Source organism: Rhinolophus sinicus, linkage group LG06 (genome assembly GCF_036562045.2).
Source record: "Rhinolophus sinicus isolate RSC01 linkage group LG06, ASM3656204v1, whole genome shotgun sequence".
Lineage (NCBI taxonomy): Eukaryota > Metazoa > Chordata > Mammalia > Chiroptera > Rhinolophidae > Rhinolophus > Rhinolophus sinicus.
This window is the reverse complement of record NC_133756.1, coordinates 52,167,849-52,312,027: the sequence shown is the minus strand read 5'-3', so window position 1 is coordinate 52,312,027 and position 144,179 is coordinate 52,167,849. Positions and strand designations below refer to the sequence as shown.

The 144,179-nt window shown below is 40.3% G+C and overlaps 1 protein-coding gene across 5 annotated transcripts; it reads right to left on the bottom strand.

Annotated features, from left to right (window-relative positions):
* Positions 1–26,452: 26,452 nt before the first annotated feature.
* On the bottom strand, positions 26,453–137,302 carry LRRC8D (leucine rich repeat containing 8 VRAC subunit D). Of its 5 annotated transcripts, none has more exons than XM_019753240.2 (3): positions 137,012–137,300; positions 116,103–116,250; positions 26,453–29,394 (listed from the first exon to the last, which is right to left on the bottom strand). In XM_019753240.2, the coding sequence occupies exon 3, from the start codon at positions 29,390–29,392 to the stop codon at positions 26,813–26,815; it is 2,580 nt and encodes an 859-aa protein (XP_019608799.1). In that variant the 5' UTR covers positions 29,393–29,394; positions 116,103–116,250; positions 137,012–137,300; the 3' UTR covers positions 26,453–26,812. The 5 variants fall into 5 exon arrangements, with proteins under 5 accessions (XP_019608799.1, XP_019608805.1, XP_019608810.1 ...); XM_019753246.2 differs by lacking the exon at positions 137,012–137,300 and adding an exon at positions 136,156–136,432; XM_019753251.2 differs by lacking the exon at positions 137,012–137,300 and adding an exon at positions 118,097–118,258.
* Positions 137,303–144,179: the final 6,877 nt, after the last annotated feature.

Here is a 144,179-nt window from a genome sequence, read left to right as displayed (position 1 = left end):
AAAAATATGGAATACTCTATCAGAAACCATGGGTTTGAAATGGCCATTGTTTCAATGTGCCTTTCCCACTAAGAGTTTGTTCTCTTTCCTGAGACCCAGAAGTGCAGGAAAATACTGTTGTCTTTCAAATTTTTAATATGCAGGTGTTTCCCAGAGTCTTCTTCTGTAAAGTCTTCCTAAAACTCAGGGGGTGTATCAGTTATCTACTGCTACATAACTAATTGCCCCAATACTTAGTGATATAAAGGAACAATAAACATTCATATTTCCTATCATTTCTGTGACTCAGAAATTCTGAAGCAGCTTAGCTCGCAGTTTTGACTGAGGTCTCTCAGGAGGCTGCAGCCAAGGCTGATGTCATCTGAACGCTTGACAGAGGCTGGAAGGTCTGCTTCCAAGATAGCACCAAAAACTGACTTCCAAGACTCACTCTTGTGGCTGGAATGTTGGTGGTGGCTGTTGACAGGAGTCTTCAATTCCTCTCTATACATGACCTCTCCACAAAGCTGTTTGAGGGTCCTTTCCCCTGAGTAAGGGATCCAAGAGACAAAGACAGAAACTGCAATCTTTTCTATGACTGAAACTCAAAGTCACACACTGTCATTTCCACAGTACAGTAGTCCCCCTTATCTGCTGGAAATATGTTTCAAGACCCCCAGTGGATTGCCTAACCTACTTTCTCTAGTATATCTAGGTTTGCCTATTGTGGACATTCCATATAGATAGAATTATACAAAATGTGTTTTTTTTGTGTTTGGCTTCTTTCACTAAGCATCATGTTTTCAAAGCTCATAAATATTGCAGGATGTATCAATGCTTCATTTTTTTCTATTGCCAAATGATAGTTCAGTGTATGGATAAATCACATTTTCTTTATTATTTATTAGTTGATAGACATTTGGATTGTTTGGGACTTTTTGGAATTATAAATAATGCAGCTAATGAACATCCATGTATAAATTTTTGTGTAGACACATACAGAGGGTGCCAAAAAATGTATACACATTTTAATAAAGGAAAAAACTGTAGTAAAATTGTAATACTCAATATATACCAAAAACAAAAGATGAACACAAGTCACTTTTGACTCCTGCAATTACAAGAGGTGCTCAAAGGGTTACCATCAGAGTAATTTTAATACAGCTTTTTTTTTTCTTTTTTAAAATGTGTATACATTTTTTGGCACCTTCTATATTTTCACTTCTCTTGGGTATATGCCTAGAAGTAGGTAGAATTGCTGGGTAATATGGTAACTCTATGTTTAACCTTTTAAGGAACTGCCAGACTGTTTTTGCAAAGTGGCTACACCATTTCACATTCCTCCCAGCAGTGTGTAACAGTTTCAATTTCTCCACATCCTCACTAACACTTGTTATTTGTCATTTTCATGATAGCCATCATGAGTGGTATCTCATTGTAGTTTTGATATTAATTTCTCTGATTGCTAAAGATGCTGAGCATCTTTTCATGTGTTTATTGGTCATTGGTATATCCTTTTTGGAGAAATGTCCATGCAGGTCCTGTACCCATTTTTAAAATTAGGTGATGTGTCTTTTTATTATTAAATTGTAAGAATTCTTTATACATTTTAGACATGTCTTATTAGACATTGTTTTGCAAAAATTTTCTCCCATTCAGTGGGTTGTCTTTTCACTTTCTTGATGATGTGCTTAGAAGCACAAAGTTTTAATGTTGATGATGTCCAATTTATCTATTGTTTTCTTTTGTTGCTTATGCTTTTGGAGTTACAGTCTAGTGCTGTTTTAAAAGCTATTTTTTCATAGCTTTCTGTTCAGGTTCAGAAAAATACTTCTGATTTCCCTTTCCTGCTCCAAATTACTTAGAAAAGTAGGAGCTAATATTTACTAAGTACTTACTATGTGCCAGACTCTGGCTAAGCACTCAGACAGCTTTGGTAACCAGCCCAGGGCAGGGCAAGTAGTGATCAATCCAGCCAGTCTGACTCAGGAGCCCATATTCTCCACCACTTCACTCTCCTGAACGTAGTTTCTTCATCTTGACATTTGTTTCGTTTTTGCAAGACGAAAATGGTGTATCTGCTGTTGGTGTTGGATGAGTTACTCTGCCCGTGTTCTTTGTTCCTTCCCTTCCCTGAGGTGAGTCCTCAGCTCCACCCTTTCTAGGACTGCCAGAATCTCCAAACTGTCCAATACACACACACACTTGTCCAAAAAGGCAAAACAACACCCTCGTTCATGACACAGAATACTTACGGCCTTGATGCCACAATTGCAGTGGTTCCCTGAAACTTGTCCCACCCTAGCTAGGCTGATTTTTATTAAAAATATAGCTAACATACAATATTATATTAGTTTCAGGTGTAAACTAAGCTATTCAATATTTATATACCTAAAGAAGTGATCACCATGATAAGTCCAGCAACCATCTGACACCGTATCACACTATCACAATATTATTGACTATAATCTTACAACCCTATGACTAACTTGTTTTATACCGGGAAATTTGGACCTCTTTTTTCCCCTTCACCTTTCTCCCCCTCTTTTTAAATTTTTCAATTACAGTTCACATGCAACATTATTTTATATTAATTTCAGGTGTGCAGCATGGTGGTTAGACATTTATATAATTAAAGAAGTGATTCCCCCGACTCACTTAGTATGCACCTGGCACTATACATAGTTATTACCATATTATTCACTATATTCCCTATGTTTTACTTAACATCCCCATGACAATTTTGTAACTACCAATTTGTACTTTTTAATCCCTTTATATTTTTCACCCTGCCCCCAAACCCCTCCCATCTATCACCCCAACAAATCTAGTACCCATCTGACACCATATAGAGTTATTACAATATTGTTGACTATATTCCTTATGCTACACCCTACATCCCCGTAACTACTTTGTAACAACCAATTTGTACTTCTTAATCCAATCCCACTTTTTCACCCACACCCCCAAATCCCCTCCCATCTGGCAAACATAAAATTTCTATGAGTTTGTTTCTGTTTTGTTTGTTAATTTGGTTCTTAGATCCCACATATAAGCAAAATCATGTTGCATCTGTCTCTCTGTCTGATAGACTCAGCATAATACCCTCCACGTCCATCCACAGGTGTCAAGAAACCATTCCTTTCCATGGCTGAGCAATATTTCACTGTATATATATACCACCTCCTCTTTAGCCATTCATCCATTGACAGACACCCAGGCTGCCTCCACATCTTGGCCATTATAAATAATGCTATAATGAACATATGGACGAACATGTCCCCTCAAAGTAGCATTTTGGGTTTCTTCAGATAAATACCCTGAAATAGGATTACTGGGTCCTTCCTTCATTGTCTCTTTTTATAGCCTTCGTTTTAAAGCCTATTTTGTCTGGTATAACTATTGCTATCCCAGATTTTTTTTTTTTTTTCATGAAATGTCTTTTTCCATCTCTTTACTTTCTGTCTGTGTGTGTCTTTCAATCTGAAGTGAGTCTCTTGTAGGCAGCATATGTAAGGGTATTGTTTTCTTATCCATTTATACCTCCTATGTCTTTTGATTGGAGCATTTCATCCATTTACATTGAAAGTAAATGTTGATAGATATGTATCTATTGCCATTTTATTATTCATAGTTTCGATTTTTTTTTTTTTTTTTTCCATCCTAAAGAAGTTCCTCTAACATTCCTTGTAATACTGCGTTGGTAGTGATGGACTCCTTTAGCTTTTTCTTATCTGGGAAACTCTTTGTCTGTCCTTTGATTTTAAATGATAGCCTTGGGTGGTAGAGTAATCTTGGTTGTAGGTCCTTGCTTTTCATCACTGAATATTTCCTGCCAATTCCTAACAGCCTACAAAGTTTCTGTTGAGAAATCACCTGACAGTTTTATGGGAGCTCCCTTGTATGTACCTAATTGCCTTTCTCTAGCTTCTTTTAAAATTATTTCTTTGTCTTTAACCTTTGCCATTTTAATTGTAATGTGTCTTGCACCTGTTTGGGTTCATTCTGTTTGGGACTCTGTGCTTCCTGAGCTTGTATGTTTATTTCATTCACTAGATTAGGGAAGTTTTTAGTCATTATTTCTTCAAATAGGTTCTCAATCCTTTGCTACGTCCACAGATTAGTGGCTGCTGTGACAGGGGCTTCCCCACTAAGCATGATTCTCCCCAGTGGGTTCTGGTGCCTGTTAAGACTGCCCTTTGTGTTTGCTGCTTGTGGGGCTAATTGGGTGGTGCTCTGCTATGGTCTGAAACCAACCTCGAAATATTTTGGTTCTGGGCCTCTTGGGAGAGGTTCCACTGCAGGCTCATGTCACCTGTAGCCTGTGACTAGCTGGGGAGAACCTGGTAGGGGCTACAAAGCAATCTGTGGTTGGTCTGTCACTGTGCTAAACCTGAGGCATGCAGGAGAAGTCATGCTGAGAACCAAGAATGGCTGCCACCAGTACAGAGCCTGGAGTAGCTCAGCAAAAAGCCAGGACACCCCAAGGCCCATTGCCACTGCCGGCTGCCTGTAAACCTCAGCCACTGATAACGCCTTGTGCAACTTGGATGAGGTGAGATCTCAGGGAGTCACTAGTATGGGAGGAGTTGTATTCACCAATTTAATGTACATTCTGATTCTGTTCCAGTGCTGAGCCTGGAGCTGTTTAGCAAAAGTCTCAGAGTACACCGAGGCCAACCACCACGTGCCTGGTGTCTGTGGACTCCCCAGTAGTTGTCCAAGAAAAAGCGCAATGCTAGCCAGACTGCCTGCTCGCAGAGAAAGTGCCTTAGCTATTGGGAGAATTCGGTGGGTTAGAATCTCAGGGAGTTACCAGGGTGGAGCAAGCAGAGCTCACCAGACCAACTCAAAGTCAGATTTGGCCATGGATGTGGGGGGAAGGGCTCCACTCAGGAAAGATGGCTCCCATCTGCCAGCTGCATGGGAGGAGAACCCAACACAGGGTAAAAGTTGACTGTCCTCTAGTCCTCTTCCCAAAGCCATATACCTCAGTCTCTCTCCGTATGTCTCTAATGCCCCTCAAGTCACTATCTCTCTACCGGAGCCCAGGACAAGTGCCTGTGAGCAAGTGAGTTTGTGCACAGGCCCTTTAAGAGGACTTCTGGGTTTCGAACAGCCTCTTATCCCACCTAGATGTTTGGAATCCCCACTATTTTCATAGTCAGATGTTGTGGAGGTTCCCCTTCCTGGCACCAGTACTCCTGGCTAGGGAACCTGGTGTGGGGCTTGGGTCCCTCACTCCTGCTGGGGAAACTTCCGTGGCTGAGATATCCCTCCCAGTTCTCAACCACCACGTGCCGGTGTGGAACCAGCCCACTTCGCGTCTCAGCCCATCCTACCAGTTTTGACGAGGCTTCTTCTTTATATCCTTAGTTATAAAACTTCTGTTCAGCTAGTCTTCAGATGGTTCTCCAGGTTGACTGTCCTATAATTTAGTTGTAATTTCAACGTGTTCACGGGAGGAGACAAGCACAGTGTTTACCTACTCCACTATCTTGGATCTCAACCGCTGAGGCATTTCTTTGGTTGATAGTCTAGGGTTTGACACCTAGTGGCAGATTTCACACTCCTTGGAAGTGAATTTTACTCTCTGTCTTGCCTTGGAACCCATATTAAAAGCCACCAGGTTTAAAAATAGTTCAACTGTTAATTTAATCTAGTATAGTCATGTGGAGCAGTAAATAACAAAAGCAGATCAGAGGAGCATCTCAGTTCTTCCTTTCCCTTTGACAATAGTGATGTTTAGACTTCACCTTTATTTTTGTGAAATAAGTGAGGTCAGTATGATCTCATAGGAGCCCAAGAGCTTCTTCCCCAACACTCTGCCTCCTTTCCCACTGTACCCAATCTCTTTTTGATTCTTGCAGCTGAAAGTAATGCTCCTAGTCTCTCAATTCCCATAATAGCTTCTCTGCACCTTCTAATGGCATTTAACACTTTCAATCTTATAGTAACACTTTAAATTTTATATTATAATTATATGCATACATGCCTTAGCTATCCAACTAGAACATAATTTTTTTTAAGGTCCAGATCATGTCTGCTTATCTCAGTACATCACAAGCACCTAGTAGAGTATGTAGCATGCCTTTTGAATACTATACAGATTTTTATTCAATAAAATGAAGTTCCTATTGTAGACATATTGGTAGGTCCATCAGGAGAAAGAATGTACCTATATAAATAAAAGTTACTGTTTCTTCCTAAATTTTATGTACAAAAAGTATGAAAGAGGCATTTTCTTTCAGATTAGTTTTGCACTCTTAAACAACCCGAGCGTTATTCATTCTGTAGGAGATAGTTTCTTTTTAATTTAAAGCTATATCTCTATTCCAAAGAAATCTATAATCAACAGGTACTCTTAAATGTTAATAGAAATGCTGAGTGAACTGGACAGGAACAGAAACTGTTCTAAGAAAAGATATTATTTTAAGCCTGCTGAATGGATATTTTCTTATGTCTCTTACTTTTGGTCTTTTCTGCATTTTTGGATCATGATTGGTAGAAATTTACAGTTAGACATCATTTGCTGTTTCAACAAATTACGTTAGGCATCTAAGGCAAAGCTAGAACCTGCACCACTTCCATTGCCACTCAGCAAAATCAAAGTTTAAAAAATAATTTTAATGACAACTAATAGGAAGCAGGCTAGCAGTGAAGAACTACCAAGAGCAATTTTAAATCTGTCTTAGAAAAAATTACGTGTAACATGCAGGCTCCTTGTCTTCAAGGAAGTATGAAAGAAATATTCTCTGACATAAGAGTTTGCAATCTACCTGGTAAAAAGAATCTAGACATAAAAAGATGAGTAACTATACAAAGAAACATCTACCTAATGTCAAATGAACAGTCTAGCAAAGAAATGTAAAATAAATTTAGTCATTCTAAGGATTGTGGAGAGAATTAGAATTTAAGATGGACATTTAATTAAACAACAACAAACAACCTAATGATATATATAAAAGAAAGAGGGAGGGAGGGAGAGAGAGAGAGAGACAGAACTATATGGAGTATTAGTGGGGCCAGGTGGTAGATAGCCTTGAAAGTCAGGGATGAAACCCTGATGTCTGTCCTTTAGTATAGACAATGGAGAGCTTCTTCTTTGAGTTTTTTAACCTGGAAGGACATGTGAAAAGTCATCTTTCAAAAAGACTGATTTGGAAAAGTTTTGTAGGATAGCTTAATAAGAATGGAAACATATTCTGAAGAGAAAGGAGATTTTTGGACTAAAGAACAAAAGTAAGTGACATTTTTTTTTTCTTCTGAGACAGGAAGTAAGAGATTGAGATAGGGAAAGTAACAAAGGTTGAAGTAGGAAATGTAACAAAAATTATTTCTACGGTGGAGAGGTGATAAAACGAAGATATGGCCCCTTTTTCCTCCATTAAGTAAGAGCCAGTCATCTTGAAAAAAATGAGGGAGCTGGAAGTAAAACTGAGACTTGAGATATACGGCAAAGATTTGAAACTGCTATAAGAAGTCTCTGATAAAGAGCTTACAAAACACAGCAATGAGGCCTGGTTTAACTTAGGAGGCATGAATTTGTAGTGAACCTAAGTTCATAAATTCTTCCAATGATTTCTGGTAAGAAAAACAGTTGAGATGAATCAATGCAGTGAATCCAGAGAAAGTTGGGGAATTACAATGAAGGGCTCTAATGTTTTATAAAAGTGTACATTAAAATGCAAAGCCATAGTTCAAAAGGCAGGGAGGGGATAAAATCAGAAGGAGGATGATGGCTTTGAAGAACTAATAGAAAGTATTTGAAGAAGTGGAAACACTAAGAAAAAAAATTATGATGTGAGTCACGGTTATAGGGTATTTGAAATAGTCACATTAAAGGTCTCAGGGGTAGGTGAAATTTTATCTCTCAGTCTTTTATAAATGTTCTAAAATTTCATTTTTTTAAACATATGCACTAATAAGATGCTTTAGAAAATATTTTCTTCCAAGTGTCATACACGCAAAAATTGGTCTGATAGTGCATCGAAGAAGCCTGAAGAATGAGGAAAGGTGAGACTGGAGAGTAAGGGTTTCTCTGAAAGAGGTACTTTAAAGGGAGTCTCTATATAAGAGGAAGTTTCTGGAAAGCACTTAGAGAGTTTGTCCCTTAGAACTTACAGGGGCACAGATGGAAAATAAGCATGTGAAAATATGCCCAACACCATAGGCCATAAGGGGACTGCAAATTTAAACAATAATGAGATACCATTACGTATCTATTAGAACTGCTAAAATCCAAAACACTGGCAACACGAAATACTGGCAAGGATGTGAAACAACAAGAATTCTCATTCATTGCTGGTGGAAATGCAAAATGATCCAGTCACTTGGAAGACTGTTTGGCAGTCTAAACATATTCTCACCATAATCATGCTCCTTGGTTTTTCCCAAATGAGCTGAAAACTCATTTATGTCCACACAAAAACCTGCACATGCATGTTTATAGCAGCTTTATCCCCAATTACCAAAACTTGGAAGCAACTAAGATTGTTATACAAACAACAAGCTAACTGTGCACATATTTGTTTTCTCACCTTCAACAGGTGAATGGATAAATAAACTGTGGTACATCCATACATACTGTATGATTCCAACTATATGACATTTTGTAAAATTAAAAACTATGAAAACAGTGAAAATTAATGCCTTGAGCTTCAGCTGGATGTTAATGGCAGATGTCCTCTGCCCAGCCTTCAGCTAGCTCTGAAGTGAGGACGTGGGTTGATCCTTTAGTGGAACACATGGTGTACCTTCAATGCAATGAAGGCTGCTGGTGAGGGCAAGCTTCCTCTTGAATTACCTGAGGACAAATGTCTCCCCATGGCCAGTATTCTTCTTTTTCCCAAAACAATGCAAGGCAGTAACACAGAAGCAAAGTATGTTTCAGCCTATTAACATAACATATTCTTGCCTGACCCTATAATTAACACTCTGGCATTATTGGGGTAAAGTAGTTTTTGTCTCCTTCCTGGATCTATTTCATTGCAAAGGTACCTCCTAAGTTGAGAGTGTTCGTTTACTTCTTATGATAGAATTTGTTGATCCCCAAATTTCTCCCCAGATGGAGTGGGGGTGGGAAGGAACTCTGCTTATCCTGTCACAGCAATAAATAGAAACTTAGAACTTCGCATGTAGAATTAGCAAAATAATTGCAAGGGGAATGTTTATGGATACAAGGTCTTGATCTATAAACTGTCCTTAAGAAACTGAGATCTTCCATTTCAAAGGAAATAATGAGATTTCTCATCATGTGTCTTTTTGCCTGGGAGCTAGACTCCCAATTCTCCCCCCTACACTTCCAGCTCACTAACTGCAAGATGAAAGGAACCAATCTAATATTTCTAGAAGATTCTTGGAATTCTATGTAATTCAATTAACATCTACTGAGTATCTGCTATCTGTAGTATTGGTTAGTGCAAATGCAATTTTGTATCATTCAGAGATAAATTCCCATGGTTTCTACAACCTTGCTTTAAGAAATCATGCTAGAACAAAGGTTGACACAAAGAGTATTATTTATTTTGCCATGTCAACCTAACAGCAAAGGAAGAAAACATTTCCCAAAATGATTTATCCTAAACACCCTGAGCCATACCAGGGATTCTCATGGGATAGGTCATTGAGGTTCAGAGTTTACGGGAAATTGTTCCAAATTCCTTCTGTTCCTTCCTTCAATAGTTACTTCACTTCACTTTGACAGTGACAAAGAAAGTTCTTCAAGGAAAAAAACTACTTCAAAAGGAAAAAAAGGATTGAACAATAATTCAATCTTAACTATTCTTTCAACTGGAAATATGAGCATATTACGGATACAAGAAAAACGTGTTGAGGCTCAGCTGGATAAAAAAGAAAAATGTAACTTTTTCTTAAACTCTTTCAAATGACAGAAATCATTCATGGGAATCCAAAAGGGAGCAATCTTTGAGAGCAAAACACTACAATTTTTCTAATGGGTCTTCAGAAATACCCTAACTTTCCATCCATCCCTGTTCTAAGAAATCACCTACTGCTAATGGAAAATTCCAAGCTCAGGCAAAATACTCTATTTAACTTGTATTATAATGCAAAACATCTTATGCCAGAAAACCGCCATCATGTATCAGGGTAGTTTTTTTGTTTTTGTTTTTTTTTTAATGATACATTCCCAAATGATTCTAAATTCCAAGATGCATTTGCCCTTCAACCTTCATTCTAATGTCAGATTCTACGTAAAATTTGCATCAGCGCACATACGAACAGGTGTTTTGAAAGTAAGTCATTCTTGAGGATTTTCCATTTTCCATTTACCAAAAATACAATTTTTTTTTGAGTTTACATCTTATTGATCAAAACGTAAATCTAGTTAACATTCTTGATTTCTTTCCTACCTCCTCTATATCCCATTTATCCATTTGTCCCTTTGGCTCTGCCAGTAAATCATAATCTGCTCCTCTCTGTCTCCATTGCTACTGTCCTGGCCCAAGCCACCAACGTCTCACACAAGGAGGACTAACTACTCTGGGCTCCTACCTGTCTTCTCCTTTCACTCTTGCTCCCCCAAAATTCATTCTTCCCATAGATGCCAGGCTGATCTTCAAGAGCTAAAATTTTGTCATGTTACTCCTTGCCCCCTTGAAATCTTCCAATGTCTTCCATCTCACTGAAATAAAATGAAAACTCCAGGCCAGGAAGGTCCCATATGATTTGGTACCCCTCCTCCCTCACTCCCTACTTCCAGCCTCTATAAAATGGTGCTTCTCTAACCCAAATATCAAGCTTTTTCTCACCTCAGCACCCATGTAATTGCTGTTTCCTCTTCCTGGAACTCTCTCCTTAGATTGTTTTCATGATTCTTTCTACCCAACAAGTGCTCCCTATACTAGCAGCATAGGCTCACCTGGGGCCCTGTAAAATATGCAGCCTCAGGAACAACCCCTCACCTACTAAATTATCATCTGCATTTCAACAGGTCCCCAGGTGATTCACATGCAAATTATAGGTCTCAACTCAATTGTCACCTCCGCAGGCTTAGCTGACCCTCCTCTAAATTAGCTTCCCAAATCACTCTCTGTTACACCTTGTATTTGATTTTTTCTCATGGCAATCAACTTTAGATGAAAATACTTTGTTAACTAATATCTTTGTCGTTGTTTTTCCCCCCCGCTAGAGTGTAAGCTCGATGAAAGCAGGGGCCACATTTATATTGTCCGCTTTTTACCACCTAGACTCTCTCATCAATAGATAGTTGATAGATGAATGAATATTCAAATACAGATGTAATGCAAATACATCTTAATGACCAAAGCGATGGCAGGATAGAACAAGTTCTCAATCTTTGTTTATCTAGCTTTTTGTGACCTAATTACCAGCCAGAAAAATTATGAGTCAAATCAGTTTGGGCACAAATTACTTGCAGTATCCTAGTTGAAAATAAGGAAGGACAGGAGGGAGGGAGGGAAGGACAGGGAGGGAGGAAGAAAGGAAGGAAGGAAAGAAGGAAAGAGAAGGCTGGCCTTTGAAGATGAGATGGTAATACATGAAACGACATTGAAAAAGACTGCATAGTACATGACTGCAGAGGCAAGTAAGAGAAGATCACATCGGGCTCCCCAACTTGGTGTGTATTATGCTAGTTTCTCACCTTCTAGAGCTTAAAAATACTGAAGAGTGAAGCTTCATTTTTCCTATTGTACTGCCTGGAACTCATCACCAATTAGTAACCATTAAGAAGGAAAAAATATGGTAACATCTGTGTAATGAAAAACCTCATTCCTGGGTTTCTCACTTACTCTCACACTACTACCACACCACAATACTTCTGACACCAGATGTGTAGGAATTTTTTCCACATCAAGCAACTTTCTTGTGAAATGTCACAGTGTCTGCAATTCACTCTCAAATGGTTGAGCAAAAATAACCCAAACCAAAACTTAAACACCATGTATATTTTACATTGTTACACATGCATATATAATTATTACATATATGATTAAACTGTTGGTAGCTTGAACTCAGCCATGGTGGAAGTATTTGCATACCACAGAAGATAGCAAACACTACAAAACTAGGACTCTTCCTCACTACCTGGGCACAAGAACCAGTTGTTAAAATTTTATCAGCATATCACTGTATGTGCATGTATACACACACATACACATTTATGAGATATATATAATATATATCTCATTATATATATAGCCAAATATATATATATATAGCCAAAAAATGTATACACATTTTAAGAAAGGAAAAACTATTAAAATTTCCCTGATGGTAACCACTTTGAGCAACTCTTGTAACTGCAGGAGTCAAACGTGACTTGTATTCATCTTTTGTTATCGGTATATATTGAATATTACAATTTTAATACAATTTTCCTTTCTTAAAATGTGTATACATTTTTTGGATATATACATATATGTGAGGTTGGACAATTAAGTTTGTGAACTCATCCTAGAAAAACTGCTACATACCTCACTGCTGGATATCACTATGGTCACCTTCTAAGTACTCCCCTTGGGAAGCTATGCACCGACACCAGTGTCTAGTTCACTCTTCAAAGCAATTTTGGAACTCTTTCTGGAATGGCCATCAGAGCTGTTGTCGTATTACCCTTGATGTCCTGAATGTCATCACAATGTCTTCCCTTCAATATTTCCTTTCTCTTTGGGTAAAGAAAGAAGTCATTGGGGGCCAGATCAGGTGAGTAGGGAGGGTGTTCCAATACAGTTATTTGTTTACTGACTAAAAATTCCCTCACAGACAGTGCCGTGTGAGCTGGTGCATTGTTGTGGTGCAAGAGCCATGGATTGTTGGCGAAAAATTCAGGTCGTTTTCATCTTTTTCATGCAGCCTTTTCAGCACTTCCAAATAGTAAACTTGGTTAACTGTTTTTTCAGTTGGTATAAATTCATAATGAATAATCCTTCTGATATCAAAAAAGGTTAGCAACATTTTTGCAATAAGATCGTGAATTTAATTTCACGCTGTGTGTGTGTGTGTGTGTGTGTGTGTGTGTGAGAGAGAGAGAGAGAGAGAGAGAGAGAGAGAGGGAGAGCGCGCAAGTGAGGCAAAGGTTAAAAATTGGGCAACCTAGGTGAAGAAAATACAGGTGTTCTTATAGCATTTGTACAACTTTTCTAAAGATTTGAAATTTTTCCAAATAAAAAGTTGGAAAAAAATTAAAAATATAATCTGTGAAAATATGTAGAAGATATTACAGAGTAAAAAACATTGGTCATAAGTTGATTTAGTTAAGTTGGATGAGGGTTTATTATAAGATACTTTCTACTTTGGTACATTCTTGAAATTTTCCATAGTGAAAAATTAACAAACACACACAAAACAAATTAATATATAAAAGCAGTTAATCAAAAAAGAAATATTGCTGAAATATGACAACTGTTAAAGACAAAAATGTTCATTAAAATGTATTGATTATGCTCAAGCCAAGCTCTACCTGGCATATCTTGGAGGGAGACAGGATGCATTCAAAGAACATGTATTTGCAAGAAAATCTGAATGTTCAGTATGCATACCAGGGACAGGTTGCCTCCATTTTTATGAGACCTGAACCATAAAACCTAAGGTTCTATTGAGAGTCAAATTGGATAATTAAACATTGGGAGTTTGTGCTTGGCACACAGTAGGCAATCAATACCTATGTATTGAATGAATTAAGAAAAAATTAATTCTCTTTCCTGATCCCTTTCAATATACATAACTTCATAAACAAACATTAACACCCTCCTGGCCAAAGATGGAGACTATGTGGTGAGAAAAAGGGAGAGTACAGTTGGAAGGGTGTGTGTCACAGCTCCTGAAGCAAGCTGTCCTTCCCCTTGGTGTCCATAGAGAGAAGGAAGGCCCACTTTAAGACTGTGAGACCTGTATAGTCACACCACATTTGGATTAGAGCTCTGTGGTCGCCATCCTGAGGTTTTTAATAATTTTGTCTTTGAACTTGGATTTAACGAGTCATGCTGCTGTGATGTGTGTGAGCTGATGAGATTAAGTATAATACGAGGCTCTATCTTTCTTCCCACTCCACTTATATGCAGAATTCTTGATGGCCCATGAGCACAGAATTCCCATGGACCCCCAGTGTTGCCTGGGAGTTCAGTAAGACTCAAGGCAAACATAAGGTGAGTGAGTTCCATCTATAATGGAGGTGGGGGGGGGGCATTACTCATAGCCCTGAGAGACCTTGATATGTTTGAACCAGAACTTGATTTGAATGCAGAATGGAATGGTGCTCTAAATGCAAATGTTAGCTATTTAACAAATGACTGAAGAACCCTATCATATCTTTTCCTACTTATGTTACTTCCCTATATCAGCCAATCACTTATGCTGAAAATAATGATAGCAAGAAAGGGAAAGATGGGCAACCCAAAGTTCCTCTTCCTTTCGAGTCTTTCCTTACTCATCAGTAAACCAAATATAGAGTTTTGATAGAATATATGCCTATCAATAGGTGAAATAAAAACAGTTGAGTTAGTTTTGTGCAGCATTTCCACTATTCTGGTAAGAACAAAATCTGTATTGATGTTTGAACTACAAAATACAAATTGCGCAAGTTCACTAATCTTGCAGATAAATTTTATGCTCTTATATTTGCATTTAGAATGGACATTGCACAATATGACGATAGATGGTAAAATTTATAGTAATCTAAAATTTTAATTTTCCTTTACTTAGCATGACATTAAATAGCAAATTAAAAACATCACGACAATTTGAGAGAGAGAATGAAACAGAAAGGATAAAACTTTCTATTTTAAAAGTAACTTCTATACTTGCTATATTCTGCAAGCTGTCTCTCAAGAAGCTTCTCGTAAAGGAACAAGGCTTCTGCTCCACCCCTAAAAGCTTCAAAACATATTTTAATATACAGAGTTGAGTATTTTCTCCATCTGGTATCATTTCCCTTTAATATTCAGATTTGCTCATTAACCAAATCTTCTCTGATTGGAGCAGCCGCTCAAAGCTTGAGAGGAGATTCTTTTCTGCTCCCTACAGTCTCAAACCAAGGTTTAATCCAGACCAGAACAACCCAGCAACCACTGGTTAGACATGCGGCTTTAAAGTTTAACTTTACACAAACAGAGCAGTGTAGCCCAGGGCAAAGTCCATAAACAGATCCTGACAACCTTACCTTTCAGTGTCTTGCTAGCTCTGGATCATCGTGACCTTTAGGTTTTGGCCTCCATGGGCAGATTTCAGAGATAATGCTTGTCCTCTTGTCCCCATGGCCGGTAGCCAGCTGTGTAACCAAAACTCTTTACACAGCTTCCCAAGCACAAAGCCCTGGGAGAAGAAATATAAGAGGCAGAAGGTGCATTTCACCGGGAAATTTGCACGATGGTTAGTAGAAAACCTGGGACATAAAATCAGAGCTCTCTTCTTATCAGCTGTGTGACCTTGTGCAAGTCACCCGCCCTCTCTCGGCATCAGTTTCCTCATCTATAAAGTGGGAGTAATGAGACTTATCCTGCCTGCCTCATGAGGTTGTTGTGAAAAGTAACATGGGATAATTTTACGGGAAAGTGCCTTTTAACCCAAAGTTATAAACTTATTAAAGATGAAGGGTTCTGGACATTTTTAAACTAATGTTTTCAGTCACTTCATAAATATTTATTAAGCACCTACCATAGGCAGGTTCTATTCTAGGCAATAGAGATATATCAGTGAACAAAGACAGACAACTATCTCTATTTGTGTAGAATTTGTAGTTTGCTAGCCAAGATACTAACAGCGAAAAAAGTAGAAGTAGAGTTGCAATTTTCAATAGGATGATGTGGCAGATTGTGACAATCGTGGCCTCTAATAAATCAGACTGTCCTGTGTCCACACCCCCTAGCAATGGGTGCTGCTGTTTTGACATGCTCATCAGTAGCTGGGACTGGAAAGGCCTTGAAGCGTCCACTCTTGCCTTTTTGAAACATCCATGCTGTTGTGTGAGGAAGCCAGACTAGACGGCAAAAGAATTCGATATCCCATGGAGAGAGAACCTGCCAACAGCAGCACTGAGGCCAAGCCTTATGGGTGAGGGAATCTTACACTGTCTGGTCCCAGTCAAACTGCCAGATGGTTGCAGCTCATGGACCCCCGGTGAACCCAGCTGCCCCACAGAATCGTGAGATATAATAACTCAGTGTTTTTCAGAGGAGGTCAGAGAAAGCCACTCAGAAATGGTGATATGTCAACAAGAATAGAAGAAGGAAGCTGCTATGGACTGAATGTTTATGTTCTCTCCAAATGCCCCTGTCGAAGCCTTAACCCCAGTGTGGCTGTATGTGAAGATGGAGCCTCTAAAGAAGGAACTGAGGTTACCTGAGGTCATGAGGTTGGCCCGAGGAAAGGTCACGTGAGGACATAGCAAGAAGGCGGTTGTCGCAGTTGTCGGGAAGCCAGGAAGAGAACTCTCACCAGAAACCAAATCAGCTAGAACCTTGACTTGCACTTCTGTCCTCCACAACTGTGAGAAAATAAATTTCTGCTGTTTCAGTCACCCAATCTATGGTATTTTGTTATGGCAGCCCAAGCTGCCTAAGACAGAAGCCATGCAGATATCTGGGGAGAGCATTCCAGTAGAAGGAACAGCTGTGCAAAGGCCCCAGAGTTCAGGCTAGCTGGAAGTCTGCGATGCTGGACTCCAGTAAGTGAGGGCAGAGCTGGAGGACATGGGGTCAGAGGGGCCCTTTAAAGACTTTGCGTTTTACTCTAAATTCAAGGAAAGTCTCTGCAGCGTTTTGCGGGGTGGAATGACATGGTTTCGAAGGACATGCATTTCTGTAATACTTGACTTTTTTGTAATGATGAGCACGTTACTTCTGTAATCAGAACAAAAAAAAGACATCAGAACACTTAGAAGACTGCATAAGAATAAGCAAACGAGTACAAGCTGTGTCCATTAATGCCAACATGTGGGTACAGAGGAAAGAGGCGAGAGGGAGAGAGAAAAAAAGGGTGGGGGGAGAGGTTGCATCTGATTAGAGGTGCAGGTCTCCCCATGCCACTCCCCTTGGATTCTGAGGCCTTGTGTTCTTTGACTGTTCTCCCGCTGGTAATTGCACCTCTGTGGAGTGGTGCCTGGCCAGAGATGGGGGCAGGGAGCAGAGGGTGCAGCAAGAACAGAAAACAAAGCAGGGATTGAATTCTTCCTTGATAGGAATCAAGTACATCTGATTTACCCCAGCACTTAGCACATTACCCCGTTTATATAAGGTAGGCACTAGATTGTTGCTTGCAGAAATGAGTGAACTGCCTTGACGATTCTCCCTAAATTATTCTGCACCCCTCTCCCCATTCTTACCCTCCTTCTTTGTTGGTATAACTGAATTCTAAAGGGGATCTTTAAAACAAAGAGTGAGGGTAGTGGAGGGGATCTTTAAAACAAAGAGTGAGGGTAGTGGAGGGTCGATCTTTCACAGAAGAAAACAGTAAAAGTCTGCTGTATTTCACCTCTGCATATCTCATGGTCTGTTTCTAATTTGAAAAAATGTAATAAATTGAGCTGAACCTTCAAGTAAAGCTGAGATCTCACAAGTTCTCAGATAGCCCTTTACATCTGATCGTCTACGTATATATCTGAGTGTGGTTTGGGACTGGCAGAGTTAGAAGTGCAATGGAAAGTTTGTATGAGTTGTGTTATCTTGTAAAAATAACTCTTCACATTTTCTTTCTGCTTTGCAAAGGGATCAGTGAATAGACAAAGATGTTCAATGCAAGCCTGGGCGGAGAGTACTTTTAAAATACGCATTCTGTTTTAAGTGTCAAGTGTGCTTTGCTATAACCAACAGTGCGTTTCCTAAACATTGTGTATAACTCACGTTTTTTCAGAGTCCAAGAGTAGCTAACCCTGATGAACAGAAGGAAAGATTCTTTTTGTTTTGCGAATGATCATCCTGTTAGTCATTTGTTCCATAACCTTGACATTTTATGAATCAGGTATTTTAAAAATAGGGCACACATATTTGAAACAAATTATTTAAAGGAAACAATGGCCAACTATTTGTGATCATAGAGATGATGTTTCATCTTCTTGAATAGATTAGAAAAGGTTGAATACTTTCAGCCCCAATGACCAGTCTCAGTACAAGTTTCAAGTTAACCAAAAGGAAATACAAAATACTGATCAGGCGAGAGAAGGGTAGCAGAATATGAGATCCCAAAATATGCCCCTTTGGTATAAGGATTATTTTGAACTGAAGGCAACTGAGAAGAAGCAGATATACAAAATGATCTCTGCCCATCCCTATTTGCTTAAAAGCAGGATGCAAATTGGCAAAGGTGTCCTGGCTATCCTCTGTACCAGGAAGGACAGAAATTAATCACTGGAGACAACTCTAGACCCTTACCAGCTCAGAGATAGTACCAGAAGAATCTATAAAACAAACTTTGCTAAAACTAGCCCTTACCTCCCATTAGTTTCCCCATATATTTGTCTCCCCATAACATGCCACCCCTAAGAAGCCCAATAAGTGTTTGTCACTTCTCTAAACACTTATTGTTCTTTTCCTAAAATGCTGTATAAGCCCAAGTTCTAACCACCCCTTAGAGTTACTCATTTCACGTGTATGCCCTTGTTAATAAAGTTCTGTTTGATTTTCTCTTGTTAATGTCTTTTGTCAAATTTACAGGGTCTGGTCAATGAACCTAAGATGGATAGAGGGAAAATAGGTTGGTTTGTTTGTTTTTTTCCTCTCCTATACCAGCAACCAATTCCTTATCCCCTGTGCTGCTAAAATAGTTAACATTTTTATTGCGGACCCAATGAATTAACCCAAGACAGTTCCTTGTAGCTGTTCTTTGGAAATCTGTCTGTAGGCCTTTGGCCAGATGGATCATTGGGTCTGACCCAAGTTTACAGGCTACTTAGAAACATTCATAACTAACCAAAGAGGGTTCTTAATAATACAAAGTCTGGTTACTCTGATTTGCTAAGCAAAATAAACTAATTGCTAAATGTATGAAATGCTGCTTGTGAGACAGTAAGTCCCCAGTGACTTGTCTTTGCTGGCCTTTGTAAGGAGAGAAAGGCACACGTAGTCCCTACTTGGGCAGTGTTCATTTCCTTAGCTCTGGTATAATATTACATTTGACCAGTTTTATTTTCTCTATGTATTTTTTTGCTCTGGACACAGCTCCCAAACATCTTAGAAACATTATTAATGAAAACCACGGAAACATATTAAACACTCAGTGTGGCAGACATCATCCAAAGTGCTTCATACGAGTTGTGTTAACTCATTGAATCCAGGCAACTGTGATATGAGGTCGACACTACCATTAACCCATTTCACAGATGAGGAAGCAAAGACACACTCACGTGAAGTAATTTGCCTGCGAGGCAGTTCCAGCAGCTTGAACCATTGCCACCAGCCTCCAGCTTCTCAATTCTGGTGACAAAGAGCACATGGTTGAACTATTGGCAGGAAGGTCTGTTTCTACACATGGAATTAAGTCTGAGGCCAAGGAAATTAATTTAATTTCATACAATTAGGAAAGATTTAGCAACTAAGAACTCGGTCTGAGTAGTTTACTTACTACCTGTTGTAATCGTCCCCAAAGCGACTGGAATAGGTCCTGATTCATTGCAAGTGAACACACATGTTATTTACTGTGTCTTTAGCTCTGGCCTGTGGAATAACTGAGGCCATACTTAGAATGTGTCATGGGACTAATTTTATTCTGTAAATAATAGAATAACTGTTTACAATATTTAAAACATCCCTTCCTTTTCCCAGGCCTCTTCTGAGCTCATTACTGCTCCATCTGCAGACTTTCCTGGTCACTACTGACTCTAATTTTAGTCCTGGTAAATGAGAATATTCTTCTGCTTATATTGATTGTATAAGAGTTGTGTTATCTTGTAAAAGCTCTACTCATTTTTACAAAGGGTCAAAAATACAGAACATACATAAATGTTTTTCAAATGATAATTCATGTTTTGGTTAAAATTCACTCCATCAAATTGAGCTTGCTTTAGGTCAAGTATTAGAACAAATTACAATGAAGAAGGAAGGAAAGAAGGAAGGAAAATGAAAACATTGGGGAGGTTTTGAAATGCAAATCAAGGTGGAGGTGGGATAACAAAAGTATCAGCAGGGGTGGGAATGTTCCTTCCCTCAACTTTCTTCATTCTTTCTTTCTTCTAATTGGTTTCTTCCATGTAAAGCTGGGTTCTTTGTCCTCACGGACCACAAATATCTGATTCTTGTCCTAGCTCAGATGGTGAAGCACAGTGACCGTCAACAGAAGAAGAAAGATCCAGTAAAAATAAAGGTCAGGATGGTGCAGGCGCCAGTGCCGCCTGAGTTGGTAACAGCTTGAGAATCTGTCTGAAATGGCATGCTGGAAAGAAAAGCCACATCTGCCCGGAGGGCCCAGCAAATGTTAGTGTTTTCCTGCACCCACCTTTCTGGACCTGTTGAATGTCACTCTCTACCACATCGACTCTGTCAAATAGCTGAGACAGAGCTTTCTCATTTCTGAGTAAATGACCACGAGTAAAGGCGGTCATGCCTTGAACACTTAGCGAGGGAAAATAATTACGTTACCTTGGGTGGATTGCCCTTTCATGACTGTCAGACAGCCTCACAGAGGAAACAAGTCGTAATAACGCTAAGGACAGATGCTGAAACACATCAAAGACTTCTAATACCAAAGAATGAAGGAAAATCCTAGCTTGGGGCAGATTTATGTAACCGTATGTCAACACAGATTCCAAAACCCCTTTCTGAATTGCTGACAGAGCACCAGCGACCTGCCCTGGAGTCTGGTGGGAGAACATAGCACTTGGTTGTAGGCACACCTGAGTTTGAGGTTGGATCTGCTACTTACTTACAATGTGGAACCAGAGAAAAGTCATTCTCTCTGAGTTAGTTTGTCCAACTTTTAAACGGGGATCATGCCTTTTTCTTAGTGAGGATTAAATGGTAACACTGACTGATTCAGCAGTGCCCCCATTTCCTGTTGGATAGGTAACCCAGGGCAGATTGCCTCACCTCAGTTTCTTCATCTGTATTATGGGGATAATTCACACTTCCCAGGTTGGCTGTGACAAGACAGTCAGAGTAAGTCAAGTACTCATCTAGCATAGTCTGAGCTACTATTGCTACTTACATTGCCCCGTCCACTTCCTAATGCTTTATGCCACCTTCAGAAACGGAAACCTGAAATACAGAATCCCCTGAAGAATAGCAGTTACTTAGAATTGGTAAATGGAAAGAGTAGTATTGAGTATGTGTCAGCTACTTCTCAGAGATTAAAATACTGTCTTCAACTAAATTTCCTGCCTACCGTGATAAGTTAATAGCAAACTATTTCTGCACTGTTTACCGCCAGGGAGCTCTGGGGACCACCCTGCTGACCTAATCTCACAACACCCTGGGGAAGAGATGATGAGTGACTTAATCGCCATCATCTTCAAGAAGATGAAGGGTTATCATCAAGATGGTGACCAGCTACTTCCACCACAACCAAAGCCAGAGAGCCAGCAGACCTAAGTTGCAGGAAAGATTTGGGTTAAACTCTTGGAGATACATCTTGGAAGAGGTTTCCATCCAGGCAGTACTTCATTTTAAAGTACTGAATTACGTGGCTACTATTTATACTTTTCCAGTGTCAAATTGAAAAAATGTGTTTCTTTGCTGTAGCAACAGTTTGGCTTAACACCTGGGTGATTCCTTTGGGTGGGTCTTCCCCAGAAATCACTCCAGCCAACTACTTCATGCCAGGCTATTTGGCAGTTTCCCAAGGACATTCTGAAAAGGCTTGAAATGAGCAGGTTATCCCATGGTTGAGTGAGCTTCAAGCAGCCAACCCAGACTGAACCTGAAGGTTAACTGATGGAATGGGCTTGTTAAGCTACCCAGGCTTGTGAAGGGTGTCCACGGACTGGGCTGAGCACGAGTGCACATGTCATTAGAGCAGTTATAGGACCTTCAAAACCGCAGGCTCCTGGGAGAATGATATATATTACAACCACCTCTTCAAGCAGTGGACAGTGACAGTTTGACTATCACCTCTCCTTCCTGTGGTTGCTATGGTGATATAAATGGTATAGTTGCCAGCAGGAGCAATTGGGGGAGGAGAAAAGGGGCATGGAAGTTGGTATGAACCACGGGCACCAGCAAAACCCCAATTCTTCCCCCACTAGAGCCCAGCAAAAGGCTGATGGTGGAGGCAGAACCCATTGGTCACCATCAACGTCCTCTTTCCAGTCCCTTCTGAGCAGCTGATTGGTTCTTGATAGGTGTGTTATTTAGGACGATTCTCAAGTTTTAACAGACCTATAAATTACCTGGATATCACCTTGTGAAAAAACAGATTTTGATGCAGCAGGTCTGGGAAGGGATCTGAGATTCTGCATTTCTAAGACGCTCCCAAGGCTGTCTCCCACAGCAGTCTGAGGAGCGAGATCTTTAGCACTTGCTGCACGTTTCAGAGCCCCCTCAACAACAGCAGCTTAAACAAGCCAGTTGATTCCCTTTGTGGAACCCTGTTCCTTGAAACTGTCAGGAGCTTCTTCTGTCCTGCTACCAGGCCACGCCTGGTCTGCAGTCTACACGGGACTCATCCGTCTGCAGGTTAACCAGCGGGCATGGGGAAGAGGACGGCATGCTCATTCCTTTAAGGGCCTGATACAGAAATTGCACATCCCACTTCCATTCCCACTCTCTTGGCTGGAATTTAGTCACGTGGCCACATCTAGCCCCAAGTAATGTTCTATTTTATACATTTTATTCGGTGTTCCCAAGTTTCCCCTGAAAATTGCGTGACCAAGGAACGAGAGAATGTGTATGAGGTGAGGCTAATAGTCTCTGTCACAGTTGAGGGTAAAAATATTAATAGCAGAATATCACGGCGTACTATGTGCTGGGCACAGAACCTTAAGTGAATCACCTCATCCAATCTTCATAAAACGCCCTATTGGTAGGCACTATTATTATTCCCATTTACAAATAAACTGAGGCTTAGAGAGGCGGAGTAGCTTGCTCTGCTCATCCAGCTGAGGCAGAGGCAGGATTCAAACCCAGGCACTCTCGCTGCAAACCTGGGATCTTAGGAGTAACAAAAGGTGACAGAGAGACCGCAGGCAGGACTGGGGCAGTTCCTACCATTAGGGGTCGCACAACAGTGGGGGGCAGGGTGGTAGACATGAGCCAACGAGAAGACACCTGTAGGACTGAGCAGAAAATCTTGCCCATTTCCACGAAAAAGACACCACTTACCTGGGACAATCTGTACATTACATTTCCAGAGGCAGAGGGATGAAAACAGGACAGCTACTCTTCTTGGGAGTCCTAAGACGTGTGAGCTAAGGGGCTTATTTCCCTGATGCTGGCCCTATGTCTGCCACCTCAGGCTAGGCCAGACTGGAGGCAATGGTTTGTGGCCGGCTGTTCTTCTGCCCCCTCCCCCACAGCAGACACCATTCTGAACACCTGAGGCACTTGTCCTAGGAGAGTCACAGCTGGCCAGGACCAGACGGGGCCACTTGGTGTTGTAGTCACAAGTTAGAGGGCATTGGAAACTGTTTTCCAGCGTTTTTCTCCCCCCTTCTTCTCATGAAAGGGGCTTTTTGTCAGTACAGCCTTTGTTTGGGGATTCAGTTGATAAAGGGACCATTTTATTGGAATGAATTACTGACGCAAGTGCTGCCAGAAATCTTAGCGAAAGGACAGCACTCGGGCTTTTGTTTAGCAAGGTGAATGGAAAAATCTATCGGGCGGAGGTCTCAAGGGCACTTTGGCGTCTGTTGCCATCAGCAACTTGGAGTTTAGCGGCTGGGTGAAGTGGAGTCCAGGGGAGGCAGTCGGAGAAAGTACTACCCATAACATTAGGAAAACTTAAGACTTTTTCCTGTATGCATGAAAAGCGTCAAATGGTTTAAGACCTGGAGGCCAGGACTTATATAGAATGAACTCTTATCTAATATTAAATGGCTCCATCTCCACTACTAAGATTGGGGTCCCTCTTCACAATGTCAGCTTATCTTTCTGACCCTCTGAAAAAAATCCTCTCTGCTGAGCCAACTGAACGCTGGTGCAAAAAAGTCAAATAAGAAAAAAGTAAACCAGATTCTCTCAGCCTTTGCAGGACTCAGAGAGACATGGAACATTTAAAGATACTTTAAAATAATTTTCTTCAGATAGTCCTAAGGTCTTCGGGAAAGATACGAAACTAGGTAAGCCAAAACTTGTACCTTCTAACTTGTTTTTTCCCCATGTCTGGTGGGTGCAGAGCCAACATCAATGTGTGAAAATACATGGGTTGGTAGTATACGTGGGCCCATAATCTCATCTGCTGTTTTGTTGAGACTCCAAGATCCAGCGCATTGAGTGTTAGATGAATCAGCATTTCTTAGGAAACTGCCTTTAAAATATTGTTACTTGCAAACAGTGGCAAGGAATGTGGCATTTAAATCAATCGACCATGAACTTCTCAGAGTTCAAGGAAATCATTAGGAGCTGATAAAGTCAACAGAAGTCTGGGTAAGAGAAAAGGTACCTTTTGATATTGTTTGAAGGCATGTAACACCAATCAGTTCTAGGTGACTGAACCCCAAGTATTGATTAGGACACAGGTGCCTCGGGGCCGCTGACAGGGGTCAAGCTTTGGGACTGCTGCAGGACTCTGGCTCCTACAGTTCAGCTCTCTGAAAAACAAGGTAAGCAATGGGTGGCCTGCCACACGCGCCCTTGAAAAAAAACATACATTTGTTTTAAGAAAGGAAGACAAGCAAGGGTCGTAAGATCTGATCTCTTTATCTCACAAACAGGACAGTGTGGCAACCTTCTAAAAATGCTGTACCAATTCCTGGAGGGGGCATTACTAAGTAGGGTGAACAGTGCCCTATGCAGCTGGTGGAAGGACAGTGTCCAGAGGGAGTGTTTACAGGTGGTTTATAAAGCAAAACTTTCCTGAAGCTCCTCTTTTTTCCCCATCCCAGCCATTATTCACTTACACAGATTCTGTACATCTCCTGTATTACAATTGTAATGAATCATTTGCATTATTTACATAATATTTGTCACCCTCCCCCCCCCCCCGTTTGCTAAGAAGCTCCATGTAGCTTGGGGCTGTGACACATTCCAACACTGAATCCCTAGTACCTTGAACTGGCTAGGCACAAAGTAGGTGTGGAATCTATACTGGTGAATATATTCATGAGTGCTGAGAGAGAAATGGAAGACAGGTACATGGGAGAGAATTTGCTTATTCACCAAATTTGCCATTGTTTTCTGATATTTTCAACTTGGGCTTTCATAAGCTTGTCTAGCCCTTCAAGTCTTTTAGGAGAGGGAGTGGTTAGGATGCTGGAGGAGGGGGTCGGTCCCTAACTGAGCCACAGCAGCCACAGTCTTTTTGATCAGGCATAACACTTCATGGAGTATTTACAACCTGTACAGCACGCAAAGGTTGACCACCACCTGCGACACACCAGTAACCCCAGAGTCCAGTTCTTGGGAGAAAAAGCAAAGACGTGAGTCCATTTTTTCCATTCTCTGAAAAACCCTTCAAGCCATCATAAGGTGTGATAAGAGAACGTCCAGCATGTCATGAAGTGAATCTAGTATTGTATAGAGAGGATTCTGCTTTATTGTCCAGAGTGCCAGATGTTACTTTTCTCTTGCAAAAAGAACTCCCATAGAGAGACCTATGAAATACTTGCTAACCAATACCTAAATAGGTGGCAGGGAATTTTTTGATTTTCTGAGATGGATTTAGATACTTTGTTGGTAAGTTAGATAAAGAAGGACAACTATTATCTAAAAAGTACATTCTGCCAGCATTTCCCTGGACACAACCCCTCCTAGCTGCAGACAAACATAGCAAATATAGCCTGTCACTCAAATAAACAGGGAAAGTTAAGAGTTTTCCAACTCAATGAACTACAAGTCCTATTTCTTTCCCCCTCAACAGTGAAAACAGGGCAAGAAATCAAATAATACTTGCTTTGATTTTGTGTTATCTTCTAAAAGGTGTTACTAGAAGGCTGTTAATCATTAAATCACTAAAAATTTTACTTTGGTTATAATCAGATTAAATTTATTTTTTTAAAAACATTTTCTAGTTATTGGTAACCCTATTATTATTGATAGAAAAATACACATATAATCAGAATTCCAGACTATGGGAAAAAAAGCTATTATTAAGGGGAGTGCTATTTTCTATTATTTTTTATTACTTATCCTTTAAAAACAAACAAAACTCCCAACAAGCTACACACGTTTACTACATTCCAGACTTTTAAAAGAGTATAAAATCTATCAAATGGGATTCTCAGAAGCAGCAGTACCAGTCAAATATTATAAGAAGAGCTTATTTGAGGTGCTTTAAATTAAAACAGGAAGGAAATCAATATTTCAGCAAATCTAAATTTATAAGTTTGGACCTGATGTGTCTGTAGTGGTCTGAGTAAAAGCAATATTGCCCCAATTCAGTAAAGTAAATCAAGACACCTCAAAAAAGGTGATATAGTAAGAAAATGTCAATTTAATCATTTACTTTAGCAGGCAAGCAATTTGTAAACATTCAGTAGCGGCAGCATCCAAGTTACAAACAATTTAAAAAGAAACCAAGATTAGTGATTATAATTTTTCCTTCCCTTTCCCCAAAAGAAAAAAAGAGAAAAGATTTGGAAATGAATGACTTAAAACACTACAAACATTGAACATTCGGTTATGCCTTCTATGCGCCTTCTATGCATCCTGTCTGTTTTATTTTTAAAGGTGTATCTACTCCTAAAATGCATTATCTTGCAATAACTTGTAGATGAGCATTTGTAATCTAGGGAGTTGTTCCTGCACACCGGCGTGCACGTATTTATTTCAGTCTAAATCCCATTTGCAAAGGGAACATTTATGTCTTGATTCAATGCTTCTTTGACTTCGAGTGGCAGGGTGTCAAAAAGGTGATCCTCTACAACAAGCCCGCTTTTCTTGAGCAGGCGACACTGGCCCAGCTGGGCTGGCAGGCGGTCCAAGCAGTTCCCCTTCAGCTCCAGCTGGGTGAGCTGGGAGAGCTGACCAATTCTGTCTGGGAGGGAGGCGATGCAGTTTTGCCCCAGATTCAAAGTCCTCAACTTAACGCATTTAAACAGTTGTTTTGGCAGGATGTCTACTTTGTTCCCCGTGATATGCAAATGCTGCAGGTTCTGGAGCAATCCTATTTCTATTGGAATCATTGAAATGTTGTTGTAGCTTACATCTAAGCATCTGAGTTTCTGTAAACTGAACACTGCCACTGGTAAGGATTCGAGCTTGTTATTGGAGAAATAAAGTGACTCCAAGTTTTTGACATGGGTAATGGAGGGAGGAATGGTAACAATTTTATTATGCCATAATTTTAAACAAGTCAGTCGTTTTAGATGCTGGAAACTGATGATTTCCTCAATTGTGCGTATGTTGTTTGATTTTAAATCCAGTTCCTGTAAATTAGAGAGGCTGAAAATAGCATGTGGAATTCTCTCTAGCTCACAGTTCTGGAGTTCGAGCTCGGCAACATTCATCATTTTCTTAAGGCTGTTCAGTACCAAGAGTTTAGTGCCGTCATTATGAATGACTAACTTGGTAAGATGTGGAGCCACATCTGTAATGTTGGAGGGAACTTTGGTCAAATTGCTCTTCACGTGGAGAATCTTAAGGTGCCGCAACTCTCGGAGAGATTCAAGTCCTATCATCTTATTGTTCTCAGAGTTCAAATTGCCTATCAAGTATAACTCTCGAAGGTTTTTGAGCAAATACACCCAGGCAGGGATTTCAGCCACATCGGTGAACTTCACGTGAAGGCATCTCAAGTGGTCTCGGAGAAAGCTAAAAGCAGTCTGTTCAACTTTTGCAGGGCAGTGGCAGAGGTGAAGCTCTTGGAGATTCGTCATTTGAGAAATCTTAGCAGGAATTTTAGCTTCTGGAATCAGTTCAAGTTTTAGCACATCCAGGTCTGTGAGGTCAAAGACAGCATCGGGTACACCTGACAGCATGAAGAGATGGAGCTCCTGCTTGTCCTGGGCATTGCGGGACACGTGCTGCCTCAGTTTTTCAAATGTCCACTCGTGGTTCAAACTAATTTCCCTAAGTTTATTTTCACTGACTTCTGACAAGAACACACCAAAACGCTTAGAATAGAGCTGGTCATATTGGTCTACCATGTGGAGAAGGAACGCAAAATCGTTTTTGACATCGGGAATGTCACTGAAACTGCTCTCTTCTCTGACTTTTTCAAAAGAATACTCCTTCAAAGGTATCCTGAATAACCAGAATAGAGTGTAGAGGCAGATAAAACCATAAACACAAATGATGGATATGTAACTGATGAGCAGCTTTTTCAGCATGTAAGCCATGTTGTGGGTGCACTCGAATACCTCATACCCAGTCAGGTGCTCAACTTTCGGCTTGCAGACGTGTTCGAAGCTGATGGCGTTGACAAAGTTTGCCGTGTAGCAGAGGATAAAAATGAACTTGGCAGTTTTGATAACTGTTTGGACCACATAGAGTTTATAGATCAAATCACTGTCTTCCACGTGGGCACGGAACTTCCTCACTTTCTCAAACAGGGCTTTGGCTTGTTCCCCGTCTTTTTTATCCAGGATGGTCATGCTGGGGACTTCGATGACGGGCTTCTCAGCTGAAAATTTGAAGCCCGTTTTGTTGATCATCGGGGTGCTGGCACTGGGGCTCCCTTCATCACTGCTGGTAGACACGTGCTTTGGTAGCGTCTGGGCACCTGTTATTCTCTGCTTGTTTTCCTCCGAGTCTTCGCATGCTGTCTCAGACAACGCCTTAGTCGTCCAAGGAGATTCAAAGCACTTTCCTAATATTGAAACAAAATGTTCTACTTTTGAGCAGGTTTTGGGATATTTGAACCAAAAGTTGCTACTGACCATGAGAATAATAGTATGTATAAGAGCAAGGTATGGAAAGTACTTAGAATACCACGGAAGGGCCAGGTGGTAACACATCTGATTAATAAATACATATTGCTGAAAATCCAAGTTTGTTTTCCGGCCTGTTGGATCTTTCTTCTCTTTCTTTGCCTCCTGATTTGGAACTGTGGAATCTGTATGAGGATATGTGGCTCTGAGAGGTATGTCAGGTGTCACAGCAGATGCGCCAAAGGAAATGTCACTTGTCGCCCGCTCATGTTGGTCTTGGTCAGTGGCTGCTTCCATTTTTGGGATACTGGTGGTAACGTCAGCATTTCCTGGTGGTGGTGTGTGTGCCTTTGAATTTACAGGAGACGGCAATACTGGCAAGCAGACCACCTGATCTTTGGTAAGTTGCATGGTTCCTGCAAAGATGGCTACCATCAACATAACGACAGCCAGGTAATCCATAAACACGTCCCACCATGGTTTCAGGATTCGGTAAGTTGGCTGAATGTCATTAAGCGAAGCAACTTCTGCAAGGGTAAACATTCCTAGAAAACAAGCAAACAAAAGACGTTACTATAGAGATGCAACTGAAAACATTAAATGAGAAAAACCCTTTATTTGCTCCAACCTAAGTTTTCTCATCCTGGTCTTGTCTTTTCATTCACGATAGGTACAGTAGAAAATAAACTAAAAGGAACATATGTGAGAAAAATGGTGGTTTGCTATAGTAGCTCTTCTCTCCTAGCCCAAGAGAAGAGAAAAACAAAAACTGGGTGGGGAATAGATTGCCTACTAGGTAAGAAATAATGACAGTCTGCACAAGGTCTATAGTGGTTCAAGTAGAAAGGGGGGAGTAGAAATTTGAGAGTGACTTAGGAGACAGAATTTAAAGACTTATAACTTACTGGACCTTGAGGAAAGATATAAGAACAGGATGGTATCTGTTGTGGACTGGACTGATTTAAGGTTGACTGAAGTTTTGAGATAGGGGGTTGGGATTACTGCTAGTTTGTACAAGCCAAAATTGAAGGGTCTGTGTATACTATTAAACTCTGGCTAGCCTGTTTCCAGCCTCAGGCCTACCACTTACAAATGGTGTGATTCTCCAAGCCTTGGATTTTTCATCTGTAGCAAGAGGATGATAACTTCTAAGGGTTGTTAGAAAGCTTAAACTAAGCTGATTGTAAAGCTCTTAGCATACCATTTGGCCACACGTATCTGTTAGCTCTTCTGTGTTAGCTCTTACCACCCTGGTGGAAATGTCCCACAACAGTTGAAATTAAGGGTCTAGAATATAAAAGGAATCTTAGTCTACCTACTTGGGATTTATCAATATATGGAGCTGAAACTCTGGCCCTCGATGTAGCACCAATGGAAAACATGTGGAATGACAAAAGGGCCAAAGACACACGTAGGCACGGAATGATCAGTGATGATGACACTAAGTCAGGACTAATAAGACCTCTGATCTCTACCAAAGCCAGTGACTGCAGCAGCAACGAAGAGAATCCTGGTGCCAGGACACTCAAAAATGTGGTCATCATTCACTAACAGCTGGCAGCTTTACAATCCTGAAGCTAGTATACAAATAATACAGTACAAGGACAATCATTCTGGAAGGAACCAAGAAAAACACAATGTTTATAGTGGCAAGTAATGGGAATGGGCTTCTGTAATCTTGGATGGGAAACAAATGTTTATCTTCTTGAATTTGGAAGTTTCAACTTCTTGAAAAGCAACATTACTTCTGCTTTCTCAGGAAGTTCTCCGGTTCCTATATTCATATAAAAAATGATTTCTAAAAGTAGCAAAAAACAAAAAGATAAAAGGCAAGGAAACTACCCAAGGTTCTGGGAATGCATTTATTTTTTAAATAAAGGATGGAAGGTAGTTTTTATCTATCTGTGTAAACGTTGCCCAGAGTGCTGTGTTGCAAAGGATTGAGGCCGACTCTGGCTTCACTAGGAAACAGTATTATGACTGATTACTAGTGTCTCGCCCCTCCTCTCCAAATCCTCTGTGCTCTAGGCTAATAACTTCTTCCAGTTTCTCCAACCAGCCATTCTCCCTTGTGTTCAGCTTCTCTTACACATTGTTTCTTGGACCTGGAATACTTCCTCCCCACTGCCCTTCCGGAGGCTATCAGGTTTCTCTCAAGTTCCCAGGAAGCCCGCCCTAATCCCTAGAGGCGCTGCTCTGATGTGCCCCCCATAGGACTCTGCACCTCCATCCATCACAGCCTTATCACACTGTGGTAGAACCAACTGTACACTTGTTTGTTCTCCCACTAGATTATAAATTCAATGAGGACAGGGACCACGTCCGCTTTCCATATTGCTATGTAACAATCACCAACACACAGTTGGTCATCATCATCATCAAATTTCCTCAAGAACATTTATTAACTGTCTCCACATGGTACTGGGCAGAAGAGCATTTTCTTAAACTGCATTGCCATCATAAAGCAACAGGGGACCATGCAAGAATAAAACCCCCAAGTTAGGCCTCAGCATAAAAGTAAATAGCCAAAGGACCACACAGCAGAGAAACTGTGGGACCCTTGTGACCAGGATACCCTGCAGCTGTCAAAGCTTCAGCGGTGGTTTTTAAGAACTTCGTACTTACAGGCTTTGCTTCCCGGAAAGAGGGGAAGGCTGATGATTCTCCCAGAGGAAGAAGAGTGGTAAAAGGTGGGTGCAGAGAATACAGCATTAGAGTACTGTGATTTCATACTGACCCCCAAAGGTCGCCAGCTCGTCCCCCCACATCCCTGCAAGGACAATAGTTGAACAACCGAGACCAGCTGCCGAGACTGCAGCCTCAGACAGGCCCTTCTTCTCCAGCACGAGGTCGACTCTGCCACTCCCCACTAAGGGTTTGTGTCCCTGCCATTTCCTCCAGCCCAATCCTATTTTTCCTTCTGTTGAACTGTTACTTATTCTTCAAGCTCCAGGTCAAGCACCATCTCCTTTCCCAATGCCTGTTAATAATCTGTTTCTAATGTTGGTCCCTTCAACTGGATCTTGAGTTTCTGGTGGGCAGAGACTATGCTTATTTGCCGTATGTCCACCACGTCCTACTCTCTCTCCTGAAGAACAGAACAGAGACGGCATTTAGTGATGGTGGTTATTATAATGATCATGATGATAATAATAAAAGCAGCTATCCATTGTCATCTTCCTTCCACATACCAAACACTGTAAAAGGAGGTTTATATCTGATATAATCCCCAGCTTTTGTACAGAGTGCATTATTGAAAATCCCTTCAGAACATTTTAAATGTTCTTGAGAAATTTTGTATGAAAATGTATGAAAGTTTAGAATTTCAGGTTTGGGGGGGCTGAGTGAATGGTTCTATTTCCAAAATGCTACAAAATATTATAAAATCTACCATGATTCCTAAAATTAAAATGACAGAAAATACTGAGTGCTGGTGAGACTGTGGAGCAATCAGAACTCTTAAATACTGTTTGGTGGGAGTGTGAACTGCTATAATAATATTGGGAAACACTTGGGTTAATATCTACTAAAACTAAATATATGAGTACTCTACGACCTAGCAATTCTACTGCTAAGTATATACCCATGAGAAATCTACATACTCATCAAAAGACATGTGCAATAGCCCAAAACTGGAAGCTATCCAAATGCCCATCAACAGTAGAAGAGAAAAATGAAATGTGTATTCACAAAGTGGAATATCAGGCAGCAATAAGAATGAATGACCTGGTAACATGGGTGTGTTCAGTTTATAAAATGTGATCTGTACATTTAGGTTATGTGTCTTTTGGGGTATGTATGTTTTAACTTCCATAAAAAGTTTCAAAAAGAAATGGTAAAAGAAGCTGCAGCAGAAACAGCTGCCCTAGGAATGTGCTATGACACCAGACTGAGGCTTTGCATCATCCCCGTCCCAAGGCACACCCAGGGCTGGCTGGGGTCATAGGCCAGGGAAGCCCTTGACCTTCTTCTGGCAGCCTCCCCTTGCTGTTTATCTCTCCAGCCTGAGAGAAGGGGCCTGCTCTCCCTGGAGTACAAGGGACTGCATCTGTCATGGAAAAGAGGGTGCAAAGGCATGCATATACAAAGTGCAAAAGCTCTGGCTGGTGCTCAAGTGGGACCCAAGTGGAATTCCATTCTCACATTCACAACATTACTCTAAGCTGCCAAAGTGTTATTATTTTCCCTTGACAGGTAAAGAAATAGGCTTGCAGGAGTTGAGTTATGGAAGTCAAATAGTAAGTGATCGAGTCTGGACTTAAAAAGCTCAACGAAGGCCAAACTATGTTCTTTCTACTAGATTGCATTGCCTCTCTTCTTTGGTCCTCATGTTTGCAGTGCTTTAAGCTTGCAAAATTATTTTCTATAAAATATCTCAGCTGATTCTCACAATAACCAAGTGAATTAGGCATTACTATTGCCCAACAGCAGGAGGAAACCTGAGGCACAAAAAGCTTAAATGACCTCCCTAAGACAATGACGTGTGAGAGCTAACAGAATCTTTCATCTCCAAATCTTTTTTTCTATCACGCTGTCATCCAACGGCTGCGTGGTAAGGGTTGGCTGTTGAAGGAGGGACCTTCTCACAGTAGTCCTTGGCTTTGAGGAGACAAAGGACTACAATTATGTAATCACCACCTTCCCCAAGGCAACCTTTCATGACATTCAATCAAAATTCAAGGAAACCATGAGCCGGGCACCATGGTGGGGAATACAGAAATGATGTTAACCTACTCGGCGCTGCCCTCAAGGAGGCCCCGGTCTAATGGGGGATGGCAAGCAGTACGTGTGTTATTATAACCCAGTAGGAAAGTTGCTCCAATCTGGTTAATACAAAGTATAGGAGAGGCACAGGACAGTGGAAACACGTTTGCTTTAGGTAATTGGGAGGGTTTCACAGAGATAGTTTTTAAGCTGAGATGGTGGGGGGAGGTGGGAACCATCATGGGGTGGGGGGGAAGGTAAGGAATACAATTTTGGCAGGAAAAAAACAGCAAGTGTAAATATATAGAGACATGAAAGAAATTATGTGTTACAGAAACTATACATGATTCTAAGGTCACCCCATTTTATTAGTCTAGTATGCCCATGTACAGATATGACATTTTATAGTTACATCAAGAGATGAAAACCAAGGCATGGATGATTTAAGTGCAGCCTTAAGGAAGTGCCTGGGCTGTAAGGCAGGAAACCAGTACTTTCCTGCAATGTCAGCCACTGACTAGCTCTTGTCTTGAACACTGGACTTCAATTAATGTATCTATTATCCTATTTGACCCAGCAAAAAACGGGCAAGACTTCCTACGTTTCAGGGAGTGTTTCAACCATTAGCAGAATTAAAGATGCAGTAGCACTTTGAAAAGCTGCTTTTCATATAATGTGTTGTGTGTACATATATATAAAATACATATTCATATAACATAGTACATATTAAGTACATTATGATCCTCAAGTGACTTTCAAGTGAAACTCAAGTCCATGAAAGGAGATCATTATCTAGCTTTCTGAGTCCTGTATCTTGGAAGTTGGATGTCTTTAGCGAATTAGGACTCAGAAGGACTATAAATAGTCATCAGGGGATTCTTGCTTTTTTTTTTTTTTTAAACTTGAGGAAGGCACACTTAGTATTAGTTGCAGACATTTTTTGGGTTCTCCTTTATAATATGTCTATTGCAAAGAACTTAAAGAATTACGTAACGAGGAAGTGGATTCCAAATTCCAAGGCTTCTCTGTCTATGGCACATATGAAAACCAGCTTAATATTCCTGTAAACAAACATTTCTCATGGAAGTTGAGGAAGCTTTTTGTACTAGAACTGAAAGGGAGAAGTTACTGGATTTTGGCTGGACAAAGATGAATCAGAAAATACAGAGACTGCATCTCAATTCTTTTAGGATATATATTAATAATTTCATTTTCTTATTTGAAAGTATGGCCAGTAATAATAGAATAAACCAGTAACTAATAGTCAAGTTCAAAATTAGAAGCTATGATGGTTAGACAACCCCATGAATACACTGAATTATACACTTCTATAGTATATGAATTATATCTCAATAAAGCCATTAAAATTTAGAAGCTAGACTTCAATCTTTCTTTTACTACCCCAACTGCCATTTCAACAGAAACAGGATTAATTGCAGCTATTCATGCTAGACCATTTTCTAAACTCAAATATGGTTTAAAATGACTGTTATGTGATTATGATTACATGAAGCAGTTCTGGAGAAAAGTCTTTTAGCCTTTTACTTACCCTCTGAGCATTCATGCCTCATCTATAAACTTTTGACAATAACACCTCCCTCACAGGGTCATGTAGTGAGAACACCCATTTCAGGGTCTGACACAAAGTAAGCCTCCACAGATGTTTCCTGAATCCGAAGGCTGAAAAAGAATCTCTGAGGAGAAAAGCAAGCCCATCTCAATCAGTCTTTAGCGGATGATGATTAGGCCGATGTCTTGAATTTTGAACTAGCGTGTCGCAACTATGTATCGTATATAGAATACTGAAATAAATGATTGACAATGAAACTTTGTATTCAATTTCATTAATTCTTTCAAAAACATTTCAATTAAAACTACTTATATTAGGAGGTGGCAGATTATACTAGAAAGAGCAGAACTTTGATGCCAAAGAAACCTGGATTCAAATCTTGTTCTTTTCCCTGTTTATCAGCAGTGTGACTGTGGGTATATTAATTTATAGCAAAATGCTACCATCAAAACAGAAAAATATGATCACCTAATTTAAACTTTAATAATTAGTCCCACCTGCATTAGGAGGTTATCTTCAATACCCTTGTAAAAAGAAATCAAATGACTTTGAAACGTTAATTAATGAAAAGAGTTTAGCGTATGAAGAAGCAAATACCTTGATTAATCAATCTACGACATACATTTTTCACATAGGTATGCATACCCCACTTAATCCAATACCAATTTTCATTTTCTTTCTATTGTGATCTGTGAAAAAATAATCATCCTCTTTGGCCAAACTGGGCAAAGAGGAGAATACCCAAGAGACTGTTGGGGATCAAATTCTCAAATCCTTCATTGAAATAAGTCCAAGGAGAACAAAGTAAAGTTCATGAAGAAGCAATAACTACACCATCCCTATAAATAACCCTTCCTCAACATTCAATATACACATAAGTGTATAAACACATGTGCGTGTGGGTACATACCCACCATACTCAATTCAGATTCCAAAAATTCATATGGTTCAAGAAAATAACTACTTCAGATGCAAAATGAGAAAGAATGAGTCAGTTTTCCCCAAAAGTTCTGTATCACTGGTATTATATAAGCATTAATAGTTATGGATATTACAATTATGCAAGATACTCTATAGCTGATATTATTCTATATACAAATCATATAATTCACTAGTATTAATCCCTTTTAAAAGAATATGGTAAGAAGTTACACTTTAAAAAACAGTTTTCTTCTAACACTACTTTGGTTTGGATACCTCAAAAATAGCTGAAAAAATAGGTTAGGGAAAAACACCCGATTTTACAAAACACTTGTTATACAAAGTCAGATTTTACATTGGGCAAAATCCACCCATTTTGCTAATCTCCAAAAGCTTTTGTCTATTTTGCTTTTTTTTGTTATTGGTATATATTGAATATTACAATTTTTTATTTTAAATTAAAGTTTACTGGGGTCATAATTGTTAGTAAAGTTACACAGATAGATTTCAAGTGCACAATTCTGTAATACATTATCTATATCTCACATTGTGTGTTCACCATCACCATATATTAGACCCCGTTTACCCTCTTCTAGAGGCCCTCTTCCCCTATACCCTCTGGAAACCCCTAAACTATTGTCTATGTCTATGAGTTTTTGTTTTTTCATTTGTCTTGTTCCTTTCGTCTTTTCAGTTTCATATACCACATATCAGTGAAATCATATGGTTCTCTACCTTTTCTGACTTATTTCACTTAGCATTATAATCTCAAGATCCATCCATGTTGTCACAAATGGTCCTATTTCATCTTTTCTTACTGCCGAATAGTATTCCATTGTGTACATATACCACAATCTCTTTATCCATTCACCTATAGAAGGACATTTTGGTTGTTTCCATGTCTTGGCTACCATCAATAAAGCTGCAATGAACATTGGAGCACACATGTCTTTACGGATCAATATTTTTAAATTTTTTGGGTAGATACCAGGAGAGGGATTGCTGGCTCATATGGTAATTCTATTCTTAATTCTTTGAGGAATCTCCACACCGCCTTCCATAACGGCTGCACCAGTCTGCATTCCCACCAACAGTGTATGAGGGTTCCTTTTTCTCCACAGCCTCTCCAACACTTGTTACTATTTGTCTTGTTGATGATAGTCATTCTAACTGGGTGAAGTGGTATCTCATTGTGGTTTTTATTTGCATTTCTCTGATGATTAGTGATGTTGAACATTTTTTTCGTATGTCTATTTGCCATTGGTATGTCCTCTTTGGAGAAATGTCTCTTCAGGTCCTCTGCCCATTTCTCAATTGGGTTTTTTTGGGTTGTTGAGTTGTATGAATTCCTTGTATATTTTGGATATTAGCCCCTTATCAGAGGCGCTGTTTGCAAAAATCTTCTCCCATTCAGTTGTTGCCTCTTTATTTTGTTGATGGTTTCTTTTGCTGTGCAGAAGCTTTTAAGTTTGATATAGTCCCTTTCATTTATTTTAGCTTTTACTTTACTTCCCTTGCCTTTGGAGTCAAGTTCATAAAATGCTCTTTGAACCCAAGGTCCATAAGTTTAGTACCTATGTTTTCTTCTATGCAGTTTATTGTTTCAGGTCTTATGCTTAAGTCTTTGATCCATTTTGAATTAATTTTGGTACATGGTGACAGGTAGCAGTCCAGTTTCATTCTTTTGCATGTGGCTTTTCAATTTTCCCAGCACCATTTATTGAAGAGGCTGTCTTTTCTCCATTGTATGTTTTTTGCTTTGACAAAAATTATCTGTCCATATTTATAAGGGTTTATTTCTGGGTTCTCAATTCTATTCCATTGGTCTGTGTACCATGCTGTTTTGATTACTGTTGCCCTGTAGTACAAGCTAAAGTCTGGGAGTGTGATACCTCCAGCATTGTTCTTTTTCTTAGGATTGCTTTGGCTACTCGGGGTCTTTTGTGGTTCCATACAAATCTGATGATTTTTTGTTCCATTTCTTTAAAAAATGCCATTGGGATTTTGATGGGGATTGCATTAAATCTGTATATTGCTTTGGGTCAAAAGCTTTTTATAAATCCATTTAACATCTGAAAGCAGAGGACTATAAAAAATTCAGAACTTGTAAAATATAATGAGTTTTACAGAAAGTATATTTTAGTACCTGTACTTTGTATCTATTTGGGCTTTATCCGTTGGAATACTGACATTCACAGAAAAAAATTCACTTCAAAGCTAAGGAATAAAAATCTAAAATACATTTTAGTAGATCTAAGGCAAAATATCTTAAGAATTAACAAAAATGTGTTAAAACACGGTTGTGGATTTTCTTGCTTTTTCTTCTAGATATCAATTCTAGAAGTGAAGGCTCTCATTTGAGAGCTACTAGGAAATGAGACCTTATTCATGCAACAATACAAAAGAGCCTCTAAATCAATGGCTTCCACATTTTATTCCACTCAACATCAGAGTTCTTTCTACAAGTCATCACTAGCATTCCCTTACCCATGAACTCAGGCCAACAGAATTTCACAAATGCTTCAGTACCTACAGGCCTCACTTAGTGTGCCCTCTACTAGAAAGTTCATTTCAATAAAGATTTATGGAGTATCCTTTATGTGCTGGATACAAGTTCTAGGATAAAAGGGGGAAGAATAAAAAAAAAAAAAATCATAGCTGTCCTTACTGAGAAAGCAGCCTAGAGGAAACATAAACAGAGCAAATAATGGCAATGATTTGACGAGCCCCTAAAATGAGAGCCGGGAGAAAACAGACCTTAAAGAAAGGCTCCAGAGGAATCCACCCCCAGCTCAGAGTGAAGCTTTTGGTCAGCCCTTTGAAGTCCTAACTTTATCCAGTTTATGAGGCAGCCAGTGGGAATCCTAAGGGGAGCTTTGCATTTCTAAATTCCCTTTTACTTATCGTCTATAGGATAGACACCTGGCACCAAAACTGACCATTTTCCTTTTGAAGTTTACTCACTTTAATATTGTTTACTTAGGTGTGACTGGTACACGTCTGAAACCGGGCTAAGGAAAGTGAGCTAGGGTGGAGATCCCCCACACCCTAAGCAACTTTCCATGGTGCCAGAAAGTTTGTCACATTCTCTTCCAATTGTTTTTGGGACAGAAGGCCTGTCTGATCACAAACTCATGGACGTCTGCTCTGCATGGGGACCCCTGGGAGCCTCTCAGCCTTCATTCCTGGTTTGTAAAGATTGCTAGAGGGGGGTGGTAGAAGAGGGTAAAGGGAGTCAAATATATGGTGATGGAAGGAGAACTGACTCTGGGTGGTGAACATATAATGCAATATATAGATGATGCATTATAGAATTGTATACTTGAAAAACTATGTACTTTTGCTGGCCACTGTCACCCCGATAAATTTTAATAATAATTATTTAAAAAGATTACTAGAAAGTACCCGAGTACCTCACCCTGATGCTCATCTTACTAACCCTCAAAAACTTCTCAACATTAGCAAAAGATACTCAGCTATTGATACACTATACCTTGGATAGGGAGCATATTTAGTTTACAAAGGCTACTTGACAGTTTATTAGGAGATCCTAGCCATCGGGACTAAACATGAATGCAGGTTAGACAATGGTGGCTCAGGACCCTTGCGGAACTGAGTTCCATCATCAGTCTGTCTGTCTCCCTCTTCTTCCTCCACCTGGGTGGGAATTCCTAACCTGAAGGGAGGAGAGTTTCTTTTATATGCATGCACAGCACAGGCACTTAATAAAAGTCTGTAATAGAATAAATCCTGCAGACCTGTAACAGCATTCTAGGAGAGGGCTCAGAAAGCACTGAATCTGGGAGCCAAATACAGTTACTACCAATAACAGTGACATATGAGGTCATTGTTAATTATGCCCAAGTCACAATGATCAGCTCTGACAGGCATTCTACGATGTCCAGATGGAGGACACTATGCAACTCTTTTTAACAGGGAATTCTGAAGGCCACTCATTCTGATAGACCGTCTGCATACAACTTGGCTCTTAGGGCCACGACAAAGGAGCCATTTCAGCACACAGCCAGGTGACAGAATAGGCCAGGGAAGAGGAACTCCAGAGAGGCAGACGCCCTGAGACAATGAAGCTGCCAGAGCCTCAGGCCTTCCTTCTTGTCCTCAGGTGTTTGCTGCCCTTCTGCACAGGAAATGGGTGCTGAAGTTCCGACCGTATCTAACCGTGTGTGCACAGTTTACTGGAGTCAATAAACACTTAAATCAGAATACCGTATCAAAGTGTTGAGCAAGTGCCCAGAACCTGGTAAGGGCTCAATAAAAGTGCGCTGCTGTTATTATTCATTGTGTTGGATACGCCAGTTTTATGTAAGAACCTGATAAAAACTCTTCTTTACCACTAGGTACTCAGAGAAGTTTGTTTTTCATGATGTACTGATATAAAAGAGCCCTGGAGTCCAGATGTTCTCTACTTACATTTGTCTTCTGAGAGATGTAGTTCAATTTTATACAGGCATTATAAACATCAACCCTTAGCCTGAGTCTTCATTTAATTATTCACTTACTCAACCCTCCATCCATAAAATATGTACTCTATGCTCAAGTGTTAACATGATGCACATTCCTGGAGAAAACCTGGTGACATAAACCTGGTGACAAAGTAGGTGACAAAACCTGCAAATTCAGATATATTTCCTTTCTCACAGAGTACACAGTGTAGGAAAGAGAAATATTCATGAATTGAATCTATAAAATGGTCGACTGAGAAGAGCTACCAAGAAGTTCGGCAGAGGCAGATGTGCTGTGTGGTGAGAGAAGGTTCAGCTTCAGGACCCCTCCCTTTCACAGGCCCCTTTCAAGGCCCTGCACCTACTTTTATATCTCTAACGTTGTGTTCTTTTTCTTAAAGAGAGCTCTCCAATTTCAGATTCCAGGAAATCGAGATTTTCCCCTGCTTGCATGGTACACTGTATTAGGAAGGCAGGTAATAGGGGATTTTCCTCCTGTGGCCAAGATCAGAGATGAAGTCCCGACTGAAGTGAGGTGTGAGAAAGAGTGCAGGGGTAGGCTGGAACAGAATGTCCAAAGGCCGTGTGTGTGTGTGTGTGTGTGTGTGTGTGTGTGTGTGAGAGAGAGAGAGAGAGAGAGAGAGAGAGAAACACACGAGGAACTGAAAGGTTAGTAGCCTGCAGCTTAGGGAGGGAGAGGAGTGTGCAGTGTGAGATGACTCATGGTCCTGTCAGCCAGGTGGAAAGGTTTTGATGTCATCAAACTAAAGGCAGCGGGAAACCATTGATGTGTTTTGAGCTGGAGGGGGGAGGTGGCTAAAAATCAGATTTCTGCTTCTTAAAGGATCACTGTGGGCCTATTGTACAGGTCAGTGAAGGAAGTTATGAGACTAGGAAGCCAGCCATTGCATTACTCTGGGCAAAACACAGAGGTCAAGACTAGGCTGTGCGTGGTGAAGGAGGGAGTAAAATGGATGCATTTGTGAGCTAATAGGCCAAAGAAACAACAACTGGACTTAACGGATTGTATGGGGAGGATAAAGAAAAGTGTCAAGGACAACTCCCAGATTTCTCTTAATTCTTCACTGTGTTGTTCCTTACCCTTTCTTTTACATCCATTTAAATGGTTTTATTGTAATTAAATCTTTTTTCATATACCCTTCAAATCCTTTTTTCCCCACAATCCTTCTGCAGTCTTTCTTTCTTTCTTTTCTTTAATCCTTTTAAAAAGTAGGCAGACTGTATGTAATGAATGAAAAGTAAGCCCTCACATGCTTGGGAAAGAAATCTATAAGCTTAGTTTGAAAAAACATTACTTCAGTGTAATCAACACATAGATGACTGATGACTATCTTTTTACAATACTTCCAGGTCAAAATACACTTTTAAAACCAAAAATAATTCTGTCTTCATTTATGTTTCGAGAGCACATATATATAACACGTTGCAATTACAACATTATATGCAATGTAATCAAAAGGGAGCCAGCATACAATACTGTAAGAATACTACAGTCAAAGTCTGTGACATTCATGCTAATAAAATCTGGTTTCTGGAATAAACTAAAACAGAAACTACTACTAATTTCAAAACAAAACATAAACAAAAAAAAATCTTCATTATACCTTTTAGGGGAGGTAGGGAAAGACAGCATATTTTCATTCTTTACTGTGTTTTCTTCAGGTCAATATTAAAGTGAATTTGCATTTTCTAAGTAAATAATAGCCAAGAGATAAGGGATAATAGTATGAGAAAAATACCAAGTACTTTAAAACTGTACAAAGATAATCAAGAAATGGCATGATTTATGCATAAATCACCTAGAGTGTTTTTACTGAGCCAATAATTTAAAATTGAATTTCATTTCTTAACAAGTTGGTAGCATAATGGATAAGAATGTGGCTTAAGGAGTTAGGCTGCCTGCGTTTTCACCCCTTCTCCACCTCTTACCAATTCATCTGTAAATGGGAACACAAATTATGCTTCACATTACTGCGTTACACATGGGCCTTCGTTTTCCTTGTCAATGAAATGGGTATAAAACACCTATGACAAGATGCACACATCACCCAGTATAATGTTGCACACACACAGTAGATATGTTCATTGACTCTTCCTACTCCAAACACTTTCCAAAATTGGCTCCAGACTTCCAGAAAATATTAGGAAAAGTGGGAGCCCTTGAGGAAAACCCAGGATTTGGAATGTGACAATAAATATTGAAAAGCACCATGAAGGCTTTGATGGGGGAGAAAAAAATCAATAGAGGAAAAAGGAGAATAGAAAATCAAGAAAACCAATTTAATGAGGAGGGGACTTTAAGAGAACAAAGGTAAAAAATCAGTCAAATATGGCGGAGATTAAGGACAATCAAAACACTTAAAAATCATTCATGACCTTTGACAATATAATCTCCTATAGTAGTATTCATTGTTGAAACTAGAATCATCTTAGAGTTAACTAAATATTCCCCCTAAAGGTTAGCCTTTTTAAGTAATAAGCATTTTATTTAAGTAATTACTTATTTAAGTAATAAGTATTTTTAAGTATTTTAGAATTATTGATAAATTGGTCAACTTGGCTGAATATCACTTTTGTCCTATTTCAAAGAATTTGATAAAACAAAAGAATGTTTTATTCATACTCAATTAACCTAATCTTGTTTCTAAGTACTTAGTATCTATTTGTGTAGCTCTTGTGAAAATTACAAATGATCTTTAGAAAAGCAGGTCTGATAGACATTTATTTAACTAGAGGTCCTTCACAAGCAAAGGTGTGCATGGAATTAATGGTCTTTTCCCTTTCCCCAAATTATAAGGAACTAGTAGAGTTTTCATAGCGAGCCACAGTTATATTTTTATAGCATTTCCCTCAGTTATAAAGAATTAATGGAGCTGTAATGCTGAATCACAATTGAGCAGCCTACAGTTTGTAAAACCCCTGAACCTTTTTGTATTGGGAAGGTACAAAATATAAATAAGCATAATTTCTAATTAGGTATGATATTGCTTATTTTACATCTGTTGCTTCTTTGAAAATTACATGAAGATCTTTGACTTTGGGAAATTTTGGATATTTATTTCTGATTAGCCATGACATTTTATTCAACTCTGAAAAAATGGCCCAAGGTAACATTAAAAAAAAAAGTGTAACATACTCGAGTGCCAGTGATGCCAATGTACCGTACTTTGCCATGTATAACGTACGCTGACGTTTTTGGCCAAAACTTTCAGGGAAAAAATCTTTCGTTTTAATTTTTTAATTCAAATTTTTATTTCTTTACATTTAGGTACTTTTTTTTGTATTATAAAGGAATTTTAGCATTTATTTTTTAAATTATGGTACAAGAAATTTTATGTAACAAATAGTTAAAAAACACAAGAGCAGGGGTGGCCGGGTGGCCCAGTTGGTTAGAGCACAAGCTCTCAACAACAAGGTTGACAGTTCAATTCTCACTTGGGATGGTGGGCTGTGACCCCTGCAACTAAGATTGAGGCCGGCAACTGGACTTGGAGCTGAGCTGCACTCTCCACAACTAGATTGAAGGACAACGACTTGGAGCTGATGGGCCCTGGAGAAACACACTGTTCCCCAATATTCCCTGATAAAATTAAAACAATAACAACAAAAAAACACACACAAAAAAAAACCCACAAGAGCAAATACAAGCTACAAGAAATTTTATGTACCGGTAACAAATTTACAATATTTATGCGTCATAGAAGGCCAAGAACTCTGCGTAGTAAGTTCAACAAAACCGATCATCGTATTCCAGGGTATTATTTTGCAAACAGATATCGTTATTGATTTCTAGAGTAACACTTTTAACTCATAAGCATAAATAAAAGAATTAAAAACATTTATATAGATACATAATTAGTACTATTCATGTACAATGCGCATCCTATTTTTCCCTCACAAATTTGGGCAAAAAAAAGTGCAGATTATATATGGCAAAATACGGTATTTATTTAAGTGTCCGCTATTTTAACTGTAGAGATCATTAACAGTGTTTCCCAACCCATTTCATGTCATGGCCCACATGAAAGAGGACATTTATACATGCCCTTGGGTAAACTGAAGAGAGTAAACTCAACAACCAGGCCCACAGCTTTAGGCTCCACCCAAATCAAGTGAAATTGTAGCCATCTGGTACTCACTCCTGGCACACCCATTGGGAATTCCAGAGTAAAGTATCAAATGTTGGATGTAAACTAAGGTCTAAACTTTATAAGTGATACACTTTATCCATGTAAGGTGGTAATTTTTGGAGGGATTAATGTTACCTTCTTCTCTTCCTCAGGAAAGCCAAAAACAGTAAGTACAGATTATTGTAACCAAGACAAAACTTGCTCATCTGTGTGATTTTACACGCAACATATCAGAACGATAAGTATAATAATGGCTACTTTCTTGATGGACCACTATCATTGGGTAGAAGCTGCTAATGCTAAGCAATAATTACGATTAAGGGTGGTTGTTCAATGAGTCATTGATTCATTCGCAAACTCTATACATTGTGTTAGGTATTAGGCACTTATAACTGAAGATAACTTACCTTGTCTATCATAGAATTCATCAAACCTTTGCTGTCATGAAGCCATCAAGCTCATGCCATTTACATTTTCAACAAATATTTCACATAGGTAATCTGATATGTGCTGAGAATATATACATACCATGTTTCCCCGAAAATAAGACCTAGCAGGACCATCAGCTCTAATGCGTCTTTTGGAGCAAAAATTAATATAAGACCGAGTCTTATTCTAATATAAGACTGGGTATAATATAATATAATATAATATAATAAATATAATATACCACGTCTTATATAAGACTGTGTACAATATAATGTAATACTGGGTCTTATATTCATTTTTTCTCCAAAAGACACATTAGAGCTAATGGTCCGGCTAGGTCTTATTTTCGGGGAAACACGGTAGGAGAGCAAGATAAATACAGTCCCTGCCCTCCCAGAGCTTAAAAATCTGTCCCTGCTTACCTAAGTCTTCTGGAAAAGATGAAGCATGAACCACTAACACAATTCTGCCTAGAATTATTTAGGGAACACAGTGTAATATATCTTAATCTAAAATGACAGCAAAGTGTATAAATGTCAAGAAAACTATAATAGCTGAGGCCAGCAATATGCAATAAAAGTAAACATATAATTCACCTTCTGAACTGGAAAACTTTTGAGAGTGACACATGTTAAACCAGGTAGGACCCCAGGATAAGGTATAACTGGGACTCTCCAAGGGAAACCAGGAGTTGGTGTCACTCTTAGTATAGGCCACATGACCTAGAACTTTCTGATGCCATTATGTAAGGCTGATATAGAAACACAAGTCTACATTTTTTAAGGCAAATAATCTGTAGACACATCCTATCTTAGCAATTTCACAGCTACAGTCAATTCATAGTTGATGTCTCAGTATTTATCCTGTCTGGGGACTGAGGTATTATCATGGTAGTATGTTGCATATTACAATTATTTTCTAGTAAGAAATAGAGAATTTAACAAAGAGGAAATAGACATAAACCATCTAAGTAACATTTCTCACACTTTGCCAACTCAGAATATATGTAGGAAATGGTAATATTTGTACTGCACTAAGTGGGAAACTGCTGAAGCAGCTCATGGCTGGAGTGCCCTGGGCGGTGGGCTGAGAGAATTTGTATTTCATCCAACATGTACCTATTCTGTTACTAGTGTACATGGTACACCATCCAAGAAACTGACCTAAATTATGCAACACATTGATAATTAATGTATATTTACACATCTGAGAGTGAAGAATACAAGATGGCAGGAAATGAGTTTGGTAACTCCCTTTGGAAAGATAATAGGTCAACATTACTTTTCAGAAGGTATTTTGAAGATGGTGACAAAATGATACCAAAAGTTGCACTGAATGTGAAAATATAAATGATGAGAGGAAAAAAGAGCAGAGGAAAACCCCGTGCTATGAGCATTAGTCTGTAGATAGGCTCATGTATCTTGTGCCGCCAATTTTTACCACAAATGCATTAGTTGAGAATAAGATCTAAAAAGTGCCCTTTTCATTTGTACGTCCTTAACCCTGCATGGAATACTTTCTGAAGGGAGAGGGAAAAAAGTAAGAGTTGTTGAATCCTATTACCTACATATGGCAACTAAAATCTTTCAAAGTAGGTCCAGATGGGTTTAAAAAAAAAAAAATCACTCATTTTCTCGGGAGTATGACTTTTTAAACAATATAGTCCTTCATTCCTGTGCTAGAGACTACTACTTAGTATCCTCCAGAAACCACTCTACCTTTCTACTTTTTGGTAACAGACACCTGCTACCATCACCACCCAATCTAGATGGGAGCACTGTTGCCCGACTGGAGATAACATTTCCCAGACTCATTTGCAACAGGTTTGGCACTAAGCTGAGCCAACAGGACGTGAGAAGAAGTGACTCTTCACTTCCTGGTAACCTCTGTAAAGACAAGGCTACTTGATTTGGCCTTCCTTTTCCCTTTTCCCTGCTGGCTAGAAAATGGGAAGCAGGCACAACCTTAGAAGTTACGGGTGAGGCCTGCCAGCATATGGCTACTCACACCAAGACTGTCATAGGAAGGAAATAACTATCTTATCTAAGTCATTCTATTTGGAAGTCTCTGTTACAGCAGTGCAGCCGGTACCATAATTAATAAAATTTTGAACTTGTAAAAAATGCTTCTTAAAGAAAAGTATAGAAATAGAAAGATTTGGACGCTCATTTTATAGCTGATCTTTACTTCTAATACAAGAATTTTCATAGCTACTGAGGACTTCTAGTGGAAGATATAAACAAAATACTTTATATTAACAAATAATAAATTAATCAAAATAATTTATAAATAACACATTCGTTTATTACAAGTAAATGAATGTACTTAGAAATTAATATAAAATTATATAACTATAAAAAACTTAAAGGGTAACACCTGTGAGAGCCAATGCAGTTGACCATTAAGGAGATGATTTTATTCAGGCTGTTACAATAGGGAGAAAATTCATTAAGGAAGGTTGTCTCAAAGACAAAGAAGGGGCCTGGAGTTTCATTGGGGCAGGTAAACAGGAGAGTCCTCTGGCAAGTCTTGTGGGAGCTAGGAGGACGGACAGAGAAGGGTCTTATCTCAGAATATTTGAGAGCAAGGTACTCCTTTCTGGTTTCCCAGAACACAAAAGGGGAGGGAATTTTCTAGGAGTAGGGTTCAGGGAAAGTGCAACATTATCAGATCCATAATAAAGGGGCAATAAGGAACCCCTGAAAGGTTTGAACAAGGAGGGGAAAGGCAATGAGGTCAATGTTCCAATTTAGAAAGAATTCTCTCCAGAATATGGAAGAGGGGCTGGAGAGAAAAAAGACTGGAGGAAGGAAAATCAATGAGAAAGTTACATTAGTCAAAATGACTTCCAGGTAAATTCAATTTTTCAGCTTGAATAGCTAAGATTAGTGTAATAAATTTAAGATGTCTAGTAGCCCACTGAATCTCAAGAGTACGATCTAAGATGGAATTCCATATTTATGACCAATCAGGATATGGAAGATGACATTACCCAAGGAGAGTACTTACAGAGGACAAGGTCAGAGAATCGTGGGGCTCACTAACATTCAGAGAACAAGCAGAAGAAAGGGATTCGGAAAAGGAGAGAGAGAAGAAAGGGAGAGAACTGTGTCCTGGAAACCAAAGGAGGCAAACACTGAAAGAAGAGAGAACAAGCAGTGTCACAAGGAAGTTAAGAAGTACGAAGTGGCTACCGTTGAGTCACTTGAGACTTCAGCCTGAGCACTGTGTGAAGAAATGTGTCTCACTGTGAGCGAGGATTAAGTGGGAAAAGGGGATGTCCCGTTTCTCAGAACTTGGCTGGGGAGAAAAACAAAGCAACGGCAAGAAGGGGAGGCAGGTTTAATAGCAGGGTGTATTCTGTAGGATGGGAAAGGGGCAGCAGGATAGAAGGTGAAACCAGCAGTGTGAGAAAGTGGAGATTTTTCATATGGTTGTTTCTTATTTTGAGCATAAAGCAACATCATATACAGCAAACACATGTCTACGAGGAGCTCTAATTCAAGTATGTCGTCCTCTGTGATAACTAAATAAAGGTACCAAGATGAAAGATTTCATAATTTTACGGAAATTCTTAAACAGAGGTTAGGTATACATTGTTTGCTTTTCCCTTCGGTAAGTTGGTAAATATTAACCTTCTAACCACCGTATTACTTATACAGTCGTAAAACTTTAAAAGATCCTTTTTGGGAAAGTCTAAATTGAAAAAAAAAAGGTGCCTTGCAAAAATAACTGCACAACCCATATAAATCTGAAAAGAAAACACAGCCCATAGACATATGAATGAGTGACTCTGTATATGTTCAAGGAATGCAAACAGCGTCAGGCTTTCTCACCCATTCAAACTCCCTGCGAAGGTCAAGCATTAAAAGAACTCAAGTCAGACTACAGTGAGAGGAAGAAGGTGGGAAAGAAATTATTTATTATTCCTAAGGAGAGTGTTAGTGACCTAGAGCAGCTTAATTGACTTCTCATTTCCCTGGCCGCAGGACGGAGGCGGAGGCCAGGCGGCGGCACAAAGATGAGGTAGGGTGGAGACCGGCCGGTATGGCTGGCATCCCTAAGCGGCAGTTTCAGGCTGCATCTCATCATTCAACACTGAGAGTACTGCAAACATAAAGGAGGAGACGGGAAGAAAACCATCCCTTATTGAGTAACCAAGTACTGGCACACCTGAGCTCATTAAATTGTCACATCCTCCCTGCGCAGTGGCATTTGCGTTTTACTTTTCTTGAGAGCGAGCAGAAGTTTAGAACGTTCGAGTTTGACCAAGAACACGCAATTAAAATACAGTGGAGAGCAGGACGCAAACCCAGATCTGACTACCCAAGCCGATACTTTCCCCCTTCAGCTTGTTTTAAATTAGATGAATTCAAATTAAATCATGCCCCTCCCCCCAATTTACGAATTATTAGTAGGAACTCTTAAGTGAAGGAGACAAAACCCTGGTGTTCAAAGGTTGCCTCAGGAGCAAAGTCTAAATAAAAAGTGAAATCACAACTTACAACCCAACTGCCACTTAGTGACAGTATTACCTAATTCCTTTATCATCATCTCAGTTTTCAAAAGCACTCGCATAGATTCCAACTATCCTGATCCTTACAAACTGTAGAGAGACAAAGAAACAGCGTCTTCGTTTTTTTTTTTAAAGCCAAGAAACTGTTGCAACAAGGAAATGGCATAGCTGAGATTAGAATGGGAGAGTTCTGGAACATCAAGTGCACTGAGAACAGGTCCCATGAGTGTTACTGTGTCACAATTCTACTTATCTTCAGGAGTAAACGAAGTCAGACCAAATATTCAGTATAAGCTCTTCTTTAAACTTAGGTTATGAACATTTCCTTTTATTATTATGAATTCATTGATTATAAACTGTAACTGTAATTCTTAAAGAGTAAATAACTTGGGCCAGCCAGTTCCTAAGTGCAAAATATGTTCCGACTATAAACAGAGTATTGCCAAGGCTATGATTTTAGAACTGTTAAAGGAGGGGCTAAGGCACTTATCAGAGCAAAGATTGCTACTCAGTGAGCGGATGGCCTATTTTTACTATGTTCTTATAATTCTAGTTAGCCGAATAAATTTCCTTTAGTGCTTCTCTAAAGATGCACCACTGGTGCTCCCATACACATTCTATGTCTCTTAAATTAGCCATGAAAAAAAAGTGGCATTAGAGAAAATATTTCTACATATTACTTTTAATTATACAATCAAACCCACCAAGCTGCATCCTAGTAATCTACACCTAATGACTACTTTCCATAAACTATAGTATGTGAGGAGGTAGTGTGCTGCTTAAATGACTCAGGATTTTATTCACTAATAACACAAGCAGAAGGAAAATCAGACCAGAATTGCAAAAACATTACTCAGAGATGGTAATACCACTGATATAAATTACAGGCCTCCTCTAAATCAGACTGTCATCAGTCTCATATAGAGCTTCCTGCTCAGTAATATCTGCCTTAATTGGTTTTCTTTCTGTTGTTGAAAAACACAGAATGAGCCAGCCCAGGCAGCATCATGGGAATTTCAGACACACACACACACACACACTCACACACACACCATTTATAAGCTCAAGTGAGTACATCTAGTTTGTAAGAAAATACCAACAAGGAATAGGTTAAGGGTATTTTCCACTGGTTTAAAAATAAAGCAGTCTACCCTTTGAAAAAAAAATAAATCTCAGAATTATAGAAACAGGAAGCGACAGCTGGATTTATCATCCTTCATTTCCTCTGAGAGTCATAGTAAGAACTCCCCATCGAGACAAAAGCAGTGGAGGGGTTAGCCTCCTCCTGCCTGGACCCACACGACCCCCAGTGCTGCTGCCGGTTGGCCACTTCAAAATTAAACTGCTCACCTTATCTCATAAATCTCTCTGTGCCCAGAACTTGCAATGTGATAAAATAAAAAAATCTGACTAGAATTTCAACACAATAATAATTGCCCTCCTCTTAGAAGAAAGAGCCTCGCTCTCATCTCTCCTGTGGGTCTCTCTCCTGGGCTCACTCCCGGAGGCTTCAGGAAGAGGATGACACACCTTGAGGGACTCTGCAGCCTAGTTTTGGTGGCTGTGTTAGAAAGTGTAAGAGGTCAGGCTTCCTTCAGCTTCTTGTGATTGTAGCTGAAGTGCTTCATCTCTCAGCCTCAGTTCCCTCATCTGTGAAATGGCAGTGAGACCATCTATTTCACAGAGGTGTAATAAACAGTAAGTGAGATACTGAGTATGAAAATACTTTGTAAATCCCACATAAATAATAGCAGAGGAGAGTAACAGCAATATGCATCCTGGTAGAAGGGGTCTTACCAGTTCCAAAGCTTCTACAATATTATCATTTCTTTTGATTCTCCAAACAATACAGTAGGACAGGTAGTGATGGCGGCATCACCACCACCATCTTCATCACCAACACTAGTATTATTATTGCTTTACAAATGAGCTAGTCTAGAGGCACATACTATGAAAATTGTGTCCCAAGTCCTTAGCAACACCCAAATCATTTGAAAACATCTCTGGCAGCACGCGAGTGACACTAAGTACTAAACTGAGAGTTAGGCAAGCCATGTTCACATTTCACGTCTGCCAATCTGGGCAAGTCCCTTAACCTCTCCAGGCAATATGATTCATTCATTTGTCACCAGGCTGGTGGGAGACAAAAATAAATTAGACCTGGTTCCAGCTCTTGAAGAATTCACTTGGAGGCAAGGGTGGGGGATGGAAAGAAGTGACATATAAACAGATTAATTACAAAATAGTATTTACTTGAAATATAGAGTATGAACAAAGTGCCGTGGGATCACAAAGCAGGAAATGACTAACTTTGTCTGGGGGACTCATGGAAGAATTCCTCTCATTTGTAAACTGGGAAAAGAAGGAAATCAGACTACAGATTTATCCATGTCCCTTTTTGGGCTAAAACTCTGAGAACACTAGGCTTAGAAAAATTATCAGCACAACTCCTTTTACACATCTGCTCATAGCCAATATATCACTTAAAACAATTGAGATATCTTAAGTGCTAGACAACAGTATTTTAGAAAACTCTGAAAAATAAGGGTTTTTCAGAATATTACTCAAAAAGAAATCATATTTATAAGTCTGTGGAAGTTTGTGGAAGCTGGGTCTATAGTTAGCCCTATGTGTAGTAATTATGAGACTAGACCCTAGGGTCAGACTGGGTTCAACTCTTGACTTCACCATGAATTAGCTGTGTAACGAGGCAAGTTATCTGATCTCTCTATGAAATGGTGGTGGTGGTGGTGGTGGTGGTATCAGTAATAATACCTCCACCTACCTCATAGAGTTGTTGTGAGGATTAAATGAGCTAATACATACAAGCACTTAAAAGAGTTCTTAGCACAACATAACGACCACCTGAGTTAGCTACTGCTGTGATCTGTGAAAGTAAAATAACTGACATTTTTTTATTGCTTTTCTAAAAAGATTCTCTGAAGCTGAAAGTTTCTGATTTGGTCTCATTCCAAAACTTCCACGTTTTAGAAACTTTTGGAAAGTGATAAAATGTAGGTTACCTGCTGCAGAAAGACACTTCAGCAGAATTTTGAAAAATGTAACACACTATGATTTTAAAAACTTATTGCCAGTGGCACATGTGAAACCAACACAGGTTTAAGGTGACAGAATCAGAAATGTTTGTAGTTTAGAAAACTGTAGGCCTTTAAAGTGGGAGTTTTAAACGATATTTTGGAAATTACAGAAAAGTAGAAAATGAAGGGGGAAGGATGCCCATGTTCCCACAAAATTTCTACTGTTTTAGTTTTATATTTAAAACATAATGTATAGTACTTTAAAATTATAAGCATTCAAGGCAATATTAAAGATGCAAATTTAGCCACCCAGCAGAAAATATAAGCATTTAAATGACAAAGTTATTTTCATTTTTCTTATTGAATTCACACAGAATTTTAGCAAATTATTTGGACTGTTAACAGTATTTTATCATTACTAATATAGTAACTGTCAGATGAAGTGTACTGTATCCAGATAAAAGTAAACTTCTATAAATCAAACTGGATGTTTTAATTGGCAGTATTAGCAATACTCACCAAACCAAATGATTCTGTATTTAATATTTAATATGTTAAACAGCATTCATCCATTGGCTCTCAACCAACATCAATACTTACTGACTCATGGGGCCTGTGGTTTTTATCTTAGTCAATAATGCTTAGGTTCAGGTCTCTAAATTAATCATTAAAACCTGCTGCTGTAAAAAATGTTCACCAGAACCCCAAAAGAATAAAGAGAAAAGCAGGATATTTATCACACTCTTACTATGTTTTGGAAAGAATGAGGTGATTTTCTCAATACCAAAGAGGTTTTCTGTGGGACTATTCTTAAGGCTTTGTAACATATTCATAGGAAACGCAGCAAAATAATTCAAGCTATAATTTACTGAGATTCAAGTACGTGCCAGGCTAACTGGGAGAGAGCTTTACAAGGACTATTTCATTTATTTGGTACAACTTCTTGAGGCAAATTATTTCCCTAATTTTACAAGTGAAAAAAAAAATCTTGGAAATGTTATCCTCATAAAGACAGAGCTAAAAACTGATATACTAGGAAGCAAAACTAAATACACACACACGCACGCACGACTTTGCAGGCTATTCAGGTAATCTTTTGAGAGAAATATAAGGAAGGAAGGATGGCATGCAAATGTTCTTGATGAAGGTATTAGATTATTCGACTTAATTCTACCAATCAGGAATTACAAATAATATGATAAAATTAACTTCTACGTAAGTGCTTTGTGATCATATGGCTAAAAATTTAGGAATAAACTTTATAGGAAGAGAAATTTTGGGTACCTTTGTAAGGTCAAAAGATCAATGTCTCATCTAACCATCCTTATAATCAGAATTAATTAAAAACAAAAAATGTATAGTGATATTTTAATAATTTTCTAGAAAATGTTTAAGATAGGGTTCAACATTCAAATAATTCAGTGCCATCTATTAAATTTCTCTTATGTACTGGGAACTGCGCTTAGAAAGCAGATGAAGAAGATTTTTTAATCCCTTCTTTTATCTACTTAATTATATTATGTGACCTTCTGATATATTTGGTGTAATGATTTATATCTCCTAGATTACCTGGGGGCCACAAATTATTCCAATTAGCAAGTTTCCAGACTGCCCTGCCTTTTACTCTTTTTGTAATAATTAAAATAATGTAACTAGTCCATGTGCCAGGGATGCTGGTACTTTAGGCTCATACAAAAGAGAATTTAACAGCTAATCTTTCCAAGACAGGTTTATGATAAACATGACTCTAAAAACACCAGGTTGTTCCAGGAGAAACGATATTCAGAATCAATATCCTTTTCCCCAAACAACTATTTCTTTGGGTATCCAACGATCTATTTCTAGAAGAAACCGTAAAGTTCTTTTAGAACTCCGGTTCTGACACTGACTAGCTAGGTATTGGATCCTAACAATGTCAATTCAAATCTCTTGGTCTCAGGTTCCTTATCTATAAAATGAGAAGGCTGTATCAGATTGTGAATTCCTTCCTGATGTAAAATTCTAAGATTCAGTTCACAGTTAAAGTCTAAACTCAAGCACATCCTTCAAAGAAAGCCATTTACCTCCCATCCCCACCCCAAGGCAGATAGCTGCTCCAGAGCAGCTGAGTCCCCATACTACTTTATTCCCAGTTCATTAGGGTAATCGTTAGGATATAACTGTTTACCCAACACACTGTAAGCTATTCCAGAGCAGAACGTGTGTCTTATTGAACATTTCATATTTGTCATCTAGCCGTTAGATTCTAATTGCCTGGTATACAAAAGATATGCAATAAATGTTTATACGATAAATTCTTCGAACTACTCTATCAAAAATTTATTTGGTACCTTTTTTGTTTGGGCCCTAAGACCACATTCTGGAGTTATAGCAAAGTTCCTGCCCATACATTATTTGCAATTTAGAAACAGGGCAGTCATGTGTGATGATGACTAATCATACACGCTTAGTATACTTTAAGCCGTAAGCTTGAGTTCTATAGGAAAAAAAACATGCCCTTGGAGTTTAGATCTCTCAGATCCTTTGGAGCTTTAACATTGTGCGACTTGCCTTGCAGAGCCTTACCATTTTTTTCCTCCTCCACTCCTCTAATTTATGGGCATAAATCTGTGTCGTGCTTGTTTTTAATGATTCAACTATTCAAGAGTAAAAGTGACCTCAAAAGGCTAGAGACTGACTCAGAGCTGGAAAAGACCAAAACACTTGAAGATAAGCAAAAGAAAAAAATGTTAGGAAAGGCTAACAAAAAATTTTAATAGGGTGATGTAAGTTAAGAGTGAGGTTACATCAGGCCAGGGCAGGGAAAAGAAAAGATATATGTTTTTTGGCCTGTAAGTGTTTAGCTTTCGCGTTCCAAAACAAAATTTCATGTCAGACTTGTCTGATTCTTGGTATTTATTTTTCTTGTTCATACACATCCCTGGCAGTTAGGAACAAAAGGGAGTGAAGGCTGTTGGCACTTGTGCATAAAGACACAGTGGAAGACAGGAAGCCCAACACCTGAAGGACGGCCGAGAAGCCCTTTGGGACCCTGTGTTCTGAATGTGACAGATCACAATAGCCTCTCCACATATATAAATGCTGAGAGGTTTGTACAGCGGAACTTGAGTTGCTCACTCTTCCGTGTTTCTTCTAAAGTACCACCTGAATCAAGATGAGCTGGGGTACATATTACAAATCCGGATTCCTGGGCTTCACCCAGACCTACCCCTTTCTCCATGAGGCCCCATAGATCTGCAAAAGAGCCTGACAGGTTGGAAGGCAATGAGCAGCAAAGCAAACTAAAATGCAGCCTGGGAGCCCTTGCCAGAAAGGCTGAGCTGAGATGACTCAGCAGGTCAGAACTGTGACCCTTTACTTCTGGAGTCATTACTCTGGTTCTTATCCAGTGGCTACTGCAAATGCACATGCACGGATTGGTCTTACTCCAGAGCCCAGCTGGGAACAACACAGAGTGGCTATCGCAATTTGGCTCCGCACACGGGCAGGTTTTTCTGAAGCAAGCTAGCCCCAGGTCCTGGTAGACAACCAGCTCCCAAAAGTTGGGCTGAGAACACCAACAAAAAGGTTGTGGTCTACTCAAAATCTGTCAGATTCTGTTCTTTCAAAAGGGCCCACAAGGCAGGGTAAGTAGAAAAAAAGAAGCTGGCTGGGAGGTGGGATTGTGCGGTTCTGTCACTGCTACAGTTCAATTTCCCCAGCTATGAAGCTAATCATAGTAATAACAGTAATAATATAATAAATTCCCATCGGTGATGACAGTGACTTTACTTTTTTCTGTCCTTCAGTAGTTGTAATTCACTTGCTTCTGTCTGAGCTGAGTGTTGCCATGCAGTATTCTGTATCCTGCTTAAATTTAGGGCAAACATTCACTTTTGGGCTAAGTTAAACACACCACCAGCTATGTGGAAGGCCGCAGTACCATTTGGCATTTTTCTATGAAGAGATATTGTTCCTCTCATCATTTTCTTTAGTCCCATAAGGATTAATTTTTTGTAAACCTAAATGTGGTGCTTGAAAGAACTTCAGATGTAGGAAGGGAGCCAGAAGTGAAAATGGATGGCAGCCGGTTTAAACACCAGGAAAAAACGCGGCAGCCACATATAATGTGCTTCTACTCCACATTTAAAACTTCACCTCAAGCCGTGTAGAAGGGCAAAGAAGGGCAATGATAGCTGTACACCTTATCTCCCTGGCTCATTCAACGTCCCTGCTGAGTAGGGCCAGGTCTGATCCACCACTGAAGACCCCATAGCAGGTGCTAAGAGAGAACTTTTATTCACTCTCATGTTACAACCTGGAGAGAATTCCCTACAGTAATAGGACCCGGCTTCTCTCCCCACCTCCTCCTTCCCCCTGCTTCCCTTTGGGATCTGCCTGCCTGCAGAGATGGTGAATTCCAGACTCCTCTTCTGCTGGGTAGCAGGCTTTCCCTGCTGGTTGCCAGCTTCTGCTGTCCTGCTATGCCAGGGAAAGAGTGGGTAAATCTATCTGATTCAAAGATGAAATTTCAGAAGGGCCATTTGGCGGCAGACCCAGAGCCACATTCGCCACAGAAGCATTTTCAGTAATGCAGATGGTACTTTGCTGTCCATCAGCCGGACTCCTTTATCTCTCTCAAGTGCTTTTTAATTCGGGCCTGGAGGAGGAGTTATTTACGGGCCCCCTCAGACCTCAAGAGTGGGCAGACCTCCTTGCCTTGTATATCTTACAGTTTTTAGTGACTATTTCCTGAAGATATACATATACAAACATGTATAACATGTAACATCTCTGTCCCTTTCTTTCCTAACAAATTAAAATAATCTGTTCGTTCTTGTTTGTAAGTGGGTATATGACTATATCCCGTCCCACCAAGTTCCTGGGAAGGTCGTCCAAAACATGGTATCGAATTTCTGTGTGAATTCTTAGAGGGAAACAATTCATCTAAAATATATTCAAAAGAGAAACAGCCCTGTCAAAATCTGATTGGTGGCTTAACACATGGCAATAGGTTTCTGACCTGTGAGGATCACTGAGCACCTGCAAAATTTCTTCCTCCTATTTTAGAAGCCAAATGACAAAGGTGAAAATGTAACCCTTAGGATGATTTCTTTGTGTGTGCTAAAACAAACCCAAAGGGTACCATTTTTTTTATATTCTTCCTCATTTTTACAGCCAAATATTTACACTGTCAATCCTTCATAAAAGCATCATTAAAAACCTTCAATGAAGTGTTTCCATGTAAAAATTCAGGTAGCTAGCTAGCTATTTGCCTGCCACTGAAAAAGCCAGCCATAGGTAGAATCATAACAGCAAGGATACCAGACAGCTAATAAAGTGACTTTAACGTGTGTCATCATACTCATTCATCCTCACAACTACCCTGTGAAATAAGTGTTACCATCAACCCGCAATTAGGGGGTAAACCTGTGTTCAAGAGTTTCAACTCCTTGCCCAAGATTTCTGAGCTACTTAACTGTGGTGGCAATGGAACTCAAATCCAGGTCTTCTGATAATAAAACATACGTGCTTTCCACGAAGTCATGATTCTGGAACTGGGGTGCTCAGCTGTCCAAACCCCCACCCCCTGCAGCTTTACAGGGACTGGGCACTGCGGGAGTGGTCAACAGAGCTCCTGGTAGGACAAGTTAGCTTACTGAGTCAGATGCCTCTGCCCTATATTTTGTATTCCTGCAGAGTCTGTTTAAGGAAGAAAAGTGAGTGAACTCATTTCATCTTATTTCCTTTCTTCCTTCCTTCCTTCCTTTCCCAGGGCCTGACCCACAAAGACACAGCCCAGGAATCTGACCAACAGGCAGCTGATACCTTTAAAAAGAGTTTCACATCTGTTAAACTACAGGATGCTCCATTAACTCCAAAGAGAAGCTGAAGGTCTAACTTTCTCAAATTCCCCAGTGTTCAGATGGTCATTTACAGCTGCGATGAAAACCGCAGCTGAGCCTGGGGACTCTTAAAGGAACGAAGCTAGGGGTAAATGCCTTTGGCTTTGGCAGTAATATGGGGGAAGGGTAAAAGAGATCCTTCCAGAGTGCTCAGAAAGATATCTCTACTGTCAAGTCTTCATCCAGCCCCCTCACTTTAATTCTGTAGGCCCCAACTTCTCTGGTTTGTCCTTGGAGTAACAGCAACAGGCTTAAATCCCGAGGACGGGGAAGTTGGGGGGTCTCAAGCTCCACTGGGAATTCCATGATCATAGTTATTCTCAGGGCGAAAACAATGAGTAATCGGAGCTTCCCAGGCCACTTGAATCAATCAAATGACAAGCGGATGTTAGATACCAGATTTATTAAGAGAATCTTAAAAGTAGACTTATGTTTTGGAAGAAATCAATTCAAAGCTAACTATAAAATTTCTGGGCTCAACTCAAGGCATCAAATTAGTCTTAGGAACTCCATTCAAGGGAAGTAACAGATTGAAATGTTCATAAAATTAGAGACTCCTTTTTATGAATCATGGTTATCACCATAGCTATGAACATCAGCAAACCCTCCAAAACAAACCCCCCAAAAAGAGGGTTTCTTTTTTTTAACTTTCTGAAGAAAACCCTCCTTAAAATAAACCAATCAACACCACCAGAATCCTGAAAAGACACATTTCAATGCATGTGAACTGTGCCTGCTTCTAGAGTGAGAGATCAGACCCCTACAACCATCCTTTCTGGCTACTTCTGTCATTTCTCTCAGTGGTGAGAATAGTGTCACCCGAGTGGAAATTATACCTGGCAATGTGATACTGTGTACCTCATTGAAAAGGCACCCGTATCAGACAACTTCTATTTTGATCAAACACAGGGCAAAAAAAGTGCTCAGGAGAATTAAAAAGATGGCATTACAGAGAAATATATTTAAGAGGAAGACTTTCTGGAATTTCTTCTCATTAACCATTCAAGCAATTTTCTTCTTGTTGCAAAGAAGCTCAGAATCAGTTGTCCTCAAACACGGGGTGATACTACTTCCCCTATGCTGTCCCCAGCCCTGCCCAGCCCCTCCTCGTCCTCAGAACTCAGAACTCGTAGTACAGCGTAATGGTGAAGAGCTGGGCTCACAAATCACACTGCTAGGGTGAAAATCAGGGCTCCGCCCTCTATTAGCTCCTATGACCTCCAGGCAGATTAACATCTCTGTCCCTTTCTTTCCTCACCAGAAAGATGGAAAAAACGGCACTTATCTCAGAGGCTGTGGTAAGGATTTAGCCCAGTGCCTGTCACATGATAATACATTTATTTTACTTTGATGATAATGATAATGACGGTGACGATGACATGGGCTTACCCAGATTGTGGTGAAAACAAGGAAGTGGGGCACTACTCAGGGCCTACGCAGAAGCCCTATGTTCCCCTAGGCAACCACACAAACAGAGTCTGCCAGAAAAAACGCCCTCGTATTCTGTGGGCCCAGGGGACTCTCCTTGGTATTTCTCAGTGGCTACAGCAGCTTATCAGAAGGGGCAGGCTCAGAGGACCAGAGCCAAGGCAGGAGAGATATGGAGGAACAGAGACAGAATGCCTGAGCCTGGGAGAAACCAGTTTTGGGCGGCTCTGAGAATGGGTAGCAGCCAACAGTCCACAATCATGAGATTTAGAACGTACAAAGAAAGTAGACCATTCAGACACGCACATTTTATTAATACAGTAAAACTCTCCACCACCTTTCTGACAAGGTCCTTGGACAGGGAGCACCTTCCAGAAACTGCTGCCTCTGAGACTCTACAGCACTCTTTCGAATACTGATGGTCGTTTTTGGCATTTAATCATTCTGAAGAATAACTATTCAGTTGGTGTAAAAGTAATTGCGGTTTTTGCAATTATTTTTAACCTTTTAAACTGCAATTACATTTGCACCAACCTAATATGTCTCTGATTCGACTGTTTCCTCTGGAGAGGAGTGAGGGGGTCTTAACATTCTTGTGTCTCTCTCTTCCTGATCTCCCTCTGTTCCAGGGCCTAACCTCCACCACGGAAATGTTCGACTGGAAAGTACACAATAAAATGGAAGGCTCTGAGTGGGCCGGTGCTATAGAGATACAAGTTATTGTGCTAAAATAAGCACACACGTGGCTCGTGCAGAGAAAAGGGCACAGAGCAAACAGCATGCTTGAGTCTACCTCTTTGAGGCTTCAGTGAAAAGGCCGAGTCTGAGAAGTTTAGAGGTAGGAGATTAAAAGCCTTCAGCGGTCGTAAGTACTGAAGAGATTACACTGTTCCGCCAAACAGAAATTAAATTAAAATAACAAACCATAAAATAAGAATAAGGAAGCCCAGCAAAAGTCTTTTTCCCCACGACGATTGCTTTGATATTTTTTCAAAGCAGTGAATATCAAATTCTTTTCAAAACATTTTCTAGTGGTGCCTTTGCTTTGCAGGTACCCTAAACACATGTGTAGTCTGCCTAGCTGGTAATCTAGCGCTCCCCTGGCACCAAAGGGTTCCCTCCAGATACAGAGAGGCTGCATGAAAGACTGGAGTCTGACAAGGGCAGGAAGGTGGAAAGGGAAGAATGAAGGAGGCAGTGGGAACCACAGGGGAGGGGCAGCGACGTGGAGAGCTGGAGATGGGGCAATGACGCAGTTAGCGTAAGGTTAGCGACTGTGATTCCTGCCAGCTTCAATCTAGAGAGAACCTCAGAGATGATCTAAGTCCAATCTTCTGCATTTACAGGAGAGAAATTATAACCCAGCTCTTTCAAGATGTCTGAGGCACAGCTGGAACTGAAAAACCCAGACCTCCTGGCTACCTCCTTATTGCTCTTTCCACTCAGCACAGCTTTTCTTTACACTTCCAGGACAAGGGGGATAAAGGCTCGGACAAATAGCTCAGAACTCAAGCAGCCATGAAAAGCCCTGCAATCTCTCCCTGGCCTCAGCATCACATGTTGACAGAGTCAACAGAAGAGGCAAGAGATTAGGCCCCTGGTTATCACATTGTTTTTGAGAAAGCCATTAGGCCTTCTGATAGGATTCGCTGGACTAGAAATGAATGGTCACTGTCTGTTTCTCTGCCAGGAGGAAGTCTGGCAGGATCAGGCTCAGGCTTGACAATTTCATGGCCTGAAAGCATACAGCACAAGAATTATGCACCCCTTACATTCCCTGCCTACCTCCTGCCTCCAATGGCCATTGCAAAATAAATGAAATCACCACTGGATACCTGGCTTTGTGATTTCTTGAGAGTGCAACTGTGAAGCATGCAGGGTGAGGATAAGACATGTGAATCAACTGAGGCAACTGCTTTAAGAAGAGCCGTGAAGGGCTGCTGCTGTGGTTTTGCTGGCTGTAAAATCGAGACTGACATGCTCCTCCTGCTCAGTGCTCTGCGTGGTTCCTGGACCATCTCTTGGTTTAATTACAATTCACACCTCCTGGGCTAAAAAGGCTTTCTTTATACAAATCAGCCTCCTTCCTCTGATACAGACTTTCCGTAAGTACTACTATGCTCCAGCGCCCACCACCTCAAGTGTTAAACACATACGGCACCTGGCTGGGACAGAGGGTTCTTTCTAACCATGGGTTTTGATGATATACATAAAGCACTCAATCTCATTCCTGCTCTGTATCCCAAACATCTACACAAAATCAGGCAATTAAAGAGGGAAACAGATGATGACTGTTGTAACCTGTATCTCTTGCCTTCTTTCCTCCTTTGAATCCTCTTCAATGCATCCTACCAAAAAAAAAAGTCATTTCTCCCCAGGGAAAGCAAGTGAGAACTGAATAAAACACCTACTAGCATCACAACATCCCTCTTCCAGGTTCTCACCTACAAGCCTTGCCCACTCTGTTCCCTCTGCCTGGAATGTCCAGCTTTCTCTGATTCACCTTGTTAACTCTCCTTTTGTCCTCCATGAACACCTGTAGGAAGCCTTCAATGAAATCTCTGTGCCAATAACCCAGTCTTTCTCATCCTTCCTTGATGTTCCCAGAGTACCCTGTGCATTTCTGCCCCTCCACACCCTTTTGCGATGTCTGGTTTTGAGTCTATCTCCTTTACTTAACTGTAAGATTCTCCAGGGCAGGGGTCACAACTTATTCATATTTGTTATAGCACCTGGCATACAGCAGGGGAGCAACACACACGTAAGGCATTATCACGTAGGGCATTATCACACACATTCTTTACCTGGATTCTTAAAGTGACACATAGATGGGAATTGTTGCTCTTATTTTACAAACAAAGAAACTGCGGTCAGAGAGGTTTTTACAGGCTCCCCAAGGCCACCATTTCTGACGTTCCGGCTCCCAGGCTAGATTTTCACTGAACCACATTATGATCAGTTAACTATATATATATTCTGTTAAGAAGCTAAAAGAGAAAGTACTGGTCCTCTGATGTAGGATTATGTAGCCATCTGACAATGGAAGATACACACAACTTTCAAATGGGGTTAAAATCATTACTCTGAAAGCAAGAACAGTGATCAGATATGGAGATGGAGTCTACACTAACTCTTTTCTCAAGGACCTTTCCATCTGAAAGCTCTGCAGAAATGTCAGTGGACATGAATTAGATACAAACAAAAGTTCATCTGGTTAAAAAGGTCATGAAACAAACTATCTCTGGTTAAACTGCCAACACTGCCTCAGACATCTTGAAAGAGCTGGACATAGGACAGCCACAGTGGCTGCCAAACCAGAAGTTCCTTGGATGTGGCAGATTCACCCTGCGGCTCAGAGAAGCAACAACAGGCAGGGAGGGGGGCCAGTGGCAGGCTGGGGTTGATCTGGAGCACCTGAGAAAAGTACTTTTCAGCACAACTGCACCCTAACATAACATGGGACGGCCTCTAAGAGGTACTCAGTGCTGGGCCCCACCCCCAGAAGCGCTGACTTAGCTGGCTCCATGGTGGCCCTCATTTTTACATCTGTCTGCAGTGTTTTAAAGCTCCTCTGCAGCCCTAACATGCAGCCAAAGGTAAGATGACAAGCACAACTGAACATCTTCTGGGCCCTTCCTTTCCCATGTGTCCATCACAGTTTAAAAAATTTATGTGAATAGCCGCTCAGCACTCTGGAGGGGTTGTAACAAACCTTTGGGTTACTTAATATCAACTTTTCTAGAGATGGGGGCAGAATATTACTATGTCCTTGACTGGGAGATTTTCCAGCCTCTTCTACTTAAATATTTCCATTGACAGCAAACTTGCTACATGAAAAGGGACTTCAGATTTGTACACTTAGAACATGTTATAGTATATAAATTATATCTCAATAAAGCTGTTTCGTGTGTTTTAAACTTTGTTTCACTTTGGGACAGCGCTTATTATAAGAGAGTGCTTTTGGATTACCCTGTGAAAGTAACCTCACTATACATTATACCTACTGGTTCTACTTTTGCTACTGGGGCAACTCAGATTTAAGTCTAATTCCTCTTCCACTTGACTTTGGATTCAGGCATACCCAGGTTTGAATCCATTTACTCAAGGGTGTCCAAACTGCGGCTGCGAGCCAACTGCGGCCCGCAATCCATTTTTTATTGGCCCACAGCAAATTCCAAAAATATGTTTAGTTTACTTAAATAAACCAGGTGAAGCAATACGTACTTCACCTCGAGTGAGTGGCCCGGCTGTTTGTGTATTTTACCACATATGGCCCTCGGTGAAAACGTTGAAAAAAGTTGGACACCCCTGCGATTTACTAGTTAACTGACTTACAGCAAATGATCTCTCTCTAAGCTTCAATTTCCGGATCCATAGGAAGTGAAGGTATTTCCTTGGTAGGATATATGGGGACTGGAAAGCACCTAATATCTGGAACACTATAAAATGCTCAATGAATAGTGCTTTCCTTCCCTCCCCCATAAAGGGGGAGTGCATGTCTCCCCCCCACAAGCTCTCTCATTTTAGGCTAAACATCCATGATGTTTTTAGCAATCCACAGATATTTAATGATTCCTCAACAGGTTGTGATTTTTCCGTTCTTCACCAACCCAGTTCTCCTCCTCTGAACTCCTTAGATATGGCAAATGTTTGTGGTGGCCTGACTTCCACAGCATCAGCGGATTCTGGCACAGTAAAGGTGGTATTGCTATCAACTGCTTACTGGCTCATGTTAAATGTTTTCCAAGTTTTAGGAGCCCACGATTTCACCTCCTAGTATCAGTTGCCTGTGTGCACTAAACCATATAAAAGGTCCAGCTACACTGCAGAAAACGAAGCATCTTTTCTCAGCTCCTCAGGAGCAAATACAGAAATCAGGAGGGAATTCCTTCTGTTATCTGCTCCCCAAGGCCAACAGTTCTGACCTTCTGGCTCCCAGGCTAGATTGTCTCTGAATCACATTATGATCATGTGGAGAGGTGGCCTCCAATTATGACACCACACCAATGCTATTCCTTCACTGTAAGCCTCCAGGACCCCACCATGTTGCACTTTGCCCCATCTCTGACCTCTGTCACGTCTGTCCAGCCTTTGTATTTTAAATCTGTGATTCTGGCTTGGCAACATAAAACTGCAGACCTCCAAGAGATTTGGCAAAGGCAAACAGGTTCACATTATGGTGCTCTGTCTCCAAGCAAACTCTGTGAGTCATTTAACTCTCGCAATATCAGCGTCCTCCTCTGTGAAGATGGGAACACAGCACCTGTCTACAGGGGTTACTATGAAAATGACGCGATATGTACAATAAAAAGCATAGTACATAATGCCTAGTACAATAATGCCCAAAGCCTAGTACATAAACAGCATCCAAAAAATAGAAGAGTAATTACTAACCATCACCACTGTGGTATGGCAATTTGCCACTCTTAGACTGGGCTGTGTCCTGAATGCTAATCTATTAGGCTAGGGTCCTGACCTCTCTGCTTAGTTCTGCCCTGTCCTCCGTTAAGGGGAAGTAAAACCTGTTCCCTATAGAGGAGATTCCCCCACCCCCCTGCCCTTCGTCACAGCCTCTCTCTCTAAGCCCCAGGTTGTGGACTTCTCAGCTCCTGTCCGTACATGCTGACGTATAAAGTGACCAGGGAGTCAAAAGACCTGCATTCTAAGTCCTGCGTGGCCACCAGCTATGTGACCTCGGGCCAGCCACACAGACCTTTGGGATTTCTGTTTTCCCTTCTATAAGATGACAGCATTAGACAACATGATCTCTAAGGTCTCTTCCTGACCCAAAGTGTTATGCCTCCGGCCCCTACACTTCCTGGTCTCTTCCTAGCTATCCTTTACCACTCCCAACGTCCCCATCTGCCTTCCCACTCACCAAAGGAGAGTCCTCAAGTATGGACCCTCTCCCCACACTCTGACTTCTGCCCAAGTCCTGGAAACATACTATTAGTGGCCAAATATTTATAAGACGCCACTTAAGACATAGATTTCTGGAGGCTTAGTCTGCAAACCTAAAACTCATGTATATTATGTCTATTAGAGAATGTATTTGTAAACTCCACTGAGATTATACGAAGACTATAATGTCTACTAATGATTCCAAGAATTGCCTATTACGAGAAAATGCCATATGTACACTATGTAAAATGTTTAATAAACATTTTCTAGCATAGTTTTCTTCTCCTCGGGTTTCCCATGGAAATGTGACCCCACAGAGCTGGGGATGATAACCTGGAGTGTCAGACTTAGGGACATTCTATCCTCTGCCTTACACATTACACACAGATGTCAAATACTTTAAGAAAACATAATAAAGAGATCACTAAAATCGTAAAAATATAATATTTGGGGTGATTTTTTTTTTTAAGAACTCTTTTAGGACATCTAAAAATAATTTGGTTTATGTAAGTTCAAAGTCTCAACTTTTCAGAAGCTCAGTTGCTGTACAAAATGAAATGTATTATATACGATGAGAAACCAGTAGATACATTTTTAATACATTTAGAAATTACTTAAGTCAAACCTGTTCATATAGACACTAAAGAGAAGCCCCCAAAATGAGCATACACATTTACAAAATGTGTATCTTTATATACATTTTTCAAAACAGCATATGCTACTTAGAAGATACATGCACTACACAGAAAAAAAAATCCACCATACACATATTTATAGACAGTTTTCTGAGTTTGCTCAGGGCTAACTCAAGTTGACTTTGAAACTTAAGCAGATATTTGGGATAAAACTATCTAGCTGTGAATTTTTAAAAGCTGTTTGCCTGTCTATGATAGCTTGAGGAAGACATACCAAGTCGGCCAAGTTTGTAAATACACAGAGATTTAATACACTCATCTAATAAGAAAAACAAATTTAAATGCCATCTAATAGATTCTATAATATATTCTATGACTATAGTAGCCTTATCATTTTAGGGGAGTAATGTAAAAGTGCTACTACATATGCTCCCAGTATATTCAGTTATATTTTTAGGACTATGTAATAATTTTGCTTTTCAAAAATTTTCACTCCATTATTATACATGTTTTTATTAATTACCCAGCACACCTGTCAGTCCTCAGACTAGCAGAGTATGAGTCAGTGAGCACTATTCACTGCAGGCACTGAGTCTGTTTGCTCACGGAGTGATGGGTTAGGGGACACATTTGGGTCCTGGGGTAACAAAGAAAGAACATGAACATGTTGCAAGGTATCCATCTTTTTACTTTTTCAATTGCTTGTTCTTTCTGAACTTGACAGAACTTTCCATACCATGTAAGTCAAGAGCTGCCTTACATAATATATGGGACAGCTTGTACCCCGAGGAAAACAAAACAGACGACTATTTAAGTGGATACTTATAATATTGCCTTTATGAAAATATACTTATGTCACATTCAAATAATGATAAGTAAAAATTATTTTTCTATATGTAGTTCAGCTTACCTAATATTGTGCTGATAATGTACACAGACTATCTTCTTGGCGTCCTCTGTCCTCAATTCACTTCCAGCCAATTCATGCCACCATACTTGATTATACTATCTACTTCAGAACCCAAAAGAATAGGACTCTTTTCAATTTACTACTAAAAAGGATTTAACTTACCTCTCTCTAAATTTCTATCTAAAAGAATGTTCAAGATAAGGGATCATCTGAATTTCCTATGTTTTGAAATTTAACACTCAGAGATAAACAAGAATCAGATACTTCTACTGTACATTCCAGTCATCTTCTAAGCATTTCCTTTCATACTCTTGTGCTATTAATGCCAAGAATGCTATGCACTTGGCTGACTCTGAGACAGAGTAAAATAGGAGACAAGACACGGCGATATGAAGCACTCTGCTTTCACAGCATGCACGGCTCCGAGAGTTATGAGGGAAGGGTTTAGCACATTTTAATCTTAAGTCCATTTGGAAAGGATCAAAAACTCAAAAAAAAGAAACCCACCCAATTATTTGCAAATACCAAAACACAACAATTCAAACTAATAATTACTTTAGATATACATTTAACATAACTTAATTTTCCAATGTGCTCTAGTGAAAAGACTAAGAAAATAACTTATATCATCTGATTTATAACAAGCCTGCAATAATTAGAGGCTCTTCAGTCTATAATAAAACAAGTGCATATTTCAGTTTCAGTATTTTATACTAGATACTAGTGTATCTAAAAGAATAACCCATCAGTACAGATGGGTTTCCTACTTATGACATATCATTGTATCTACTCTAGGGAAGAAATGTACACTTGCAAATATAGGAGCATTCTTACCAACCTTTGAGCATCCGTAATTTTCAGTATTTTGTTTCTGTTTTCAAATAATACTTTGTTTCTGAGGAAATGTGCTAATTCTCTTGTTGCAATTCTAGTCTACCTTTTTTTCTAGCTATCTGAGCAAACAAGACCAAAGTTTCAGCATAAGATTAGATGCTTTTTAGAAAAAAGAGCAGTAAATTTATCTGTCAAGTAACTGGAAGTTACTAGCTCACTGACCACCCACCCTTCCATTCTTTGAGGAAGCCAAGGTCACACCTATCTCAGGACATTTACACCTGTTCTTCCCCCCGAGCTTCTCTTGGCTCCTTTCTTCTCATCACTTAGGCCCTAGCTCAACTATCACTTCTTCACTGAGGCCTTTTCTGGTAGTTCCCACTCTACGATTTTGTCTTCGGAGCTTTTATAACTATTTGAAATGATCTTCTTCATGTTTCAGTTTGCTTGTTTATCCCTAAGCCAGGGCCTTGTCTATTTTATTCACACTATATAGTCTTACACCTAGAACAGTGTCTGTCATATAGTAGATGTTCAATAATTACATGCTTAGTAAATGAATGAGCAAAAGAAAAAATTAACCAGGTGTTAATGACAGGTCACAAAAAATATCATTTCAAATGAACTTTCTCACAGAACCTTACCTTTCTGTGGCGTAGTGAGAAATAACAAAGACAGTCTACGGTACCTTGATTTCAGAAGATGAACATAGTAAATGTGAATTTGATAGAAAGAGCAATCCAGTGACAGTTGTGCAGACTCCTTACAGGTGGAACCACTGCACCTAAAGAGAGCTAAGAAATGCCAGCAGGGTTTCTCTGTTCTTGGTCCCACACTCTTATCAATCATTTGGAAGGAGAAAAATGTTTAGATTGCACAAAGCTGAAAAGATAGCAAATGGATTGGAGAATAGAATTAGGTATCAGAAAGATCTCCACTGGCTGAAAAAACAGGCTAAAACCAACAAGATGATATTTACTAGGGAGGAGCCCTAAGCCTTAGAAGTTCAAGAGAAGAGAGATGGAGTTCAGAACACCTGGCTTAACAAGCAAGCAGTAGCACCTGCGAAAAAGGCCCAGTTTTTATCGCTGATGATGAACTTCATCTGGGCAAAAACATGGCTCGGCTACACACGAGCTACTACAAGAACGTAAAACAGAACAATGTAGCATGATGAGGGAGGATGCACCAGGGTTATAAAGGACCTAAAACTAAATAGTTTCATTCTAGCTTCTGAGCACTTATCATGTGACAGGCATTAAACACAGAACTGGAAATGCAGGGATAAGAGACCACAGGTCTAGTGTTTGAGAGAGAAAACCAAGAGTTACCACAGAGGATGGGACGGATAATGACAGAAAGGCAAACTTTAAGTTACAGGAACAAAGAGGGTTATTCAATTCATGCAGATAGGCTGCAAAAGGTTCCCTCGAAAAGATAACTCTTGGGGATGGATGACCGAATCGAGAAGGGTGTTGTCCTAATAATGCTGGGTAGTATTATTGTTATTAGAATCCATATTATTGTTGTTGTATGGTTATTATTAAAAATAAATGCACCATGACTTGACAGCTCTTCCTTAGGGCAGAATTCCAATTAATAGATGTAGAGAGAAAGATGGAAACACAAAAATCACCATAAGGCCAACACTACGTATGATAAAATAATTGTCATATAATTGTTGCAGCCAAGAACCATTGATGGATGCTAAAATTAGTGGGTACAAGTATGATGAGAAATAGGGTATTTACATAGTCTCAAAGTATTTCTCCACAAGATACTTATTACAAAGGGAAAAGTAGTAACTTTACAGTGGAGAAACCCAGCAGACACAACCCTGTCTAATAAGAGATCAAAGTTAACACCACCAGTGATAAGACTTATTAACACCATATGCTGCCTGGTACAATGGGTTGGGAAGAGCATGTTATTTCTGTGGTATTCCTACCCAAAACATATAACCCCAATCTTAAAAAGGAGAAAATACCAGAGAACCCAAATGAAAGAGAGTGTACAAAACAAATGGCCAATATGCTTCAAAAGTGTCAAGGTCATGAAAGACAGAAAAACTGAGCAACTAGGAACTACCATAGAATGGAGGAAACGAAGTGCCATGTGGGATCCAGGTTGGATCCTGAGCCAGAGAAAGAATATTAGCAAAAAAAAAACACAAAAAAACACAAAAAAACAGCAAAATTTGAGTAAGGTCTGCAGACTAGTTAATAGTATTGTATGAATATTAATTTCCTTGTTTCTATAATTGTTCCATGTTATGTAAGACATTAGCATTAGGGGAAGCTGGATGAAGGGTATTTGAGAACTCTCTGTATTAGTTTTGTGACTTTTCTTTAACATCGAAAAATATTTCAAAATAAAATATTAAAAAATGGATGCATCAAGCTATGAGACAGAGGTTCTGCCATGAGATAAAAGGAATGAGGAGAGACTGCCTCATACCTGAATTTTGGATATTGAGATTCCTAGGCCAAACTGTATAAGGAAGACTGAATGGAGAACAGAGTGTGTACAGAACCTGGGGCTAGACATACCAGGAAAGTTGGTTATAACCTGGATAATGTAGTGATAACTACTCTGAGTTGAAGTGTATGAGGGGGATAGCTGAACCTGTTCTGGATGACTTGGCTCCAACATCAAGAGCATCAATCAAAACACTGTTTTTTGTAACATGGAGGCCCCCAGCTGTAGTGGGCAGAGAGGCTCTTTCTTGCAATGCTTTTGGAATCCTGGTGCCTTTCAATATAGTTAATAGTTTTAGATCTACAGAAAAGTTGTGAAGTTACTACCAAGAGTTACAATATATCCCATCCTCAGTTTCCTCTATTATTAATACCTTACATTAGTATTACATTTGTCACAATGAATAAACTAGCATCAATACATTATTATTCACTGACGTCCGTGCTTTATGCAGATTTCCTGGTTTTGCCCCATGTCCTTTTTCTATGCCACAATATTGCATTACACTGAGTTGTCCTGACTGGACTTTGGGGCTTTTGGGAGGAAGACCCCAGAAGTAAAATGTCATTCTCATCACATCACATGGAGGAGGAAGACTAGCATGACTTATCACCGTTGATGTTGACCTTGATCACCAGGCTGAGGTCCTATTTGTCAGGTTTTCCCCTTTTCATACTGAACTCTCTGGAAGGAAGTTACTATGCCAACCCCGCACTGGCGGAGTGACAAGTTATAATCTACTTCTTTGAGGGCGGACTACATATGTAAATCATTTGCAACTTTTCTGCACAGATTTGACTGTTCTCCTTTATGTATATATGTATTTATTTATTTATGTATGTATTTATATCAGTTTAGAGTCATTAAGTATTTGTTTTATAATTTGGGTTACAATTCGTTATTATTTTATGTTGTTGCCCAAATTGTTTCAGCTTTGCCCACTGGGAGCTATTTCCATTACCTCCTGTGTAGCTTTGAGAAACCTCCATTGCTGCGGGGTTCTGTGAGCACTGCCTTACTTTCCAGTACTACATGATGCTCCAGGTTCATCTTGTGTATCCCCGCTCCAGCCCTACAACCAGCCATTCAGCAAGGAGCCCTGGTTCTTGATATTAGAGACAGGTATCAGAACCCAAGGCCTGGGTGCGAGGTACGCTTGTTGCTACTGGGGTGGTGTTGATTACAGGCCCTCTCAGCTGACAGAGCAAAGAAATGTATGTGACCATACCAACCTGTGTCTATACACATATCTATAATATTTATATATGTGCCCATCTGTATCTATATTAAGCTAAACATGAATCTATTCTGGTATCTTCAACTGTAATCCATTATGATGTGGATCATTCCTTCTCTTGCTTACCTGCAACCTCCCATTCCCAAGTGAGAAACCTGGCTCCTACCATCCACTATCCATTTACTTAATGATTCAATGCAGTATACCTACAAATACATACACATAGTGGTTTCAGAATCATTAACCTGCACCCTCACCCTCATGAGAAATAACTTTTTCAAATAGACTCCCTAAAGTGCTTATGTCCAGTTCCTTTGTCTTTACTGTCTTGCAGTCTCTATTCATTTCCAAAGTTACTTATTTAGGTTAGGACCCTTTTCATCCACTCTCTTCAATGAGTTAATTTCATACATTTGTAAAAGAGTTAGATTCCTTTGTCATAGTCTGAATTTCACCCTGGGGTCCTCCAATTCCCTAAATGTCATGTATCTCCTGGGGCATTGGGGCATTTTTTTTAAAAATAGCTTTTTGTCTCTCCCTGAGGCATTCATTAGACCATCACCTCAGGCTATGGTTAGTTCAGCCATTTCTAAGAATTCTCTGTCCCTCTTCAACTTGTGGCTCCTAATCTGTCATTAGCCAAAAAACTAACTAGATGAGTTTTGTTAGCATCATAAACAAAATAAGAATAATCAGGTAATGAACGAGGGCCTAAAATGTTTATCTATGCCACCTATGGGAAAGCCTGCAATGCCACTGCACAGGGCTCTGTCCCACGTTTCAAATCAGTGATATTGTTACAGAAAGTTTTGACTGTACAAAGCTTCAGAGTACAGCCAATAGGATAGAAAGAGATTTAGCCATAAAAATATCTCAAAAGAGTGAAAGACAGGCCAAAATAAAATAGGTTAGAGTTAGCAGGGGTCAAGTTAAATAATTTAATTCAAAAATTTGAGAGCACAGATCAGGGGCTTAACAGCCACTACGTCCGTGAGAAAGACTTTAGTGTTTTCATAGATCCAGAGCTTATTATGAGGCAAAGATGAGACTTGGCCAACAAACTGAAGACGAAAATTGGCCACGTACTAACCCTGACGAGCTTAGGGAAGGCCTGCATAATGGGTCTTGCAAACTCTGAGATGGAAAGTAACCACATAGGATGGTCTGAATATAAAAATGCTAACTAAAAGCTAGTCATGGCTGTGAGACTCGTCCTAGGCCTGTAGCTTCCTTGACAAAGGTCGGTCAATCTTTACCTTAACTGAGCCTGTCTACTGTCTTTTTGCATCTAAGATAACATACCTTTGAAATGTCAGAGTAATCTTCTTTCCCAGATCTCTCAGGGCATAACTGCGCATCAGAGCACAAGACCACAGAACCCCTTATTGTTATCTTGTTCCCCGATATGATCTCTAGGTGCTGTAAATGTTAATTATTAACTATCGTGTACTCACCAATGTGAAAGAAGTGTGCATCTCTACGTTTTATTTTTTATCCAATCCCAGAGATTCCCCACCCCGTGGCCTTTGCTTTCTCCTGCTGCCTTAACATACCACCAATGAATTTTGAGTAACCTTCCTTCCGTCGCCTTTGAGGCGAATGTATAAAATAAGCTGCAAAACTGCCATTCTCCGGAGCATTTTCTCAATCCGTTGAGATTTTGCTTCTCGGCAACTATCATCAGTTTGGCTCAAATAAACTCATAAAAAATTCTCTACAGGTTTGGACATTTCTTCTGTCGGCAAAACAAACACTACCAGAAGGACAATGACCAGGATGGGAGGAGATGGTCCCAGTAATCTCTGCACGTATCACATCACATCTGCCATCATGCTCCAGTTTAGTTCTGGACGTTAAAGTCCAAATGTGACACAACTAGTAGATGAGCCAGAATTGTGAAGGGTCTAGAAAAATTAATTCAACAAGCATTTACTGAGTACTACGATTTGCAAGGTATCATAAAATGTGCTAGTATCCAGGGGTGATAATGATGAAAATAATGAAAACAATCAGCTTATCACATCCAAAGCATGGCTCAAAGCACATTCTACAGTTTAATTATTTTAACCAGATAACTTACACTTTGCTTCTTGGTGACTTATTTAGATATCTGAGGTTTCCAGATAATGGAAACAAATCAGATAAGTTAACATTTGTGTTCTCCTCCATTTTCTGCTATGAATAAATTTGTGGTTTTCATTTTCCATTGAAGTTATCATATTGCATATGCATACTTGTGTTTGACCTGATTAACCTGATAAGCATTTTCGCCATTTACTACGTTAATACGCTGTATTATTGTGAATTTAAGGGCTGTGAATATACCATATGTTTTAAGATAAAAGCAAGGAAAATGTTTCCTCCTCTGCCCCATTTTAAATCACTTATTACTAAATGCTTTAAGGTTTCTTTAAAAATGTCCTTGTCCTTGTAAATGAAAGCTAATAGAAAAAGAGAAGCAGCCTCTTAATTGCTACTATGATCTAAGGACCACTTAGATCACTTACTTAAGGATCATTTAGATCACTTACTTACCTGATTGGATAAGGGAGAAATTTTACTCAGTGTGCCAGATTACAAGAGCTACCAAATTCTTCTCCCACTACTTAAGCCTTTAAAAAGAAACTGGGACAAAAAAACAAAATCCTAAATGTGACTGCTCTCCCATAGGCACTTACAAATTACTACCCTGTCTGGGCCTCTTGAGAACACTTCCCTTCTTAAGGTCATCTCTCCCACTCTTCAGAGATCAAATGAATTGGCATAAAAGAGAAATCCTAGGATATTTAAGTTCCTACTACCTGCCACAGATGACGTACTAGACTCTAGAAAATGGGAGACAGAATTTAAAAAATTAACAAAATTCATCGTGGACGAGGTGTGATTTGGACCAGATTCTCAAGGCATAGAAGGAAAAATGCAAGTCAATGAGGTAATGCATCTCAACAAACCAGGATAATTTTAAATTGTGAAGACCAAGCAACACAGCATTTGTCTACAGGTCCAAGAAACATTTGGTTATGCATAAAGAAAACTGACAGAAAGGAACGTGGGGAGAGAATCGAAATGCCTTTTGCCTGTTCTGTCTCCACAGCCTCCTAGGGTCTGAAGGCATGTTTTCAGGAGCTGAGGTTCCCGGCAGACGAACAGCAGACCTCCATACACACGAGGCCTCCACTAGTTCCTAAGCACGGTGTGCTTCTTCCATCTAAATAAAGGGTTAAGGAGAGACAGCAAATACTACGCAAAATAAGGATTCTCTGAGGGGTCTAGAAAAATGTTTCTTAGTGCACATATAGGAATTGCCCTTATTATTCCCCTCTTGCCCTTTCCACGTCCGCTAACTCAAAAAACGTCTTCCTTCACACAGTGTAATACTCCGGTACTATCCTTACTAGGATGTAGTGATGCCATTATGAAGGTAATGTATCCCAACAGAGTTGGAAAATCAATTATCAAGATAAAAATAAAATGGAAATCAGAGGAATATATGTGTCAAGATATAAAGTTCCCCACCATTTTTTAGAAGAAAGTTAAGTTTCTGGGCCCTGATGCTTCTCTCATGACTAATGAGTCATGCATACATCCATGCATATATTTAAATATAAATGACACCGTACGCAGCGTTTTAGGCAGAAGAAACAGCATGAGCAAAGGCACAGAGGCAGACTGAGTTCACCGTATGTCTCAGGCTAAGATGCCTGGTGTGATTACAGCAAAGAATTCGTACTGAGTAGTCATATAAAATAAAGTCGAAAGGTTAAGGTTTAGCTACCAGAGGACACTGAACTCCAAAGAGAGTTTGATTTTCTTTAGCAGGCGACAGAGAGACAGTGCAAATTCACAATAACATGAAAGAGAGCTTTAGAAAGCACAGTCACACCATGATATAAGAGATACATGGTAGGGACAACACGGGGTGTGGATTCGGGAGAATGAGAGACACCAGAAATTGGGAGGTTGCTGCCATAATTTTGCTGGAGATGAGGTCAAGCATATATCAATGGGACTGCAGCAGAAAGAGCAAATATAATGTCTCAAAAGGAGAAATGTAGGTGGGAACTGTGAGAGTCTGGATATGGGGGACAAAAGAGAGGAACGCTCGCCGATGCCAAGAGCTGACTGTATACACACGTCGTACGCAATGCTTGTTGTTAATTCTCAATCACTGCACTTCTCTGGTTCAGGCTGCGTCTGAGACATTTTATAAACCTAATTTCTTTCTACTGTCACACCACCTCTGAGAGGAATTATCATCCTAGTTTATAATGAGGAGGCTGGGACTTAAAGAGACATTAAGTAGCTACTGAAGGTCACACAGCTGAAAGAGCTGGGACTCGAACCCACATTTGTCTAACCCCATGGCTCTTATCCACAATACTGCTTCTGCAGTGTCAAGCCTTGAAAAAAATAGAAGCAGCCTGCTCTTCTCCACAAATCCTCATCTAAATTAACACAGCTCCCTATATACCTGATACCTGTCCTTGCTCCCATTAACTTACAGTATAATATCACATATATGATTTCTGATATTTAGATGGGAATACATACGACACTTGGGGGCTCTAAAGGGCTGAACGCATGTTAAGTATTATTTTTATTATTAAGTGGGCATTTTCCTTCAGTGACTAATGCCAGGAAATAGAAACTCTCCATTACACAGCGTCTACCTCATCTATAACCCACCCTAAAGATGAACTTATTAAGGCTTATTGTGAGATCATTTCCCTTTATACCAAGATATACAGAACACATGTAAGAATCTGCATCCACACATTTGGGATTCTTGCAGAAAGCCACGTCTGCAATTTTAGGTACAGGATGTAGCATGACAGATACTGTTCCAACAACATGCCCTACTTTCTTCAGCAATAACAAAGCAAAGAAAGGTTTGCATGAAACACACTAAACTAGCTGTTTGTTTGTTTTTTTGTTGGTGTTTCCTATAAACTTTACCTACAAAGTAGTAGTAATAACGAGTAGGCAACATGGATCAAAGTAGCCATACTCTGCCAGGCTCGGATGCCCTCCCTGAGCCAGAGCTGGCAGGGGGTGCCAGTCTGGGCTTCTAGAAAGCACACAACTTTTCTAAAGTCCCTATGTCTCCGCTGACAGGTTCACAGACTGCTAGTGCTGAACAGGATCTGAAGGGTTATTTGACGAAGGAGGTCATTAAGGTGCCAGGGGATGACTGCTCAGCATTCTGCATTTTATGCCCAGTCACCAATATTCCACTTACAGCATCGCTATAACAAGTCAGATGTTGTGAAGGATACAAGGGGTGTGTATGCAGCATTAGCCTCTTCTGGTTTTCCTTCCTTGTCCCCCAGCCCGGCTGATAGCCCATGGTTAGCTATTTTAACAGTGGCCTCAAAGCCCCAGAATCCACAGCCTAGGCCACCTCCTCCTCTGCTCCAGCAGAGGCTTTACTGAGGGTGTCCTGCACCTGTACGGACTAGACGCCCTCCCCCTGCCAAACGGCGTGCTATTCTCAGAGTAACCTTGCACCTCAGAAAACCCTCCTTCTCCCACGGGTGCCTTTCCCTGAGCGTCCGGTCATGTTTGGGTCTCCGCTCTTCTAAAATGAAACCTCTCAGATCTCAGTAAAACTGGAAAATCAATCAATCGGTCAATTAATCAATCAGTCCATCCCTATTCTGATACTGCAACCCCTCCAACCTACCCACCATACTCCCATCAGAGGTAATTTCGGAAGTGTCCTCTGGAACAACCTTTTAAAACCTCCGTTGCCTGCTAAATAAGACCTAAACTCACCCGAATGGCTGTCGAAGCCCCTCCATTATCTGCCTCCATCCTTTCTCATCTCTCCACATTTCCCCATAAGCCCTCCACTCATCACGAAACAGAACTCCATGTTGTTTCCTGAGCTTAAAGTGGGGCTCAGGTTATCGCTGGTGTTTGGACTGCCTTGGGCCACTTCCTCTCACGTGGAACTGCCACCTATTTTCCCAGGCCTGGCTCCAATGTCACTCTTTCTAAAAGAACTGCTCTCTAGTACAGCAACAAGTTAATTTCTGTCTTGCAACACACAATATTTGTTCATTAATTCAACCAACACTTATTGAGCACCTGGGCACTAGGTACTCTGCTGGGAATACAACGACACCTAGAGTCTGAAATACAAAGGATCAAATTGTGAAAAATTTAAACAGCAGTATGTGTTTCTGTAGGTACTGTGGCTTCTCTCCTCCTGAGAAGACTGTACAGTGCCCAAAGACGGAATGAGCCCTTTTGTTCAGCATCTTCCTCATCCCTCAATACCTCTGTGGACTCACAGACCTCTCAAGCGCTCTCAATTACAGAGTAAATGTTAATGTATTGTAACCTATCTGTTTTTCCTTGAGAAGACTGACATTGATTTTTTTTTTACATTCCCCACAGCCCAGTCCAGAGCATGGCACATAGTAGTTACGCAGTAAATCTGAGGCATGAATGAATGGAAGAAAGGCAGCAAGAAGCAAACCATCATGACAGCGGCGATGTCTGCCTTGTTCACCTTTGTGTTCCTGGGGCACAGTACAAGGCTTGGCATATAATGGGAACATAACAAACATTTAGCAAATAACCAGAGCCACTGTCCTTGAAGAACTTGTTTCTCAGCCACTGTCAGGTTTCTAGTCTTGTGTCCCAGAGCACAAAGGAAGCTCTGTGGGCAGAATTCTGACAAGAAACGGAAGTCCTGGTTCCCACTCTGATGAGAGCCAGACCTTAGCTTCCTTCACTCCTCCTGGCAGCTGCCCTGCTGGGCACAGGCTTAGCACCCGGACCTCCTAAGATATCACTTCATCACCTGGGCAAGGACGTGGACAAACCTCTTCCAGAATGAGGCTCATGAACAGCTCACAGAAGGCTTCACGTTACCATGGCCAACTCCATCTCTTAGTTCATGGCCAGGGGTTCTCTCAGGATGGCCTTGCTGTTCTGAGCCAAGGCTCATTGGGACAATGACCACTTCACTCCGTTATCAATTTGGAGGCGAAAAACAGAAGCTAAACATAAAGTTCAGTGAAACTGTTCAAGGTTAAGGGGATGGAAACCACAAAAAATTCATGTCTGAGGACAAGGCCCCCCAGTTCTGAGAAACAGCACGTAATCAGTCGGCACTTTATAATCTCACGTACCACTTCTCAGAACTGCTCTAGTATCTGTGACCTGGAGGACACAACTCAGTACTTCGAGTACCTCCACCTTGTGTGGCTTCAAATTCTTTCTTGAATAAGATGAGGTGTGGATGCAGTTTCATGTATATAAATGTTATTTCCCCAACAGAATGGAATGTTCTCAAAAGGGGTGGTCTAAGGTCTAAGTATAACTTGCCACTGTGCTTAAATAAATAAATAGTCAGCATTTATAAATTGGGAGATTGTACATGAGAATCTTTACCTTCATTTTCTTTTTTTTTAAACTGGAAGACCTAGCAGCTGAGGATCTACCTACCCCACGGTAATGACTACAGCTGTGTGGCCCGTTTTCAGATCAGGTGCCTGCCAATCTACCACAGTCACCACCCACTTCTTATTTTTTGATACTCTTACCTGCCTGGCCTCATGACTACCTGAATGAGCTCGGAAACCATATTGATCTAGTCAACCCAAGTTAAAGCCTGAGCATCATCCCTGAGTTCACTCTTTCCCTCATTCCCCACATCTAATCCATAGAAAGTTCTACATATCTTTTTAAACATTTCTGAAACTCTTAACTTTCCAACTCCCTCCTTTGGTATTCATTCTAATAATCTGTTAATTCCACTGGGACAAAATTCCACAGATCCTACACCTTTTCACCATCACTCAGCCCCCTCGTGTCCTGTCCGCACATGCCTGCTATTACAAACACTTCCTTTCTTTCTTCACCTCAGTACTCTTGCCTCTTTTTTTCATCGTACTCATCTGGCAACCCACAGATTGTATTAGACATCTCCATCTCTGCCTGCCCTGCACCTGTACCCAGGCAGCTGAATGTGGCTGGAGAAAAACACATAATCGCGCGGAGGAACAAGTTCCATTTTAAATTCATGACCCCGGATCTCATGTGGGCCTTAGTTTAGCCTGGCAATGCCACTCTGTTTCCCTAGTATATCACTCTGCTGCTTTCCTAGACAACTATTTCATACGTTCTCCTCTCTTCAGAAATCTCTTTCTCACCCGTAGCTGAAAAACCTTCTGCTTTATATTTTGCTGGGTAAACAGAAGCAATCCAAGGAGAACTTCCACATACTAAGCACGTCCACTTTTACCAACCTCCCTGCACTGACACCCACACTGTGTGTCTTTCCTTCCGCTTCTGCAGACAATCTGCCCCTGTGGACAGCAGCTCCTGCATTGTATTCCAGACCCCAACTTCTCTACCTTCTGCACCATCATTCCTCCAATACTTGTTTCTTTCTCTCCTACATCACCACCTTCCCCTTGCCGCTGGGTCGCACCTGTCAGCAAATTGCATGCTGTAATGTCCTCACCTTTTAAAAAAACTCTCATTCACCTCATATCCTCCTCCAGGTTCCATTTTACTCCTCTGCTCCCTGTGATATGAAAATTCTTCAAAAGACCTGTCTACACTCATTTCCATTCTCTTTAAAACTCAACTCATCACACTTTCCTCCATCCCACTCCACCAGAATTACTCCACTGCAGCTACCTAGGCCTCCACACGGGTCCTCAAACATAGCAAGCATCCTTCTGTCTCGGAGCCTTAACCTAGGCTGGCCTTCTGCTCGGCACACGTGAATATATACACACGGCTCTTGCCACCACTTCCACCGGGCTTCCCTGACCCTCTACACACACACACACATACACATACACACACACACACACACACCTTGACACCTCCTCGTTCCCTTCCTGTGCTTTATTTTTCTCCTCAGCCTTTATTGACACACGCCATACTTTAAATTTGGTTGTTATCCATCTCTCCCTTCTCACTGGCTTTCTCATTAAGTTTTGAATATGATAACATGTGTAGGCTTTTATTTTCTATGACCTGTGGATATTCTAGGATCACAGACTACTCCCTGAATTATGCAGAGGCTGATCATTCAACATACATAATCGGCACTCTTTAGCAGTCTCCTTTCTGTGGGAAGACATGTCTGCAGCTCTCGGACAGGTGGCTGAACATACTGCTAGGAAGCACATTACGTGAGTCATTCCAACACAGTAAACTCAATGCAGGTCTTCAGACATCGTGATGCAATGGGTTACGCAAACATAACTTTCCCACTTACATGAATCACATGCAGGTATGTGCTGAGCGTAAAACTATTCCATTAGATGCTTGTTTACAATGTTTTCAAGATCATTTCATAATCATTCAGATGCTAAAGTCACTTGTGGACATAGGCATAAAATTTCTTTTTTCCAAATCACTTAGAGCCCTGGTCAGTGTAATATATTCAAACTACTGTTTGGATAAAATGATGCCATCATTTCTTCATGAATTATTCAGGGAGGAGGTAAGTAAAACAAGTATTATATTTTGAACAAACTAGTCCATCAAATGTCTCTGCTGTTATTTGTAACATTTGAAAGAGAAGGACAGCCATTTGGGAAATCTCACCTAAGGAAATATGCCAAACCTACTAAAAAAAAACATAGGCACATTATATAATCAGCATAAGAGGTGACAGCATGGGGCATTACAGTGAAGCACTGTATACAACCTGATTTTCCAACCATAGACTAACAATGGTATGCCCACTAAATGGAATGTGATATTGTCATATAACAGTGAGGGTTATATATGAATATGAAAAAAATGTAGCATCTCAGATGGTCTGTATATCACAACTTTTCAAGTTAAGAAACATAGAAAAGAGATCAAAATGTTTATAGTGATTGTGTTAAGGTACTTTCCCTATTTTCTGAAATTTATCATATTGCTTTTAAAATTTAAATGTGTAACTAAAAATTTTAAATTGAGAAAATATAATTTTGACACTTGCACATTAACACAAAAGGCTCAACTCCAGGTCTTGAGACTTGAGTCTAGATCCTGCTCCTCGTCTCCAGGCATTCCTAACTTCCTCTTTAGTTTCAGGCAATCTTCTCAACTTGATCGTTTTTCATTGCCAAGTAGTTTAGATTTCTGCAAGTTACAACTTAAAAAATATATAATCAGAGGGTAACAGGCACCTTAAAATGTTACCTCTTTCAACAGACTAAATTATATACAAATACCTATCAATATCTTTTTATGTGAAGAGTCCAAAGAATATCTATTTCCCTGACCTCCCACCATGTTTTTAATTATAAAAGGAATGATATACTCATTTTACAAATGCAAAAACTGAGAAACGGAGTGAGTAGTCATTGCCTCGCTGAAAATTTCACAGTGTATCTAGAATTTGGGGAGACGTTGGAATAATTTTTTTTTAAGCTAACCAATTCAAACTTTGTTCAACAAATATTTTGAGGTCACCAAATGCAAAGCATCTAGTGCTGTACAGAAATGTGTAAGTACATAGTTCCAGTCCTTAGGGAGCTTACGGTTGAGCAGTAGTGGCAAGAGACGCATACTTGTAAATATCACTAGGTGAGTCAAATGGGAATGTCACTCCATCTTACTGAGCTGTGTGTTCTCACCAATGGGCTGCATGTGTGACATGTATCAGCGGCTCAGTAAATGTTGGCTCAATAGACTGGATGGAAATGTCACAAGAGATATAAAGAACAATGAAGGAAGGAGAAATCCATTTGGACTAGGAGGATTAGGGATAGACAGGAAGCTGAGAATGAGAAGAGGCCTCAGATAAGCAGGAGAGAAGGAGAGATTCATGTTGGAACAGTTGGAGCCAGCAGGTAAGAACCTGCTTTTCATTCTGTGGGAGATGGAGTGCCACCAAAGGTCTTTAGACAGGGCAATAACAAGGTATGTTATTCTTGAAAAAATTAGTCAAACATTCTACATTTAGGAAATCAGTCAGAGACTGCTGCAAGAGTCCTCTCAAGAAGAAATAAGGTACTAAACACGGGAGGTTGAAGGGGGATAGAAATGAGATGCATTTAGGGTAGGGTATCTGGCTGACTGGGCAAGACCTGCTGCTGTAAATCCCACTTTCTGATTTAGATTCAACTGGAATTTTTAAGATATACGACACCAGCCTAGAACTGTCACATACTTATGTTATGGATACTCAAATTAGTAAATCACTATTTCAAAAATGAATTTGCAGGGCAGATTATACAACACCTGTAATTAGAGCAAACGTATATCCCTGAGTACCACATTTGGTAAGTTAGTCTCATGAACCTGTGATTTAGGGAAAAAGAACTAATTCCTTGTACACAACACTGTACATAAAGTAACATCACAGATTTCACATCTGTTGTAGTATCTTGGAAGTGCACAATGTCACAGCATACGCTACCATCTCGTCCAGCTTCCTACCCATTTCCACATCTCCAACAGAATCGTCTGACTGAACACATCCAAGGTCTGTTACTAGCAAACTGTGGGTCAGTTACAGAGCTTAATAAAATGTTTCCTTACATTGAGCTTAAGTCATTTTTCTCATAACTTCTACTCATTAATTCTAACTCTGCAATTTATGTTAATAAGATTTCTACCCCAAGGAAATTTCTAATTGGAACCATAGTCATCTAAATTGCAAGCTGCATCCTTTCTCTACAGGAGAGGAAAAATGCTGAATTTATAGCAGGAGGAAAGTTTTCATTGCTTCTTTTCCTTTAGCTGAAGTGATGCGAATGGGTGCCAATGGGCTGTAGAGAAACGTGCTGGAAGAGCAGTAGATAAAGTCAGGCAAATGCAGTGGGATGACGCGAAGCACGGAGGTACAGAGAAGTGCCCTTAAAAACAGAGCCCGCAGTCAAACAGCTGTGCTTACTGGACAACCTCACCCCGCAAGGGCCACAGCACATCAGAGACTGCGATACTTCCAGATCCTCTCTCCTTAGGATGACCATAGTTTCAGGCTGTACATGGCTTCAAGCTAGAGGATATTCATAGTTGACCATTTTCTCATTCTTTCTGCTCTATGGAATAGGACCCAGTGAACTCTCGGCAGGTTCAATGCCTCTCAGATAGATTTAAACCCAACTTAGAATTTGAAAACAGAAAACAAACAGAACACTACGACCTAAACGATGGGATCACTACTTGCATAATGCAGCCGCTGCCATCTGGGCAAGGCTGTCTTCTAATATTATTTGCTTATCAAGGAGTCTTGCAACACGGTCTTACAGATCAAACAGGCAGCCTTGGAGAGCAACTGGTGCGCCCATAATATCTGCTGAACACTTTGTTGTTCCAGCCTTGGAGAACAGATCTAAGGACTGAAAAGTGCTGTTACATCATTACTGTCTCAGAAAACCTGAAAGGAGATTTCCAAGAGGCCACCTTCATTGGCTTCTGGAAAGTCTAATAAAAGTAATACTGTTTAGCCATGGCAAGTATATAGCACTGGATTATTAGTACATAAAACTGAAGACAGGGAAGTTAACAAATAGCCACTCAATTAAAAAAACCCATAGTGATATCATTCTGAATATTTTTTCTCCCTTTTGGATTTCTATTACTGTTACCATTTATACAAACAATTGCAACTCCCACCTCCAAATATGTTCCTGCCAGCCCTACTCACGCTTTTACAAAAGGGAAGACATCAAGCTTACTCATGGTTCGGAGATTCTGACACATGTGGCATTACGTCTCAAGGTAATATAGAAACATACTTCCTTTCAAATATTACGAGGATTTCTTTAGCTTAGGAATAAGCACTAATACTAAGAAATGCTCTGCTTCTAACTAAATATGCCTCAGTTATTAGTGAAGAGTTCCTGCAAAATAATGTGGTTATCTGTCAATGACCATCAGTAAAACCCAGACAACATCATGCCGCATGTGTCCCATGCTGGACCCAACCGGGTTAACTGTAATGAGCCTACATGGAAGATACAAAGCATAACTGGTCTCCAAATTAGGAACAGATTACATTAGCCAGGTTAATGTACAAATTATCCTGGAATTCAGAATCCACTTTCTTAACAAAAAAAACAAAAAAATTTTAAAAAAGGAGAGGGGTAAACAATGATTATTTTCCTACACTAGGTCACACAAAAAAACCTTGTGAAACAATGATAATAAGAGCAACAACCACTCATACAGTTTTACTATGTGCAAGTCACTGTTTAAGCAGTTATATTTAACCTTCATAGCAGTCTTATAAAGTAGGTACAATTACTATCCCTGTTTAACAAATGAGAAAATCGAGGCAGAAGGAAACTAAGTAATTTGATCAAGGTCAAAAAGCTGATTAAGTGACCGAACTGGATCCTAACATAGGGAACACCTAAAAAAAAAAAAAAAATCACAATGGAAAATAATTTTTTGAAAACGCATCCAATGTTCCTTATCCTGGTGTCCCTCTTCCCAGTGGCCTAAAGTAAACTGTTTATTTAACTGACACCCCACAGCCAACCCCAATCAGAAACCTTTGGTCTAGTGCTGCACAAGCTGATTCAGTAGCCACTAGTCAAATATGGTTATTTAATTTTTAAATTAAATTAAGTCAAACTCGATATAATGAGATTTTCAGGTACTCGGTCACATTATCCACTCATCAAGGGCTCAATACCCAAATTTCAAGTGTCAGTGGCTAACATATTGGAGAGAGCAGATAGAGAAATCTGTCCGTCTTTATACAAAGTTTCTATTGGACAGCTCCACTGTCTGACAAACTTTTCTGTAAAGGGCCAAACAGTAAATATTTTAGGCTTTGTAGCAATTACTCAGCTCAATCATTGTAGTGCAAAGCAGCCATAGACAACACATAAATGAAAAAGGCTACGTGCCAAAAAACAGGCAGCTGTCCCACAGGCCATAGGTTCCTAACCCTTATTCTAGATTACTCTGGAGTTTTCACTTAGATTTCCCCTTAATTTTTTATCTTCCTCTATCCTGTAACTTATCTTCCTTAACCAGCAGAGAAAAGAACTGTAGTAGGATTACTGAATCTCCCTGCGGTCTCTGTAGAAAGAAACTGGTGTCAAAACTCTCTTTTCTATTCCATCTTTTTCCCCTCACAGGAGCAGGTGCATATCTTCTAAACTTGGTAGCTCTTAAGCTTAAAATACAGATTTTTGAGCCCCATCTGCAAAGACTGATTTACTGGGCCTGAGGTGGAGCCCCGGAATCTGCATGTTAAATGAGTGCCCTGGTGGTTTTAATTCTGGTGGTCTGTGGACCATAGTATGAAAAAGATTACTAGGTGTTTAAACATTAAGTGGGAGAAGGGATAGTTAGGTAGTAGATTCCCTTCTAGAAGCTGTAATCCCCAAACCACACAATGAACTATCCCTTAACCCAAGCAGCCCCAGGAAAGTCTAAGCATCAACTGAGCCAATGAAAAGTTTCAAATGGGTCCAGCAGGAAAGAACTCTGGGTATCAATGTGAAAACAGGGGGCTTTTTTTTTTTTCTTTAAAGGAAATTGACTATTTGGCTCTCATGCTACAAATTAGTTACTTTGCTTCCAGGGGTTTCAGGAAGACTCTTTAGTAACATCTTTCATTGTGGATTTCTGTGGTTGGTGTGTTTTGTGAAACGTGATAGTATCTTCTTTGAATGAGAATCTGTCACCTTATTGGAAACTAAAAATTGTATCACTATTCTAAACAAACAAACAAACAAGAACAAAAGCCCTAAATGGAGATGTGTACCGTGGCCCAGAAGTCTCTAGGTGATCTGCCACCTCCTCTGCACCCTCCTCTCAAATGTCTCCCCTGCTCTACACATCGTTCACTTGGCTCTGCGAGGGCGCCCTTCCTCAACCACAAAACTGCCCTAAGACATGTGCCCTTAGGTTTCCTCTGCCCAGAATGATTATTCTCCTGATATTCTACCTGGCTTGTACTCACACTTCCTTTAGGTCTCTGCTGGAGTGTCACCTAATGAGAAAGGCCTTCCCTGACCACTAACATCCCCTTCTCCTGTCGCTCCATCTCCTTATCTTGCACTTACTACAGGACAGACAATACCGTGTTTCCCCGAAAATAAGACCTAGCCGGACAATCGGCTCTAATGTGTCTTTTGGAGCAAAAATTAATATAAGACCCGATTATATTATATTTATTAGATTAGATTATTAATTTATTATTTTTACTATAATTATGTTCATTTTTGCTCCAAAAGACGCATTAGAGCTGACTGTCCAGCTAGGTCTTATTTTCGGGGAAACACGGTAGATGTCCACAGAATATATGCTTATCAGCCCCATCCACTATAAGGTCTCCTTGAGGATAAGGACTTTGTCAGGTTCACTGCTGTATCTCTAGCTCCTAAAACAGTGCCTGGCATACAGCAAATGATCAAAAACTATTTATAACATGAACTAATGAGTGGATGAAGAACATTTAACAAACCCTTATTATATATGATGGTATTTTATAAAGGACTGGTATACGAATATTTTGGAGGCTCTTTCTTTTAATCATATTCATAATTTAAAACTTGTGATCTACTAAACTCCCTATTAAAAAAAAAATCAAACAGCTATCTCTGACTATCAAAAGGACATTTCTTTTTTGAGTCAAGTCCAAAGAGTCTACTTGGCTACTTAATGTATAAAATAACATTGTTTATAGCTTTATTTAGGTATCCTGTTTATCCTCATAATGTTCTTGAGGAATAAGGATGGGGCAGATATTTCCCCCACTTAATAATGAGAAAGCAGTCAAGAGAAGTTGTCTTGTGCACACATACAACCAGATCACCAACAAAACTGAAAAGATGGACAATCGCCCCACACACAAGTTTTGCTAAATCACTAGGGCCAAATGACTCAAATTCCACTTATGAGATACTCCTATTAGAGAAACTACTGAAATGACAGTCATGGCAAAGTCTTAGTAGAACTAAGAACTAAATGGATATATGAATAAACATTCTCACTAACCAATTCAGCCAGTCTCCTCTTCTACCAACTTCTTAACATTTTCAGACTATTGCTTGTGGCATTATACTTACTTTTACCCAGGAACAGTAATGACACACTTTAAATGCCACCTTTTGGCTACAAGTCAAATCAAACACCTGCAATTCATATTACTGCATACTTTGTCACTCCTAGATGATACGGGCATCCTATGTCTACATACTGAGCGAAGGGGAATACAAACAAATGGTGACACATGGCCCCACTCCTTACTGAGTACGGACAAAACTAACCCTCATCACCCTTAATATAATGAGACACATCCAAGTACAACATCTCTCTCTATAAATAAAAACTAGTTTCATACTTCCGAAGGAACGATGAAGGAAAACAGATGCATCACCTTGGGGTCATATATGATCCAACTCCCATTTTGTTACAGATGAGAAAAGTGAGACCCAAATAAATTAAAACATTTTTTCCAAAGACACACAGCTAGATTTTGGAAGAGCCAGTGCTAAAACTTTCGTCTCCTATCCCCCAATCCAGAGTTCTACTTTATGAGCTTGATAATCCATATAAACTGGGTCCTTTCCCTCCTACTTTTTCCCTTCAATGATCTTTTCAGTTTGGTGTGGAGGAAAAATTAGTCATTAAACAAAGTACCCACAGACCTTTTGATCGTTAAGTGCTCCATAAATATTTGAGGGAACTGAACCAAATCTGGATATGACTTATCCTAAGAAGTGAATGCTTAATATTTAAGACTATCCCATTCGTGATTTTTGGTTCCCATAGTGATAAATAACATTTACTGCTACATGTGGTCTGGCTTACATCTATGAACAAGCATTTCCTGATGAATGGCAACTCCCACAAGATATAATTTCCCAAATATTTTAGACAGCTGATGAGGAAAAAGCATTCCCCATAGAAAAGATTAATAACTGATTAGGTCATTCAGCATTGAAAGGCACTCTAAGTCTGCTATAATATAGCTGGCTGATACTCTGCCCTTATAAATTTGTTTTAGGAACAAAAGGGTAAAAACATTTCAGCTTTATTAACAAACTTCACAGCATTATAAAATTTAGGATTGTAAGAACCATGCCATAAATTTGATGCAATAGTTTAAATCAAGGTAGTTTTCAATCCTACACAATGACAAAGATGTATTTCATATTTTATTTCTTCAACAGTTACAGTTAGCTTTAGCTTTATAGAAGGGTCCTGTTTTAAAAAGCAGTGCCACCCCTCTTCTACTGTATCCAGCATATATGGAACATAACAATCATGTCAGTCCATTTTGAACATAAACATGGAGCAATGTACAAAGGAGGAACCATGGAAAGGAGCCAAGAGTTGCAACAATCACCTACTCCTTCACTGCTTCCAGCTGCCTTTGGTGTGGACTAGTTCAATGTTTCTGTAAGAACTAAACTTAGCAAAAATGTTTAAGGTATTAGGTCATTACAAGAGGAGAGTAAGAAAGGTATATATGCAATTACACGTTTAGAAATATATATATATGTTTGTTTGTTTTTTTCTCTTAGCCTCCTTTTCCCAGAAGGCTGTAACACAGAAACTGGTTTTGATCTCTTTCCTATTTTGCAACTTTGTGTTGACACCTTTAATGAGTTGTTGAGTTAGAGGGAAAGGGTCAAACATTTTTCAAAAAGGACAGGTTAAATTATATCTTGATGTTCCCTGGTTCTCTATGATGTCTTGCCTGTATGATTACACAAGCCTGTACACACTGTTTCTAAGAACATTTCAACAAAATTGCCTTTTGTGAGAACAAGACAACTGTTCACAGTCTGGACAGAATAAGTAAATCTAGAAGCCTGGTTGTAGTATGGCTTAAAAAAATCCCTCTTTATTCATCTCTGAATAAAGGAAAAAACTACTTCCACCTACAATTCCCAAAATTCTACCCCAATTTCAACTCTACACCAATCCTCTCCCAAGCTTGTGGAAATTAAGCAAAATATTGTTACTTCAGAGATGAACCTCTTAAAAATATTCACTCCTGCAGCTTTGAATGAACATCATGAGGACTTAGATATCTGGCATAGAGCAGGAGGTAGAGGGGTACAGGGCCTGTGTTATGCCTATTCATCTAAAAGGGGAGGGGTACAGCTGAGGAAGATACAAAAACACCAGCATTCATTTTAGGGACAACGCACTTAAGAAAGCAGACAGAACCCAGAGGAAAGTTAAAGAGCTAAATACAAATACTATTTGGTTTCTCCAAAGGACAGCGTAGAGGTAACCCTTCAACCTAACGATCTATTTCTCTCAATATGGCGATCGTTATGGAAATTCTCAGAGATGTGGAATGAAGAAACCAAGGCTGAGGAAAGCAGAACAGACTGCCGACGTGTTTGGTTCCGAATACGAGGGGGTTGGTTCAGGTCTTGCCTTCTCTGTAACAAACAAACCCCCATAAAGAGTAAAGAGAGCATCAACAGCTAGCGAACTGCCTCTACTCCCTATTTGGACCAGGCAGTTGCAGACCTCATGTCTTGGCCATGAATAGTTTGGTCTGGAATGGATATGCAACGTCTCTGAAAACAGTGAGCAGAACACTTTCTATGTTCCGCTTTCAGACAGTAAGGCTGCCCATCAGGTACCAGGGCAGCTCAATTCAATGAACACTCACCAAGAAAGTGCCATGTCGTTAGCACCATTCAGTAGATAAGCGATATTGAAACCAGAATACTTGTCCCCAAAGAATTGGCATTGAAGTTAGAGACCGAATATATTCTCAGGAAAGTGATTATGTATAGACCTAGGCCATATTCCAATTTTTAAAATACAAATTTGGAATTCTGCAGTAGATTGCCAGGTACTGAGGAAGAGAACATTCAAGGAACTGAGCCACACAAGGTCACCAGAAATAGAATGGCCCCAATGCCAAATGAAGCCATAGGTACCCAAAAAGAAAAGTGGAAAAATATGAGGTAGCACTTAAAAGCAAATAAACAAATATTTAAAAAAACAAAGTACAGGGGCAGCCAGTTAGCGCAGTTGGTTAGAGTGTATGCTCTTAACAACAAGGTTGCCAGTTCAATCCCCACATAGGCCACTGTGAGCTGTGCCCTCCATAACTAGATTGAAAACAACGACTTGACTTAGAGCTAGTGGGTCTAGATGGAAACTACTTGACTTGCAGTTGATGGGTTCTGGAAAAACACACTTAAAATAAATGAAAGTTAAAAAAAACAAAAAAAAAAACACCTTATAACGTTTTCAATGGAGTTTTACTATGAAAAAGAGCCACTGAAGGTCTGAAATACATCTGTCCACCTTCGGTACCAAACCACAGGTAACCAGACACTACTGGTCACTAACATTTGCCAACTGCGAGTCACCAGGAAGTTTTATACTGAAATTGATTGACATAAATCATTATAACTCTTGAGAGGATAGCCAAGGTATCTTGTTAGTATTCTCCTAAGTAGCAGAAAGAAATGAAAAAAAACAATGGAACTCTTATCCCCTATGTAAATTAATGGAAATGCAAACAGTCCAAGAACTCGAAGCTTTGAATTTTGTTCAAATATATTTTAAGTCTAAGAGTAAATACATATTTTAGGAGTGGCAAGAGGATATCTCTTGAATATTTGAACCCCAAAAGACCGTTATGTATAGGTTCTTAGAAGAAAAGCACTTCTGTGTGTTTTTAATCAATCATTAATGAAGTTCCAAACACCTATTCAAGCTCAGGCAATCATCTACTCACTTTCTTTAACAGAGTATAAGAAAGCAACTTTGTTTCACTGTATTACCCAGGACACTGACATTTACCCCTAGAAATACATAAAATAATCTGACTCTGTAAACATAAAACAGCTGTAAAAAAAGACCAAAGAAATTCATCATACTAAATGCTTGGGGTCTGTATCTTGCAGCAGTGGCAAATGAACTTTTCTTCACAAGCATTTTATCTGTAAACAACTTACATAACTTTGCAACCTGAGGCATGAGTAAAACACAGGAAGTAACTTCATCATCTACCACTTCAATATGTATTACTAAGAATTATATCTCAGAAATAGATTTTGAAGTGGAACTATTAATGTTCAATTCTATGCCTAAATTGAAGCTATGGAGTGTCCTATAGAAATGTTTATCTTCTAATTAAATTGACTAAAACACCCAAGGTCAAGAGAACCACAAAGGTTTTCAGACCATCTGAGCAGAGCCTTGACCCTAAGTCTCCCACTGGCTTCGGTACTCCTCACCCCATCTCCACCCCAACCCTACAAGCCTGAATCAATATGGAACCTCTCCCATCTCTCCCAAACTAGAATTTTTAAAACCGCCTTCAAGTTTTCTCTCAACTCTCACATTCAGTAGGCTGCTAAGTCCTAATGGTTTCACCTTAGACATTTTTCTTTCACATTGGTGCTCTCCTCCCCACTGCCTAAGTCTAGGCTTTAACCCAAACTGAAATCCCTGCCACCCGTTTCCACCTCCTCCAGTCTATCTTCCACAATACCAGCTACGTTTCTTCAGAAAAGAAAATCTAATCATGGCTCTCTCCACGTTAAAATCAATCCTCTGCGGGTTCTAGATCAAGTCCAAGCTTCTCAGGTATGCACGAAGAAGCAACGACCACTTCAGGTACAGTCACGGCCACACACCCTGTGAGGTTCCTGTCACATTCAACTGCACCTCCAGTGATCGGCTCAAGGGAGCAATGACAAAATCTCCATCAGAGTGATACGGAGTCAATTCGTATACAGGTCCCAATTCCCGCTGCAAAGACTTGGGTAAGGAAGGCTTCTTTTTTAAATACTGAGTATAATGGTTGAGAATATTAGCTGGAAGCCTGGAATCCTCCTAGCCTGCCTCTTCAGAGCAAGCATGATATTGAGCAAGTTACTTAATCATGCTGAGCCTAAATTTCCTTTTCTGTAATATGGGGTGAGTAGAAACTGATCTCACTAAAATGCTTTGTCAATTAAGTGACACAATGTACACTGCTTAGCACAGTGCCTGGCATATACTTAGAGCTCAACAATTTGCTCTTTATTACTATAACAGTTGATTTACCTTATTTGGGGGAATCAAGTGAGGTAATCCACTTAATACAACCTCACTGGCATTATGGAGTTGACAAATACCTTTTTCATGTGTGTATGATGGTAATTATGGGAGAGATTAAGCAGGTATTTTTAAAGAAATCTGTGTAATCTGAGGAGGCTCAATGGCTTTTAAGAACTTAATTTAGGGAGCTTTATTTTGCAACCCCTTTTGACATAATGTAAAATTCCCTGCAGGGATCATTAGCTTCTAATTCTTATACTGTATGATTCTAAACTCTTGGTTTGCCTGCTACATTCAAGGTTATATCTTCAAAACTAATAGTAAATACTTTGTGCCTGACACCAAACAAGGGGCTGGAGAGTATAAAGATGACTTTGGTTTTTTTCCCACCATTTGAAGGCCATTTTTTGGTTTGATGATGCTGGTAACTTAGCACCTTGAAAGGAAATCTCGTACCTTTGGGCCCATCTTCCCCCTTCTCTTCCTTCCTTTTCTTATCATAGATAAGGACTCCATTTAGTAGGTTCCTGAAAATCAGAGATTGTTCAACTGCTTCTACTTAAATTCTGACCTGCCAAGAGTCCTTATAATGAAGGCAGCTGTAGTCTCTCAGTCTTCCAATCCTTGAAATCATAGTAATTGGAGCCACAATTTGTATCTTTCAAGATTCCCAAAGGGTGTATTTCCTTCTTAAATTGTAACCCTGAGACTCCAAGAAAACTTCATTTTGAGGAAAGAAAACAAATAATTAAATATCTTCACATGAAAACATGCTCTACATCATTAGTCATTAGAGAATATAAATCAAAAATCACCATGAAATAGCACTTTTCCCTTACTAGGATTGCTATCATCAAAAAGACAGATAACAAGTGTTGGCCACAATATGGAGAAACTGAAACCTTTATACATTGCTGAAGGGAATGTAAAATGATGCAACCACTTTGGAAAAACCTGGCAATTCCTCAAAACTGTTATGTATGGATTTACCATATGACCTAGCAATTCTATGCTTAGGTATATAACAAGAAAAATGAAAACATATGTCCACACAAAAACTTGTACACAAATGTTTAGAGCGACATTTTATACAACTGACAAAATGTGGAAAACAACCCAGATGTCAGTCAAGCAATGAGAATGGATAAATACAATTTGGTACATCTAGTTTCAGTTTTGCAAGATAAAAATGTTCTGGAGATCTATTTTCACAATAATGTGACTATAACGCTACAGTACACTTAAAAATTTGGGTTACACTTATACAATGGACTACTTGGCAATAAAAAAATGAAATATTGACACATGCTAAAGCATGGCTAACCTTGAAAACATGCTCAGTGAAAGAAGCCAGTCACAAAGGTACACATTCTGCATGATTCTGTTTATATTAAATGTCCAGAATAAGCAAATCTACAGAGACAGATAGTAGAGTAGTGGTTCCCAGAGGATTGGGGGATTGGGAAGAATGGGGAATGACTTGTAATGGGTACGGAGTTCCTTTTCAGGTGATGACATATTCTAAAATTGGTCATGATGATGGTTGCACAACGCTGTGAATGTACTAAACATCATTGAATCAAAGACTTTAAAAGGACCGATTGTACGGCATCTGAATTATATCTCAATAAAGCTATTACAATTATATATGCAAAAGAATTAAATGGCTTGCTAGGTCCCTAGGCTAAAGCCACGGTGTTGTTTGGCTTAATAAAAATGCCTTCAACTTTGGGCTGTATCTCAGCAAGATTTGCAACAATTTTTCCTTTTAATGTTAAGAACAAGGATCAGAAAAAAAAAAAAAAATAAAGATCAGATATACTTGAAATCCTCACTGCCTCTCCTAGCTATTCTTGCTGTGCTCTTAACACAATCCCTCAACAGGCGCTCCCTGCTCCTGAGTGACAAGGCTTCAAGGTTACCTAGTTAACTACAAACAGCCAAAGCCTCTACACAGAGAGCCCGTGAGCCTCAGTGAGACCAGAAAACAAGGCTTCGGCATCTGTCTCACCAGGAAGGGGCTATGTAAGATGCTGGGATAGGCCGGGAGGCTAGAGAGAGGTAAAGAACCAAGAGAATGACCCACAGGAGCCAGAACAGCACCGGAAACGCCATGTTTGGGCTTATATCAGGAGTGTCCAAACTTTTTTCAATGTTTTTCACCAAGGGCCATATGCGGTAAAATACACAAACAGCTGGGCCACTCACTCTAGGTGAAGTACATATTGCCTCACCAGGTTTATTTAAGTAAACTAAATATATTTTTGGAATTTGCCGCGGGCCAATAAAAAATGGATTGCAGGCCGCAGTTGGCCCGCGGGCCTCAGTTTGCACACCCCTGGCTTATATGTTTGCGCATGGTCTGTGCGCGGCTACAAGTGCAAACAGCAAGTGTTCTCAAATGGAGGTGTAAGGATCCTTAGAGGACCACAGACACATTGAAGAGTCTGTGACTTCTCCAAAATAATCTTTTAATTTTGTGTTTTCACTTCAGGATTAATCTAAAAGAAACTGATATAAATAGACACTGGACCCTCTGAATGGCCCCTTCCCAAGATGGCACTGAGGTTTGCATTTACGGCTACAGGGGGACCAGCAGTCCTCGTCATAAGCACCAGGACTTGTAATGTGCTGGCAAGCACACATGGCAATGATAAAGGTCAATTTCAGACACTAACTTATCAAGGAAGACTTTGATTTCATGACACCATGAAATGACAGGCAGTGGAGTACCATACTGTATTAATTGCCACTGGCTAATAAGGAAATGACAGAGTCAAACCGGAAACATAATCAATGTAACCACACCAAGCAAAGGTCAAGTGACAGTAGGCTTTCATAACAATATCCTCATAATGGCACGAAGGGATTATAGAAAGGTTTTGTTTTAGTGGCTCAAAAATTACAAAGAGGCGGCAATGATAAAAAGCTTTGTTCAAGTTGCTTTCAAAATAGTGTGAATGAGTCATTTCTATTACCTATTGACTTCCTTCAGCAGTCTGACACTTAGCTACAGGCTGAAACTTTAAAATTTTTCCACATCTGTTAAGAACTAAAATTAACAAACATTATACTCTTGTTTGATTCTAGCAATAGTTGAGTTAGATATATTTGATGTTGACTTCAGCAACTCTAAAATGCGAACCTTGTCTTTGAATGTACATTTATAGCATTAGCAAAAAAAATCAGAACTCATTAAAATTGTAATTGGTCTAATTACGGTCTGATGGTCCTGAGATAGCAAGCAAGGTCTTCAGGTCCATAATGTGCTTCTCAATAACATGTTTATTGCAAATAAGTATTCCTGGCATTAGTACTACCAAAATCAAAAGACTTATTATATGCATCAAGTATATATGAGGACTCAAGGCAACAACTTTATAATTTTTTTAAAAATCAACATAAGTGATTTAGTTTCAGCAAAATACCATTCATCATATTAATATTTTTAATTTACATTTAATGGTTTTAAAATATTGTTTTGCATTTATTTGTGATTTTTCAAATGTTTTATTAGTTGCATAAGCGCAATAAACCCAAGGAATGTGTGTGTGTGTGTGTGTGTGTATATATCTTATTTCATGTTTGTACATATTTAGTATAATTAAAGCGAATTTGGGTCAACAAAGGGAGGTTGCTGAAAATTTTTTTTTTTTGCTGAAAACTTTTAAGGGAAAGAAATGCATGTATGGGTTGTTCGATAAGCACTACCATAAGTAATAATACAGGAGTGATTTGGAACATGTTCATTCATTCAAAAAACATCTGAGATCCTACTGTGTGCTAGGCACTAAGGTATAGTGGGGAACAAGACCCACATGTCTACGACCTCATGGGGATTAGAATCTATTAGAAAAGACAAATAAACATAGTAAGTGAAATACTGGGGAGGTACAAAGAAGCAAACAGCAGAGGGACTTAATTTAAGTGGTGCAGGGGTAAAAGAGGGCTTCTTGAAGGATATGACATTTCAGTTAAGACAAAAGGAAGACATCGGAGTTAGCCAGACCAAAGTGAAGCAGCAGGGGAGGAAAGAGCGTTGTAGGCATCAGTCCCACCCTGAAGGCTTGCTGTCACCAAAACAGCAGATTAGAGGAACAGAAAGAAGTTCTGTGAGGCTGTAAATGGGTGTGTGTCTCGAGTACACTATGGGGAAAGGAGAGGTTGAGCAATGGGTGTAGACTGAAGATGGAGGCAGGGACTTCCTCCTGCGAGGTCTTCAAGTTTTCTTAAGGAGTCTCTTGAGGGTTTTAGGTAGGTCACCACCATACTGAGTTTTGCTCTGCAAAATCCCCTCGGGCTTCACTGTGTAGACAGCCCTGGAGGTTAGAGGCAGGGAGGGCAGCTGGAGGCAGCTGCAGCAGTCCAGGCAAAACATGCCGGGGTCCACACCAGAGTTTTGTACTGGAGCAGAATATTGGAGCTTCAAAAGATAACAGATAAAACTTTAGAATTTAAGTTTCAGATAGAATTGAGACAACTTGGCAATGCACTGTGGTGGGAGTTAAATGAGAAGGGTGTGTTATGGAAAATGTCCAAGTGGTAAGTGGTGCATGGTGTCTTTCGCAAGATGGAGGAAGAACTGCAAGTTCTTGTAAGTTGAGGACCACCTGCATTCAAAGACTGCTTTGTGCTGCTGTTTGAAAAAGTATTTTTGTTTTCCTTGCAATTTCATACTTCTGCATCTATTAGGAATAGTTTTAAAAAACAAACAAACAAAAGTCATACTGACTTGCATAACCACTCACACCCAGAGGCGGCAATATTCAAAACAAGTCTGTGTTCTTTCTGGAAAGTCTTGGTTCAAAGGCAAAAATCAGAGAACAGACAAATGTTTTCTTCTTCTTTTTTTTTTTTTGTCAAGATCCGAGAGTAACCGGCCTCCGGGCTCTGAAACCGAATCTTTTGATCCATACGACTGACGTGCTTCAAAGCAAACCCAAGAACTACTCCAGACCTTTCTTTGATGGGACAATGGCAACAGCACTACTGAGGCACTCAGGCTAAGGGGCTCCAGTCTATATTTTATGCCTCAGAAATAAGGATTTAAATATCAAAAGAAATGGCAGCTCAAGTTCAAGTGACCAATGCATGCACCTGGCAGAATCTAACCCCACACTAAACCTCTCCAAGTAAATTCACAATTTTCTAAGAACACACAACTCTGGGAAAATGTTCCCATGACCCACCCTCGCATGAACATTTTTAATGTTTCAAAAATGCTTAAAAACTGGAACAAAGCAATTAAAAAAATCTCAAAGGGTCAGAGCAACTGGAATTAGTTTCAGAATGCATTATCCATGAAAGACGCCTAGCCTTTATAAACAGGGCATCTTCTTCACACCAAAGCAGAAGCAAACAAAGGAAGAACCAAACGAATGCAGAACACAGAAAATGTCACGTGAAAGGAAATTCATGTCTGGCCTAGCCTATGACACAAATCTCGAGGCTTGCTTTTCAAGGGCTCTGTAAAAGCAAGGAGTGGAAAAAGAAGAATCACAATCATTTTTAATCTCCTGAAAGCAAGAGACAGAGCTTTATTAATATTTCAGGTTATCGGGATTACGAAGGAGACAAATGGAAGCAGAGGGCCCAGGGGGCCACCCTACCCTAACTGCTTCTACGCAGCTCAGCCTATGACCCATCCACAGCACTTTCCATTCTGGGCCACCTCTTCCTCCAGGTTTGCAGACCAGAGGACTATTTCCGTGGGTGATCATTTATTCTTTTTAATCAACACTTGTGTTATACTTACTAAATGCTAGGCAGGGTTCTAAATGCTTTGCAAGTAAGAACCTACAACTATGTGAGGCAGGCACTACATCATTCTTGTTTTACATGGGGGGTGGCGGGGCGCTTATGCACGGAAAGGCTCTACAATTTGCCCAAAGTCAAACAGCTCATCAGTGATACAGCTGCGATTGGAACCCATTCCATCCTCTGACAATGGAGCAATAAGGGTTATTTTAATTTTCTCCTTTATTTCCTATATTTTCATAGTTTCTTTAAATGAGTATTACTTTTATAACAGCAAAAAACTAAAAGATCACTTTTACTTTGAAATAGCAAACCAAAAATATAAAATAACATAAAAGCAAGGCCTCGAATACCTCATGTATGAAATCATACGAATAAACATCTCATCTGCCAGAAGCTGAGGGGCTAGGCCAGATGATCTCTGAAGACCTTTGCTACAAGATCTTCAATTCTATGCCCTGTTCCCCACTCATGAGGCAGTAAGGGAAACAGAAAACGCACAGAAGGGCAGCGATCATGAACATGTGGTCTGGAAAACTGACTTGGGATTTAGTTCCAGCTGATAAACTGTATAACCTGGAATAAGTTGCTTAAATCCTGTAAGGTTTAGTTTTCTGACCTGACAAATGGGTATAGTTATACCTATCTCCTTGAGTTAACTCATGTAAACCACTCAAAAACATAGGAGTGCTTAGCACAGAGAAAGAGGTCAAAAACTGTTAAACACAGGAAAACTAAACTGCCAAATATTTGCCTATTTAATTATTCCTGGGCCAGAGCAATCCAATAAATCAAAGATTTCATAAACTCATCAAACACAGACAAAATAAAAGACAGTGAATAAAGACACAGAAAGTTTTTCATTAATGCCGTAGGAAGCAATAAGGGCTGACAGGGTAGAGACCATCTTTGATCCACAAAGAAATGCCTCCCAGATCCACAGCCTGGAGTCATGGTGCTGCACTGGAATATAAGGAAAAAGTGACAATGTTAGGGGACGTGCCTCCCTGATTTGCCATTTTTAATATGAAGAGTTCTGTTTCAAGGAACAAGTTACTTCACCTCTATGATTCTCCATTTCACTCTTTATAAAAGAAAGTCATTGAATTGGGTGGTCCCAAAGAATCCTTCGAGCTCTAACAATCTGTATTTCTTCATCTCTTTCAGTCATGAAATATGTACAAATGAGATTCCATCACATTTTTCAGTGCTATCACTCTGTCAAGCAAATGGGTCTTCAAATAGCTTGTAAGGAAGAAATTATTTAGGTTGCCCCTTTAGTACAGCAATTCCCCAGAGTTATGTTAAACGTGCCTGTTGAGAAGAATGCTTCTGGCCCTTCTGGTCCTGATATTATTCTTCTCTCTCAAATACAACATTGGCAAATAGGAACCTGGCTCCAACACAGAATCTTAGAGGGAAAATTAAACGCTACCAACACAGATTTCTACATCCATAGCCTTTATGTAAAAGAATTTTCCTCATACCCAACTCCCATTTAGTGTTTTTGTGACCACCAACTATGATGCAGAAAGTGCTATAGTAGCTTTATCAAAGCCTTTAGGGAGGTCCCTTGTGCCAAATCCAAAGGACACAGAAGATCCACAGCTGTTCACTGGCTTGCCCAGGTATCACACATTGATGGTTATGTTACTGGAGGAGCTCAGAGCATCCCTGGCCACCACTGAAAGGCCTAAGGCACTGATGATGACAATAAAAGGAAAGAAAACAATTAAGGTCTCTAAAAGAATGAATGGGAGGGCAGAAAAAAAAGAACAGAGAAAAGGGGCATAGAGCAAAAAGCTACAGGATCACAGTCGGTCATAGGAATAACTACACCAAGTGCTTTACATACATTAAATTCACATGATAAGCCTCACATCATTTCATCCTCATTTTAAAGACGAGCAAACTGAGGCTTACAGAATTGAACTTCCTTTCCTAGGTGCTACAGCTAGTACATGACAGAGGTGGTACATGCACATGCACATGGGCTTTTCTAGCACAAAGCTTGTGACTGAATGGTATATGCACGCTTTGTGACCTCAGAGAGCAGCCTTGGCCCACCCTCCGATGGGAGGTTTCAAGTCTCTCTGAAACCATGGCCAAGGATGGATTGCCTCCCAGGTGCCTTCAGCCCTGGGCCCTAGTTCAGCTTGGCTCTGCATGGCTTCGAAGGAGATTTGTGCCTCATGTGAAGCCAAAGTCTGTCTCCCTGTAACTTCCACCTGCCTTTATCCCAGAAGATCATCATATCTGCAGCAAATGAGGTTTCCTGTCAAAGCCCCTACCAATAATGAAAAGGAAGAATGGAAAATGTTAGGCAATTTTCAAAGCAAATCTGAAAAACTCCTGCGATTAAAAAAACAAACATATCAGGACTTGTAAGAGTAAAGAGCCTTAGGATTCGTAAATTTACTACAGAGAAGGTTGAAGGTGGGCCTGTCTTTGGTTATTGCATAGAAGATGGTGTATATCTATTTCTATTAAGAAAGGAATCAGAGTTATCTTAAGTTTTAGCATAAAAAAATTAGTTTCAAATATTACTGATTTGAGAGAGATCACAGTGCAGAAGTTTTCATTTCTTCCAGAAAAGCTTAAACTGTACATTTCCTTTATCTTGAAATGGTTCAGATAAAAGCCTGCTTTAATAGATTTGTAAGCTGTCTTTCCCAGCACTGATGGAAGCTTACTTAGAAATGGAAAGCTCATCTAATGTGTACCTTCAATGTAAGCTAACCACTAGGGTTTTTGGTTCCATCCATAAAGTGGGAATACTACCTGCTAAATCATATTTTAAGACTATTGTAAATATGTGCTTTTCAGCCTTACTGTTAACTGCCCCCTACAATTATACAATTTACTCATCCAGAATTAAACACTAAAAGGCAAGAAAATTTACTCTAGCAAATATATAAAACATTTCATATATTTATATGTTATATGTATTTATAAAATGTGTATTAATAATTGTATAAATAGTATTTTAACACTCAATAATTTTAACAGGATACTGCCAAAATCATTTTTGCAATTTTAAATTTTCACTTCACTGTTTACAACCATCTCCTGAAAGCACACAATGGGTCAGCTTCTTTGTTGGTGCACTGCTCTAAAATCTAGATCTCATACTGGGCATTGGTGGCAGGACCGATCACAAGCTCATTACTTCTTTCAAAGAGTAAATGATTCCAGAAGCACATAGAGGAATCATCATCATGAAATAAATGGACAAAAGGGCAGATCGAAATTAGTAACTACCAACTTTTTCCTAAGAGTAGTTATTAAAGGATTATGGTTTACATTTATAAAAGCAAAGATAACCTGTTATACTATCAGTTCTTTTGGGGTGAAATCTCAGGGTTGTAGATAATCCTCTTTCCCTGTATTTAAAATAATGAGAGGATAATTTCTTTCCTCCATTCACAGTTCTTACCCCCAAACCATTTCTCACTTAAGTAATTTTCACAGCTGTACTTGAGGAGCAAAAAGGCAGACAGAATGTTATACTGTAGACTTTGACAAATTAAAACCAGAGCAAGGGGACCAATGGCAGCAAGTCGAAGACACCAAGGTGAACACAGGTAATGCTTAGCAACATAGGTAAATGAGCTAATATAGTAACAACCTCTAGAATTTTCATCAGTGTTTCTTCACTATCACCTTCATGTATCAACTCTCTCATTCAAAAATTAGTTACAAAAAAAAGAGTCAAATCACCCTTACTCCCCATATCTACTGAACAGTCTACTAATATAATTTATACTGCAAATATAGAAATTCATTTTAAGCTTCTTAATAAGCATCACAGAAACTTGATTTCAGACCTCTACTTGTAAAATATCTAACACTAATATATTATAAAGAAAACTGATTAAATTTTATTCATCATCCCTTAACGAGCAACTGTTTATTTTTGATCCCTTCAAAATTTGTATACATAACACAGTTATAATAATCAATGTACTGTGAATGAATTCCTTTTTACATTTATTTCATATTCTTTTAAACTATTTTTGTTTATATAAAAATGTTTAATTCTAGTAGTTTTAAGCAGATTATGACTATTTCATTTCTTACCATAAATGATTATTTACTGGCTTTACTAATAAGATATGATAAAACAGAGAACTACAATTTTTTATCTGGAAATAGAGGTAAAAGTGGTTTGCTTTTTAAGACTCTTTGCTTTCAGAAGACTCAAAAAGCTTCACCTGTCTTTGTTTACCTGAATGCAGCAGGTAAGCAGCAAAAGACTATTGTCCCAATTTTACAGGCTAACAAATTATGATATTTATAAAATTTATGGCGTTCTTGAAAACACCGGTTTCCACTTAATACATCGGTTTAATTGGTAATAAAACCATTTTTTAAAAAAATCTACATTTCATCTATTTGTATTGAGCCATGCCACTTTTTTTATACCTTAATTTGGGTATGGTTTACAGGTAAACCCAAATAAATTCAGAAGATATCATCAACATTGAAAGAATAGCAATGGTAATTTTCACTAAAATTTCACAAGGGAGCTGAGTTCCCTAAAATCCAGACAGACCAATAGCTCCACCTTACAATCTCTTCATTTATACCATAGACAGCAGCCCTAACACCTGCTCCCCACCCTGCTCCAACAGAGAGCAGGTTTCATACCAGGAAACCAAAGAACTATTACAAATTTTGGGTGGAAAGCTCTACTTCAAACTAGTGTTCAAGTATTCTTATTATGCTCATTGCTTTCTGAAAAACAACGAAAAGCCATAAAGATATTCCATGTAGAGAAGAAGTTAATCATGCAGAGAAAGAAGCGTTTGGTTAACTTTGTATTAAGTGGAAACCGATGTCATTCTGAGGGTTCCTTCTCACTGTGCAGACAGAGAAGGTATAGGGCAGGAGCTGGCAACCTTCCCAGTGCAAGGTGAGGAGCGACCAACCTGCTTCCCTTTTCCTACCAGTGGAGTGTTGGGGATTGTGGGACAACATGCTTATCTAAGATGGAAGCAGATAGAGCGTATAAATTGTAGAACCATGGGAGATTTTCAGTTTAACTCTTCCTTTCTCTTCAAAATGAAAAGAGCCTTGTTGTTTCTGATTATAAATGTAATATCTGCTTGTTATTTAAAAAGTAAATGCAGAAAGCTATATTTAAAAAATCATCTATAATTCTACCACCCAAAGATAACTGCTCTTAAATGTCTTGGTCTATAGCCTTCCTTGTTTTTTCTTTCCATGCATACACACACAAATATGTGTTGTTTTGTTTTGCTTTTTTGGAAAGTGAGGTCAATTGTAAACTCTAGGGTAACCACTAAAAATTTTGTAAAGAAAGTATAACGATATGCTAAGAGATAAATGGAATCATATAAAATGTTCTCTTAAGCCTACAGAAGGCAGAAATTTCTGAGAAAGGGAAAAGGAAACAAAGAGCAAATGTAGCAAATAGAAAACAATTACAAACATGGCAGCATTAGGCCCTCTATATCAATAATCACTTTAAATGTGAATCATCTAGATATGCCAATTCAGAAACATAGATTGTCGGAGAAGAAAAAAATAAAGACAAAAATATGTGTTGTCTACAAGAGACCTACTGTAAATATAAAGAGATAGGTTAAAAATAGAGAAAGAATTGAGATCATAAGCTGTGTACTGCTTTGAAGTCTGGTTTTCTACCTTTTCTTGAAAGGTAAGTGAAGGAAAAAACTAGTTTATTGAGAAATTCTATAAAGTTCCCAATGTGTGCACATATAATTCTCCCAATATATAAACAATGTCTAATATTTCAAAATGTTGCCCTATTTTATACCACTGGAGGAATAGAGATAGAGTTGTATATTATTTGAGCCCACAAATTAATAGATGAATACTTAACACACATATTTCTCCCTAATCTTGCTTGTATCTCACCAACAGACATCTGCCAGCCATAACAGATTACCTTTCTTTACAAGGGGCTGTCACTCCTTGTGGGGACAGAGTTCCAGAGAGCAGTTTCCAGGCTCTCAGCCTCGCCTGGGGAGGTGCTGGCTCAGGTAGTGAATGACCATCAACTGTGATTGGTTGGCCTTCAGCTGTAACTGGTTAGCCAATTGGCTATTGATGTAACTGCGGGGCTGCGGTGATTGGTTGGTTGGTTGGCAGAGAAGTGAAAGGCGGACTGTGGATCATATGGCTACTACTGTGTGTGTTTCCCCCAGCTGCCAGAGAGAATACAGTGGTATGACTCCCCTATCTATGGCTCTGTGGGTGTTCCTTTTTGGCCTAGCCATATCCTGCATTCTTATGTGGGGAGCCGGACCAGAGGCCCTGCAAGGCTTCCCCGCACGACACTCCTTGTTTCTGGAAGTAGAAAAATATTAATAAATGTCTTTATTCCTACCTGAGAATATATGTGTATGTATGTAAATAAAATTACTGTAGCAGATTCTTAATGTATGTATATAGTTTAATGTTCAACATGAGCTGCTGAGCTTTTCTTACTAGCAGAGTTATGAAATACTTTACTGATCTAGCAAGTTCATGTTTAGATGCTATATGGTTTTTCTCTCTTGTTCCTAAATGTAATGCCCAAGAAGGACATTTTCCATGGCTGCCTGTGTAGCATGTCCACAGCGATCAAACACATTCTGGAAATGGGCTCGCCTAGATATATTAGTCTACATTTAGCTAGAATAATTTCACATATGCCAAAGGAGTGTTTCTGAGTTGTACATACATATTCAGGTTCCTCATGCTAAAAAACAGAAAAGCATTACACTTGATTTTCTGAGGTTAGAAAAAATGACTGAAAATTTCCCATTGTGTGATGATGCTGGAATCTTTGATCTCTACCACTGAGTTCCCAGTCAGGCAACTTAGTTTATTTTGAGAAAGCAAATCCTTCCTGTTGTTTCTCAGGAAATGGAAGAACACATTTTTAGACTATGTTTTAATTTCACAGTTTATACGGCTTTAACTTTTTAACGATGTTTCACTCTGAAAAATTTAATTATGTGGAGAAATTAAGACTTTCAAAAAGAAACTAGAGCAGTGGGGTGGAGAGAATAGTATACTCAGACTTCAGCTAAAAGGGTAAATTTTTAAAAAATGTCTCACACGAACTGTTACACCCTGTTTCTTCCTGTGAAGAATTTTCCAAGCCTTAAGTTGTGTAATAGCTTAATGAGGAAAAAAGAGAAATGGCCCAAGTTTCTCTGAAATATGTTAACAGCATAGAGAAAGATTAGAGGCTTAATTTTAGAGTGTCCTGTCACCTGTTTAGGCTTGTTAAAATATTACAGTAATCTCTGGAGCCACTCACCTGATCTGGATTCACCTTTAAATGTAGCCACACCTCTAGGGCTTTAAGATGGCATGCCTGTCCTTAACAGGAGGCAGGGACAGTTAAATGGCTTCGAAGAATAAACCTTCCAGGAGAAGCACATATCCAATGAGAAGACTGATGAAATGCTAACTGTTTCTGATTTCTCTACAGGCAAAGAAAATCAAGCAGTAGCGAAGGAGGAAAAAAACGTAAGGTAAGATGCTGTAAATTATGTTTAGCCTTCTCCAACTGTTGAATTCTCTTCTACAGTGCCCCACTTCTAACCAAGAGGGAGAAATAAACCCAGTAAAAATAAAATGCAGTCATACAGGGAAAGAAACAACACAGATGATGGATGCAAAGACCATCATCACTGCCTTTATGAAATGACCCGCTGAGGTCTCAGGGAGCCGTGGCCCACAGAAAACCCACTGTCTGTGCCTTGCACGATTCCCATCACAGCCCATGCTCCTGTTGCCCCTTTGCTGACTTGCCTCCTCTCTCCCAGGGGCAGCCCAGTAACGGACACCTGCGCATGGTCATCTCACAGCGGTACTGGTCTCATGTTGTCAACTCCCCAAAGACACTGCCATTAGAACTGCTCTCAGAAGAACTCATGAATTATGAATGACAGGAAATCTAACTATTCTTATTCTTCTGTCTCCTCGTTCTTGTCTAATGATGAGCAAATCTCCCAGAAATTCTGAGAATTACAAGAGATTAGAGAAACCTTTAAGTGTAACTTCACTGAAAGATTAGGAAACTGAGGACCAGAGACAGACCTAAGCTGGCTTCCCCGAGGCCATCCTCTGACAATGGAAGAAGCAAGACTAGAACTCTCAAGTTCCCTAAAGCTCAATCTATTGTTCCTTCTGTCCTACTTTTCCTCCCTTCCTGCAACATCCTTAGGCTTTCTTAAATTACCATCTTAACATTTCAGGCAGAGCCCGTGTTATTTTAAAAGGTCATTCATGGTACTCCATCAACCAGGAAATACAAACAAACAAATAAAAAAACCCCACCGTCATCAGTCATCAAGCATCGAATCCCAACCAACAAAACCCCACTGGGCCCTCAGTGATACACGGCTATTACTCATCCTAAATCCATGAGCTCCTTTTTCCAAGTTAACTGTTACTAACCTTCAAATGTTGTCCCAAGGCCTCCTCACAGCAGATTTCATCTGCTCCTACTTTACTGAAAAAACACAAGCCATCAGGAATGAATGTTCTCAACTGCCTTCCCCTCCACTTGCGCACTTGTCTTCCATCACCTCTCCTATCCCCAACGAATGACTGTCCCTGTGTCCCTATTCCTTCGCAAGACAACCAGTTTGAGCATGCCTGCACTCCAGACCTCGGCTGCCCTATCGTTTCTAGAACCTTATTCTGTTAGTTATCCTCTCTTCTACCTTTAGTCACTCCAGTACTCTCAACCAAAATATAAGCTCCAGGAACCATTACACACCCAAAATATTCCTTCATGGACAAATGGGTATAAACACACACACATACCCACGTCACTCAGTGCCCCTACTTCTCAACTCCGACATTTTCCTCACCCAGGACATCTAGATTTAGACTTTTGGACTCTTTTGACTACCAAATGAATACCTAATTGCCAAACCCAATCTCCCATTTCTATCTGTATTCTACCTGACCATTCTATGGCCTGAGACAGACCTGACAGCTTTTCACTATTTACTACCTGGGTGATTTGGCAAGTTGCTTACCTGAGCTTTAGATAAACAGCTTTTCTACAAAAGACAATAACAATCATGATTTTAGGGGATCGTATGCCACAATATATGGAAACGAAACAAAACAAAAACAAATTTTCTTTGCCTGGTGCTCAGTATGACTATCATTTGTGTGTGTGTGTGTGTGTGTGTGTGTATTTTCCTGATCTTTTCTCTTTCCCCTTCTTTAGTCTGCTCAGACTTTGGTTCTCTGGCCATCCCTGTGGGATTTCAGCTATATTCATGGCTACACCCACCGGTTTCAGTCACTCACACTCTGTGTTCTTCACACACTGAGCAATTCCAGGCTCAGTTCCTGGGCTGTTTTTTTCCTCCTATTCAGCCTGGTACATAATCCTACCCTATCCCTTCATTATGCAGCACCAAAACCTCCTCCTTTACGAATTATTTCCTCACAAACGAGAAAACAAATCACTCTCTTCTTTGTACCTCACGCTCTGTTACTATTTTTCACAATGTACGAGTATTGCTATAAAGTGCCTCACATTCTAGGTGCCAGTGAATGATTTATGTGTCTATCTTCTGGGCTCAGGCACTGTGTCATATTCACACGGTATCTATAGAACTTAGCACAGTGACTGGTACACAGCAGGTAGGAGAACGAGAGATAAGGGAACTCGGATTTAACACTTTGGAGCTCAGCAAATGTCTATACAACGGAGGAAGTATCATGGCTGCCAATTATAGCAGAATAATTGAATAAGAGAGAAGCTGGTCAGACAGGTGGATCTGACAGCTGGTGAGGTGAGCACGGAGGAACCTGAAAGAGAAATGGAAAATATCCTCCCTGATGAAGTCCTCTCCTGAGTATGTAAGTTCAGCGTGCCAGTAGCTGGGGCTGTTACACTCAAACTCAGGTGAATAACTAATAAATTCTGTTTAAAGCACAAGAGGAGAACAATTCCAACAGCGCAAAGACATTGCTCATATCTGTCCAAGCAGGTTTTGGACTCTAGAACAGTTTACATTATAATTTTATCAGACTTTGTGCAATTTAGTAAATTTCAGTAGTTAGACTGCAACTCTTGCCTATATCCATAAAGCACCTTAAGAACTGCAAACGAAAGAAAAATGAGATACAGCCTATCACCATATAATTCTAGAACTGATGGGTACGGGTAACATCTTTGGCTTAGATGAACAATGTCATGCAATTATCGATTTTAAGACCACAGACTGTCCCCCACAATAATTTCAAATTTATTTATAATAGTAAGCCACTTCATAATAGTAAACCATGTATGTACTACATGATTTCATTCCATTTCATAAACTAAGGAAAAAGCACACTGTATTTTGCATAGGCATGTAAATGCCCACTTACCAAATAAAGTGACCTAGCATTCAGTGTGACATAAATTGGAAACTGGAGGAGAAATGAGACCCAGTGAACTGAGAACAGAGTGGAGAAAAGTAAACTTGGAGAATCCAAGCTGAAACTGGCAATGTTTTCCCATTAATAAAGAGATATCTATAATTAACAGGCTTTCAAGGGTATTCAGCCATGTATTACAGCATCACACCTCATAAAACATTCATTCAAAAGCTGTACCAGGAAGGCACATGCCAGCTCTATAATAAGCACATGCGGAGCACTGAAGAATAAAGAGAAGCCCCTGAAGTGAGACACCCACTGCCCTACATAGATGACCAAGTGTGAAAGGCAGCCATAATTGCTAATAATAATAACAGACAAATAAAACTGAGGAGGAAGTAGGATGTTAGGAATATTTAGATTATGTTACTAAATAAATAATGTTCCCAGAGAAGTAAATACATTTCTAAAAAATACATTTGCAGGTGTAAAGAGTTAACACAGATGTAAACAAGGGCAAGAAATCTACCTAAAATAACCTAAAATATTTTTGAACTTTTATATCTGTATCAATCAAGCTAATAAGAGCAAGAGATAGAAATGTACACATAATAAGATAAGATGTATTTCAAAGCCATAGTATAATTTAAAATGCGTCAACCCCAAGAACACACAAATATGCCACCTGAACAAAACAGAGATCTCAGAAGGACGTTTGTATAAATATGCACTTTTAGGCTACAGGTAGCACCAAAAATTTGCAGAGAAAGAGTGGATTCTTTGGTAAATGGTGGTGAAACTGGCTCACAATATGACCACTGTTTTAAATAAAAACAAATTTGTATCTCATATCTTACATTCCAAATAGTTTTAAAAACCCAAATAGTTTTTAAATAGTTTTAAATAGTTTTAATACTTTTAAATAGTTTTTAAAACCTATAAAACTAATAAAGTGAAGAGAGACTATATTGTGAGTCCAGAATAGAAAAGCCCTCCTTAGATGACTCAAAATGCTTAAGACCACAATAACAGTAAAAAAATTGGTGGGTTCAACTACATTAAAATTAAAGATTGTTGTTGTTATTAATGAAAAGCATCATAGGCAAAGTTATCAGGCAAGTGACATACTGGGAGAAAATATTCACAGTGTCTAAAGCTAACAGGAGGTTAATTTCTATATAACAAGGAACTCTATAAAAACTCTTTTAAGGGACTCTTACAAGAAAAAAGCAAGAGACCCAATTCACAGAGAGGGGAAATTAAGTAAATGAGAAGATGCTCAACCTCACTTGTAATCAAAAAAGGGCAAAATTAAACTATTAATATCTATCAGATGTGCAAAAATCAGGGAATTTGTTACTTAAAAAAAGGAATCATCATGTAGTATTATTGGTGGAGATATAGACCTGATAACACTGCGCAGTTCCTAGTAAAATATTAGTATGATTATATCCTAAGACCCAGCAATATTGCTTTGGACAATATTGCCTGAAGAATACCTCATCAATGGATTCAATTATATTATAACTAGGCTCTTTAGGAAAAAATGAATACATATCACATGAAAGCCAAAAATATTTATAAAAAGGTAGACTCCATCATGTTCCTCAAGTCTGCATATTCTCTACAGTTTTAACTGAACCTTTGCTGGAAAGGTAAGTAAGACTAAACAAAATGTTATCATTTCTCTTCATAGGTGAGGTTAAGTACAGAGAAACAAGCAGATATAATGAGGGTAATGTTTCAGTGTGGGAACTGACAAACCTGGATCTAGGTCCACGTGACTTGGTAAGCTACAAACTCCTTATCAGGGTGATTACTTTGTAAGTTATATAAATGTCTAACCACTATGTTGTACACCTGAAACTAACAGAATATTATAAATAAACTGTAATTGAAAAACAAAAATAAACAAATAGATAGATTTTTTAAAAAGAAAACACAACCATAACAAAAAAGTTACAATCTCTGCCTTAGTTTTATCACCTAGAAAATGGGGATATTACCCACCCTGAAAAACACCAGGAGGATTAGAGACACTCCATGTAAAGTGCCTTGCACATCTGAGGTGTCCAATAGGTAGTAGGAAGTGACTTTTTTTTTTAACCAGAAAAAAGAACATCATGCACTAACCCTAACAGATTTTGGTGCCCAACCTAAACCGTCCTATACAGAATACCCAAGCCACAGCAACAGGCACAGAAACCAGAGATTGATTCAATGTGAACTTACATGTCAGTTTTTTTCCACTACAGAACACGGATAAATAATATTCATCCTTTCATATATTTATGAAAACTGTAAAAGTTAAGGTCAGAAAGATTCTTTTAGCTTCTGGGAAATGAATATAAAGTTGCTGCTGGTGGTAGTTCCGACAGTGGTGATTCTGCAACTGGTGTCAGAGTCCTGACTCTATAAACGTAAGGGATATTCACAGTAGTACTGTAGGGAAAATGCTTAGAAGAAATCCAGTTATCCATGAGTGAGTAACTGCAAGACATCCATGCTGATCAGGAAAAATAGTTAACCCGGAAACCAAAGCAGATCCAAAGTCAGGACTTTACACATCACGTGTTTAAGGTATAAGAAAGAGGAAAAATTCCACCTGGGAATTTTTATAAACTGGTGGCAAACACACTGTACATTTTACATCACCATTTCAGTATTTTCAGCCTGGAACAGTTGTTTTACTTTCCTCCAGTTTTCCAACCTGTGGGATTCAGTGTCCTGGTAGAGGGCTGTAGACCAAATCCCTGTCTCACTCACACATACATGCATACACTATTTTACAAATACAGGAAGATGCTGTGGTCATAATTTACACTATATATTCAGTTGAATGACAGTAAATAGTCAATTTGTTACTAAATATTAGTAATCATCAGAAATAAGTAAAATTCTGGGCCGGCCCGGTGGCTCAGGTGGTTAGAGCTCCATGCTCCTAACTCCGAAGGCTGCTGGTTGGATTCTCACATGGGACAGTGGGCTCTCAACCACAAGGTGGCCGGTTCAACTCCTTGAGTCCCGCAAGGGATGGTGGGAAGCACCCCCTGCAACTAAAAATTGAACACGGCACCTTGAGCTGAGCTGCCGCTGAGCTCCTGGATGGCTCAGTTGGTTGGAATGCGTCCTCTCAACCACAAGGTTGCCGGTTCGACTCCCCCAAGGGATGGTGGGCTGTGCCCCCTGCAACTAGAAAAAAAAACGGCAACTGGACCTGGAGCTGAGCTGCACCCTCCATAAGTAAGATTGAAAGGACAACAACTTGACTTGGAAAAAAGGCCTGGAAGTACACACTGTTCCCCAATAAAGTCCTGTTCCTCTTCCCCAATAAAAAATCTTTAAAAAAAAAGAAAGAAATAAGTAGAATTCTAAACAAACCAAAATCTCTGAAACCTTTTGAGCATTAGATAAAAACTTCCCGATTTTCGTAAGGGTTGACAACCAATGCTTTAAAGTATACAATTTCCAATTGAAGGTAATTTCTATTTTATAATAGACACGAAGGAAAAAGAGAGAGGGTTTTGATAAAGTGGAAATCTTAACACACATTTATCTCCACTCCTAGTCCTCTCTCGGCCATAAACTTTTCCTTGGCATTTAACATCAAAGCTAGTTACCCTTTCATTCTTAGTTCACAAGCTATTGTAACTGTCCCAAACAGACAGAAATGGCAGTGCACGTGTATGAAGAAAATATACATCATTTCATTCCTTACTCATAAAAGAAAAATTGTTTACTTTATCTTATGTCCCCCTCTACGTTCTCCTTCTTCTCCTGATGCTTTGACTCAATTCTATAGAGGGGAAGTTATAGATTACTATAGATACTCCAATTGTTGAAGAGAAAATAAATATTTTGTCCAGCATTTTCTAGTCCAGTGAAAATGTACCCCAAATTTTAACTTAAATTCTTCTCGATGCAACATATCTAAAGGGAACCTCAACTTTAAGCACTGCAAAGAAAAGTAAAATTATTTCCAACTGAGGAATATTACAAAATATTTAATATGTAATTTAAAGTGTAGATGGGTTTGCTCATGTCTTTCTGTAATATCAATTTGTAAGCCGTTATCCTGAGCTAGGGTGGGGGAATTGAGAAACTATGTATGGTGGTGGTATGGTACATATGATAGGGATTGCGGGGGAGTGTCATACACATTATTTATTAATTTATTATTTATTTTCTGAGACATAAACTGCCCTAGGGCTAGACCAGAAGTGTTGTTTAAAATATGCTATGGGGTGGCTGGTTAGCTCAGTTGGTTAGAGCATGGTGCTAATAACACCAAGGTTGCTGATTTAATCCCTGCATGGGCCACTGTGAGCTGCTCCCATATATATATATATATATATATATATATATATATATATATATATATACACACACACACACACACACACACACACACACACACACACACATATATATATATATATATATATATATATATATATATGCTAACCTGACCCTTCAAAAAGAAGGGTCAGATACTGTTCACTCAGATACTGGTCACTAAGGCCCAACAAAAATATCTGTAAATTAAAATATGCCATTAGAATTTTGGCAGCAGGAAAAAAAAAATCACATTGATGCAAACATAGCTAAATCTAATCAGTAACACACAGGAAGTGTAAATTTCAAACATGGGAGAAACGAAACAAAAAAAACCCTTGAGTTCTGGGTGGAGAGGAGTGGAAAAAGATCTGGAGATTTAGGTAAGGCTAATCTGTCTTTTGGAATAGCTAAGGACCACCTAAATCAGCATTGCCATCTCTTCCTTAGGCAGCAACTTTCCAGATTACAAAAGAGCCAAGGATTACAAATCAAAAGACTCTTGTTCAAGCCCCAGCATCTCCATTTACTAGTATGACCACTGACAAGTCAAATTTTATCAACCTCAGCTTCCTTTCTTGGTAAAATGGAGTAAACGAATCCTATTTCACCAGACTATTAAAAGGAGTTAACACATTATAAATGAGCTATAGAAAATGTGCTCTGTAAACACAAAATAAGGATCTAAAGGCAGTTATTATTCTTGGGTTATTATTTATTATCACATTCTGTTAGGGTGGGAGTAAATCCTGTTCCTAAACAGAGACCAGGTTTGGAGGGTCAGCCACAAAGGCTGCTCTATTTTATCTTGAAGCAGAAGGACAGATGCTGAAGAGAGTGCTCAAAGAAATGAACCAGAGGGCTAGGTGTATACTTCAGTATAGAAACAGGCAAAATATTATGGCTGTCCAGGTCTTTCAAAAGTCTCTCTCAATGACTTGTTTTCACTTTTAGTCTCACGTTCTATTTGGCAAGAAAAGAGGCATAAACCCAGACATTTCACAATTAAATTCAAATTTAAGAAGCCTATGTCTATCTATCTAGAAAGAGATGAAATTAACTGCTCAGTTCTCATAGTATTTCTTGGCGACTTACTGCTAACACAATTATGCCAATTATTGACATTATCACAAATGCTCAAAGCAACTGCATTTTTTAAAGGGATTAAAGTTTTGAAGGACTGTTGGAATAATGGGGTCTTATCATTCAAATTACCTCCATGCAGCTGATAGAAAGAAGGAAAAAACAAAAAGGAAGGGAGGAAGCAGTACAAATTCCCCATGCTACCTGACTGACTACAAAAGATTTTCCTTTCAGAGCCAAAATTAATTGTGCAGTAAATGTATTTTATTATAAAGTTTTCAAGTTAGAATAGTATAGTCAGCATTCGACATCATGAATTTAAATTCTACAGCTAACCGTGCTTCCTGAGAAAGCTTGGCCACCCGATAAGTTGAAGGAGCTAAGTGTATGTAATACTGTTATTAAACACTTCCCTCCATACTACAGAAAGAGACCCTTCTTTGCAGAATCTCACTTTCCTTCCTTCTAGTCATCTGCTCACATCCCATCTTCCAAAACAGAGTATGAAGATGCTACTGGCTTTAGCATTGTTCAAACATTTAATTTCAGGCCATATAATCTTCTCATCAAACTGGTTCTTCTCAGCCATCCCACCTTCCTCAGTGTCCCTCCATAAGACTGGAGTTTCACCAGGTAGATAAATACAGGTGGGGAAACAAGGCCCAGCTTTCACTGGGGGAGAAGTCAGTCTAACTTAGTCTGCAGAGAGAGGAGCTGCCAGGGAAAAGTAGCAAAAAGTCTGTGCATAAAACCAGCCTTTTCTATAGTGTTTGTTCTCTACCTGAACATCTGAGATGGAGCAAGATATGAAATTATAATCTACCTAGTGAATTTTACAAAAGTTATTCTCAATTTTACTCTGATGAGAAGTGGAATGTAACGAATAAAGATGTCTGGCTCCTACCTTTAAAAGTAGCCTCTGTCTCAGCAAGCGAGCCTGGCTAAGAAACCACAACTGCAGTTAACAAGCCAGACACCAGACTAAACACCTCAGAACTAGCTGCCCCTCATCATTACCTTTCCGGTGTGTGTCTGCATCACTAATTCCCTCAGTTCCTGAGGGCCTGGCTCTCCCAAAATAGAAAGCAAAGAGTGGGGCTCCTCGGTTTCACCGGCTCAAAAAGAGGTGGGATTTCTGAGCCTGGACACCAAGACTCTTGCTCTCCTTTCCACCTTACACTTCACCCACAACTCAAGTTCCTTCTCTCGCTAGATCCCCACCTTTCACACTCACACCACACTTAATTACACCCAAGCCTCCCAGAACATTTATGTAGATAACCCCAGGCCAGCGAGTGAGGAACAAAGAGCCACTGCTTCAGGCAGCAGGAGGAGGCGGAGGCGAGGGTGGAGAGGACAGCTGGGGACTCCCGGAGGCTTCCCGGGCACGGGCAGCCAGCCTGGAAAGCTGCCTCCTAGGGTGAAGCTCAGGCAGGTCCTACCCGGGTTCAGCACCCTGCGCGGTGCAGCAGCAGTCTGGCAGAGACCCTTGGTGGGAGAAAACAGTAAGTGGGACGCCACCAAGAAAATGCACGCGAGTCAGGCTGCAGCGCGGAGCTAGAGGTCCGCACTCGGGGCTGTGGCCAGTGACAACCCAGCGCCCGGCCCCACCGGCTCCCCGATCCGGCCCCACGTACCTGGACCAGGCAGCCACCCTGCTCCCTCAGGGCGCTCTCCGGGGACTTAGCTTCCGGTGGGCTCCACAGGCTGGAACCGGTTGCGACACGGAGACTTCACTCCTCCATCCTGGGACCCGGCAGCACGTTACAGACAGCCGTGTACTTCCTGTTTTAAAACACAGGGGAGAGAAAGAGCAAGAGAGACCCGAGTGTTGGCAGAGTGAAAGGAGGGACGCAGACCAGCCGGGAGGGCGGGCCGGGGGGCTGCGGGTTGCATAACCGCCGCCCTCCTCGCCATGGTCTGCACCAGGCGCTTTCCCCACGGGTGGGGACCCACCACACCGCCACCCGCGAGCTGGCTCCCCAGGGCCCGGGCCTCCCCCTGCCGGCGGCCTTGCAGCCAACCCAGCACGCTCGCAGCCCTTCCGTTTCCAGCCCCAGCCGAGGTCTCCCCTCCCCACATGTACCTAAGTCAAAGGACTACAGGCTTCCTCCGAGGCGCCCCGAGTGCAGTCTGTCTTCGTTTTCCTTTTTTCCACTCCCCACCCCGCCCCTAAAAAAAACCGCCTTGGGGAAGGTGTAAAGACAAGACTGAGCCTTTCCAGGGGAGTGGAGGCTGGATTTATGCACAATTTTAAAGTTAACAGCCACATCCCAGTATTATCCCCTCCAGCCCCGCAGTGTGAAGAGCTTCAGGATGGGAAATTACTTGTCTTGCGTCTGGCTGACTCAAGAGTGTGTACACACAGCTGCCAAGAACTGGGAGGGGGGGGGGGGGAAGTATTCCAGGTTCCTGGGATCCCTCTCTACTGTGATCCTCACCCTCTGTCCCAACATTTACATACACCAAATCCACTCAAAAGATAATCTTATCGTGCATCGTTCCAGAAAACAATTAAGTATTTCTCTGTGCGTATGAACCAGCGAGTAGTTCCAAATGTCTGGGTTTCTGTGCATTTTGTTACCCTCTGACTTAGGTGAACTTCAGAGTAGTTTAAAAAAACAGTAAACAGAAGGTTTAAGAATCTGCCACAAACAGAGTGTGCCAGCTCTAGGAGTTTGCACATGTATTCAGTGTTCCGTTTCTGAGCTAAGCTTCTGAGTGTGGACAGCTTCGTTTGTACCCTGCCTACCTTTGCACACATGTCTATCAGGTTACAAGGCACTTACAGGCTGTCTCTGATAAACAGTTCCTTTTAGCATCAAGCTGATGACTTCAATACGTTATTCATGCCTCAAAAGTCAGCATGGAGAATTGAATATAAAGGATGATTATTCTACATAAAAAAAGCTAAATTGTGACCGAAGTAGAAAGACATGGATGGATATTACATTCCTACTCCATGCTGGATGGCATCGCGTTTAAATTGCCTCTTAGTCTTAACATTTCCCAACAGATCGGCAAAAGTCCTAGTCTTATATTCCCAGTTGAGGAAATAGGGTCAGAGAAGTTCAGTAACTGTCCCGATGGATGTCTCGGCTAGAAAGTGGTCAAATGGAGAGCTGAATAACAGGTCTTGCCTAAGTATAAAATCTGGGCCATTTCCCCTACACTCTGCTAATTCTCAAAACAACCGTGAATTCTGGGAGGAAAATCAAGACCACCTGGCATCCATTCCTTCATCTCAGAAGGATCCTGCAATTTACATGCTATCACTGTGTAGAATGAGCCAAGTTCCTTACCCACCTGAGTACTATGTACCTTGATCACCCGAGTGGAGGACACTGTGCTCTTTCCCATTATCTACTGCTGGCTCTGTCAGCCCTTTCAGAACTACTCAGTGGCAAAAGTTCAAAAGGTTCTAGGATAGCCACTCATATGCCAAGGTACAAAGTCTGTCCGGTTCAGACTCTAATCAGCTGACTAATATTTGTTTCTTGAATTCTTTTTAACTGGACCTTTTTAAGAAGGAAGGAAAAAAAAGAGGCATGCATAGCCTCAACTTTTAATGAAACTGTTTAAATTTCTCATTTGCCACTTCCTTCTCCTTTAGCACTTAGTCCACACTCACCTGTCAAATAGCGCGCCGCTATCAGCCTCCTGGCAAGCCAAGAAACAGAGCACATATTAAAAGGTGGTTAAAAATCTTGGCAACAGTGAGACTCCAGACACTTGCAGAGAAAGTGAAGGAGAGAGTGCTTTTGTCTTGTGTCCAGATGAACTGCAGCTCACTGGCCCTTCCCCATCACCTCACGAAGCAGCACAGAGTCTGGAGTCCTAGAGCATGAAGGTGAAAGGCAAGGGCAGTTCAAGCGCGATGGCAAGGGCTGGGAGCGGCCGAGATGCATGCCCACCCTTCAGACACACACAAGCTAAGGAGGGCTTCTTACTAAAACTTCCTGAGGGCTCTTAGCACCCTTTTAGGGTCCAGCTCTGCCTCTGCTGCCACCTTTTCCTTCTCACAGTCCCTGGACCTTTCAACTCTTCATCTCTTCACAAACTTAATGCTTCTTCCCAAAGCACTGCCATTTCTTTTCCACAAAGTACCGGATGGGACTTTGAGCCAAGTTCCTTACCCACCTGAGTACTATGTACCTTGGGATGGGAGGAAAGCAGAAAGAAGGGCATTTAGGCTCAAAACTTCTCTCTCATTTAAAAAATGCTGTCAATAATTACCATGTTTTAAAAAAAAAAAAATTCAACTCTATTTTAAAATACCTTTTGGTATTCCTGCCTTCATTTCTGTTACTCATTATAACTCCAAGAGCCTAGAAGGAAAACCTCTGAAGATAAATGAAATTCTTAAGAAAAAGCAAAGGAAACATGCTGAAATTAACCTGTATGGATCCCAAAGTTTATAGTCAGGATAACAGAAAGTCCTAAAATTGCATCAGTTACCGACATGTTTCCTAACAACCACAAGGCCTAAGGATCATATAGTAATTTCCCATGGCTCAGATATTCTCCTGCCCCTTCTGTGTTTCATGGGGAAGTGTTTCTGCCTTACCACTATTGAGCAGAATATATATATACACACACACACACACACACACATATATATATGTATATATATATATACATATATATATACATATTGGTATATATATATATATATATACACATATACATATTGGTATATATATATATATATATATATATATAAACTCACAACCTCATAAGAAGAGAAAAAATATGCTCCCAGGTAGGCACAAATAATACAAAAGATAAAATTGATTTTGGAAGAATACTGGAGGTTCATTTTGAAAGTCTCCATCCCCTAAGTACCACAGTCCCTGGATGAAGACAGCAACATTGTCAGAGCCATTTTCGAGGCCCTAAATGAAGTGAAACGAGGTCACTTTTCAGAGGACTACTGGGTGTGGAGGAAGAAATGATAAATTCATATCTGAAATGATGCTCTGCTTATCTTTCCTCACCTCAGAAAGACCTGACTTTGGTGGTTAAAAAGGTTTGCCATATGATTTCTCTGTGTGAGGATTCTTGGTCGTCATTACAGCTGGATTTTGCAAACAAGAAAATGAAACACGACAAGCTATCTGGCCACCTAAGGGGCTGCTCGCCTGTACCAGCAGCCTTCATGTCAGTGTCCCATCTCTGTCCTCACGTCCAGGGCAGCACATGCAACAGGCTTTGCTGGGAAGGTCTCTGGCACTCACACTCACCTGCCAGCCTCTGCAAAACCTGGGCCATGGATTTCAAGGAAGACGTCCTCAGAGCCAACTGGCTGGCTTGACTGGCATTTGCCCACAAAGGTTTATTAGGCATCTTCAAGGAGCCAGAGTGTCATTTGCCACGGCAAAAAAGTAGCAAGGGGGTACAAATCTTTTTTTTTTTTTTTAAATCTGCCTGCGAGATGGTTCCAGCTCCCTTCTGGGCACACAATTTCTTGATTTTGAGCAAGTTGAGAAGAAAAGCACCACCAGCAGTGCCCCACAGCAGGACTTGGAAGACCCAGGTACAAGGCAGAAAGGCAAAGCCAGAGTGGTTCCCCTAAGTACCATGGCCCTCAGTTCCCTCCGCATCCAAACAACATACCAACTCACCCACGCTGCCCAGAATTGGTAACATTTACATAGAACCCTCCCATGCCCTGCCTCACTGAATTCTCAGCACTGCCTTGACAGGGAGGAGTCATTATCTGTGTGTGAGAAGAAGCAGAGGAGCTCACAGATGTTGTCATTTTCACAAAGCAGTAGGTAATGGAGCTAAAACTCACACTGGGTTTGTTCTTCCTCCTTTTAATTGAAGAGAAATGAGTGGGTACATTTTGGCTGGGGATTTATTATTCTGTGCTGCACATCTTCTACTCAGAAGAATCTCACTTTTAAAACACAACTTGTAATACTTTCTCTCAAGTGCATCATGCTACTTCATCACCTTGCCAAATTTTTGTCAAGTGTAAACTATAAACATGGATTTTGCAATAGGCCAACTGATTTTAAGCCCTAGCACTGTAAGTTGGTATAAATTAGGTTAAATATGCTCCTGGGCTGCAGTTTTATTTTATAAAATAATAAATAAGAAAGATCCACTGGGCAAACTGTGATGGACAAACCTTAATACATTTTTTCGAAGTTTCCCCTCCCATTCTTTGGTTAGTACGCAAATATATATATGTAAAGTGGCCATACTGACTAACATACTGTGATTTAGTGAGCATAAAAAGGGAAGAAAAAAAAAAGCAAGAAACCACAAAAGTTTGACTAAATGCAAATACCTGTACACAAGTTAAGAATATTCAAAATGTTCTTGGCCCAGACTGCTAGCAAGGAACAGCCTTGGGGTATTTACTGATGGTTGACTGTGATGTGTATTGTGTAGACTAAATACTATCCTATAACACATTTTTCTTTGGAAGGCATGTTTTGTCTATTCATCTTCTGTAGTGGGTATGTCTACTTTCTTATTTAAAAAAAATTTTTTTAAATTCTCTTTGGGTATCCATTAAAAAAATAATGTATTAAAAACCCAACAACTTAAAAAGATTGGTCCTAACAAGTCAAATAAACGTAATATTCATTACTAAGAAAATAATGTTCTTAAAAAGGATTTTGAAACATATCAACATTTGTACGATTACACATCTGAAAGTAGCAAAATATATGAGTTGATACGGAATAAGTCACACACATCAATTGAATATATCATTTCTCAATTATCTATTATAATGGAATCTTAACGAAGAAAGGCAATTTATGAATAATTTAATGTGGCAAAATTGAGTAGTTTGATTTTTCATCTGCCTGCAGTACAATGGCTAAGGCAAACAGCATGAAAGGGAACGTGCCTGGAAAATCCAGAAATGTTATTATAAACTTCTGACGATCCCCACATGGGCCACTGTGAGCTGCGCCCTCCACAACTAGATTGAAACAACTACTTGACTTGGAGCTGGAAAAACACACTTAAAAAAAAATTTAAAAACAAAAACTTTTAAAAGATTGCTCATCAATTTTTAAACTAAACAGTGAAACAAACTCCATCCACTTTATATGTACTGATTCGATTACTCCTGACAATAACCCTATGAGGTAGGAGTTACCTCCATATTATAGATCAGGAAAAAGATACAGAGATACCAGTATTAAGTCATTTGCCCAAAGTAACACTAGCTAACAAAACTAGAACTTGTGCGGCCTAGCTGGCCATGGAGTCTACTTTTAATCAATCCATTTTACTACCACTAGGACACAAGTGGATTGGGTTTGCTTTCTCAAGCATGAAAGTTCATGGGGAATGGGCCCAGAATATGGTGGAAGAGTAGAGTGAAAGGCTCAAAGGCTTTCCTTTTTGCAACAAGAATGTAACCACTGGTTGTAGGGAGTCAGGGATGAAGAGCCTGCTACATGTTGCTGAATAAATGAATATTGAAAAGAAATTTGCAGAATGGAAAAGCCGGGACAAAAGGCTGCTTTCTCACCTTGACCAGGGTCCTGGACTACAAGGCTTCAGGACTCTGGCTACAAGACAACTGACCTAGCAAGAGAAGGGAGTGTAATGACCCCATATACTTTGATCTTGGTGAAGCATTTGATACAGTTTCCCATGAAGTAAGGATTGTTAAATCAACTGCAACTTATGTAGCTACAAGAACCACACAGGAGTTAAGCAGGCTAGCAAGAAAAACACTGGCTATATCTACTAGTATGTGAAGAAAAGAACCACAAGGAACAGTATTCAACCTGTATTCAAAAGTAACACAGAAATCATTCACACTGTTATAATCAAATTTGCACAAAACGTTAATGGGGGGTGGGGGGTGGTGAAAAGGGCCAATGAGGGAGAGCCAATAGATTTAGTTCAATTAGCAAAGGGGTGAAGAAAAATGAGAAGTTCAGTTTCATTTTTGTGCTCCCTTTAATTTTCAGGGAGGGGCTAGGATGCCTAATGGGTAGTAACTGCCTCTGGACTTGAAATACCAAGACTAAACTAAGTAAAGCAAGCAATAGCATATTACGTATGTTTAAAATTTGAGGACCTTAGGTCTGAACTTCAAAAACTATGATCCTATTATTCCAACACACCATCAGTAAAGTTCCATGGGAAATAATATTCCTTTCAACAAGAAGACTCTGTTAGCAAAACTCAAAGAAATGAAGGGGCTCAAAGGCTGAATTTAGAGGTCAGATGAAAAAGTCAGTGGTGTATGTATAATCTGGCCCCACTACAAATATGCCGCACAGACAGAAGGTCATGAGAATGGTTTGCAAACACATGGCAGGATAAAGAACAGTGCAGAAGGAAGAGAGAAGAGAGCTAAAACTTGGACTAACATTATTATTTTAAGCATAAATTATAATTTCTAATTTATTTAATGTTGAGAAATCGCTTCTCCCTTGGTAGAGCTGTTTGCCTTCCCAGCAAAAATTATACTTTAGAAATCAGTAGTGGATTTGGAACTCAGAAAATGGCCTAAACCTAAATTCTGGCGGGGTCCCAAGAAATGTACAAGTGAGCATCCCTTTCATGCAGCATCTAAGAGACTTGAGAACTGTAGCCACCATGTCCCAAGTAGTGGACTCCTGAACTGACTCCACAGGAAAAACTGTCGAAAGAGACAGCACCAAGGGAATCCAACATATTCCATTTCCTTCTAAATACACACGAACACAAAAGGGAAATCAGCACAAAGGCATAAAAATGACAGCCGCACTGCATTCTACATATGAATGTAAAAATGACAATGCTCTGAGGTTATTATTAAGTATGTATAGAGAATAAAAAGAAAACCACAAACGGACAGCTCCTTCCCCAAGAGTTGATTACTGGCCCCCTTCCACGGTTTAAAAAGCATCCACACAATGGCAAACCTAGAACTAGCCTCAGCCCGGACCCTGGGCCCCAGTGCCCTCATGCCCACAGGACCTATGCCCTCTTCTGGTTGTGCTCAGAATCACCGGCAGGGACTTCGGAACAGTTTCTCAGGCCCCACCCCAGAGCTACAGCATCAGATTCACTGGAGTGTGTGTGTGTGTGTAGGGGGCGTGTTCTCAGCATCTGTACATTTAACAAACTCCCACGTGACTCAAAGGTGCAGCTCAGTTGAGGAATCTCCATTGCAGACATTCTACTCCCTGTTTTACTACCACCAGAACTACTCAAGTCAGAGACTAGAGCAAATGATTTCCCTTCTCAAGAATCTTTAACGGGATAACCTTCAAAGGCAATGGAATGAAGTCCAAATTCCTTAGCAGGACACTCCAGGCGCTCTGCAGTCTGTCCCAAGCTACTTTTCTGCCTTCCTTTCCTCCCACACACCTCACTCTGTCACAGCACTATTTCCCAAATGCAGCACATACTTCTTTTATGTCTCCATACTTTCCTGCCCTAATGTTCCCTCCCCTCTCTCACCCTTTCGCTTCCAGTTGCCATCTTTTTCATCGTTCAAGGCCTTGTTCAAGTTACTTTTCTTTGTGAAACAGTCTTTGATCCTTCCAGTCAAAAATCAGTCTCTCCCTTCCTCTGAGCAAATGTCCGAAAGTTTCAGCTTGTGCAGGAATTACAGCATATACTGCATGGTACACTGAATTATACTAAGTTGTTTACCCACTATTCTCCCCCCAAAAGCAGGGGCTTTCTTACTCATCTTCCATACAGAACTAGGTTCAACGTTTAGTTCTTCCAGTTACTTACTAGTCCTGTACCTCTTGGTAGGTATTTGAACACACTGAGCCTCAATTTTATAATCCTTGATTTAGAATCCTTTTATAATCCCCCCAAAATGAAACCTACCCTCATGACTGATGTGAGGACACAACACAAGAAGTGTTTGGCCCAATGCAGACCACCTAACATGCACCAAAATGACAGCTGTTGTTATTAACTTTTGTTTCCTAGCTTCCTAGAATACATTGCAGACATGGTAAGTGCTCAAAAGGCATTTGACAGAGAGAGAGAGAGAGAGAGCAGAAGCATTTGCTTTCAAAGTAATAAGCACTGATTTCTTAAAGTCCTTTCTCCTTCCCAATTTTGTTCTGTTATGAAGGGCCTTTCATAATATTTCTATTGAGAAGTCATCTCTTACTCCCCTTTCTTTCCTTCAAAAATCAAAGTACAAAATCCTAAGGAACAAGCCCCGTCGGCGTCCCTCCTCCTCCAGCCTGGCTTTTCAGCTTTGCCCTACGTACAGTAACTGCCTGCAGCCACAGTGTCGCTGCCCAGAGAATCGCCTGCTTCACCCTCACAACAAACAGCACTTTGTTGGCAAACTGGAGGGGAGCCCAAAGTAGGAGGGGGAAAAACCAAGGAGAAGCAGTTTGGGCCAGAGAATGAGTCGCCACCCACACCATCGTGCACACTGCAATACAGGTAAAGAGAGAGCAGGGAAGTTAAGTTCAGAACGCAAACCTTCCCCAACCCCTCAAGCATCCACCTCACCCACTCACCCACGGAAAATGACTTCCAAGACTCCCAGAGGACATGCTGGTCCACTCACTGCCTAATAAGCATGGCTACTGGTGTTAGGAAAGTACTGTTACACAGAATAGTTTCTTCTCCTCACCAAACCAATCATGTTGCCGTTATTAGCCCTTCCACCATTTGCAGGGGATGCAACCCAAGTCTTGAGAAATCCGAGGTCACAGTCCGTAGAAGAGCGTGCCAGGACCAGAACTCAAGGCCTCTAAGCTCCAAATCTTTGGTCCTTCCCATGGCCCTATCGTAATTGTGAAAAGCAATTTTAAAAACGTTTTCAGCAGCTCAGCAAATCCACTAGTTGTAAAGGTAAAGGTTTCTGTGCTCTTAAAAACAATTCTGGTGCCAAGAGTGACGGCTGTCACAGCAACAAGGCCCCAACTGCAGCCCTGAGAATGGTCAGTCTGGTATTTTAGTGCAGTGCTCCAGAAAGACCCGTCAGCTTTCTGTTCCTAGATATAAATTGTCTCCTGACAATTTTGCTCGTCCGTTTCATTTGGGGAGGAGATAGGAAGAAAGGAGTATAATTTTCTTCAATTTTTAAAATCAAACCTTGATCCTAAGTTTAAAGCTGGGGTCATGTGGAAAGCAAAAGAAGTTTCTAAAGCAAAGATAATGACCCTTGTTGTAAGAGAGTACAGATGCAATAATGCAGTCCTCAAAAGCACAGCTCCTGAGGCCACAGCTACTTGGGTTCAGTCCTTGGCCGCTCACGGTAATTGGGAAAGTGCGGCCAGACTGGAGAACGGGGCCTCAATTTCCTCTGCTACAAAATGAGCTGTTGGGAGGAGTAAATGAGCTAATACATGTAAAGTGCCCCCAAACAGTGCCAGGCACGTGTGAGTACGACGTAAGTGTTTCCTATTATCACTTCCAGAATAGTCTCTACGATTCTGTTCTTTAAGTGTATTAGGTTGGTGCAAAAGTAATTGAGGTTTAAAAGGTTAAAAATAATCGCAAAACCTATAATCCCTTTTGCACCAACCTAATATTTTATAAATAGGGAAAGAAGACTTCTCGTACAATTTGTTAATCCGTAATGTCCCAAATCAGCACAAAGATTATTTACAAGTTTCACTTCCTGATAGGATCTTCCAGGATTTCCATTCTGTGGACTAGAGTCCCTAGAACAAACAGTGGAATTTGAAGAATTTTCATTCTTCCCAGCAACAGTGCCAGCAAATCTGTACCCATGCTCTCAATAACTACAAACCAGCTTCCATAATGAGAAAACACAAAGACCCTTATTGCATTAAACGAATGTGGGGGCACATTTTTAAAACGTGTTTTTTATTTCTGAAATCAGCCAAAGTGTTAAACATGTAACGTGACACCAGCTGACAAAGACGTGGTTCCAGTCACACAGCGATGACCGTCCTAAGGACTGGAATAAAACCTGCTGATGAATCAAAAGGTTTCTTTCCCAGAAAATGCTGAAATTCCAGGAACAATGTGCTATACGTGGGATGATTAAGAGAAAAACGCTTTAAAAAAATCCCCTCTCAAGCGACGAGTCCAGACTGAGCTAGCAATAGAGATCTGCTAAGATAGCACCTCTCCTCTCTTTGAAACAGGGCATGTGTACAACAAACAATACTTACACGATGGAAGGATTTTCCCCAGAAGAGCAGATACAACTAAAGACAGAAGCACTGGCAGGCTGATAACAGGGCTCTGAGGGCGTGTCCTGCACAGGGGCACCCAGCCAGGGAGAGAACTGAATCTCAGCCTGCATCGTTCTCCAAGCAGTGGGCCCTGACCGAGCAAATGCAGCTTGCATGCACTAACGCCACACAAAGGGACTGTGCCAGCTGCTCCCGGTGATGCTGGACACACTAGCCCTCCATGAGAAACAAGCTGGTGTCCAGTGCCAGCTGAGAGCTGGGGGCTGCCATGCATCCCCACTCAGACAAAGCTGGGGTGTGGGGGCAAACAATGAGGGTTGGTTTGTGCTCGAAGATGCCAACTTTCTACAACGCAAACATTTCTTGGTTTACTCTCTGATATCAGCTGTTCTGTAGTTAGTTCCCTCTTCTTTTCCTCATTCTATATTCTCCCTTCTGACATAAACCCTTTCCCTTCTCTTTCACTCCAATTCTCCTTTTGCAGAAGCCACAACACAAAGTAACGGGCACACACTAGGAACAGCAAAACAGCACTCTGCCCACCCACACAGAGCCTGCATTATTTCTAAATATTGATCGGGTCACAATTTTCCCTTTCTCATGTAAGGGCTCCTCTTTGTTCTCCCTCTCTTCCCTATTACCCCCAGATCATCTTTAAGATACAGAGTAATCTTTCTCTTCCCGTACCTTCCCGGATAAATGATCTTTCCTCACTTCCAAGTGGCACTTACCACTTCATTCTCTTACCACCGGGCCCGCCTGCACCCCCACTCCCCGCCCCCCTACTCAGGTCATCTTCTGCTTGATGCTACATTCCCACAGCCTACACATTTCTCCCAGAGTCTACGACTCCTCAGCAGGACAACCCCAAAACCCCTTCCAATGCATCCATACCAAACTTAAAGGGCAGAAATCGTTACTATTAAACTGATTTTTAAAAGTGTATTGTGCTTTTATTCAACTCCTATACTTCTGTTTACCTGGCCACTAAAGGGCTATGCACCTCTAAGGGTCAAAGCCCACAGGCTGTTATCTAGCCCACAAAGCTATTTTGTTTGGTCTGCAGGAAGTATTTAAAGTATCGAGTTAGCCAACCTTTTAAAATTAGGCGATTTTAATGTCATAATCCAGATTTCTGGTTTGCAGTGAAAAATCAGAAGATCTGGCAAGACTGGCCCACATTCCCATATGGCAACAATTGGCTGCTGAATAGATCTGCTGAACAGACCCCCTTTAGACAGGACCTGCATTTTCTAGTTCAGCACATGCCCACTGCCCCCACTCCATCACCCTACCCCAAGGTTGAGTACCAGCTGCCATAAATCATCTTATGTGAGGCCCACATCAGGCAGCATTTGGTATTTGCTGAGACCCCTGGCCATTAGCTACTAGTATCTCTCTCTTTCTCCCCTTCTCCGCGTGTGTGCACAGGAAGGGGTGCATTTGTACAAGCTCTGTAACACTGCAGACCATTTCCCAATTTGTGTTTTAGTATTGGTTACGTGTTAATATGTAAAATAAAACCATTACAGTAGAAACTCTAACAGAATGAATTCACTCTACTGAAAAGATTATAGTTGGGCATAATACCTCTCTAAATAAAACAGACTATGTATAAATATATGGATATTTATTCATTTATTCACTAAGAGGATATGAATAATGATTATTTGTTTTGACTGCGTGTATTTGTTATAGCATTCACTCAACAAGTATTTGGTCTTAACACCTTAACAAATATTAGCTCCATCTTTATATATTTATGTACAGTAGTTACTGTAGGGTCAGACCTAATTATGAGGAAGGTGTTGAGTGTGTACTGTTACAAGTGGCATTCTACCAACAATTGGTGATAAAAGAGAATAGGGCTAGAGAAAACACCAAAACAAATTATTTAAATTACCCTCTCAATTCTAGGATCAATTTTCCCTGAAATGGTGTTACCAATGGGTTGGTATTTTCTAAAACTACTGTGCGCTGACCAAAACAGCCGCCTGGAAGCCTGAAGACCTGGGCACCACTACTGCTCTACTCTCCTAGCTGTGTTCCTACGTTTCAGATCTGACCCATAAGTGAGGAGCATGAACTAGACAAGCTGTAAGATCCCTTATACCTCAAAATCTGATTCTCCTTTTTGTCTTTTTAACAGAAATATTAATAGGTATTATAAAATGAATGCAAAGAAAGATCTAAGAGAAATGAGAAGAGTACATTAAATAAGAGAATGGACTTTGAAAGAAACAAGACTAGTTTCAAACCTCACCTCTACCACTTCTGTGTGATTTTTTTGCAAATCACATGACGTCTCAAGCCTCAGTTACCTCTCAGGCTTACCTCATCTGTAAAATGAGACTCAGACCACTGTCCACTGAGGATTGTTTTGAGGATTAAATGAGAACGGATGTAAATTCTATGGCACAGGTTTGGACAATCAGTGAAAGCCTAATAAATTGTTGTTATTATTATTAACTTTGGGTATTCCGTAATTGTTCAATTGATTCTTGACCAGTTATGTTTACAAAAACGAGTTATATCTTATAACAAACTGATTTTAAAAGCTTATTCAGTAGGGTGCCATTGAAAGCATCATGGAGGCCATTTTCCAGAGAATTTTAATTTTCAAACATTTCCTAAATTGGGTTCTAAGAAAAGCAGTGAAGAGAATTTTGACAAATGGCATTTCCTGGGTCCTGACCCAATGTCATCGATGGGCCTGGTCTCCACTGAGTGAGATCTGGAGAGGAACCTTTCTGTTGGGCAACATCTTTCAGAGAGAAGGGGGGCTTGCCTTGCACTTCCTTTCTTCTGTTTTGTAGAATTCACTGCAGTATTGGTGATCTCTTGATGCTGAGATTTAGCAATGGGATTTAAGGGTGGCTGAAGCTTTCTCTGGCAAAGTTCTGTTACCAACAAGCAGAAGAGGAAAGTAAACATGTTTTTAAGACATGAAATGTTCATAACGAAATCGAACATTGGTATTTGTGAGCCTTCTCCAATAGCAGGTGTCAAGAGGAAGATACCGACATCTTGAAAACCTGAGAGCAGTCGTAGCTCCCAGACTTTTGATTTCATGGACCAGTAAAAAAAAAAAAAAAATCTTTAAAAGGAAAACTGTCATCAAATTGCCAGGGTGACTAAGGAATGACACCAAAAAGCAAACCATTGCTATCCTTTCATAAAAGAAAAAAAATACTAACCCCTTAAAGTAGGAAGGACAATGCAAGCTATAAAAAAATAAATAAAAATAAGACCCTTTTAATTGAATAAACTTAGCACTAAAATTAAAACTGAAAAGCTTGTTGCATTGTCTCGATTCTCATTTTTGCACAGGCTGGTTCAATTGTCATCACAGACCCACTCAGGAAATGACTGCTCAAGAATGGATTGCCAGGCGGGCCCACCATGTCCTCCAGTCCAGGATGCAGTGTCTCACAGGGGCACCAAGAACCACACTGTGGCACATCCACTGTCTTGGTCATCACCTTCCAAGGATACAGATTTATCTTCAAAGCTTCTTGTTTGTCTTAATAATCAGTTGTGGGATTTCACACCTGGCGTGTCTCCATTGTGGGATGTGGACAGCCACGAATGTTTCAAGGCCTTTTTGAAGGTATCTTGAGTCATTGCCCCGCCTTTACATAGGACTATGTAAGATGGTGGTTCTCAGTCTTGTCACATCAGAATCACTTGGGGGCAGGAAGGGTTCTTTTCAAACTGGAACTCCAGCCCCAGCCATTCTGATTCAATATGTATGGGGAAAGGTCCGGCTGGGCTCATGTAGCTTTAAAATACACTACTTCCTTAACAACGTGAGGGTTAGGGTTAGGGGTGCCAGCCACCCTCACAATAAAAAATCCACCGATCACTTAAATCGGCCCTCCACATACAAGCATTCCCAACTTCAGATAGAAACTGTATTCCCCAGAATGATTCTGATGCCAGCCACGGTTAAGAAAAATTGGTACCATATTTTTTTGCATCCATCCTGAATTTATGCCTTATAAAGCTTTGAGGTGTACCTCTTCATGCATTCCTACAGGCGACAAATACAAACGGAGGGCCTGCCATATGTGGGACACTAGGAAATCAGAGGAGAACACAGGTACACCCCTGCCCTCAGCACAGAGTACGGGAGATGGAGACAAAGAAGCAGGCAATTGACACACCACATTCAGGTTTGCTGGGATTAGGTGACTAATCCAGGTTTCCTTGGTCCCTACCCTGTGATTTCATGGGCTTCAATAACATCTCCTCCCAGCGGTCGTCTTTCTAGATGCTAGAAATCCAAATAGTTTTTTATCAGAAAAATAAATGGACAAGGCCCTGCTCGCATGGTGCTTCCATTCTAGCAGGAATATCTACAATTTCTCGGTGCCGTGACATTGGTCATTCCAGCTCCGGTGTCTTTCCTAAAGTCCGGTGCCCATGCTGTGAACAAAGCACAGCGGAAACTCAATTAAGACTGTGTTTTCTGTTTTGTTTCCAAAATCTTTTTTTGGAAGCTTAGCATCCCGTCCTTTGTAATCTCCAACAGCAAGTGGAACAACATTGTGAAAATATTTTTGAAGCCCTTTCTTGGGTTTTCCCACCAAAACACCATCCTGTGAGAGTTCCATAGTTTCCCCTTTAATACCTGACCTCATATTTGCCCACAAAGAAACTCACCTGCAAATCTTCTGATGACTAACACACCCCAGGATGGTTTCCCTGGAGTACATCCCCATTGGTTGGATATTTCATAATTCAGAAGAGCTTACTGTCATCTGTAAACCTAGAAAATTCCACTGGGTGCTCCTTCTTTTGGAGCAATTATGTAAATAAGACCTGAGGGACCCCACTGTTTACACAGCTCTAAGCAGAAGAGACATCTTTTATCCTTAGAAATCTTTTTTTTCTGGAAGTAGGTAGTATACATGTTATAATAATACTCAATATTTTGTATTATCAATAGAAAACGAAATATTTTCTAATTCTAGCACTTTGTGAAAATAGAGTGCCCAAGAATTGCTAGTCTTTTTTTTTTCCTAAGAAAGCTTTATTTGTGGCCTTAGATAGGCAGATAGAGTCAAATGCTTGCCCTGTCACTACATTTGTAAGCGGTAGCTAATCACATCACCTGCCTGTGCCTCGATTTTCTCATCTATAAAATTCATGTGTTGATCCCTTCCAGCTATAAAGTTCTATCTTTCTATTCAAAATGATACACGGCATCCTTAATCCCAAGGGGACTTCAACCTTGATAGAGCCTTTGAAAATATAAAAGAACATCATCTAAAGGTTTTCAAATATCTTCCCACTCAAGAAGTCTCAAATATTCACCAAACATCCCTTCTTCTCCCAGGAATATGGATACTTCGTCTCCAACGACCTAGATCGGTTTCCCATGTGGACCAGTACGGAAGGGAGAGCAAGCACACTGTCCTATCTGGACAGACAACACACCAGCAAGGGCTCGGGCACGATAATCATATAGAACCAAGAGGCTGCACACGTTGGCTCTGAGAGCTGGAATTTTGTTCTAGCACTCTCAACACTATTGGATGGCTGCCACCCGAGCCAAATAATTTATTTAAATCTAGTTTGTTGGAGAGCTCTAGAACATTTGGAGAATTGGGCACCAAGTCACTGAGGATTTCTGACCTGCCTGCTTCAAAAGACATTGAGAATGGTAATTTCCTAATGTCTTCTCAATGAAATCTGATAAGTGTGAAATTACATCAGTGACAAGCTAAAGCCTAGTTCTGGGAAAATGGCTTATTTCTAAGCCTCAATCCTCTCTCCTTCTCCAAATGTAAAGCTGTCACTAATTAAGTATTTTGGGCATACTAGCAAAAAGAAAAGAAGAAAAGCTTAGCCTGAGTGGGAACCAAATTTATATACATGGTTTTTGCCAGTACCAGTTATCCTGTTTACCTCTTCACAAATTTCAAAAGCAACTCAGATCTGGCAAGCGTTAGATTTGAACAGAACATCAGAATTTCTCTGCTAGATGTCTTAACAGAATTACAAAGACCACAGAGGATGGAGTACAGATTTCAGAACCTTGCAACAGACTCAAATAATTTAAAAAGGGCACCTCAGCTAAAAACATTAGCAAGAACTAAATGCAACATAGTTTGGCCATGAACACAAATTTCTCAGAAGACTCTAAAGTCAGGGCTAACCAACCCCTGGAATTCACTTCTATCACTAAGCACCCCCAGCTCTCAAATAGGACCAGAAGTGCCAAACTACTAGGTTTCGTGTAGTAGTATTAATATTAGTGACTACAAAGCTTTTGGCAAAGTCATTCCACTCCTCTCTCATGATTAGAAGGCAGAATCAAGATTTTAAAATCTCAAAAGGACTAAAGACTGGACCAAAATAAACAGGATAGCACTGAACAGGGACAAAAACCAACCAAACAAACCAAAAGACTTCCATTCAACTAACTTTCTCTCTCTCTCTCTCTCTCTCTCACACACACACACACACACACACACACACAGGATGCAGCAGCTCATACAACAAATATCTGGGAGTTTTGACTATCCAGAACCTATACATGAGTCTGTGCTGAGCACTGGTTTTTAAAAAAAACAAAGGGCAGTTTTGTAAGCTTAACCTGCAGTAAGTAGATGCTTATTCCTTGGTGTCAAGAAACAGCTGTCGTACTATACTCTGGGGTGACCACATCACATCTCAATTACCACATTCTATTCCAGACACTCATCACTCTCCATGAGATGCTGACGAACTGACAAGACACCTAGAAACCATGTCCCATGCAGGACTGTGGAAGAGTTGGGATTATTTTGCATTGAGAAAAGTTAATTAGGGGGAGGGCGACATCATACTGTCTTTGTGCATTCAAAGGGCTATCCTATGGAAGGAAGTGGGCAGTTCCAGAGCAACAGAATCCATGGAAACAAAGTTTCAAGGAAGCAGTCTTCAGCTCAAATAATAATCACACACACAGTCCAAAGATATAATGACATGCCTTCAAAAGTACAGCAGGTCCTTGAATAATGTCATTTCATTCAAAGCCCTTTCATTACAATGTTGATGAGATGCCACAGGAACTCAACACTTGTTTATATCAATTAGCATATGGTAAAATAGGCTTTTTTACGTATTGTTTCACTTAAAGTTGCAGAACCTATCGAAGATGCTAAGTGAGGACACTTAACAGAGTTCCCTGCTCCTTGGGGAGTTTAAACAGAGGCTGCCTAACAAGCGTAAGAATGTACTAAAGTTAGACCAAGGCCTCTCTAAAATTCCAGTTCTGATTGTGACTCCCTGCTTACCCAGTATTACACTGCCCTGCTAGCTCATCTGCCATGATCTCTTGAAAATGCCCTTTTCTTATGATTAGGATTTGCCCAAATCCTCATCACATCAGGCCTGAGCACAGCAGAAGTCTCCTGGATTGGCTTCCTAACCTCAGTGTCTTTCCTCACGCGTCAAGAAGGTGATGACCTTCAAGGCCTATTCTGAGACGTAGCTTCTTTACAGTGGCCTTTACGTTCACTGTCTTGAGCAGGGTTCCTCAACCCTAGCACAACTTACATTTTAGACAAGATAATTCTTTGTTGTGGGGCAATAACCTGGGAACTGGAGGATGTTTAGTATCAACCCACACTAGATGTCAGTATCACCTGCCTCCCAGTTATGACAAGCAAAAATGTCTCCAGGCATTGCCAAAGGTCTGCTGGGAGGCAAAACCACCTCCTGTTGAGAACCACTCTTCTTGAGACAAATGATTAACACCACTGTCCTATGGTTCAAGTTTTCCACTAACTAGATTCCCTCTACCTTCCTTCATCAGTCACGGTCTCTGCTCCAGCCAGGCAAACCTATTTACTATAGTTGACCTCTGACAGACCTCAAAGCTTCCCCGAATGTGCGCTCCTTCCTGCTTCTCCATGGAACACAGCACTTCCATCTGGCTCCATACAGCCTTTCCACTTCAGTATTCCTTGGCTTCCTAGACAAATTCAATTGTTTCCTTCTGGTGGTGTCCTCATGCGCACTTGTCTTACCTGCCCTCTGTTAGTTCAAAAATCTTCTCCTTCCTTATTAAGGCATCATGGCACCACGCACTCTGGTTCTCTGCTTACTGCTGACACTCAATACTGACTGCTGTTTCTTAGAACGTCAAACAGCAACTCCAATTATGCACGAAAATACAACAAAATCCCTTCCCAACTACCATTTCAAGAACATATGTGGTCATGAGTACAGTTTTGACAAAACTTTACTTTTTCATAGCTAGTGCTAATTTACTTACAGTACTGAGATCAAACCAAGTCTCATTTCCAAAAGATAGCTACCAAAACAATTTAGCTATTGGGACATGACAAAACATCAAAATTTTCTAAAATCAATCAAAAAAGCTCCACACAATATGAAAATAAAGGGAAAAAAAGCCAAGTTTTGACCACTTTTTTTTTTTTAATTCTGTAAACCTTGGCAGGGAGAAAAAGATACAAATATGGCTCAATACTTTTACTGTGTCATACGCTGCTCAGCATGGTAATGGAAGAGTCTGGGGTACTGGGTCACCTAAGGACAGTTTCTTCTCCAACCTCCTAAGGTGTTAAGTTTTAACCAGCAAAGTACACACACACCTCAATATAAATGAGCCAAATCTAAGATCAAATATTCAAATACATAAGTAAGCCGTGCCAATTCAAGATTTTGAATTTTTTCCCCCTCATCTCCATGGACTACTTAATCATTTCATGGGAGCCTCCCTAAATAACCTACAGAGACCAGACACTCCAAATCAACTTTGCCAGATCCGTATTTTAACTACCTAATTTTCATCTCATTTTCATCTCAGGATCTTTCCTATCTCGCTCTTGCATTTTTAATGTTCAAGACAGAAGCAACAATTCTAATCCTGTCCTAGCTGATGGTAGGTATTTGTTCAGTATTTATGAACTGTATAAACAAATGCTCTCTGAAGACCCCATTTACTGGTTATGGTGCAAGATCGTTCTCACAGGTTTGTAAGAAGCAGAGGCCTTACGAGTTTTGGCGGGGAAGGTCTGAATCACTGTCATACTTGGCACTTGGAAGCGCCCTTTGGTTTTTTATGAGGTATAATAAATAGCACTCACCATTACTGTAGACGGGAATTCCCTCCCTGTCCAGACTCTTGCAACGTCCAGTCCAGCACAGAACACAAAATAGGTGCTCAATAAACACTGACTAAATGTAATTTTCTAATTAAAGCTGCTAAGTTTCCAGACGTCAGCTCTCTTTACTACTGTATCTCTCAAAATGTGTTCTTATAGCTTCCTTTGCCTAACAAAAAATATTTTTCAAAGTCAAGGAGGAAAGGAAGAAATCTGCAAAGCAAAAGCAGCTATGTATGAGCCCAAGTAACTCGAGTGGGCCCCACGGCCGCCGGCTAGGGCTCTCCAATATCTATTCTCTGTTTACCTCCTGAGAGATCCCTCCCTCTCACCTTTGCACTTTTTCTTTCCAGAAACCCTACCCCCCAACCTTGTGCCACACACTCCCCCCCAAGTGCATACCCAGTGGGATCCCACACCCCACCTCTCCCTCTCCAGCAGGGACCTACCTCTCCTCCCCTCGACCTGCAGCAGCTTTTCTTCACTGCGGTTGGCTTTTAAAGAAATCAAAAACCTTATTTCTTCATCCGTAAGAGATACCCCAAATAAAGGACCCCAGAAAGAGGAAGGCCCCTATCAACCCTCCAGTAAGCGGAGGTGATGGTTATCTGGGCAACCGCCCCCCGCAATCCTCCTTTCCAAGCCCCTGGGCAGGATTCGAGTAGAAGTCCCGCTCCCAAGTGCCCACGCTTCCAAACAAGCTAGAAGCGGATTATACCGGTACCCAACCCGGAGATGGCCCGCGGCGGGCTGGGTGCACCTGCGGGCCCCCGGCTCCCCCCTCCCAGCTCTGGGGGCGGGCCGCGGCCCTCGATTCCCCGCCCAGCCCACCCGGCGCGGGAAGGAGGCGACTGGGAGGCGTTTCTGGAGAAGTTAAAGGGCTCACCTTCTGGGCACCCGGCCAGCAAGGCCAGACACCAAACACCCACCTCCAGAAGGAATCAGCGGAGCCCTACCCCGGTATCCTCGCCCTTCAACTGGGCGGAGGGAGGCGAGAGAGGGGAGCGCGCGCAAGGGAGAGCCGGAGAGAGGCAGGCCGGCCTCTCCGCCCGCAGGGCCCACCGCCCGCGGCCCAAGCGCCCGCCACTCCAATTGCCCAAAGCGGAACAATCCTCCGGGCCTGAGGGGACAGAGGTGGGAGCCTAGCCCGGCCACGCTCGCCTTCCGCTACCCCCTTCCCTCTCCCGTTCACTGCGAGTTTGGGCCGTGGCGCCGAACCTCTGCGCCGAGCTGGCGCGTTCCGGCTCCGGCGCGGCTCCCACCTGCGCAGCGCTCGGCCCCTGCCCGGGAGAGGTGCGCACCAACCTGGGGGGCAGCCGGGGCAGCTTGGCCGCCGAGCCACGGCTTATGCTGAGACGGGAGGTGGCGGCATCACCTGCGGCGGGCGGCGGCTGCACCCGGACGCGGCGGGGCGGCGAAGGCGCGCGGCGCCCTGGACCCTGCTCCCGCGGCCCCGCCCGCGGCGGCCACCTCGAAGCGCGGCGGAGGAGCCGGGGCACCACGGGTGGCGGCAGCGGCGGCGACCAGAGCAGCAGCACATGACTCTGTAACGGGGGGAATTAGACAAAGCGTAACATGGACTCCGGGCCCGTGCAGGCGCTGCTGCTCCGGGACCAACCGCAGCTGGCGAGCGCCGCGACTGGCTCCGCCGCAGCCAATGGGGCGGGCCTGGGCCTCCATGTGATTGCGAGCGCTTTCCCCCTAGTTGCTCTGCCGCGCCTTCCGAGGGTCGGGGCGCTTCCGCAGCCCGACGGGCGGGCTGACCAGCGCTGGATGTGTGGCGAGTTAGGTGGCCCAGGGTCGGGGACTGGTGGCGAGAAGCTGCGAGACGCCGAACAGGTGCATGGGGCGGGAAAGAGCGGCAGCCGTGATCGCGGTCCCCGCAGTACTGTCAAACGCCCACCTGGGCAGGGCGCGGTGCCCCGCAACCCCTGTCTGGCGGGAGCGAGGCAAGGTCAGGAACCACTCCCCTTCCTAGGTCTCTATCCTGTTGATTACAACTATCCTGTTGATATTAAGACTTGGGGAGAAATGCAATGAAATGGTAGGGGAGGATTTGCGTAAAAATCATTTAAGCGACTTCCAACCCTTAGAACCAACTACTTACCTGGGATTGGGTGCCCACACAACTTTATCTTGGCACGAATATTTTCCGAGCTTCATTTGTTTTTTCACTGCTATTAAAAATATACTGGAGAGTCAGCTCTTTTAATCTGAGTCTGCCCCCCCCCCCCGTTTTGTGTGTGTGTGTGTGTGTGTGTGTGTGTGTGTGTGTGTGTGTGTTTTGCCGAAAACGTCTTGTATCTGAAGCAGGCAGATGTAAAGTTGGCCTCTGCTAAGAGGTGTTTTCCAACTTGATAGTTTTCCCTCTTGTTTTTGTTGTAAGATCAAAGTACGCATATTTGCAGTCTTTTTCATGGCTGGGGAGGAGCAGAGGTCAAGAAATAAAGTCAGAAGGGATGTTTGGAATTGTTTGCTTTAACGAGACAGATAATTCCAACCTAATACTTAGATAACTCCTTTTATCCGAATCCGCCCATTTCTGTGAACAATGGGAAGTTTCACCTCTCTTCTACAAAATCTACATGTCAGTGAGTGTTCAATCAACGTTTACGGAAAAAAAAAATTTTTTTTTTAAATGCTCTTCAGTCCTCAGGAAGGTGTGGGTTCAGATATAGTGATGCATTAAAGAGCGTGGTGTTCTAGGGTTTCAGGAAAGGCTTCAGAAAGAAGGGGGTGATAGACCTGACCCTTGGATGGTGAGCCCTTGTTCATCAAGCACCGGAAGTAGAGAAGAACCCCCCTGACAGGGAGGAGTATGAACAGAATGGTCCACCATACACTCAAGGGACTGTCCTAGACTAGTTATAAGATGACACTAGATTTTGAGCCCTTCTGACCTCTTGCTTTCTCACTTTCCTTGCCCTGTCCCTCATGCCAGCAGCTTCTTGTATTCCACGCACCCAGCCAAGAAGGAGGTGTGTGGGCAGGAGCTGTGTGGCAAGTGATCTAATCACAGTACCGGATTTGCTGATCTGGGAGCTTAGAGCAATTTTAAAACTGCTAACATCTAGTAGTGTGCTATTTTGATTGAAAACACCCTACTATTATAATTAATTTGAAATGTTTCGCTGTCTGTAGACACACTTTGTGCCATGTTTTCAACTTCCCTAGGTTTTAAACTATGATTCTAGATTTGAGAGAAATATGTTTTCAAGATCAGTATAAGTTGAGTAAAGAAAGAAGTAATAGAAAACAGTCAAATGTGGAGAAACAAGAATGTGAGTATAAATTGGATAAATCCCTTTGGAGGACAATTTGGCAATTTTTGACAAAATAAATGTGTGCTCTTTGACCAGACAATTCTACATCTAGGAATTTATACTTTGAACAAATTTTTGGCCAAACTTATGTATTTCAGAAATACACCTATTTTCAAAAAATACATGTACAGGTGTGTTTATTACAGCATTGTTTCTAATAGTGGAAACATAATGGTGTAAAAGTCTAATAACAAAATCCCAGGGCTGCCTGATGTCTCAGTTGGTTAGAGCGCGAGCTCTGAACAACAGAGTTGCGGTTCAATTCCCACATGGGCCAGTGAGCTGTGCCATCCACAACTAGATTGAAGACAACGAGCTGCCGCTGAGCTTCTGGAGGGGCAGCTGGATGGCTCAGTTGGTTAGAGCACAAGCTCTTAACAACAAGGTTGCCGGTTCAATTCCCCCAAGGGATGATGGGCTGTGCCCCCTGCAACTAAAGATTGAAAACGGTGACTGGACTTGGAGCTGCGCTGTGCCCTCCACAACTAGATTGAAGGACAACGACTTGGAGCCAATGGGTTCGGGAGAAACACACTGTTCCCCAATATTCCCCAATAAAAATTTTTTAAAAAAATCAAACTTAAAATAAAAAAATCCCAGTAGGGCAACTAGTTAAGCAAATTCTGCAAGAAATGTATAAGAAACCCTTAAGAAGCTATTAAAAAATAAATCTACTTGTTCCAACATGGAAGAATGTCCAAAATCGGTAAGGGAAAAAAGATGGTGCAGAACAATATGAGAAGTATGATCCCACTTTTATTTGTATTTCTTGTCTTTTTATACATATTATTAAGTGTGTGCTTAGAAGAAATCGAGAAGCATACATAACAGGCAGTTACAGTGGTTATCTCCGGATGTGGGATTACCAGGGCCATTCACTTTCTATTGCAAAGTTCTGTGTGTTTAAATTGTTTTTATGTTGAGCACATATTTACTTTGATAATAAGAAAAGTAGTAGTATAATTTTTTTAAAGATAAAATTGGTAAGAGCTCTACCAATGACAAATAATGAAAGATCACTCTGATAATCTAGGATATAAAAAGCTGTCCGCGTCCCGTTTCCCCAAGAAAAACAAATGAGACGGAGGCAGCAAAGGACAATAACTGATTGGACATTGGATTCAAAATTAAGAAATAGGATTTGAAAAAAAAGGAATCTGAGGCTACACTAGGCATGTCTCCAGGAATGAGGTGGCAGAAACACAATAAGGCGTGAAGGCAGGTCTAGTTCACCAAACCTTACAGAGCACTTACTGTCTTTTGCTGAGTTGTTATGCTCAGGAATGGCAACTGTTCCAGCACATGGTAAGTCTGTATCACACTAATAATAACAGTAGCCACAGGACTTATGATGGGCCAGACTGTTCTAAGTACTTTACATATATTCACTTTTAGTCCTCATAGCAATCCAATGAGAGAGCTACTATCACTCTCCTCATGTTTCAGACAGCCAGCAAAGGCCTAGAAAGGTTCTATAAGTGTAATAGCTCAAGATCACACAGCCTTTAAGTGGCAGAGCAAGACTTTTTAAGTCAGACAGCCTGGCCCTAGAGGTCCAAGCACTTACAATACTTATAATACTGTCTAAAAGGATCAAGTCAGATAAATGCCATTATATCTGCATCGCTTTTTACAAAGTTCTATAATTCTATGTTGATTTGTGCTCACATAAACTGTAGGATGTGGCATGCCCTAAGGCACTCAATAATACTTATTGAATGAATGAATGAATGAATGAATGACTTTCTCATTAGAGAAGAGTCTGAGCTCCTTGGAGGAGTGATTTTGCATTCTTCCTTCTTTCATTACCTAGTAGAGTGTCCGGGTGATAAGCAATATGAATTTCAATAATCTGTAAACATGGTGAAAAATTGTACAGAAACCAAGCTTCATAAATTGATCCCAAATACACTGGGGTAGCTTATGAATAATATCATAATTTCTTGTGAAGAATAGCATTGGGGGGACAGGGCTAAATTTGGATACACCTGTATAACTATATGTAAATAAATGTAGAATATATTTGCTTGGAAAGTGGCAGTAATGCTGAAGAGCTGCAGAAATTTCAAATTATTTGAGCCTCTGTCACTCTCACCTCTCTTGGTTTCTTAAGTGGGGATGATAATATGTATCTCCAATTACTGTGACGTCAAGGATTAAATGACATATGGAAAGGACTTAAGCAAGTGCCTACAACATAGATATTGCTCAATAAATATTACCTATTATAAGTCTGTCCCCATATTATAAGTGTGACCGCATTTCTTAATGTATTGTGACTTTAGAAATATTATAGCTAACATATGCAACAGATGGGAGCTCATATACATATAATGCTTTGAAATTATATAGTAAGGGCTCAGCCTAAACAAATGGTAAAAGTAATCTTTTGCCTTCTCTTGCCTTCCAAGACACTGCACTCACTCCTTTCAAAGAGCTCCTGCAGTCAATCATATAGCTTGAGTCCCTCTCTGTGCCACCAACCCTCCATTTATACTTCCAGCATAGTTCTATCCCCTCAACTCCAATTTGTGTTTCTAACTGCTTACTTGGTTTTTCCACTTAGACATCTAATAGAGATCGCAAACCTAACAAGTGCAAAAGCAAACTCCGGATTTCTTCTGCGCTACCTCCCACTTTCCTCTTCTTCCTGATTCTTTAGATGAGTTCAAACCATTTCACTTAATTAAACTCTCGGCCTTGGAGGAAGAGAGCAAATTCTCTCCCTTCTTCACAGCTGAGGAAATTGAAATATGGGAAACTAGACTAGAAATGCACAGGCTGAGGGAGGAGAACAGTGGAGGAAATGGAACTGGGTGGAGTGTGTAGGGTAATTCTCCATGAGTACTGAGGTAACAGAAGGTCCACAGAGGAAGGGAAATTGCCAGACTGCTATAGTTAGAATTAATATGATGAAATTGAAGCTAGAAAAACCAAGGGTACATGTCTTAATCAACCACAATGAGAAGGAAGAAGTCGACCTCTACTTTCTAAAATGGATTCATAGAGTGAAAAACATTAGGGTTGCCTAGCCAGGTAAACCAGTGCTTCTCATTTGGTAGCCCTGGACTAAGTGTTCCCTCCACTGAAGAAGCATAAATACCAAATTCAATTTGTGCCCATACCCTCTGACTTTCTGCCTGCTACTACTACCAGGGATGCACTATCTATTCTCTTATTGAAAGCCAGTCATTTCTCATCCAATCTCTAATGATAACTGTAGTAATTGTCCCCCATCTCCTCTATATCATTGACTTCCCCGTCTCTACTGGATGGATGATTACCATCACCATTTTTAAAAAATGTTGTTATTTCTCCTATCTTAAGGAATAAAATTTCTTTTGACCTTGCTTTCTCCTCTCCACTTCTCAACCTCCTTTGTATCACAACATCTCAGAATTGTTTATACTCATTGTCTCCAATTCCTTTCTTCCCATTTTTCTTCAGCTCAGTGGAGTCAGGGTTTTACTCCCAGTGCATCACTGAAATATCTTGCCAAGGTGACAGATGACTTTCACTTTGCTTAGTACAGTGATCAATTCTTGGTCCTTACTTGATCTCCCAGCAGCACTGGCCATCATTGACTACTCCCTGCTCTTTCGTAAACTATCTTCTCTTGCCTTCAAGGAGCTCATCCGGTCATATAGCTTTGAATTCCCTTCTCTGTGTCAAAACCCTACATTTATATCTCCAGCATAGTTCTGTCTTCCAGGGCTCCAATTTGCATTTCCAATGCTTACTTGGTTTTTCCCACTTAGACATCTAATCTCAAACTTAATAAATCCAAAAACAAACTCCTGATTTCCCCCCAAAATCTGTGCAACCCACACAAATTTCCCCTTCTCGGTAAATGGCAACTGCAACCTTTCAATTGCTTGGACTAAAAGCCTAGGAATCATCCTTGACTCCTCGCTTTCTCTCACAACCTACATTGAAACTGTCAGGAAATCCCATTGGCTCTGCCTTCTAAGTATCCACTTTCATTGCTGCACCTTGATTCTATCCACCATCATGTATTTCCTGGATTAACTCATTAGCCCCTTAACTAGTCTGTGTGCTTCAACTCCTGCTGCATCCCTGCCCACAGTCTATTCTCAACTAGAGCCAAAGTGATCCTTTTAATATGTAAATCTCATCAACTCATTCCCTTGCCCAAATCCTGTGATAGCTCCCCATTTTACTCAGAGTAAAGCCAGAGTTCTTATAAAGGTTCTTAGAAGATTTGTATACCCCACCGGCAAATGTCATTTAATCAGGGAAGCATACCCTGACAACCATATCTAAAATTAGAACGCCCTGCCTATGCCCATTCCTCTTACTTTGCTTTATTATTTTCCTCTGAGCACTCATCATTTCCTTATTATGTATATGCATATATACAGAGGGTGCCAAAAAAATGTACACACATTTTAAGAAAGTACAAAACTATATTAAAATCGTAATACTCAATATATACTGATAACAAAAGGCGAATACAGGTCACGTTTGACTTCTGCAATTACAAGAGGTGCTCAAAGTGGTTACCATCATCGTCCAGACACTTCTGATTACTGCGAAATACTGCTTGAGCAACGTTGACCAAAGTGTCCACTTGTATACATTTTTGGCACCCTCTGTATGTGTGTGTGTGTGTGTGTCTGTATCTATCGCTCCCTAATAGAATATAAGCCCTTTAAAGACAGGAAAGTTTATCTGTCTAGCTCATTGATGTATCCTATGTATTTAGAATAGTGTCTGGCACATGGTAGGCACACAATAATTATGTTTTAATGAATGCATGAAAATATTCCAGGTTTCTAATCAATGTGAACTCAGGAAAGTTTTTCCTAGGAAGAGATTTTTTTCATGTCATGATCTTCTCTAAGATTTTTTTTATTGAGAAAAGGTATTCATATTCCGTCTCCAAATCCAGACCTTTTTATTAAAACAGTACCTAGTAGTTTATATGGTAAAAGAAGAAGGTTAATAAAAAATAATTACCTTTTTGCTAGTCCCCTAACAAACAGAAAAAGGAAAACAATATGATATGAGCTAATAAACAAAATTGCAAAATAATAATTCCAAAGTCCTAAATTATATTTCTACTAACAAAAATATTTAAGCAAAGTAACACAGTAATGAAAAGAATAAGAGCAGATTAAGTTTTCACT

Bases quoted from the DNA above. Each gene is read 5' to 3' on its own strand.
- LRRC8D (XM_074335115.1), bottom strand. From the start codon at position 29,392: ATGTTTACCCTTGCAGAAGTTGCTTCGCTTAATGACATTCAGCCAACT.